Below are 144,179 nucleotides of genomic sequence, written 5' to 3'. Positions count from 1 at the left end.
AGAAACCTGAGCATCAGGGCTTGCCCCCCCCTTCCCTGGACCTCCACCATACACCCATCAAGTGATGCAAAAGAGATATTTACATGTCCCTGTTTCCCAGCCAAGTTCATTGCACCGTTCTGTCTTGAGCTGGGTTTTCTATTGTCTCTGGAATGTCTACCTGTCTGGCACTCGCGTATCAGGATGCCAGAGATTATCACTCAGGCAGAGAGGCTGCTGAGTACCTGAGCTCACGCTTTAGGGATTATGGCTGCCCTCACTCATGTCCCAAGCTCCCCCCTTGGTAGCCGTTTCCTTCCTGAACAGAACAACGTTGGAAATTGTGTGGTGTCAGTGTGTTATGTGGTGCTTTGAGAAGACATTGTGTATATGAACAAAGGGGGGGAGGGTGCACATTGCATGCTGGAGGGACAACCCCCCCAATCATTATAAAAAAACCCTGTAACAATGTCCCAACAGTTCTTCAAAAGGGAAGCACATGAACAAGACTAGTCTAACACTCCTCCTTCCCTTGTCCAGCAACAGATAGGATCAGATGCTCCGCAATTGACCAACCAGGTTGGTTTGTCTCCACCCATCTACTCCTTTGGTGATGGAGTGCTTTCCATGCAGACCAAAAACTTGAAAAATAACAGCAACCATCCAATTGCAGCTGCCTCTCTCAGCTCCACAGAACCAGAAGAGGCAAGGGCCATTAATGTGGCCATTCATTTATTCTCTAGGGTGCCTTTATTAAAAGTTGCTAAGGCAATGGAGATTTATCCCCTCGCTTGCATTCCCTACACCAGGCTTCCTCAACTTCCAGATGTTTTTGGCCTACACCAGCATGGTGTAATGGTTAAGAGCGGTGGACTCCTAATCTGGTGAATCGGGTTTAATTCCTCACTCCTCCACATGCAGCTGCTGGGTGACCTTGAGCTAGCCACACTTCTCTGAAGTCTCTCAGCCCCACTCATCTCAGAGTGCTTTTTGTGGGGAAGGAAGGGGAAGGAGATTGTTAGCCGCATTGAGACTCCTTAAGGGGAGTGAAAGGCGGGATATCAAGTCCAAACTCTCCTTCTCTTCTTCTTCATGATCCCTAACTAGCAGGACCAGTGGTCAGGGATGATGGGAATTGTAGTCTCAAAACATTTGGAGGGCCGAGGTTGAGGAAGCCTGCCCTACACCATAAGAACATGCGAAGAGCCCTGTAGGATCAGGCCAAAAACCCAACTGGTCTGACCTCCTCTCCTCACAGTACCCAACCAGATTTCTCTGGCAAGTTCATAAACAGGACCTGAGTGCAACTCTCTCCATTTGTGATTCCCAACAACTGGTTTTCAGAGGCACATTGACTCTGGCAGGGGAGATCAGACATGGCCCTTGTTGCCTGTGGCCTTTTAAAGCCATCCAAGTGGGTGGCCATTGCTACATCTTTGGGGAAATGAATTTCATAGTTTATGCAGCATATGAAGTAGTACTTTCTTTTGTCCATTCCAAGTCTTCCAGCTCGCAGCTTCATTGTGTGTCCCTGATTTCTACTATAATGAGAGGTTGGGGAAAAAAATCTATTTTCTTTCTTCACACCATGCATAATACTATACACCTCCATCCCGTCCCCTCTCGCTCGGCTTTTCTCCAAACTAAAAAGCCCCAGATATTGTAACCTTTCCTCATAGGGGAGTTGCTCCAACTCATTGATCATCTCGGTTGCCCTTTTCCTGAATCTTTTCAGAAAGGTTCCTTTCACTGCCTGCTTTGAGGTGAGGCAAAGCAAAACGGTGCACAGAGTATTCCAAGGGTACAGGTTTGTCTAAGGGCATGATGATACCTTTTCTTAAACTAAGGGCACCACCCTCTCCTCCCCACTCTTGCAGGGACACCCCAGTCCCTCCTATGCAAGGAAATCCCCTTCCCTTTCCAGGAATGTGAAATTTTTCGTCCTTTCTGCATCCCTGGGGTGCAGAGGCGGCAAGTCAACCTCAAAAATGAGGGTTCCCAGAGCACAGCGCACAAATGTGATGAAGGCAGCTCAACCCCCTAGAGTTGGCACACCTGCTGGGGTGTTAGTTACAGAAACTTGCTCACATAGCAATGAATTATGTCCCATTCATCCTATACAATGTAGTGTAGTGGTTAGAGTGCTGGACTAGGACCTGGCAGACCAGGGACTCAGCTATAAAGCTGCAAATAAAGCATTTTAAGTGAGTTGTAAAGTGAATTATGGGACGTGGGGGCGCTGTGGGTTAAACCACAGAGCCTAGGACTTGCCGATCAGAAGGTCGGCGGTTCAAATCCCCACAACGGGGTGAGCTCCCATTGCTCGGTCCCTGCTCCTGCCAACCTAGCAGTTCGAAAGCACGTCAAAGTGCAAGTGGATAAATAGGTACCGCTCCAGCAGGAAGGTAAACGGCGTTTCCATGCGCTGCTCTGGTTCACCAGAAGCGGCTTAATCATGCTGACCACGTGACCCGGAAGCTGCACGCTGGCTCCCTCGGCCAATAAAGCGAGATGAGCGCCGCAACCCTAGAGTCGGCCACAACTGGACCTAATGGTCAGGGGTCCCTTTACCTTTACCTAAAGTGCATTATACAAATGTGACACTAGATGGCAATAGCGAGGTATGGCAAATTCAATATATTTTTCAGAACTTTTTTTGTATATAAAAAAAGCATATTCACAGTGTTGTTGGTTTTTTGATATGTGTCTAGATTCCACCCAGGATTCAAATACCCACTCAGCTACGAATCTCACTGGGTGACCTTGGACTAGTTACTTACGCTCAGCCTAACCTACCTCAGAGGGTTGTTGTTCTGAGGAAAATATGGAGATTGTCAGAGGCATCCTCACCACCTTGAGATCCTTGGAGGAACATTGGGATATATGTGCCACAAAAAAATAGAATGAAATAAAATGAAGCAGGAACCGTCTTTATTATTGTCATTATGTTCCTCTGAAAAGTGGTGATGCAATATAAATGATAGGTTTTGGTTTTCCCTGGAGAAATAAAAGCAAGTGTCTAATTGTCCCTTGTCTGAATTTCCCCCCCTGCCCTCGCTTCCTGAGTGACCCACACAAGCTGTGACGGCAGACACCAGCTTTAATTTATGCCACCGTTTCTCTTCTCCTCCTGTTGGCATTCTGATGTTAGACCTAATAAGTCATTCAGGAGCTGCATTATAACGGTTTCTCGTCAGAAAAAAGCTCTAGGGAGTAATAAGCATCCCACCAGTGGTTATGAAAAGAACTTCACGGCATAGCAACACACTACAGAGGGGATTCTGTATATTTTGCTAACAACCTCTGATTTTTTAAACAAAGGTTCATTAAATGTCAAATCTACAAAAAAGCCTCTAGCGTTCCTTTCATTAGAGATTTGGGGACAGGGAGGAAATAGTTCTTTGCTGCTGCTTCTTTTTTTCCTCCAAGCTGCACAGCATCTGCATAGTTTTATGTAGTCCTAGTGTTTTAATTCTTAATAAATCAGGTTTTTTGCGCAGCCAATTTCTCTCTGTGCTTGGCCAGTGAGCAGAAAACACTTCCCTGGAGATGGGGCAGAATGGAGGGAGGACAAGTATTAGCAAGTCATATTTCTCTCACAATTTAGGAACATTGTTTAGACAGAGGGTGAGGAACCTTTTCCAGCCCCGAGGGCCGCGTTGGATCATAGGCAAATCCTCTGGGGGCCACATGCCAATGGTGGGTGGAGAGGCAAAAGTGGGCAGAGAACTGGATGTGGCCCTTGTGTACAGTGGGCTCTATTCCAGCCACACATACACACAGCCACAAACACTGCACGTTGCTCCATCATCTGTCCATGCAAGCTATCATAGTTCAAGGGCACATTTCAGCCAGGCAAAAGCACTTGCAAATTGCACAGAGCAGAACCACTGATAGGGGTGACCTGGGGAGAATTCTAAGGGCCAGATAGGGAGACCCAGAGGAATGCATCTGGCCCCCAAGCTTGAGATTGCCCACCCCTTCTTTACACTTAAGAGTGCTATCACATTTTTAATGAGCAAAGAACAACTTAGAGAGCAAGGAGGAGAAGGGATGTTCTGCTATGCCATGTTCTCTCTGACACATTACTTCTTATGCACAGTGGTGTAGCAAGGTCATGTGGTACCCGGTGCAGAAAATTTATTTTCACCACACCCACCCACCCACACACACACATTGAAATCTAGTTGGACTCCCAAGAGACTGTGATCTATTCACAGTATAAAAAGACTGCCTGTGATCTACCCATTGTCATTGCCAGGAGTTGTTGAGCATTTTTAGGGAAGGGTTGACCAAAGTTGTTGAGCTTTTTGGGGGGTTACAGGGTTTGAGTCCTGAGTTGAGGGAGCTTCTCTTCTTCTCTTCTTCCCACCGTCCACTTGGTTGCTCACCTGCCTCCTTCCCATCCTCTCCCTGCATGCCTCCTACAGCAGCCCGGGAGCGCGGGGCTGTCAAAATGAAGGGGGAAGGGAGGAAGGGAACCAGCAAACCAGAGAAGCTTCCCCCTATTCCCCAACGGCTCAGGGCAGGTGGGAGTCGAGGGCAGGGAGCACACTGAATGTCACCCCCCTCGGAGATGACACCTGGGACGACCCGCCACCATCGCCACCACCTTGCTCTGCCCCTGCTTATGCAGACTTCTGGCCTGCAGATTGATACTTCTTCTTCACCCCTTGGCCTCATGCCTAGTATAATCCTTTCCATTGGTCCAGTGTGGTGGGTTGGGAGTCACTGAGCTCCTCAGGCCTATCAGAGGTTGCCTGCCAGGGTTCTAGCTCCATGAACGCTGGTGCTGTGTGTCTGGTCCAGGGACCCCTGCCCACTGGTCCCCAATTTAGCACCTCCTCAGTCACCAGCATCAGGCTCAGCATCAGGTCTGGCTCCTTAGCCAGCAACTCTTCAACCTCAGACTCAGTGTTTTAATTGCAGTTGGAGGTCATGACAAACACTAACCCTTTTCACCTGGTTGGAACCACCTCATCTGAATAACATTGTCTCATTCCCCCCCCCCCCCAAATCCATGCATTTATTAAACCTGTACACATGGTGTTCTCCATTTAGGTGTTAGTGAGTCATGTTTGTGAAGATCTACTGACTATAACAGCACAGTCCACTTCATGTACTCCCTGTCTTGGTTTAGCAGGGACAAGTCCTGTTCCTGGGAAATATCTGTTCCTTTTCTCCCCCTGTTTTCTTTTCTTTGGGGAAATTTGGAGAAAGCATATCTCTTGTTGTAGACACATCTGATGTTTTCCTCCCTTGTGGCTGGGCAAGAACTACCTATCCAGAAGACAGACAATGCTGAAAGCACATGAGTCATATCTCTCCCAAAATAAGGATAACCAGATCCATTGTTGGATTAAAATTATATTATGCATTACATTTTTTAAAAGAAAGCTTTTATGCTCAGTTGATGCAAGTCAGTTCAGGACAAGCTCTTGCAAATAAAATGAATACAGAGTTGTACAGCAGGGAATGTGGGTGGGGAAGCAGTGACCATTTCTGTTCATCAAGTAGGAGAGGTTGTCTCTGAACTTCTGGGAAGAAACAAAATTACATTAAAAATTCTGCTGCCCCGATGTGAAACTTTTTCTTTCTTTTTTTGGTATTCTGAGCTGGAAAAGAGCTATGAAGTCTGTAATATTTATTTTATCTTTGAGGTGTGCATTGTGAGCTGCATATTTAAAACTCAGCAACATGATTAGCTAGAATGTTTGTGAACATTCTGTGACATCAGATCAACCCGACCAATGGGAGCATAACAACCAAATGGTCAGTTTTTCATAACATGCACCTATCTATACCATGGACTAAGCATAGTTAGAAGCTGAATTTAAGACAAATAAGCAAGTTCATTATTTTCAACCAGCCCTGCAAATAGAGACTGCCAGTAGCAACTGGGATCTACTCACTACATTCCAGCAGTTAACCAGTGTTGTTTTTCTGCTACTATGAAAGTTGGGTGCAATAATTTAACCCACCCACCTAAAAAAAAAAAAGAGAGAAGATGAAAGAAATACCTCTTTCCATTGTACACTCCAATGAAATAAAATGTCCCTGGCCAGAGAGAGTCAAATCGGCCCTTTCATGAATTTTGATTGGTTGCCATGGCAACAGTGACACAGTCCATTTAGCACTGGAACTCTCGCCACAACAGAAGGTGAGATAGAGTAGAGTGGAAGTGGTTCCCGTGGGCTGTCTCTATGCACACCAAGCTAGGCCACTCACAAAACAATGTGGTCGGATCCTCAGATGCTTCCCCCTCCCACTTTCAAAACAAGAAGGTCCTTGTAATCAGTTCAGTCATACTATAACCTGAGAGACCAGGGTTCAAATTCCCACTGGGCCACATGAAACCCTCTGAGTGACCTTGGGCCCATCAGTGTCTCTCTCAGCCTAACCTGCCTCACAGGATTGTTGCAGGAATTAACTGAAGAAGCGGGGGGGGGGGAACCATGCACACCACTTGCATCCACTACAGAGGGAAAAGCAGGATATAAATGCAATAAACAAACAAGTAGACATTTATGGCTGGATTAACCACTGTGATAAGTACTGTTGTACGGACTCCAATCTCTGATTGGCAAGAGACTCCATGGCTACCTAGGCTCACTCAGGGTTCACTTTCCATGGAATGAAGGTCAATGGAAACTATGGTTTCTTTGGTATGTATGGCTTCATTTACACACATATGCAACCTGAGCATAAGATGGAGGGGTTCACAGCATCGACACCCCAATAGATCTTGCCTCTCTATTAGTTTTCCAGAACATAACCAAGCTCAGCTTTGGGTCCAGCACAGAGCACAACATGCCTCTGTTTCTCCAGCTTCTAACATCAGCCAAACACTCAAACATAAAACTCTGGCTATTGCTCTTCTGCTTCACAAGGCGATGTTAGGTGAAGTGGGGGGGGGTACCTGTGATTGTCTCTATGGCAACAAGGAAACTTCTTTGGACATGTAAATGGAAGTACTTAACTGGCTGGCTGAAGTCATTGCTTTAACAAAAGAACTGCTTGGGTTGCTTTTCTCATGTATATTCTAGCCCAACATATACAGATTTGGAGAGGTGTCATCGACAGGTGTCATCCACACTTTCTCCCCTCCCAACATAGAGCAGTATGGTACAGAGCAGGGGCTCAACAAAATACCAGACCGCTGCTACCTAAGAACATAAGAAGGGCCTTCTGCATCAGGGAAATGGCCTATTAAGTCCATCATCCTCTTCTCAGCTTGTAGGCAACCCACAAGCAAGGCCAAAGCATTCTCCCCTCCTGTGGTCTCCAACAAGTGGTATTCAGAAGCACCACTGTCTTCACCTGTGAAGACAGAGAAAAGAATAGCCACAATGGCTAGTAGCCATCAATAGCCTTTTCCTCCATGAATTTGTCTAATCCTCGAGCAATGACAAACCTAGACAGCATCTTAAAAAGCAGAGACATCACCTTGACAGCAAAGGTCCATATAGTTAAAGCTATGGTTTTCCTAGTAGTGATGTATGGAAGTGAGAGCTGGACCATAAAGAAGGCTGATCGCCGAAGAATTGATGCTTTTGAATTATGGTGCTGGAGGAGACTCTTGAGAGTCCCATGGACTGCAAGAAGATCAAACCTATCTATTCTTAAGGAAATCAGCCCTGAGTGCTCACTGGAAGGACAGATCCTGAAGCTGAGGCTCCAATATTTTGGCCACTTCATGAGAAGAGAAGACTCCCTGGAAAAGACCCTGATGTTGGGGAAGATGGAGGGCACAAGGAGAAGGGGATGACAGAGGACGAGATGGTTGGACAGTGTTCTGGAAGCTACCAGCATGAGTTTGACCAAACTGCGGGAGGCAGTGGAAGACAGGAGTGCTTGGCATGCTCTGGTCCATGGGGTCAGGAAGAGTCAGACATGACTAAACAACAACAAATGGTGGTTATCACTACCTTCTGTGGGAGTGAGTTCCATAGTTTAACTATGCACTGAGCTAAGAAGTACTTTCTTTCATCTGTCCCAAATCTTCCAGGAGCTTCATTGGATGTCCATGAGTTCTATAATTATCAGAGAGGAGGGAGGACTTTTCTCCATCCAATTTCTTCATGCCAGACATACGTAATTTTATAAACTTCTACTAATGTCACTCATTATGTTCTGACCACACAATTGTTTTGGGGCCTCCCAGATCTCCACTGATACCATGAACTTTTATCTCAGACAGTTTTGTCAATGAGTTCTAGTGTTAAAAGACTTTCAGCCTTTGTTGCAAGTTTTTGGAAGATACGAGGCTGATTGTAAGTGGGGTGCTAGTGTTAGGATTCCTGCTCCATGTTTGAAGTCATGGGATTGTTGTCTATCACATGACGGTGTATGTTTTCATTCCACAGTGTGGGAAGTGACGGAGACAGGATGATTTGTAATTACTGTGTTCCGTGAAGTAGGACTATTGTCCTTTGTTCTTTCTTTCTTTGTTGTCTGATGAGAAAGAGGAAGGAGCTAAGTCAGAATGCTCTGAGAGTATTATATGTAAATAAAGTAGATTAGCCAAAATGCTGAGCTATTGAGTCTGTTACGTGAACTGCCAATACTCTGCAGATCCGTAAGTGTGCTGATGCTTCTTGGTATCAGTCGCTGTGATGTTCGAGCTGAAGAAAGCTTTTGAAGCTCCCAAAGGATCGACCAGGAGGGAGAGAACATGCCAGTTGGGCATGTGTCTCTACCAAGGTCCTACATGAGAGTAGGACGATCCTAACAGCTGGATCTCTGTAGCCAGTAGGTGGTGGCAACAGGGCCACTGCTCTGGCCTTGCAACACCATTAAACACTGAGGAAGAGGGAATATTTGTTGGAGCAAGTTGCTCACTTGGAAGTATTTGTGGACCTGAAGATCCTGATCTGTCTGCCGCCTTCTCCATATAATCCAGAATTGGACCAGAAAAGGACAAGCCTGGATCAGAAAAAGTCAGCTGGGGTGTAATCCATAATACTAATGGGAAGTCAGATGTAATATACCACCCCCATCCCAAATTGGGATGACTTCTTTAGGTGACTTTCCTTGAAGTTTTCAAGCAATGAAGTAGCCAAGGGGGATGTTTTACTCTGTTTTCTATTTATATATATATTCCCTTTCTGTACTTCCAAAAATACCTTGCATGGTCACATGGTCCTGGAAGGAAGCACACCTGGGAGGCTGCAGATACAGCTGCTCAATGAGCATTCAAGGTATTTTTGAAAGCACAGAATCAAAGAAAGAAAAACAAAGTCTCATTTGGTTCTTTTCTACAGCTTCCCTGCATTTCCTTCTGGGAATGTGTTTCCTTCTGCTCCTCCAAAAAAGAATAAACTAGGAAAAGTCACTCCCTTTTCCCCATCCAAATTGGGTTTCCAATTATTGTCCCCTCCCCCTGCAAATGGTCAAAAAAACTTAAAGCAAGATGTTCCTACCAGCATTAATGAGAACCAATAATCTCCTAAAGTGGAAGTCCTAACCCTATCTACTTAGAATTAAGTCCTATTGAACTCAATGGCCAGGTAAATGGATTGGGATGGCAGTCTCTCTGCAAACCTTGGGAGTAAGTCCCATTGAACTGAATGAGACTTACTTCTGAGTACATGTGGTTACGATTGCATTGCAACTATTTCTTTGGTCATTATTCCTTCAAGTCTTACTCATCTAATTATTATTTTCATTTCAAAGAAATGTTGAAAAGCAACTGATGTGCAGTCGCAAATTTAAAAGCACATATCGGTAAACATTTCTTCAGTGCTGTTTATCAACCACATCCACATCAAAATTTTAGTCTTAAATCATTGACATGAGTTGCAAGACACTAGCAAGTGAAAGGGGGTTTCAAATCAATTTGCTTTCTTTTCTCCTTAGCCTCTCTAGCATATAAACCAGTATTCTGGTGAGCTGTGGTTAATATACAAACTAAAATGTGGTAGACAAACGTCTCCACCTAGAGCCCACTGAGGGAAAATAAACCCTATAATTGCTTTACTGAAAGGCAGCTGAGCTTTGCAAGCCAAGGGGCTTTCACTGGGCATCCGGACTGAAATTCTTCCGTGGTACCTCGGGTTAAGAACTTAATTTGTTCTGAAGGTCTGTTCTTAACCTGAAGCTGTTCTTAACCTGACGCACCACTTTAGCTAATGGGGCCTCCCACTGCCACCGCACCACTGCCATGTGATTTCTGTTCTCATCCTGAAACAAAGTTCTTAACCCGAGGTACTATTTCTGGGTTAGCGGAGTCTGTAACCTGAAGCGTCTGTAACCTGAAGTGATTCTAACCCGAGGTACCACTGTATTGAGAACAATTTGACAGGAGTTGAAATCTGCACTGACTGCTTGTCTTGCAGGATGAGTAAAATACAACAACAAAGAGCTGCCTCTTATTTACTATATATTGTGGAAAGTTCTTTGTCTGTCCATCTGTCTGTTCTCTATAGGTTTGACCACCTCTTGGAAATCAAGATGGTGGACCAAAGTGTAACTTTGGTGTGTCTTTGCCCATTTTGGGCCATAGGTTCAGCTGCCTCTTGGGATATTGCCACCAAATTCAACTCATGGGTTCCCAAAATGGAGCTGTGGGGAAGGAAGCCAACCCTGGGCCAGGTCTTTGGGGCCTGGCTACAGTGTGCAATGGAGCTACAGAAGCAGCTTCTTTGTACGAAGCCCAATACCACCAGCCACCAGCTGCAACCAGCCACCAGCCAGCTGCAACCCCGCTCCTGGGAAATCTCAAAATTCCAGAGAGAAATAATAGAATGCAGCAACAAAGTATTCTCAAGAATGTACAATTTGTTGTTGACATGGGAAACTAAGGATGAAGAGGTCAAATGTGTAATGATAAAGTGGGCAAAAGACATGGGACATAACATCCAAATGTCAGAATGGGATTTATTTTGGAAAAATGATTTGAAATTTACGGCTTGTACATTGATAAAAGAAAATGAAAATGATGCATGGGTGGTTCTTAACACCAGTTTTGTTGTTGTTGTTTAGTCATTTAGTCGTGTCCGACTCTTCGTGACCCCATGGACCAGAGCACGCCAGGCACTCCTGTCTTCCACTGCCTCCCACAGTTTGGTCAAACTCATGCTGGTAACCTCGAAAACACTATCCAACCATCTCGTGCTCTGTCGACCCCGTCTCCTTGTGCCCTCCATCTTTCCCAACATCAGGGTCTTTTCCAGGGAGTTTTCTCTTCTCATGAGGTGGCCAAAGTATTGGAGCCTCAGCTTCAGGATCTGTCCTTCCAGTGAGCACTCAGGGCTGATTTCCTTAAGAATGGATAGGTTTGATCTTCTTGCAGTCCATGGGACTCTCAAGAGTCTCCTCCAGCACCATAATTCAAAAGCATCAATTCTTCGGCGATCAGCCTTCTTTATGGTCCAGCTCTCACTTCTATACATCACTACTGGGAAAACCATAGCTTTAACTATACAGACCTTTGTTGGCAAGGTGACGTCTCTCCTTTTTAAGATACTGTCTAGGTTTGTCATTGCCCTTCTCCCAAGAAGCAGGCGTCTTTTAATTTCGTGGCTGCTGTCCCCATCTGCAGTGATCATGGAGCCCAAGAAAGTAAAATCTCTCACTGCCTCCATTTCTTCCCCTTCTATTTGCCAGGAGGTGATGGGACCAGTGGCCATGATCTTCGTTTTTTGATGTTGAGCTTCAGACCATATTTCGCGCTCTCCTCTTTCACCTTCATTAGAAGGTTCTTTAATTCCTCCTCACTTTCTGCCATCAAGGTTGTGTCATCTGCATATCTGAGGTTGTTGATATTTCTTCCGGCAATCTTAATTCCGGCTAGGGATTCATCCAGCCCAGCCTTTCGCATGATGAATTCTGCATATAAGTTAAATAAGCAGGGAGACAAAATACAGCCTTGTCGTACTCCTTTCCCAAACACCAGTTAACACCAGTTAAATTAGCACAAATGTATAAATCAAGAGAGAGAAAATGTTGGAAAGGTAAAGAAGTAGAAGGTACGTTATATCGTATGTGGTGGCAATGTAAAGTTATAAAATTAGATGGATAATATAACTTGGACATGCATGAAGTAATCATGAAATAACAGAACCATGGGAGGGGGTAGAGGGAAGTCAAGGGATTGGAGAAATGCCACATTTTTATATTTTATTGAAACAATATTATTTTCCTTTTATTATTTTCCTTTTTAAAATTTTCTTTTCCATGTTTATCTATATGTGATTTTTGTTACAATGAAAATTAATTAAAAATATTGTAAAAAGAAAAAGAAATGGATGCTGGACTAGATATACCTGTACAGTGGTGCCTCAGGTTACATACGCTTCAGGTTACAGACTCCACTAACCCAGAGATAGTGCTTCAGGTTAAGAACTTTGCTTCAGGATGAGAACAGAAATCGTGCTCTGGCGGTGCAGCGGCAGCAGGAGGCCCCATTAGCTAAAGTGGTGCTTCAGGTTAAGAACAGTTTCAGGTTAAGAACGGAACTCCAGAACGAATTAAGTACTTAACCCGAGGTACCACTGTAATCTGATCCAGCAAAACTCTTCTTCTGTGGTGAAAAAGGCTTTCCCAATTCTTTGGCCTACAAAGAGGATGCCAAAAGTGGGTAAGCATTCTTGGTTCAGTAAGAATTAAAATGCAGAAACCACTGACCCAAGCACACAACCTCCATTGCTGCCTTCCTTCTGAATAATCCCTAATTTCAGCATCACTTTTCTTCTCGGTGCAATATCCCTTGCAGCCACGCAATGTTGACAAATGGCTCCGTCGCTGAGCTCCACCACGGAATACCATAAAATACCCATTTCACCTCGAGACATGTTTTAAAGCTTGTGCTATAAAAATGTACAGTAATTGTAAGTTGTTTTAAATAGTAAACAGTTCAGGATTACATTAATAGGAGCTCGGGAACAGCAATTCCTCCCGGTTTTGACAAAGACTGTTTTCAACTCTCAAGGTAATTGCAAAGATTGTTCATTTTAAGAGAATGAATAGCAAAGAGAAATATTGCCTCCAGGTATAAATTTGGTTTTTAAATAGCTAATTTTGCACAGTACTCTTACAGCACTGAGCATACTCTTCATGCTTTAACAGCCACACTGTTAAGACTTCTAAACAAAGCCATTGAAACCATTTTATAGGAGAGTGCATACAACTCTAAAATTATACAAAATTCGTTGTGATTTTCAGCTCTATTGCATATACAGTTACATACAGAAAGAAAGTCAGATCATTATGAAAGTTATGTAAGCTTTTGAGGTTTACAGAACTCTTCATCAGATTAAGCAAAAAAAACCAAACATATACCAAGCTAAATAGTGGTATTTACTTTTGCATCAATGTTGTGCTTTTAAGGGTTCAGGATCTGGAGTCCTCAAGCCAAATATAGCCTGGGGGCATGGAGGGGGAATGCTAGTTGGCCCTTGAGTTGCCCCACTTCATCACTCAATTCTCAGCTGTGAAGTCTGAGGAGGGAATATTTTGGTGGCTTGACTTGTCCCACTTACTGTTAGGTAAAGGCAAAGGGACCCCTGACCATTAGGTCCAGTCGTGGCCGACTCTGGGGTTGCGGCGCTCATCTCGCTTTAATGGCCGAGGGAGCCGGCGTACAGCTTTCGGGTCATGTGGCCAGCATGACTAAGCCACTTCTGGCGAACTAGAGCAGCACACGGAAATGCTGTTTACCTTCCCACCGGAGCGGTACCTATTTATCTACTTGCACTTTGACGTGCTTTCAAACTGCTAGGTTGGCAGGAGCAGGGACCAAGCAACAGGAGCTCACTCCGTCATGGGGATTCAAACCGCCGACCTTCTGATTGGCAAGTTCTAGGCTCTGTGGTTTAACCCACAGTGCCACCCACGTCCCTCACTTACTGTTAGCAGTGTTTATATTCCCTTCTGATGTTGCATGCCAGTTTCTTCAAAGGATCCTACCAGAGTGAGGACAGGGAGCACTGTTTATGTTCCCTCCCTCCCACTGACATGGCTTGGTGATAACGTTCTGTAGATGCATTGCCCCTTCCCTCACTCCGATTTGGCTTCATGATGATGTCACATAGATGATCATAAAGCCAAATCTGAGTGAAGCAGGAGGACGTGTTCCGCCAAGCCTGCTTCTATCTCCCTCTTTTGCATGAGCAGTGCCATTTTGCCTGCATAAGGAATAGTGTGCAGAGACCACATTCACTAGCAATATGTAGGATGATGATTATGAAGACCAGCTTGTTGGGGGCAGGGATGGCTAACTTGGGGTTCTCCAGATGCTCTTGCTGTCCAGCTCCCATTGACCCACCTATTATGGCCAATTGGCAGGGATAATGGGAATGAGAATAGTTCCACAACATCTGGAAGACCACAATATCCCCTCACCTGCTTTTGGCTTCTCAGTGCATCTCAGGCACTTTGTCATGCACTGTCATACATTATCAGGTCTCCTTATATTCCATATTGAATATGGGGAGGAGCTTGAAGGCTACGGAAAAAGCAGGTGCCCTACCACTGAGCTATGGGTCTTCCCTAAATTGAAATTCCATTTCCACAATGGACCAGATAGATGCCTATGAAGTTCACAATGGTAGCTCTGAGGTGGAGCAGCTGCTTTGCATGCAGAAGGCACTGGGTTGAATTGCTGGCATCTCCAGTAAGAGATGGGGGAGAACCACATCTGAAATCCTGGAGAGCCACTGCGGTCAATGTAGACAATACTCATGCAGAGGGACCAAACGATCTGGCTCTGTATAAGGCAGCTTCCTATGTCTGAAACCCAGAAATCTGCTTCATCTCTTAGCTGCTTCACTGCACTAGCTCCTCCCTTTAAGGTAAGGGTGGGGGGTCTTTTTCAGCCTGAGGGCCTTCTGAAGGCAGATGTTGGTGGCAAGAGGCAAAGAGGCAAAGGCAGGCAGATCAACAGGTGTACATTTTACCTTTATACAGTAGGCAAACATTTACACCAGCCCAGTAAAGTATAATTGTTTAATTGTACAGTGGTACCTCGAGTTACAAATTCCTCAGGTTACAAACGCTTCAGGTTACAAACTCCGCTAACCTGGAAGAGTTACCTCAAGTTGAGAACTTTGCCCAGGATGAGAATGGAAATTGTGTGCCGGTGGCACAGTGGCAGCAAGAGGCTCCATTAGCGAAAGCACACCTCTAGTTAGGAATAGTTTCATGTTAAGAACGGACCTCCAGAATGAATTAAGTTCGTAACTAGAGGTACCACTGTACATTGAAATGGAAACTAACTCTATACGTGTATTGCTAAATGCATGGAAACCTCCATTGTAGCTAAACAAAGGAATTGCAGACAGCCTAACAGCCTATCTCTGCTACTCTGTCATGAGGTGTTTAACTTTAGATCACATGAGAAGTATTCAGTTGCAAATCACCATTTTGTGGAAGGTAGTCTTTTCCTCAAGCACCACAGAAGAAAGGACATATGCTAATGATCTCTCTCAAGGAGAACACAGCCTCAGACAGTAAAGGAGGCTGTGGGAGAGACAAAGTGTTGTTTTCAGCTCTGTTTGAAGTAATGTCATAATTCTAACATGCTGTACCTGTGCTTGGGTGTAACATTATTTTATTGAGTGTTTTGGAGCATGTTCTGTTAGTAAAGTTTTGGAGCCATATTTTTGGACTAGACAATTTTTATTTCAAGAAGTGTCCATTTTTAGTCATCCTATTGCTTCCATGTGCACAATATTAATAACCACAATAAATCCTTCTCTATCCTTCATCCAGGGAAGCAAGAGGCATGATCAGAGTTCAAAGATACATTCCAGCCAGTTGTTGTAGCCCTGTCTAGTCCCGTTGCTGAGCAAGCAGGGGCTAGGTGTATCTGAAAAACAGCTCCTGAGAGAAGAAACCACATATGAAGTCAGACAGCCCAGAAGTCAGGGAATCCAGATGATCACAAAGCCAAGGATCCAGTCCAGAGGCCAGAGAATCTAGATAGTCACAGAGTCAAGGGTCCAGCTGGAGAGCAGGAAGCATCAAGGCAGGGCCAAGAACTACAGGCATTATTTCCAACACCTGACTGCTGCTGAGAGCTCTGTTTAAGAAGGCCAGAGAAAGCTGGTTCGCACCAGGGCCTTCTTCTCTGTGAAGGGTGATTAGCTGCAGGTGGAGTCACTCCTTCATCTCCCCCTTCAGACTGCTATTCCACAGGCAAAGCTGACTCCTGGCCCATGACACCAGGCAAAAACAGGGGGGGTGGGACACCAGGGCTATTGAGGGGTGTGGCCTGAGGAGAGTCCTGGGGCCCTGACAGAGCCAAGATGGGGACCTCAAGGCTTCTCTAAATGTTATGAAGTGAAACTTTTTGAATGTGCTTTACCTACATGTTGGAATAGGGTTAAGTACAAGATGTTCAAACTATTACCAGTCATGAGCTCAATAAGTTAGGCATAATAAGGTTCTGCTCATAAAGAAGTGATCCCTCTCTCTGCTAAAATAAGATGCCTGAAGTACACGAGGAAATGGTATCAGTGAGTCGTGACTTCTTAAGGCAAGTTGTGTGTGTGTGTGTGTGTGTGTGTTTGTTTAAGATGCATGTAGGGATGACCTTTGTAGTCACAAACCTTATTAGCACTACACAAGCTGCTTCAGAAACCAAAGCTCGACAAAATCATAAGCCCGTTATGCCATCTGATGAGGTTAATGAGATTTCTGGTCTTTAAAACCAACTAAAGGACAATTTGATTACACTGTAACTTCCCATAAAGAGAGAGAGAACACTGAATATATTGTGATACAGGGTTGTGCTTCCAAAGGTAGTGGGGCAGGTCAGAAGACCCTGTGTCCCTTCCCCCAGCCAGCCCTTATCTCCCTTTGCACAAATAGCTGCAACTATTGGGTTGTTCAGCTCACAGTTGTTTCTTATATAGAAACAGTGGTATAGCATCTTCTTTGCATGTATGAGGTCCCAGGTTCATTGCCTGGCATCTCCAGATAAAGCTGGGAGTGTTTCCACTCAGAAACCCCAGAGAATCTCTGACAGTCTGGGTCTACAATACTGAGCTAGATAGACCAATAGCCTGACTCAGTATAAGATGGCTTCCTATGTTCCTGTTAGGGCAGGGTGTTACATCAAATTCTCATCCCCCACTAAATGCACTCTGGCAATTTTTTGTTGAGAAACTGCCGCCTTAAGCTCCACCCCAGCACATTCTCCTTGCTGGGCTTTGGCTCAACTGGAATTTCCATCAGGTCCTCTCTGCCTCACCTCTCCCCTTCTTCCTCAGCTATCAGAAGCTCTGATGTCTCAGTCAAGAGCTGTGTCTCTGACCAGCTATTCCTTATCTGCCTTATCAGACCCCAACAAAGGGATGTGCACACATGGACACAAACATTTGCAGCTATTAAGAGCTCTGTAAGCCTGAAGAAGAAGAGTTTGGATTTGATATCCCGCTTTATCACTACCCGAAGCAGTCTCAAAGTGGCTAACATTCTCCTTTCCCTTCCTCTCCCACAACAAACACTCTGTGAGGTGAGTGGGGCTGAGAGACTTCAGGGAAGTGTGACTGGCCCAAGGTCACCCAGCAGCTGCAGGTGAAGGAGCGGAGACACGAACCTGGTTCCCCAGATTACGAGACTACCGCTCTTAACCACAACACTACACTGGCTCTTAGATCCAAGAGCAGGAAGCAAGAGCAGCTCTAAGCCCCATCCTCTGACATAAAAAGGGTTGTGGGCTTGTGGAGAAGAACACCACCTTTGATTATATGACCTTTTCCTGTTGCAGCTGAAGACTTCGTTGCTTTACAAGATCATAAAGGTGGAGAAGAGATTCATAATATTATCTGGGACTCGGCAATGAGAAATTGCCTTAATAAGATTGCATAATTTTATGAAAATGTGTTATTCTCAAGCAACCCCATTAGCTACCCATGGAGTGAGATGTGTATCCAGATATATGCGCAAGGACATACTGTAATCGTCTTTCTGAAACAGGAAGCTTTGATCATTGTTTCCTCTCATTGTATTTCTTTGTTGAGTGTTATTAACCGTCTCAATGCCCTTTTCTAAGCAGAGAACAACTGAGTTCCATTTCACACATAATAGTGATGTTCACTGTATCACTAAATCTGATAGAATTGTAACAACTATAATATTTTTTACATGGAATAATTAAAAAGCTTTGAGTCTGCAGCTCACAATTTATTTACTCTCAACTAGTGTTCTCCCAAAGGATCCTGTTAGAGGAATCAATAAAGTTTGGCTAGGGATTAAGAATATTGAACTTTTGTCTGGTCAAGAACATGGAATAGGGGTGATGGTGACATCTGACGATTCATGTACTGCTTAACCACAAAGACCAAAGTTGTGTAACAATGTTCTAACATGTTTAACTGCAGATTGCCAGTAAAGCAAACTAACCACTATGCAAGCTGAATCTAAAAGGTAAAGAAGTTGTTATGTACTGAGTTGAATAGGATCCAAACTGCAGCAGTCTGATTGGTCCTAGAACAATAGGATCCAAAAGGCAGCAGTCTGATTGGTCCTAGAACAATAGGATTCAGAATGCAGCAGTCTGATTGGTCCTAGAACAATGCAGCAGTATGATTGGTTGGCAGGAACCACCCAATCATGCTCCAGATAGAAGTGAATCCACAACCTGATTGGCTTACAGTAGAATTCCGGAATTAGCCAATCATGTGCAGCCCATTGTGTAAATAATGTATATAAAGCAGATACTTTGAGGGGACATTCATTCATTCCTCCTCACCACTATGAGCTGAATAAAGAGCATGAAATCACTTTGCGACTCTGAGTATATTTCAGAAGTATTTCAGAACATGTTGAAATATTGCTTTAAACTTCCCATTTTATATTTGAGGAAGTAAGTCTCTGTAACATGTTCAGAGGATTCTCTGACTCACATGAGAACAGGGATCAGGTACCTGAAATAAAGAGGAGCTCAAGGCAAATCAAGTGTTGTGCTGTTTAATTTCTACAACATTCACTGTCACCTTCCTGTTCTTTGGTTTTAGTTTGTAAGCTCCTTGGGGCAAGGACTTGTCAGGTTGTTTAAATTTGATTGAGTGCCATGTATGGTGACAATCAAAAATGTTAGAGTCCTTAGATTACAAAAGGTGGTAAATGTTTCTCTATTACTTCTATAGAAACACAAAGATGGCTTGCTAAAGCCACATGGTCTAAGCTTGGAGCATTCAGCATAAACATGTTCAAATGGTGGAAGAAAAAAAGGAACAAAGAGTTTGGTAACCCTTTCTCCCAAAGGAAAGGGTGTGTGACCTAGCTAAGCCTGGCAGGAAAACTTCTTCTATGGTCTTAACCCCTTCATGCACGAATTAGAGTTAAGCATGTTGGTTATATGAGACTCGATATATCTATCATCTATCTATCTATCATCTATCTATGATGTGTTCATATATATGCAGGATTACAGTTGACTCTTGAACTTATTCATTGCAGCTTAAGCCATATATATATATATATTTATCTTGGTCTTCTCCCCATCTTCCTTATTCACAGCTTCTAACATTCTTTTTCATCAATTCATTGCAGACCACAAACGTGAGTCTCGACTTGCCTGACCTTGGTTTGACTTACGTGCTGTGAATAACATGTGGGTGCTTGGCATACACAAACATTACCAAGCCATTACCGTGCTCAGAACAATGGGGAAATAAAAAAAACTTGTTCAGAAAATAATTGCACTTTGCAAAAATAGATTTTTCAAAAACCCATCAAGTACATATTAATCTATGTTCCAATTTGAAACAATGCAATGCACATTTTGCAGTCAGCTGAAGTCTCCCTTGTTGTCTGTGGGATTCCTTCTTTTCCTTTTTTTCAATTAGCAAACATTTTTTTCAAAAAAAAGCACATGCTCCTATTATTTGAAATCAGGCAGAGGAAGATGTAAGATAACAGATGAAGGAAGCTATTTACTGTCTGAGTTTTGAGTTCCCTGCAATTAATTAACATAAAACTGACCTGCTATGTGCCACGGAAGGTGTTTTATGGAAACAAGACACAACAGACAAACCTCAACAAATTGTCTTGCTTTTGTTTGCTGCTCAGGGTTAATTAAAAGCAACAGATCCTTTGATGCCTGCCTCAATACTGCTTTTCCTTCAGTCTTGTCAATCAAGGCCCCCCCCACCTCAATTATGATAAAATACAAGAGAAAGGAAAAGCTTGCTGTCAAAGGAAACAAAGATCTCATACTGCAGAGAGAGAATAGCTTGTGACAGATGCACTCCTCCTAGCTTGATTCAGAATGGCCTCATCATCCCACCTGAGCTAATTTTGGTCCAAAATAACTTAGGGTTGAATTACATTGTTTGAGTCTGACCCCCTTGTGAGCCAAGCCTCTATTCCATTATTGGAAGATGTTATCAATGGTAGAGAGGGAGTTTGAGGCCTCCCCCTATGAACCCGTACCATCAGTGGCAGAGGAAGCCGATCGGGCACCTGTGGCGGTGCGCACGCCATGGCGCAGGGCCAGCCGCGTGGGGGGGGGGGCTGCCAGCCAGGGCAGTACACTCCACAGGGCCTCCGAGGAGTCTGCCTGCCTCCTTCCACTTAGCTGCCCTACAGTTGAGAGGGAGGTAGCAGGCGGAGAGGCATGGCTCAGGTGAGCTGCAGTCCCCGTGGTGAGTGCCACCTGGCATTTTGTCACACACCCACACCCACACACCCCGTGGTGACACCCGGGCTGGGATGTAGACATTTCCATTCCACCTTAAGGAGCAGACATGTGGAACTGTTGAGTGTCACATGTCTGTTTACATTCCAGCACAGCTTGCTGGGAATTTCCATTGTGTATAGCTTTTGCTTTTCCCGTTCTATCTGAGAAGACGAGAGAGAGAGAGAGAGAGAGAGAGAGAGAGAGAGAGACACGACATGTTTCTTTGTCCTGATTTATGATTAATAAATCTGTAGTTGTAGTATGCTTCCACAAGCCTCACGCCTATTCTGTGTGCGCAGTTCGCTCTGCTGATAGTGTGCCCTGGCTTTGAAACCTGGGTCGCTGATTTACGTCGGAGCAGATGTCAATGTTCTTCAAAGCGGGAAGACTGGAAGGAGACGGCCCAGCTGGGGCTAGCCAGCTGGCCTCCCGGCCCTCTGTATGCCAACACAGACCACCCCCACCACACCCCATTGCTCCGCCCCTGCCTACCACTTCTTTCCCAAAGTTCCTGTACCATGGGATGTCTTTCACTTACAAAGATTCAAGCTGTGCTTGTATCACAACCTCTGCATCATGAACACATTCTTCTCTACCACAGCAAAACACTGGGTGTTCTCAAGATATCCAAGGTTAGGCCTCTCGATTGTCACCCGGCGATCAGCACTGAACTGTGTTCATGTCACACAAAGCTACCACCCTGCTGACTGCGACACAGATCACTACCTTGGTAGTGAACAAGATCCATCTCCAGCCAAAGAGAGCCCATAGTACAAAGCAGAAAGTGTGACCTCAAACCAACACTGTCAGAACAGCCATATCTGAACTTTGTGAACACTTCTCTGATTCTGTCAAGCTCTACTGAACTGCTGCAGAGATAGCGCAGGAACACGGTGGAACCACATCAAAGAGGAAATCTGCAACACAGCTATGTCCTCCTTTGGCAGAAGAGAACAACAGATCCCCCACCATAAAGGACATGGAGTGTGCTATTGTTGCAAAGCATGAGAATCTTGTGAACTGCAAGTGTGAGCCCTTCGAAAAGTCATTTGCTACACCGAGAAAGGCAAGAAATGGTGCCCAGTACATTGCCAGACAATGTGCCATTGACGACTGGCTAAAGCTGTGTCAGAGCATTCAACTTGCTGCTGGCAGCACTTGCAAAATGTACGAAGGCATAAAGAAAGGCTTTGGAGTAACAGCCAGGAAAACTTCATCGCTGAAAACCTTATTGGGAGAGATCATTCCAGCCAGGGCAAGTAGATGAAGCAATGGGCAGAGCTAACATAGGCCTAGAGTTAGGGTTGAGTGACTCTATAAATTTCAGTTTCTCATTTTTTCCAGTCTTAAATTCAGACTTCCTACTTTCTTAATCAATTTACATTTCAATTTTAAAAACTCCTCAGGAATATTCATAACTGTTCTCATAATGTAATTTTTTTTGCAAGTGATCTTTCTGTGTGCAAGGCATTTTTTAATCTGATTTTCACTACTACATGCATCTGCATGCATATTTTTCATAATATACACTGTGGGGAGAGGTGTCAGAGAACTGCACTGAAAAATTCAGAGAAGTGGAAATTTTGAACGATGTTGAATTAGATAGCTTTGCACTGAAACACCAATACAGCCCCATGCTTCTCACATCCCCAGGTAGCTTTCACTTTCTTGCAGCTGCCCCTCATATGCATTAGCCTTCCCCTGGTGCCTCTACATGCTGAATCCTAACTTCCTAAGAAGTCACCTTAAATCCAGGTAGTTGCAAAAGAATGGCTACCAATCGCTGCTAGGCACAATGGTTATGATATACCTCCACTATATGAAGCACTGGGCCTCTCAAAGCCCGTTGCTGGGATTCGTACGAAAGGAGAGTGATCTTGAGGTTGGATGGCTATTTGTCATGGATGCTTTAGCTGAGATTCCTGCATTGCAAGGGGTTGGACTAGATGGCCCTTGGGGTCCCTTCCAATTCTATGACTGAGCTCAGGTCCTGCTTGCAGGCTTCGCAGAGGCATCGGTTGGTCGCTGTGAAAACAGGATGCAGGACTAGATGGGCCATTGGGTAACTCCAGCAAGTTTGTCTTATGTTCTTAAATCTGGAGGAAGGAAGGAAGGAAGGAAGGAAGGAAGGAAGGAAGGAAGGAAGGAAGGAAAAGAAACCCAACTCTGCTATGTATTTCATGAATTATTTCTCTAAACCAGTGTTGGAGAGAAGCAATCTAAATTCACCACGTAGGCATAAGCTTTAAGAATTTTTGTTTTGTTTTTGTTTTAATATCCTCCAACACAATCTGCAACTGGGTAACTTTAGCTATTCAAGTGTGAATCACTGCCACTTTTAAAAGTGTAATGTCCCCGTTGGGAGCTGTGATCACCAAGCTGCCATTTTGGAGTCACTCCCCAAATTAAGTGCCCTTCTGGCCACTTCCAGCATTTAAAAGCCTCATTATTGATTCGAGCAAGCGAGCCGCAAGGCTCTGCCCATATTTGCCAGACACACTAAACCAAAATTCCCCCCCCCCTTTTCGTCTCCTCCAGGAAACTTAAATAAGTCACATTTACGGCACTCACCAACTGTTCCCCTGCTTTTAATATCACAAGGTTCATCGTCAGGAGGGGGGGAAAGTAATCAGAGACACTTTATGGCTATTTGGTGGAGAGAGAAAACAGGGAATGTTGTGACCTTTCATTTGCTGCAAAGTCAGGAACGAATCTTTGCCCATGATGTTGGGCAACTCTTATATTACGGACAACTCCTAAATGTACAAAATAAAATGTGTCATAGTAAGAGCAGCATTGGTGGTAAAGCCATCTATCCCAGATGGAGGAATGGGTAAAATATGTGAGCAGCTTGCAGGGCCATCTTAAGCATATCCGGCGCTGTGGTGCAAAGATCCCTCCGGCACACACACACACACACACACGTTTCCCAGAGTTGTCGACCTTTTCCCCAAGCCTCTGTGTGGATTGCTCTACTCCCGCAGAGGCTTGGGAAAGAAGCTGCACGTCCGTCAGTCATATAATTGGTGGGGCGCAGCTTCCATCCTAAGCCTCTGTGGGGATTGCTCTCCTTCTGCGGAGGCTTGGGAGTTAAGCTGCACGCCCGCCAGCCATACGGTTGATGGGGCGCAGCTGGCAGGTGTGCAGGAGGGAAAGGGGAGGCCACCGACAAAGCCACGCAGCTCTCCCACTCACTGGGGTGCCCCTGAGAGGCCTGCGCCCTGGCGTAACACGCCAGTAAGCCCAATGGGAAAGATAGCTCTGGCTGCTTGCCTCCATATTATATTCATTTTCCCTCTAGTTTCACATAGGGGAAGATGCTGCAGGGTTCTGTCTTGGACCAATTGTTGTTCAACATATTTATAAATGATGAACAATCAAGAGGATGCTCATCAAATTTGCAGGTGACTCCAAACTGGGAGGGGTAGCTAATGCTGCAGAAGACTGAATCAGGATTCAATATGACCTTAACAGATTGGAGAACTGGGCCAAAAGTAACAAAATAGGGGCAAATATAATATTCTGTACTTAGGCAGGAAGAACTAGCTGGACAAATGTAAGATGGGGAACACATTCCCAGCTCCTCCAACCATTCCTTATCAGCCTTGGTTTCCAGACCCTGGCCACCCTCCTCTGCACACCTTTCAGCTGGTCAATAACCTTCTTAAATTGTGGCACCCAGAACTGGGTATGTTTAGCCTGGAAAAGAGGAGAGTGAGGAGAGAGATGATAGCCATCTTCAAATATCTGAAGGGCTGTCACATGGAAGTTGGAGCAAGCTTATTTTCTCCTGTTCTGGAGGTTAGGGCACACGAAAGTCGATTCTGACAAAACTTCAGGAAAAACCTTCTGACCGTAAGAGCTGGTTGACAGTGGAACAGTCTCCATCAGGAGGTTGTGGACTCTCCTTCACTTGAGGCTTTTAAGCAGAGATTGGATGGCCATCTGTCAGGGATGCTTTAGCTGAGATTCCTGCATTGCAGGGAGTTACACTAGATTAGGGATGTCCTGCTTCCAAGAGACTGCAATCTACTCCCACTATAAAAACACTGGCAGTGATCTACCCAATGGGTTGAGCTGTTGTTGAGCTTTTTTGGGGTAGCAATACCCATGGTTGTTGAGCTTCTTCTGGGGAGGCTTCAGCAGAGTTGTTCAGCTTTTTTTTGGGGGGGGGGTTATCTATTAGAATTACTTGATCAGCCAGGATTTACCAGGAACACCCCGTGATCGACTGGTAGATCAATCTTGGGGTTCCTTCCAACTCTGCAAATCTATGATTCTATGATTCTCCTATTTTATTTTCACTGTCCACACTATATGCTGTTATCATTTTTGCTTGTTGTTTTTTATGTATGTGAAAAATTGGATTAAAAATCATTATGATTTAAAAGGTGTTTAAAACAAAAGCAGAAGTCTGTGGAACAGGCTGCTGAAATTCAGTGCTAGATCTCTGGAGCTGAACTGGTGGGGATTTCTATGTAGATTTTTTAAAAAAAGAAATCATTATTTACTATAGCAGGAGTGGGAATCTATGCTTGATGGCTGCATTCCCTTCTGAACAGCTTTTAGGGAACCACAGGCCAGGAGTGGGCAGGGCCAGATACCAAAGTGGGTGGAGCTATGAATATACATATTTACACATACACTCACGCATCCCTCTCTGTTCTCCATTCAGACAAACAAGTGTCATTATGAGAATAGAAGGACATACTCCAGCCAGGCACAAACCCTCAGGGAGTTTGGGAAGCAGGGCCAGTGGGTGTGGTGATCTGGGGAGAGTTATGAGGCCGGACTGAGAGCCTGGAGGGCCACAGTCAGTCCCTGGGGCAGAATTTTCCCACCACCTGTACTCTAGCAACAGACCAATTCTTGAGCTGGCACATTTCCGGGCATCACTGCTGCCTTGCCCACCCACCTCGAAGGAGTCACAAACTCCACAGTCCAGCTGAAACAGGATTGTGTTGGGGACAAGATGTGTTCTGGTGAACCAGAGAGGATTTCATACATTTCTGCCCTTTCATCATACCTTCCTCTGCCTTCTATTCTCACGCCACCCGACACTCTGGCAGCTTTGAAAACTACCCACACAACCTTCAAATCGAACGCCGGTCTCCTAGCCATCCAGGGAGTTTTGGATTTATCATTGGCTTTGATATGAATTTTCTTCAAAAGATCAGCTCGCTTCAGATCCCATCAATGACCCGTTTAGAAATAATATATCAATGAAAAGGGAGGGTTGGAATGCAAAATGCTCCCTCCCATTCCCTAATGCTTCTCACGAACAGATGCTTAAAAGGGCATACAAAGAGCTTAGGTGGGGGGGGCAAATGTGTCGGTTACCAAAGGGAGTGCAAGTGTCTTTGGAAAGCAGAGGGCTGTTTGCTTGCTTTTAAAATATTTTAAAATATGTTGCGAATCTTTAACTATCTTAGTGGATATTCAGCGTAGCTTGAAGCCCAACTGGTCTGCAGCTGAAAGTTGCTGCAGTAACTGCAGAGAGGAGATGGATGCTGAAGCTCGCCTCCCAACCCAGGTAAACACTTTCCCCTCCCCCAATGAATGGAAATGCAAAAGAGGGTGGATGGATGGATAAAGGTAAAGTTAAAGGGACCCCTGACCATTAGGTCCAGTCACGGATGACTCTGGGGTTGCGGCACTCATCTCACTTTATTGGCCAAGGGAGCCGGCGTACAGCTTCCGGGTCATGTGGCCAGCATAACTAGGCCGCTTCTGGCGAACCCAGAGCAGTGCACGGAAACGCCGTTTACCTTCCCACCGGAGCGGTACCTATTTATCTACTTGCACTGGCATGCTTTCGAACTGCTAGGTTGGCAGGAGCAGGGACCGAGCAATGGGAGCTCACCCTGTCGTGGGGATCTGAACCGCCAACCTTCTGATCGGCAAGCCCTAGACTCTGTGGTTCAGACCACAGCGCCACCCAGATAGATAGAAAGAATAGCTATTACAGGTTGGTGACAGAGGCTGCATACGCATCATACATTTAAAGCATATTTCAAGCAAGAATCCAGGGAATTGTACCTAACCCACCACTGGTATGGAGCTCAGAAGGGAATTCGGTCTTCAGGCTGAAAAATGTTCCCCAACCCTGCCTTATAAGTTATCAGATGCAGCAAATGCTCTGCTGAACATTTTCAGTTCGAAAAGCAGCAACTGTCTTGGTCTGGCCAAGTGTGTTTTCAACCAAGTACAAGGGCCTGGGAGCTGGGATTTGCTGTGCTTCCCTGCCACATGGTGTCAGAGGGGGAAGAGAGCCAGCAGAACTGGGGCTGTCCTGCTGCTGGTAACCTCTGACTCCTCTCTCTCTGAGTCTGTGCTCAATACATTGTCCTGGTAGGGCCTCCTCACCCATTTTGATCACTCAACTTCACTGCTTCTAGCACCTTCCAACTCATCCCTTCCCCAGACTGGTCTTTAATGACCCACCACCATGTTCCAAGGTCTAAGTTGTCGTCTTCTGTGTCTTCCATGGGTGGGGTTCTTGGGCAGGAGGCTCCCATCACTCTTCCTCATCCAGCCAGTCCCTGACACTGTGTAAGTGGGAGGATTGTCAGAGAACTGCAAACACAGCCAAGTTTTCTGATTCTTGTTTCATATTTCATAGCCATCCCTCATTGGGAGGATGATTCATGCACTCTAGAAGGATGATCCATGAACTCTTGTGCTCATGGCATGTAGCACGTGATCCAAAGGTCTCAATGGCCCAATAAGAGCATGCCATAAGAAGAGTCATACTGGATCAGGCCAAAGGTCCATCTAGTCTGATTTCTCGTTTTCAGAGTGGCCAACCAGATACCTATTTGGGATCATCAGCAAATGTGGTTTTTACACACATCATCATCATCACCATCATCACCATCACCATCATTATTATTTTCTGTGCCTCTCTGTACCAGACTGAAAGTTTGCTAAAATAAAATTCAGACCAATTGAAGCCTAACCTTGCATGCAACACTCTGTAACAGCAGTTGGCTAAGTGCACCAGGATTTCCCCAGGCATAAAATTTTCAAAACTAGGCTTTCAGAAATATAAAGCCTACCGTTTTATCTCCTAATAAAAGGTGCAACTGCATGGTTACCCAAACATGGATTTTGTTAAAGGCGCCACTTATTGTTTCTTATGGACTGAAAAACAGCTTGTTATGTGATAAGCAGAAACAACAACACCATGAAGAATACACCTTGAAAGGGGATTAAGCAATTGTGCTCATGGTCCCCAGGAAAGTTACAGCCGTTTCAGAGATTTGCAAATCACTCTTTGTCTGGAGAAGAAGTGGGGGATTGCCTGCTTTTTCACTTAAGCAATTTAGGGGGCTGGGGAGGGTTGGGGGGAAGGATTAGGGGCAGAGCCCAGCAGCTTCTAGTCATGCTGATTTGGGATGGCGGGAATTGTAGTTGAAAACATCTGAAAGGCACCAGGTTGGGACAGGAATTCTGTGGCACTCAAATGAGCCTGCACAATTTGTGACAATTTGTGATCTGAATCTTCCAACATCCAGCTTCACTGGAGGTCCACGGTGGGAAGGGTTGTTAAGTGCAAGAAAAGGAAGGCTTATGGTTGGTGGTTTCTCAAGAACTGTTAGCTTGTTATCCTTAACTACTTTACCACTCCACACAGAACAGGTAGTTGACTGGGCCAGGTAGTTTTTTAAAAAAGAAAAAAGAAAAAAAGAAAATGGTTAAAGGTTAAAGGGCTACTTAATGGAGGTAGCCAGAGGCAGGGGCAGTTATTGAAATTGAAATTGAAATACTTTATTGTCACTTGTACAACTTGTATACAGCGAGGCACAGAGGAAGCGTGCCGGATGCCAGCATAACACAACAGAGATTACACGAGCACCCCCCCCCTCAGCTCTCTTAGTCTTAATTCCCCTCATTTACTGACGCACATCCACCAAACCCGAAAGTCAGCAGCCTAACAGCCCACGGATAGAAGCTGTTCTTTACCCTGTTGGTGCGACTAATCATGCTTCTATATCTTCTGCCTGAGGGCAGGAGATCAAGAAAGTGCCGGCCAGGGTGTGTATCATCCCAGAGAATTTTCCTCACTCTCCTGAGGCAACGTTCTTCTGTGATGTCATTCAGTGGATTCACGGGACAGTCCATAATATCTTGTGCTGTATATTCGAATGAGTCAATTACGTCCAGGGGTCCGGCACACTTCCCTGCGCCTCCTCTGACCCTTCCGAAGACCTTTGACTCAGCAGAGCGTAAAACACAGCGGAAGTAGAAGCTTGAAACGTTCTGTCGTGTGGTGGCAATAACTCAGGCTGACACGCAGCTCTCCTTATCTTAAAGTCTTTATTCCTTAGCAAAACACAATAGCTGTAAATCTCCTGCCTGGCGAGAGTTCGCCCATGTTGCTCCTTTCTCCATAGAGCAAACACGCAGACTCAAATAACACAGAGAAACCACTCCCTTTCCGTGTTCTATGCCCGCCCTCTCAGAATGTGAGGCGTCATCACTCAGAACTCTTAACCCTGTAAGTTCTGACTCTCTCAACACCCCCTCTCGAATCACGTTCTGAGGGGACTTCTGAGTGTTCAACACCTTGCCCATTGCCTTCCGCCCCTTCCTGGCATCGTTGTTAGGCACCAGTTGAACCTCACAAACCTCAGGTTCGCACTGTGCGAAACCAACCCACGCATTTGTGACCTGAAACCTCTCAGGTGGAATTCCCTTTGTTGCCCGTGAAGACCGCCTGGGCACAAACTGGGGTTCTTCTCCTGACCCACTGGGGCCAGCATGTGCGTCTTCCTCATCAGACGACTCCCCCTCTGACTTGACACGTCTGTGAGCTTTCTCCATTATGCGCACAGGAGATGAGGGCTCACTCTTGGACACTCCTTTCACAACCTGTGGAGACGCCCTACTCTGTTCAGGGACCTGGTCTCCACCAGCAGGTTCGGGCTCTGGCTCTCTTTCCTCCTCAGCGTCAGACAGACAATCTGAGTGAACGTCAGAGCGTGGTTTGCGCCTTGCCCAACCATCCTGCTCAAAGAACTCAGCATGCTTGCTGACCAGAAGCTTGGTCTGATCACCTTCTGGGTATGCGAACCTCCACCCTTTTGTCGCGGGTTCATACCCACAGAAGATCATTTCCTGGTACCTTGGACCACCTTCTTGCTGCAAACACTTTGGTACAGGCACCATGGCTCTGCAACCAAACGAACGGAAGAAATGCACAAGCGGCTTCTGTCCGTTGAGCAAGAAATATGGGGTGTCACCTACCACTGCATTGTAGCACCTGTTCATCGTGAAATTGGCCGTTTTTACTGCCTCCCCCCCAAAACTGTGAGGCAAACCAGAGTCAGCCAGTAGAATCTCGGATGCTCGAACCAGGGCTTTACTCCTAAGCTCTGCCACGCCACTCTCTTGAGGAGAAGTCACCTTGTGACGTATCCCCCTCTGGCGAAAGAAACCCTTTAGAGCAGACCCAGTGACCTCAGAACCACGGTCAAACTGGAAACCTTGCACCTTGGTGGAGAACCTCTGTTCCACCTCCGCAACCCAATCTTTGATCAGTTGCGCTGCTTCCTCCTTAGCTTTCAGCGTGAAAGCCCATGCGTTCTGCGTATAATCATCTGTCAGCACCATCAGCCATTTGGCCTTGCCCAGACTTGGCTGTGGCATACCTAAAAGGTCTGCATGCAAAGCTCAAAAGGCCTTGTGGTGACCCTCTCCACCCTGGGATGACTAAATCCCTTGTTTCTGGCTTTCCTGCAAGCCTTGCAATTCAAAGGTTTACCACATTCTTTTACCTTGCAACCTTTGGTGCACTCTGATAACATCTGGACGTTCTCACAGGACCCATGTGACATCCTCTTGTGCCACACGCAAGCACACGACACATGAGTGTGCCCCCCTCCCTCTAGAGGTGTTTCCAAAACAAAGAGGTTGTTTTGATCCTTTCCAACACTTACGAGTTCCTTCCCATCTCTGGAAATTGTGCAAACATTTTTTTCAAAACTCACAGAATATCCCTCCTGTAAAAGGCAAGGTACAGATAGCAGGCAATGTTTTAACTCAGGAAGAACATAAACCTTCAATTCAGCCTGTAAAAAAGAGACAAACATGTTAGAAATATGGGTTACACGGCCCTGTGAACCTGTAGCAAATCTAACTGTTTTCTCAGTTGAAACAGCCTTGCAGTTCCACATTTGTCCATCAGGTGGCGCTGTTACCAGATGGGCATTCGCAGCTGAGTCAACAACCCAACGAAGCACCCTCCCCCCTCCGGAGTTGTCCTTCTTTGTTGCCTTTGCAACTGACTTCCTGCTGCCCCCGACCTTGGAGCTCTCGATGCAGGTGGTGTTTTCCAGAACCGCCATCGAAGCAGTCAGTTGATAAGCCGTCTCACGCCTGCTCGCGCTGTTGCCATGGAAACCCGCCTGGTTCCCATGGGAAATGTCCTTGGGACCTTCCTGCCCTTTGTCTCGCTGTGGACAGCTTCTGCGCAGGTGCTCCGGAGAACCGCAAGCAAAACATCTCCGAGTGGAAAACTTTGCAACTTTGCCTCTGGTCTTTTCTGCCCCCCCAACCTTTCCAGCAGCCCTCCTCCTTGAGGCTTTTCTGCCGTTGGGAAAATGGCTTTTGGCTTCCAGCTCTGTGGTTTCTCTGCAAACCCCTTCCAGCTCCTGCCAAACAGCCTGGGCACTCTCAAGACCCTTGGAATGGCCTTTCTGGCCTGCACCCCCAAACTTAGGGGCACAGCCTCCAGAGGAACAGCTTGCCACTGCTTTCCTCTTTCCAGCTTTCAGCAGCTTCCCAGCACACGGCTGCTCATCTCTCTGGCGTGTCAAAGCATCGCAGCAGCTTTCAGACACGGCTTCAGCCCACTTTGGGCTTTCTGGGCATTCCTCAGCCCCTCCTGGACGTCCCTCAGGCTGGCGTCTGGCCCCCTCTGATGTGGCTCCCACTCTTCTCAGTGCCTGCCACTCTCCCCAGGGCTCCTTGCCGTCTGCCTCTTCAAAAGGGATTGTACGCGATTCCTGGCTGTCTGCCATCTCTCCCCCGGGGGCCCAGATTACTTACAGGTACCTCCCGGTCCGGTAGATCAGATCCTCCCAGCGAACTCCTGGCTGGCACCAGCTACGCCTTAGCTGGCCTCTGGCTGCTCCTCAGCCGATTCTGCCTGCAGTTTCACTTTCCCAGCGTCTCATCAGCTGGCCTTTGGCTGCAGCCTCCTCACACGCACGAACGTTGCTTATCTTTATTGCTGATCTCCCATAACCTATTCGAATGAGTCAATTACGTCCAGGGGTCCGGCACACTTCCCTGCGCCTCCTCTGACCCTTCCGAAGACCTTTGACTCAGCAGAGCGTAAAACACAGCGGAAGTAGAAGCTTGAAACGTTCTGTCGTGTGGTGGCAATAACTCAGGCTGACACGCAGCTCTCCTTATCTTAAAGTCTTTATTCCTTAGCAAAACACAATAGCTGTAAATCTCCTGCCTGGCGAGAGTTCGCCCATGTTGCTCCTTTCTCCATAGAGCAAACACGCAGACTCAAAGAACACAGAGAAACCACTCCCTTTCCGTGTTCTATGCCCGCCCTCTCAGAATGTGAGGCGTCATCACTCAGAACTCTTAACCCTGTAAGTTCTGACTCTCTCAACACTGTATTCACCACCCTCTGTAGGCATTTCCTATCAGTTGATGTCAAACCAGCGTACCACACTGTGATGCAATATGAAAGGACACTTTATATTGTGGACCAGTAGAAGGAGATCATCAAATGTTGATTGACATCGTTCTTTCGCAATACTCTGAGGAGATGGAGTCTCTGTTGGGTTTTCTTAACCACCTGGGTTGTATTGATTTTGCAAGTAAGGTCTTCACTGAGATAAACTCCTAGGAATTTAAAGAAAGAGACTCTCTCCACACAGCCCTCCTGATGCACAGCAAGGCTAGTTCTCATCTCTTCCTCCGAAAGTCCAACACCATCTCCTTTGTCTTGCTGATATTAAGGTGCAAGTTGTTCCCTAGGCACCATGTAGATATTTTTTTTTTGACCTCCCTTCTATATGCTGATTTGTCTCCACCTGTTATTAGACCCATTGTGGTGGTGTCATCTGCAAACTTAATAATTGCAGTAGACAGGTCAGATGATACACAATTGTATGTATACAATGAATACAGGTAGGGACTTATGCACTTGGTGTCAGTGATGAAGTTAACCAGATGAACCTGGGTTAGCTGCTTTGATTGCCACCCATGCCTACCACAGTGCAGACTTCTGAGGGAGAGATCATGCTGGTGTGTAGAGGCCTAGTTCTGTCAGTCCCCCTAAGCTTGCTTCAGTGAGGAAGTGCCAGAGCTCAGTAGCAAAGCATTTCCTTTTCATGCAGAAGGTCCCAAGTTCTATCACCCATCATCTCCAGGTGAGGATGGGAGAGACCCTTGCAGGAAACCTTGGCGAGCCATTGCTAGTAGATGGACCAGTCATCTGGTACAATTAACTTGCTGTTGTTCCTAAGAAGACAGTTCTCACTCAGGCAAAAAATTCAACCCATATAACATGCCTTTTATAGCATTTCCTGTCTAGGAAGGACCAGTGGCTAGCTAGCGTGGGCAAGGACAGCCCAGAGCCAGAAAATACTTCACTTTCAGGAAGAAAGGGCCCTAGTTCAGTTGCTGGGAATGCAACCCTGGAGAGCCTCTGCCAGTCAGTGTATACAATGCTAAGCTAGATGGACCAATAGTCTGGGTCAGTCTAAGGCAGCTTCCAAGGTTCCTAACATTTTCATCTTCCATGGGTTGATCCAGCAGGTCTGTGATAAAAGACAGACTCCCTGGAAATCTAAATTTGTTTTTCCCAATATCAATGATTTTTTGTACAGATTCTGCCTCTCATTTGTTTCTTCTCTGGAGCCTGAGCTGCGTTTGTTTTTAAATATAGAAATAGAAAGTGTTTCAAAGAAGCATGGTTTGAATCGCAAATATTTTCAGCTTCCATTAACCAGCAAGGATCTAATAAAGCTATACTATTACCTAATTATCATTATCTGTTAAATGAACAAGGATGTTTTTCAGCCTTGACTCTCGCAGAGAGAGTATTTCTGATTTGTTTCTTTGACCTTTTGCTGTCTGGGCCAATAGACTTTTAAAACCTCTTTTCTTTGAGCCTTCAGAACAGATGCTGATGTGTATGATTCCTGGATCAATCAGCGTGAATAAAACATGCCTTTACTTTCTTTCCAGCTCGAATACACATTTCCGATGAGGAATTCAACAACTGGGGGCTTTTAGGGCCATTCCATCTTCCTGTAGCTTTTCAGCCGGAAATAAAAAGCAAGTTTAGGATTTGTATTTGTGACTGAATGTAAAACAAACATGAAAAGGGTCTTGCTTCATCACGTCAAAGGTGCATCTTCTCCAGAATTAGGAACATAGAAACCTGTTTTTATAAAGTCAAACTATTGATTCATCTAGCTCAGTGCTGATGGGGGAATGGGGAACCAGATGCTCTCCAGATGCTTTTGGAATCCAACCCTCATCAGCCCCAGGGTTCATGGTCAATAGTCAATAATTATGGGAGTTGGAGTCCACAACATCTGGGTGGCCATTCCTGATCTCCTGACCATGGTTCTCCAAGATTTCACATGAGGGACATTCACAGTCCTACCTGGAGATGCCTAGGATTGAACCTGAGACCTTCTACATGAAAAGAAGGTGCTCTACCACAAAGCTATGGCCATTTCCTAAAGGGATATTCCTGCTCCACAATGGACCAACTTCACTGTGGTAGCTCAGTGGCAGGCCCTCCATACAGAAGGTCCCAAATTCAATCCTGGGCATCTCCAGTTAGAGCTGGGAAAGTACCTGCTTGAATTTCTGGAGAGCTCCTGTCAGCCAGTATGTAGATAATACAGAGTTCGATGGATCATTGGCAGCTTACTATGTTTCCATGACATGGATGATGGGAGCTGCAGTCCAACAAAACCTCGTTGGGCCAGAGTTTCCCCATCCCTGTTTTAATGTTTGCAGCCTCCATTTTGACTTGGTCCTGGGAACGGATTAGGGGCTAATGAGGATTTTGCAGCATTTGGGTGTTATATGGTCTGAAAAGCCTAGCTGCTCAATTTTGCCTTGATGGAAGTTTTTGATACTTTTCAAAGGCAGCCTAGCACAGAGTACAATCCAGTAGTCTAACTTGAGATGTAAGCAAAGTGCGTGCAGCTGTCACAACTTTTTTCCTCCCCTATCTTTCCTTACAATCTACAAGCGATCAAATTCTGCTGCTGTTTCCTTGTTAAATATGCCTTAACACAATAGAAATCTTTTGTTTCCAATTTTCCTATATACTCCCACCTTTCCAGGCTTTTTCTTTGGGGGGGGGCACGTTCCTATTACAAGCAAGAGGGGAATTAAAAGGCAGAGAAAGGAAATTGCATTTCAAAGAACCAAATCTCTTCAAATATTGCTGTATTAAATTCTCTTGTCATTTAGGAAAAAAGGTGAGAAAGAAAATGTCTTTGTTCAGTTCTGTCCTTAGGGGGTTCCAACATACTCTGTAATGTGCCCCAAATCTCATTCTAGTTGCAGAATAAATTATTTCAAATCATGAACATTTCAGGTTCAGTGTTCTAGTGGGTGTGTTTTAATGCTATTTTGAAATTCTGCTATACTCCAATCCCAATTGCTGTATGAAATTCACTCTGGTGACAGAGTGACCTCTCTACATGGGAGCATAAGAAGTGTCTGACTGCTAGATCAGGCCAAAAGCCCATCTAGTTCTACATCCTGATCTCACAGTGGCCAAGCAGATCATCACCAACATTTTTTATTTGTATGCCGCCTGTCCACAGTTAAAAACAATGTTCAAGGCGGCTTACATAATGACAAGATTTACATAATTACAAAATTCATAAATAATAATTTATTATTTATACCCTGCCCATCTGACTGGGTTTTACCAGCCACTCTGGGCAGCTTCCAACAAAGTATTAAAATACAGTGGTCTGTTAAACATTAAAAGCTTCCCTAAACAGGGCTGCCTTCAGATGTCTTCTCAAAATCTGGTAGTTGTTCTTCTTTTTGACATCTGGTGGGAGGGTGTTCCACAGGGCGGGTGCCACCACCGAGAAGGCCCTCTGCCTAGTTCCCTGTAACTTGGCTTCTCTCAGTGAGGGAACCGCCAGAAGGCCCTCGGTGCTGGACCTCAGTGTACGGGTAGAACGATTGGGGTGGAGACGCTCCTTCAGGTATACTGGACCGAGGCCAGTATAACAAGAAACAATAAATAAACCACATCAAAAAAAAAAAAAATACACAACCAAATGGAGAACAATTTTCACATAAATCAAAATCTAAAACTAAGAATACAGCATTAATATCACAGTTTAAAATGACATAGGTAAAATAGCAGCAATTTAAACAAAACAAAAAACAAAAACAAAATGGAGCCCTCTCTGCCCAGCAGCAGCAGTCCTTTATAGAGCCCATCAGGCCCCGCCCTAGGCCAGGTGGTGAGTGGCAGGACTGGGGCCCTCAGGTGCTGAGCAGGGGAGAGAATGGTGGCATAAAGAGAGAAGGGGAAAGGTATGCCACTCTCACTTTTTTCTCTGGCCACACCTCCACTGGCTGCAGTCCACCCAGCCCCCAAAGGCAGCACCCCACATATTATCCCCAACTGAATGCATATGGATGATTCACCACTTCCAATTTAGGGCTTATCTTAGGACTGCTGCTATCTGCCACTTATATGTGGGTGGTTCCATTTTGGCTATGTTTTTGAACAGGCCTGTAAAGATTTGATTTTGAAGTTGAAGAGATTTGATTTAACAGGTATCCACCATCTGTACTTTCTGGAAACAAATGAAGACACGCTTTTCCCAACAAGTTATTCCAGCTGGTATCTGACATGGATGCCTCCCTTTATTTCATCAATCTGCTGCTACTTTCTGTGCTTTTTTTAAAAAAGTATTTTATTGGGTTTTGTATAATATAAATGGTGCAATAAGGAGTAACCATAACAGTGAAGGAAATACAGGTCTCTTGTGATCTGTTCCATAAACTAATCCATCCAGAGCAATGACAGGAAGAATGAAAATAAAACAAAGAGATCTATTGTGTTTAAACAGAGTTTTATCTGTTTTTAGTATATTGTGCACATTGCCTTGAGACACATATGTGGAAGGCAAAATAATAATAATAATAATAATAATAATAATGATAATAATAATAATAATATGCACTTTTGCATTTCAAAATCTGGTAAAATGGGTAATCCGACTGGGAGTTCTGCTCAGAGCTGCAAGCAAATTCAGGAATGTCACCTCGCCTAATGACAAAAATGGTCTGTGCACTTGAATTTTCAAATATGGTCAGATGGGGAGGTCACCGACTGGCCACTGTTTTTCTAATGATCATTTAAGTCTTCACTGAGATGCATTAGATAAGCCTTCACTATACTGACAAATCAGCCCCAGGGAATAGTGATTATAGGTCAATATCCCACTTCACAAGGTGGGCCTTTTGAGGAAGGCAGTAGCAAACACCCTCTTTTCTAGCCCTTTTAAGGGCACATCCTGATGTAGTGGAGAATAAATAGATGTATAACTTAAATGAAATGACAGGAGCGCCCATGAAAACATGCTATGAAGCTTAAGATGAAAGCAGTGATATAGGACTAACATCTGTAGCAAAGCAGCCCAACCTGGCTATATATGGAAAAATCTAATTTCCTGGCCCCTTTGGTCTGGCAGAAAAACAACCATCCAGGTTAGATATCGAAAAGTGCAACTTTGGAAGCTTCTTTCTTTTTTTGGTACATGTAAATGTCAAGAAATATCAAGCTGCAAATTGAAATGAAAGCATTTCTCTCTCTTTCTCATCACATGTCTTATCAGTAATGAACAATATTCCCTTTGTTATCTGTTTAATTACACTCACAGGCATCTGCAGGATATTATGGAGAAGTTGGTGGTGGGGAGATGAGCACCACTGGTTGAGGGAGGGCTAGTAATAATGGTTCTTTACAAATTATGATGAATAAAACAGAAGATGAATATTTACAGATAGTGTATCAGTGTAATGGACTGCTCTCCAACAGCCTTTTTTTTCTACCCGTGTTCAGTGCTCCATCTCACATGAAATTAAATTGCAAACTTGGGAAGGCAAACTCTTTTGCATAAGAATCAATCTGGTTTAGGTTTTCAGGGTGTCTTATAAGCACCCACAAGCTTTAGCTTGCTTGGCTATTGGAGCTGTTGCTTCTGCCTCCCACAGATTAAATGCCATAGCTCAGTGGCTTTGCATGCAACCCCCTCCCCCCCAACCCCCCCCCCCACATTCAATCATCTCCAAGTACAGCATCTCCAAGTACAGCTCAGAAATATGGTACTTCTGCACGAAATCCTGGAGAGACGCTGCCAGTCCGTGTTGACAATACCAAGCTCAATGGACCAATTGGCCTGACTCAGTATAAGGCAGCTTCCTATGCTCCCAGGAGTGCAGAATGATGCATGTTATTACAATGTTGTTTCATGTAGAGATAGATGGAGCCTGAAATTGGTATGACCAGCCAGGAAAAAACTAAGTTTGGGTCCCGGTTGATGGCTCACTGAAAGCAAGCAAAAGGAATATCATTCTTGGGAGTGTTTAGGAAAGGGTTAAGAAAACAAATTAAATGATAATGCCCTTTATGGCAGGCTTCATCCACTTGGAAGGACTGCCCAAAATTTGCATCCAATTCTGGCAGGGTTTTTTTTAGACTGTTCTGTTCTATTCTGTTCTTTTAAAACAGGGGTGTCAAACTCAAATTCATCGGGGGCCGCATCAGCAGTTTGGTCACCCTCAAAGGGCTGGTTGCATCTGTAGGACTATGTTGTATCTGTAGGACTATGTTGTATCTGTAGGACTATAAGCAGCCCCCCCTCCCCCCCACATACATCATATGTACTTACAGTACAGGAGAGAAGGGTTCAGGCAGCCGTTGGATCTGTCACATCACAGGATGGCATGTGCTCAATATAAAAACAAGTGGAGGTTTCCTGTGTAGAACGGCCGGCGCTGCTAGAGGGCAGACGTTCTCTGGCTTGTAGGCTGCCGCGCATGCGCTGAAGAGGCGGCTTTCTTGTGTCAAAAAAAAAAATAGTGAGAATAAAAGGTGAAGGCTGGCGGCCGGCGGCGGCTACACGGGCCACATGACGAGGTCTGGCGGGCCGGATTCGGCCCACGGGCCTTGTGTTTGACACCCGTGTTTTAAAATATAATTTAAAGGTTCACTGTGTAGATCCTTTACCTGCAAATTTAACCACTTATGAAAAAGTGGCGGGAAGTTATAGTCATTTTTAGATCCTCCCCATTATAGTCAGTGAGGAGGGGAACAGAGTTTAGAATTTAAGAGATTGGAGTTGGATTGAAATTGGAGTGACAAACCAAACTGGAGTGATTGGAACTGGACCCAAATTGGAATGGGCAGTTTCCAAATGCTACATACAGTATACAAGGTGAATCTTGTGGTCTCTGCACACCCCTAACACTTAATGGAATGAAATGGTCTTGATAAGCTGCATCAAGTCTTTCAGGACTCTGGACAGATCCCTGTAGCAGGTGGTTAACTGGAACTCATTATATCCTCAGCAGCATGCAGAAGAAGCCAGATGAAAGTGAGCTTGTCTGGCCTTTCTGCACACTCTCCTAAGAGACTGTTCCTGTCACAGGGGTTGCCCTCTTAGGAATAAAAGGATGAATTAAAGTATTGGGTTGGTACACCTGCCAGTCTCTGAAGCCGTTCCTTTGTATTTTACACTGAACCTTGCAATCCCCAAACTTGGATAAATAAAAGGATTAATGGTGGGAGCAGGGAGCAAACAGTTTGCAATCCTTTTACCCCCTTCCTTATGTTATTGATCAGTGGAAGCTTAACCTACAAGTACAGCAGAAGCCATTTCTAATGGGCTTATTTTGCAGAGGCTCGATAGTTCCAATATAAGCCTCAGCGGTTCACATTTCGAGAACTTCCGCTAAGCCTGTGATGAGATGCATGGAGCTGCCGTGCAAAAGAGCACCCCTGTGCTGAACTTCTCAACATCCTGTAATCAAGACATTTTATTGCTTCAGGTAAAGGACAGGCTGGTGCTTTCTCTCCTTTCCACATAGCCAACTGGAAGTGGGGCTGTCTATTGCATTTGTTTCAGGAATGGCAATTGATGCAGAATGCTCCAGCACAATGACTAACAGGAATGAGAATGTGGGTGCATCCCATGGTGGGGAATGTTGTGTTAGTTTTCCTGGTTATGTGTGGCAGCACCTGCACTTTGGAGCTCCCTGCCTCTTGATATCAAGGAAGTGCCTTCACTGTACTATTTCCGGTGCCTGCAAAAAGCATTCTTTTAATTATTATTATTATTATTATTATTATTATTATTATTATTATTATATAATATTATATAATAATAATAATTTATTTGTATCACACCCATCTGGCTGGGTTTCCCTAGCCACTCTGGGCAGCTTCCAATGAAGATTAAAAATACATTAAAATGTCACACATTAAGAACTTCCCTAAACAGGGCTGCCTTCAGATGTCTTCTAAATGTCAAGTAGTTGTTCTTCTCTTTGACATCTGGTGGGAGGGTGTTCCACAGGGCGGGTGCCACCACCGAGAAGGCCCTCTGCCTAGTTCCCTGTAACTTGGCTTCTCTCAGTGAGGGAACCGCCAGAAGGCCCTCGGTGCTGGACCTCAGTGTCCGGGCAGAACGATGGGGGTGGAGATGCTCCTTCAGGTATGTTTTAAAGACAAGTCTACCCATATACTTAGAAAGTTGAAATAATTTTAATCTGTTTCAGTATTTTAACTTGTATATTTTAAAATATGGTTGTAATTTTGTCTCGATTTTATTGTTTTATCTTTTTGTAAACCGCTTGGAGGGCTTTTTGGAAAATAAAGCAGTGTGGTTTTGTGTTTTGATTTTATTCTGTGAACCGCCCTGAGACCTCCAGGTATAGGGCAGTATATATATAAAAAATGAAATATAAATGAAATAAATAAATTATAATGCTAGTGCTTCTTCCATGTTTTCTAGCATTCCTTTCACACTGTAGTATCTGTTGCATTGTGGAACTGTGACTTTTTGACCGATATACCAGCATGTCATGCTAAATTCCATTAACATCAGATGTCGTTGGACAATGTTGCACAATGTCCACCACCCTTTCCACACATGCATTCTTCTCTTCCCCCATGGTAACAGCAAGAAATAACTGTACTCTGTTATACCACCCCAAATTCCACCATTTTACCCCCACAATTTTCCAGCTTACCAGGGCTGCAAATGAGCACTAAATATTAGTTTCCTGGAATTTATTTTTCTTCACGTGAAAGCTCAGATGTAATGCAGAAATTAAGAGTTATGAAAATGTTGAGGAAACTGAATAAACTGCTGTGTGAATGCAACACATATGCATTCCAACATATAATGGTTTCCCCACTGGGTTTCCAGGAGATCACCTGAATTCCATCGCAGTGGATGCTCACAGAGAACAGGATTCTGTGTATTCCAGCGAAAGATGAGACTGATATTCTTATTTCATGCTCCTCCCCAGTCAGGGCTGTGAGAGAAGTTGTTCACAAAGTATTTGCTTCCACTTGTGTGTGTGTGTTTAATCTGATAATATTGGGATAGCAGAGGCGAATAAATTGAAGAGGCATTAGCTTCTGTAAAGGTAATAAAACCTTGTCTTCTGAAACCATCTCCTGCCATTAATAAGTTCTCAGGTGTTCATTCAGAGGAGATTACTTTCTTAAGGTCATCTAGAAACTGTGTGCGGGTAACCTGAAAGCAAAACTTGTCTGATTTTATCCTGCTACAGCCGAGCATTTCGTAGCCAATATTTGAATACAGGCCACAGTCTTCTGTCAGTTTCTAATGCTGCATGCTAAGGGGTGCTTCAGTTAAGGAGGATGAATCAACGTACGGCCCACCAAGCTGGGTGTGGATTCACCGGCCACACAGGATGGTTTATGAAGGCTCAGTACATCTCCCTGTTATACTGCTACTGTTGCTTAAGGTTTGCCAGTCATCTTCCTCATAGAATTCAGAAGATTTGTATACCACTTTCAAGTGAGGCAAGTCATCCCCCACATGCAATGCTTTTAGTGTGTGACAGTTCTCACCACTTTGATTAACCATCTTCTCCTCTCTCTTTTTGTTTGTTGTCCATGACAACCATTTTGTGCTGGCAGCCACACCACTTCAGTCAAGAAATGTGTACTGGCACCTCACTTTTTACCAAAAAGAAAAAACACTGCCCACTTCACAGAAGGGGGAAGGGGACTGAAGCTGAGACACTGGTTTTGTTTAGACCAGGCACGGCCGGACTTGGCCCTCCAGATGTTTTGGGACTACAACTCCCATCATCTCTAGCTAACAGGACCAGTGGTCAGGGATGATGGGATTTGTAGTCCCAAAAATCTGGAGGGCCAAGTTTGGCCATGCCTGGTTTAGACTAATTAGTTAGTTCAGGACAGAGGTGAGATTTGAACCAGAGGAATCCTGATTCCCAGCCCTGTCTCATTAGCCACCATGCTATACTCTCCCTCTCTGCCCCCTCTCTCTCAACATGTGTTTGTGTGCAGTTGCTGACTTGTATGCATCCTCTTTCAAGAGTGCATGTACCTGTCTGGGTGTGCAGATGTGTCTGTATGTCTGTCTGCCTGCCTTTAAATCCCCTCCCACCGGCCTGCCTTCTTACTTACAACTGATTCAGGGGGACTTCTGGAGGAGGGACATTGGTGGACTGAAGGTCTTTCATTGGCGATAGCAGCATGGCTGTCCTAGCTCCTAGTTGCTGAAGAACAAATAATTGAGGAAGAATTATTTCCAAAGATGTTAATGTTTAGATTACAGCAGTACATATGCAAATTGATGATACTTCAGGCAATTTGCATGGTTAATTCTAAATACTGCTGCAACCGTGGCAGGTGCTCTAACTGTCAAAGCTTTAGACATTGATTCAACACTGCCACACCCCTTTGCTATCCTATATATAGGAATCAGGTAGGCTCATCTTAGGGCACTAACCATTTCTGCAGTCTCTTACTACATCCAGTAGGAGCAACCCTCTGTTCCCTTCTTTTTGGACTCCTCCTGGACCTAAATGACGGAGGAGAAATCTCTGTAACCTGAGAGGTGGCCAGGACTGGTGAAACATCCCCTTCTGAGTGAACAGGAACTGACAGTGCTGGGCTAGGCAGTACAACAAACATGGTGGAAGTGCCAGAGAGAGGCTCTGACAACCCTGGAGATGGAGGGAGTGATGGAGATGGCTCTCCTCACAGGGATGGAGGGAGCTCCCAGCCCCAATGCCAGGATCTTCAGTAACAGAATTCCCCACTCCTGACAGAGGCCCCCACATCCCACTGGAGCCCTCCCCTAGGTCCTCGGCCAATCCTCCATCTGCATTGTGCTGAACTCAGCCAACCCATGACATCAGCAAAATCTCCCAAATTGCAAAAGGGTGTTGTTGTTGCTGTTGTTTTAAGGAAGTGTGGTCTATACATATTAAAATAATAAATAAATAATATTTTTTTTAAAATTTAATCTTAAGGGGGGGGGGGTTCCATAATTGCATTCCAGCATCTACATCTATCAAGTAGCATTGCAACTTCATTGGCTGACAAGTGCTTTGCCAAGTGACTGTTCTGCCTTCCACCAACTGCAGATTGAAATCCTGGCTGCTTGTTCACCCCTTGCTTCCAGATGGGAACTGAAAAGAGCACTGCCGGATTGTGGCTGCCAGCACAAGGCACTCCAACCCAGAAATACATTTTTTATGTTCAAAGCAAATATGGCTCCCTTCCATCTCTCCCTGTAATGCCTGATGCACCATCTATTGGGGACCAATTTGCTGCTCCGTATGCAAGACAATGAAGATGTAGAGCAGCATCAGAGAATGGCAATTCTGTGAGTCAACCACTGCATTCTAGGGATATAAACTCTTGGAATGCTGGGAATAATGCACCCAACAGCCAACACATGATACCCTGTTTACAAAGATTGACATGTGGGTTGAGAATGTTAAATATCCTGGATCTCACCGTACTCCTGGAAGAAGGAAGCAGGGCAGGGGAGAGTGACAAAGGTGGGGAGATTGTTCCTTAGAATTCACTGGCGGCTAGAAAGACCTGAATGCAGTTCTTCTGTATCACAGATTCTGTAATGCATTTTCTTCCTGCTTGCTTCAGCCACCCGCTCTGCTGAGGTGAGTATGAAGCCATCTCCCACCTCCCATTCCCAAACACATTTTTTTAAAGTATGTAATTCCACTATGAATCACTTGCCATAAAATATCTCCAAGCAATTCCGTGGGAAAGCCATCAATAAACAACAATTAGAAACAGTTCCATATATAAATACAATCCAAAACGATTCCAAACATAAATACAATTCCATATGCAAAAACCATCTCGGATCCAAGACAGATGCTTCCTTCGATAAAGATCTCCACTTAAACAGCTTGTTGGAAAAGGAAGGTCTTCAACAAACACTGAAAAAACAGTTTGGGCAGAGCCTGTCTGATATGCAGTGAGAGGGCGTTTCACATGGCTATACGATAAAGATGGTAGACCCACCTCTGTGGAGATGGAGTTCCACAATTTAGGGCTACCATAGAGAAAGCCCTCTCCCAGGCCATGATTCGCTTCACTTCTGAGGGTGGTGGAACTACCAAGATAACCTGCCCTCCCAGTCATAGGATCATAGAATCTTAAGAGTTAAAAGAGACCCCAAAGGTCATCTAGTTCAACTCCCTGCAATGCAGGAATTTCAGCTATAGCATCCATGACAGATGGCCACCCAACCTCTGCTTTAAAACTTCCAGTGAATGAGAGTCCACAATCTCCCAAGGGAGACTGTTCCACTGTCGAACAGTTCTTACTGTCAGAATGTTTTTCCGTATGCCTAATCAGAATCTCTTTTCCTATAACTTGAAGCCATTGATTTGGGTCCTACTTTCCAGATCAGGAGGAAACAAGATTGCTCCATCCTCCATGTGACAGCCCTTCAGATACAGTGGTACCTCGGGTTACAGATGCTTCAGGTTACAGACTCCGCTAACCCAGAAATAGTACCTCGGGTTAAGTACTTTGCTTCAGGATGAGAACAGAAATTGCGCAGCAGCAGCGCAGCAGCAGTGAGAGGCCCCATTAGCTAAAGTGGTGCTTCAGGTTAAGAACAGTTTCAGGTTATGAACGGACCTCCAGAACGAATTAAGTTCTTAACCCTAGGTACCACTGTATATGAAGGTGGCTATTATATCTCCTCTCAGTATCCTCTTTTCCCAGCTAAACATACCCAGCTCCTTCAACTGTTCCTCATCAGGCTTCCATTTTCATGGTGGCCAACCAGAAGGCTACAGGAGCTCAATGAGTAGAACATCAGCACAACAGCCCTCTCCCAACCTGTCATTCCCAGGAGCTGGTATTCAGAGGCATACTGCCTCCGACAGTGGAGGCAGAACATATCTGCCATGATTAGTAGCCATTGATAGCCTTGTCCTCCATGAATCTGTCTAATCTGTGAATCTGTCTAGTCACCCAAGTCTTACTTGGATCCTGATTGTGGGGTTTCCCGCAGGCATCAGGTTGACTACTGTGATAACAAGATGCTAGACTAGCTGGGCCATTTACCTGATCCAAGAGGTTCTTCTTATACTGTTCTGTGATGTTCAAGTTGGACACAAGGCAGGGTAGGACAAGGTTCAGGCTGCATACAAGGCTCTGGGAAACACACAGCTCAAAGGTTGCTCCAGGAGTGAACTAGCTGAAACTGAGCCCTTTTATAGAAGTATCACCAGGTGCAGCCTAATTATTAACAGATGCTGCTCTACTTACAGAGGTCCAACCTTCTCTAGGAGCAGAGGATGTTCAGGGCTGCCCAGGCAGTCCTCAGAGTCAGAGGATGGTTGTGCCACATTCTTGGGCTGGAGAGGCACTGGCCACACAGGTTTATCTGGTAGCAGCACCTCTGGGAGTTTTATGCCCTCCCCCTTCAATTTTGTTTACCTCCTTTACCTGCTGAACAAAATCTGACTCTTGTTCCCAAATTCAAGTACTTGCTGGAAATTTAGTTGTGCACAATGAAAAATTAATTGAAGAGCTCTGTCACCCTAGCAACAAACTCAGTTTTTTAAAAAATAAAGAAATAGATGGTTTTTTATAGTTATGAATTTGATGAGAAAAGGGTATTGAAAAGCGTTGATGAATGAGAAGGCTTGTATGCACCCGGCAAGCAAATCAGGATAAATAGTAATGGTTGTATAACTGCCCCATAAACACATCAGAATGAATGCTCAATAGAGGCCAGGCATCATAAGTTTTGTACAAGTGAGTCACAATGAATGCTTGGAGAACAGGTCATCTGGATGAACTCTCAGAGCAGAACCAAGCAGATGTCCAACAGTGAAGCAGAAGATGGACCAGCCTCTGATCCCTCACGTCAAATTAATTTCACCCACATCATGCAAATAGTTTGATGAAGGCATTGAAATGTTAGCCAGCTTCTTGCACCTTCCAACCCCAGTCTTTATGGCATATTAATTTCTTTTCACCAGCATGGGTTGCCAAGGAAAGCTGGACCAACAATATCGCCCTAAGTATTGTGTGGACATCTGTAGGTTGGGTTAGGAACGTGTGAATGATGCTCTAGGAATAGCATTGATATGGAATTGTCACTAAACCCCACATGCAGTTGAAACTTACCTTGCAGTTCATAAGGATGTGCAGAATTAAACAGTACAGCCCACCACAGAGATTTCACGATGGTATTTCAAAATGGCTCGCCTGAGTTGTTGCCTTTTATGTTTGAGCAAAGCCTTGTAATTATTATTAATTTGGAGACGTTTGATCTGCAGCTCTATATTTGATCTAATTAAGGGAAAGCTTTTACAGCCTTTAATTTTAAATTTGTAAATGGCATGAAAACACGATTTAGCTGCCCTCATGGGTATGATGATAAATTATAAAATCAAATGACTTTATCATGAAAATGATGATAAGAATGATAATTGTAATAATCTAATTGATGAAGATGAGCAAGGCATTTATCCAGCAGCAAAGCTTCTTGAATATCTATTCCATCATTTTTCTAAAATTTCTTTTGCAAAGTTCACAATAAGATAAAGACAATTTCTGTATAAGAATAAGAATAAATAGCATTGATAATTGATATTCTGCTTATCTTAATAAAGCAAATACTCTAAATGTTTGAACATTGAGTGCAGAGAGAAGAAATGCCATGGTGCATCTGCAGCAGCACAACTGGACACCTTCATCTGCTCCAGCTGCAACAAAACATGTCTCTCCATGTCTTTATAGCCACAGAAGGGTGCTGCAACCATCCAACAGCTGGACCTCACTTCCAAAAGCTCTCTACTCCATTGTCTCCTGAGACAGACAGATGCCAATAATCTCCTGACATTCGTCACTTCAGAACATTGCAAAAAGTGAGCATCTTTTTCATATTCAGGTATTTGATATGTTTTGTGATATGCCAACTTTACTGTGGCACATGTTTTCTCAAACTATTCATAAGAACATAAGAAGAACTTTCTGGATCAAGCCCATCAAATCCAGAACTTGTTCTCACAATGCCAGGCCAGATGCCTATGGGGACATGCAAACAGGACCACAGCACAAAAACACTCTCTCCTCCTGTGCCTTCCACACAGCTGGAATTCAGAAGTGTTATTGACTCCAACCTAGAGGGTCGTGGTGTCTGCTGGAGCAAGAGCACCATTCCCTTTCCAACCCCTAGCAAGACCCATTATTGAACTTGTTCATACATTTGCTATTATTTCTAGACCTACACCTAATGCTACATGTTTGTGGTAGAATACAAGCAATATTTTTGCTGCTAAATATAATATATAACCAGTGGTGGCTGGGGGCCGCCAAGACTGGTGGTGTGGGAGGCAGAGAATCCACGCAGTAGGCGGGGTGGGAGGCAATAACACAGAGAGCTGGTTTGGTCCACATCCTCTTCTCTGCAGAGGTCTACAAGGACAACTGTGATGGCCTGGGGGTCTGATTCAGAAGCTGAACCTGAGGAGTCCCAGCCTGCACACGAGTCCCCGCCTCCAGGGCCGGCTGAGCCGGGGCAGGGGCTTGAATCTGAAGGGCCTGCACCTGTGCCGGATCCTCAGGAGCAGACACCAGTTGTATCCACTCTGGCTCCGGAGGTGATTGAGGACCCATTGCCTGCCGGTGCGCCTCTCCCAGCCCTGTCAGGGGAAGGTGAAGCTGCCCCTGGGTCCAGTAACCCTCCAGCCTCTCCTGAGCTGCAGAGGCTCAGGGCAGAGAGGCGGAGGGAACTGGTTTCTCCCAGGAGGAGTGCTCGCCTTAAGGCCAGGAGAGGTGAGTCACCTGTGGGCCAGGACCGCCCCTGGCCTCAGAGGAGATAAAGGCCAGTCAGCCCAGTCCCAGGTTGCGGGAGCAACGTCGTTGGAAACCTGTTTCTGCCAGCACCCAAACCTGTTCTTCCAGAGTTCCCAACCAAGCCCGGCTTCTCGCTTCGGACGCCGCTTCACCCTTTGTGGACAGTCTCCAGACCCTTGACCCAGGACCGGACTCTGACCACGCCTCACGGTAACCTCCCCCCGGGACCAGCACAACAACACTGAGACTAAGGAGGAAACTGTTGGGAAGAGCCACCCCTGGAACACTTATAAGGAAGGAGAAAGGAAGAGAGGGGCTGAGTGAGTTCAGTGGGGCAGTGCCCCATTCACCTTAGTGGATCAGCCTCCAATGCATTTACGATTTATTTATTTTTTGTAAGGTGGGGTGTTGCTTCCTCCACATCTAACTTTTTGCATGTAACCCAAAACATTAGTCATTCCTTTTCAGTGAAAAGTGTTTTCTCTTGAAACTCTACCTTGTATAATTATCTGACTTAGTAAGCGCAGAGAAAGCCATGGGTGGTGGGCATGGAAGATTCACAATTTATTCTACCATTCCTCCTTTCCCTGGTTTTGTAGAGTTCTTTGCCTTGATCCAGAATCACACTCCAGGCTAAAAAGCCAGCCAGATTCTTCTCATTAGCACCATTCATCTCTTTAGGTGGCAGGCATGGGGAGAGAAAGGCTAGGCTAGGACCCCTCCTGATTCCATTATCAAGGATTGGTGCTATTGAGGAAACTCACTCTGGGGCTGTGAATTGAAGGCTAATGTCCCCCAGAAAGGCCCAAATCAACCTAAATAAAGATATAAATTTGTGTACCAAATCACTTATTCCACCCTTCGTTTCTCCAGCCATGTTGTAAAGGGAGGTTTCAACATGAACAATATATTCCTACTGTGCAATTTGTTATTATAACTTTTATTCAATACCTGCCCTTCACCAGCAGGTCCCAGGGCAATTTACAACATCAAAAGCCATTTAAAACAACTTACAATCACAAAAATAGAGTGGTTCCTAAAAAAATATACATCTCACGTGTCAAAGGCCAGGGTAAAAAGGTGAATCTTCCACATTCACCCAAAAAGGTATAGTGAAGTTGCAAAATGTAACCCTGAGAGGAGGGGTTGCAACTTAGGAGCTGCCACAGAGAACCAGATATCTCTAGATTAGAATATCTGGTTGGCCACTGTGATAACAGGTTGCTGGATTTAATGGGCCTTTGGTCTTGTTCAGCACCAAGGAGAGCTCCAAGTGAGCAACTTGCTCCAACTAGGGGTGGATGAGAATTGAAGCCTTTTAAAGCCTCTGCATTCAGTCTGTGTCTCCTATGCCCCACATCCTACTGGAGAACTAAAACATCTTAAAAAGCCAACCCTCTGGCCTGAAGACAGCACTTCTACTGCCCTCAATGGCCTCCTACCCAGTACACTCTTTCCCCCGTTGAACTGGCAAGGAACTGTGGGAGGCATTCAGTTCCTAAGGCCCAGAGGAAGGCACCCAGAAGCATCTTGGCTCCAGTTCCAGTGCCCTGGTGCTGTGAGATCTGGTTCAGTGGAATCCTGCCTGCCAGTCTCATCTTCACTAGTTCTGTGATCATCCTCATCAGGATCAGAGCCAGGAACCCAGTTTGGTTTCTCAGCTGGTGGCATTGCACTGTCCAGTTATGGGCGTTGCTGTACTCTAGGATCATGACATCAGTGATTGTCTTTGCAAATCTGCAAATCTGCAAACATTAGTCTCTAATACCCCCTTTGGGTTAAAGCACTTGAGAGGATAGGTGCTCAATGCAGAGACGAGCTTTTTCACCAGCTCTGTGGAACACCCTCTCTGCTGAAATATGAGAGTTTACATCAGTATTGGCATACCGCTGGCTCCTGAACATGCACATGTTTAGGTAAGCATTCCCCTGTATTTGAACTTCTGATTTTCTTGTTCTGTTTGTTTTTAACAATTTCAATTGTCATGCTTTTTAGCTGGCTTTGTATTGAATACTTTACTTAAGAATGTTTTGATGTCCTAATCAGATTGTTAATTGTGTATTTAAATTATGTCCCCATTTTATAATTGATTTTTTAATACCTTTAAGCTGCTTGGAAGCCAGCTTGGTGTATAAGCGGTATATAAATTAAATAGTAATACAAGTGAAGAGTTTATTATCCTGCCTGGCTGTTACAAAATATGCTCATCCAGATTCACAGCAAGCTGCTCTGAAGTCTCAAGACATGAATCTTGCAGGAGACTATCTGAAGAAATCTCTGCAAACAAGGAGCCTAGGGATGAAGGCTGAAATGAAACTAATTAAGAAAAAGCAGAGAGTGACTTCAGTTAAAGGATTCCTTCAGGGCTTGGTGTAGAACTGGCTAGCAGTGGACACAGACAATTGGTCTACAGCAGCTTTTTGTGTAAGAAAGCATCAGTCAAGAGCATTGGCTTGTTCTGTTCTTTTGTCTGCATTCACCATAATTTATATGGCTGTCAAGGCAAGGAAAAACAGGAAAATAGGAAGCTGCTTTCTATCAAGACAGACCACTGGTCACTCTCAGCTCAGTACTGCCTGCACCAACAGGACGTGGTTTTCCCTTATTTGAAGCTGGGGATTGAGCATGGGACCTTCTGCCTGCAATAAAGGTGCTCTTCTGCTGAGCTATGGCCTTTCCCCAGAGGAAGAGGCTCTACACTGGGGGATCTTTGCCTCTTCATATCATATAATCACAGAATTGTAGAGTTGGGATCCCAAGGTCATCAAGTCCAACCTCTTGCAATGCAGGAATCTCAGCTAAAACGTCCATGACACATGACCATCCAACCTTTGCTTAAAAACCTCCATGGAAGGAGACCGCCACACCATTGTCAAACAGCTCTTACTGTCAGAAAGTTCATCCTGATGTTTAGTCAGAGTCTCCTTTCTTGTCACTTGAAGTCATCGGTTTGAGTCCTACCCTCTAGAGCAGGAGAAAACAAGCTTGTTCCCTCTTCCATGTGACAGCCTTTGAGATATTTGAAGATGGCTATCATATCTCCCCTGGGCAAAGGGCTGGGTAACAGGATGCAACCAGAGCTCCACATAGCATCCTCTTGCAATGTCTCCAACTCACTGTGAGAGGTATCCATATCTTCAATATGTGGATGACAAACAGGTGTACACCATCCATACCATCTGAACCACAAGTAGCCAGTGCTGAACTTGCGTCTGGAGGCTGTAATGGGTTGGATGTGGTCCAATAAACTGAATCCAAACAAGTTGGAGGCACTATTGATGGGTGGTAATGTGTTCTGCATAGGGTTGTCCTTGATGGCCCTGCAACAGCAGCAATTGTAGTGTAGGATGCAGCGGCTAGAGGGCTACTTGAGGCACCTGCCATTTAAGACTTACACTGGGATTTTGTGTTGTCTGCCTCTATATTACAGGGCTCAATTAAAACATATTAATGTTAGGTATAAAGCCCTGGGTGACTTTGGACCCACCCAAGTACTTGATGGAACTCTCCCCCCCCCCCCCAAGATCCTGTGATGATCTTGGTGGTGGCTTTTCATTGTCCCACCAGTGACGGTAGCTCACTGTGCAATGATGCAGGATAGGACCTTCTTTGTAGGCCACTTGATTCAATTTTGTCTTCATCCAGTGAGCCAATCATTTCTCCTTCTCTTTCAGCTTCCTAGCCACTGACAAATAGGCTTCATAGATGTTCCCCTACAGTTGTATCTGCAATGATCAGGCAGATGTGATATGTGATGTGGGTGGTGTTTAGGGGACAACCTGAGCTCCACTTCAAAAAATGTCACACGGTTGGTCAAGGAAGTGTTTCCTTGCTTCCGCGTTCCTGTGAGAGAGAGAGAGAGAGATTTGTCTACATAATCGTAGATCATCTGTGATTCTTGGCATGCGGGTTGGAGTCTCTTCCATGATAATGACTAGAGGAAAATCTGTTGGAAGATTTAATAAGTGCACTCACTTCTATAACAGCTTTTATATACGCTCAAGCTGCTCTGTCCCGACATAGAAATGCAGGGCTCGTTCGGCAGTCTTTGTGCATCTCTTTTAATGACTTCATTAATCAAATCAGGTAGGGGGAAGGAGGGGCTGGGTGGGTGTTTTCTTTCAAGTCCTTTTCAATAGCTGTGGGATAAGAAGAGAATATCGGTTTAGCTGATCCTTGTAGGAGGTTATTGTGCTGTAGACACAAAGTCGATCAATCAAGCATGAATATTTTCTCTCTCCTCTTTCCCCTCTTATAGTTTTCATAAAATCTTTTTTGTTTAAAGGACTGTATAACACAGTTAACTCCCCCCCCCCCTGTTAACTGTTTGAACATCCTAAGCTGGTGTATTGATCCATCCTGACCAATGCCATCTACACTTGTGGATAGTGCTTCTCTAGGGTCTCTTCCATCACCCGCTGCCTCTTTTAAGAGAAGGTACTAGGGATCGAACCTCAAATGTAGTGCTTGGGAAGCAAATGCCTCGGCAATGAACTATGGGCCCTCTCCATCTTTTTTAAAAATGTAGGGTTTTAGGGGTTTTTTTGCAGCTGAGGTATGTTGCCAGAGTGTGCAGTTCTGTGCAGATTAGTCAAACAGTGGCAACTGAAATCTATGCTGGTGAAGAGAGCCTACACAAGGGTCTGTGCATGGAGCAGAATAATGAAAGGAAAGGTTTAGGGAGCACAAGAGCTAAAGGTGTTCACCCTCAAAAAATCAGTAGTAAAATGTGCTTCTGATCAAGAAACACACCTGACCCCTGCTAATTGCTACCCCTTGTAATTTAGAAAAAATCCTTGCAATTCTAGATTATTTCTGGACCACCACCACCACCACCCTTTACTATTGAGCATAATCTAGAATCCAGCCATTTTGTGAAGAAAAGGATGCACTCCAAGGTGTCCATGTGTCCTGCTTTACAGAGGACTGTGCTTCATTTGAAGGGCACAGTCCTGTTTGGAGGGCTGCCCAATCGAAACCAAGATTAAAGAGGTTGGGGGGCCTTGGAAGTTGCTCATCAGCACTCAACTCCTGGACAGCAGACTGAGCAGCCACACAGGTCACTGCGCTCCACAACAATTATTTTTGTATATCTATCTATCTATCTATCATCATCTATCTATCCATCTGTCATCTATCTATCCATCTATCTATCTAGATAGATAGATAGATAGAGCCAGTGTGGTGTAGTGGTTAAGAGTGGTGGACTCCTAATCTGGGGAACCGGGTTCGCGTCTCCGCTCCTCCACATACAGCTGCTGGGTGACCTTGGGCTAGTCACACTTCTTTGAAGTCTCTCAGCCCCACTCACCTCACAGAGTGTTTGTTGTGGGGGAGGAAGGGAAAGGAGAATGTTAGCCGCTTTGAAACTCCTTCGGGTAGTAATAAAGTGGGCTATCAAATCCAAACTCTTCTTCATCTATCATCTATCTATCTATCTGTCTTTCTATCATCTATCTATCTATCATCTATCTATCATCATCATTATCTATCTATCTATCATCTATCATCTATCATCTATCATCTATCATCTATCATCTATCAATCATCTATCATCTATCATGTATCATGTATCATCTATCATCTATCATCTATCCACCATCTAAATCAACATGCACAATGATTTGGAAATCTGTACCCTCTTCCTTTGGTGTTGGCATTCCCTCTCACTGATTTGGCAAAGTGTAAATGACCACCCCAATGCCCTCCCATCTTTCATGGGGTGGCCTAGCCAACATAAAGGCCAAGCATGGATAAGGATTGATGGCATCATCAGCCCATATTGGCATGCCAAGCTTCATAGCAGGGCATCAGTACAAAGAAGGGATTTTTCAGGCTTGCTTCTATCCATAAAGTCACCTTATACAGTGGTACCTCAGTTTTCAAACGTAATCCATTCTGGAAGACTGTTCAAGTTCTGAAACGTTCAAAAACTGAAACTCAGTAGCCGACAGCTAGGCTTTAGGGTTTTGCATTCAGTGGAAGTTGTGTTTCCTGTTCGACTTCTGAGGCGTGTTCTGCGTTTACAATGTTTGAGTTCTGAAATGTTCAGAAAGGAGGCATTTGAAAACCAAGGTACCACTTTATCTGTATATTTTTATGGGGGGGGGGGATGTTATACGTCTCTGAGTTACTGTCTCCTCTCCACTTGGATATGCATTTCAGGTTCCAAGCCACTCTATAAAATGAAGATCTGCCTTCCCTCATTCACTATAATGGGTAATTAAAAAATAAATAAATCTGTAAACCCCCCCCCCCATTTTGGCCAAAGTGCATGAAATTTATCAGCACAGAAGACCTTCCAGAGTGGATTAAGCATGCCATGTTTTAATTTTTATAAGGCAAGGCTTTTGGTGGGGGAAGTAAAGAGATTTCATGTTCCTCCGTAATCCTTTATGGAAAGGGAATGTGAGTTTCATCTCTTTCTTACCTTAAAATAATTAAGAGGTGGCCAAGTGGTGTGAATTCTCATTTGTACATTTAAAAAAGAAAATGTTGCAGCTTCACAGTGGGAGTGTTTGTGTGTTCCATATTCTTGCAGGCATTCCAGTATGTCTTTACAGGTCTCTGCCAGGCCTTACAACATCCTGAAATGCTCCCTGTGGAGTTCTAAAGAATTATAGAATCATAGTTGGAAGGTACCCCAAGGGTAATCTAGTCCAACGTCCTGCAACGCAGGAATCACAACTAAAGAATCCCTGACAGATGGCCACCTGATCTCTGTTTTAAAAGCTCCCATGATGAAGAGTCCACCACTTTCCAAGCTAGACCTTTCCAATGTCAAACAGCTCTTACGGCCAGGAACTTCTTCCTAATGTTTAGTCAGAATCTCCTTTCTGGAAATTTGAATCCATTGGTTCAGGTCCTACCCTCTGAAGCAGCAGAAAACAAGCTTGCTCCATCATCCATGTGACAGCCCTGGGTTGGGCTGTTTTTTGTTGTTAAAGCAGAGCAACATCAGATTTTTTCATTTGGGGGTTTTTAAACTTAACTTAAGCTCTTAACTTTTTTTTCAAAGAAACTCCTCCGCTGCTGTGCTATAATGAAAACAATCCAGAGCTCTTCAGTTTTCTACAGCGACAACTTTGACTCTTGCAAGTATATATACAGGGAGATAGAGAAGGAGAAAGAGAGAGGTGCCAGGACGATGTTTTCTAGTCTAGCCTCCTCCCTGATGTATGAGTGTCACAGCCGAACGATGCTAACAGCACTGAGTAGGTGTAGACAAACAGAAAAGTGTTCAGACGTCTTTTGCGTGGGATTCACTGACAATTAGCCAAGGTTAACAGCAGAACGTTTATTTGTCTGAGGAACAATTCAATCACATGCACACAAAACTGAAATCTGAGGCAAATATCATGAGCGCTTGTCATCTCCTGACCTCATTCCCATCCTGCTAATTTCTTCTGCCTTCCACCTTCTTCCAACTAGATTTCTAGGCATAACTTTGTCGTGTGTGGGGTTTGTGTGTGTGTGTTCAAGTTTCCATAGAGGAATGCTCAGGCATACAGTCCTTCAAGAAGTGGCACTGTGGAGGAACAGTTTTGTTGTGGATTGTAGCCAACGAAAATGCTAGAGAACAAGAGAGAGCTCTGATCAAATAAGGAAGCAGCAAAGAGATCTGTCACACCAGATAATAAAGTATGTTAGCACCAGTAGGCTAGAACAGGGATAACCTATTCCCTCTAGTGTGGTTCCCTCTAGATGTTTTGTCTCATCTGCCCCACACGCATGGCCAGGGGTGATGGGAGTTGTAGTCTGACAACACCTTGAGAACACCTCATTGGGTATCTTGAGCTACAACATGCTACTCTCCACAAATTTTCCATTTCCAATCACAAGAATATAAGAAGAGACATTGCTTCTGCTACTACACCTCTCAGAACAAGCAACAGGAAAACAATCCATGTTAGCATTCAAAGTGCAGACTTAACCTAGGGATCAAGGGATGCTCTTAATTGGTACATCTTAATTGGTGCAGCTGGTATAGCTTTCTGATCTGAAGTAAACCGAGTGTACAGGAATATGCTTCTGACATTCACAATGATCAGAGGCCGGAATCCTTGCATTTTTTAAAGCTGTTTGTCACCTCTGAAGGCACGAAGGTTCCTCTAACATCTCCCTATCTTCCCACTCTTTATGTAATTCCTTCCTCATAGGGCATCATTCAATAAAAAAAGTAGTGGAGGTGGGCATTCTGATTTGGTTCAAGTCTTATGCTATTATTTCTTGTGAGCAGTAAAATTTCTGGGAAACTCGCAGGTTCTAAACATTAAATGATGATGGTGATGGTAATGCATCATCTATAAAGTACCGTATTTTTCGCTCTATAGGACGCACTTTTTCCCCTCCAAAAATGAAGGGGAAATGTGTGTGCGTCCTATGGAGTGAATGCAGGCTCCCTGGCTTCAGCGATAGCAAGGCAAAGCCTCCGAAGTCTGCGCTCCGGAGGCTTTGCGTTGCTTCCGCTGAAGCCAGGAGAGTCTGCTCTTTGAGGCTGGCGGTGGGGAAAGCAGCGCTTCCCCCATCGCCAGCCCCAGAGATTGGGGGGCAGCAGGAAGGCGTGCAACGCCTTCCCGCTACTCTCCAACCCGGGTTTGAGGCTGGCGGTGGGGAAAGCAGCGCTTCCCCCATCGCCAGCCCCAGAGGATGGGGGGCAGCAGGAAGGCGCGCAACGCCTTCCCGCTACTCTCCAACCCGGCTTCGAGGCTGGCGGTGGGGAAAGCAGCGCTTCCCCCATCGCCAGCCCCAGAGATTGGGGGGCAGCAGGAAGGCGTGCAACGCCTTCCCGCTACTCTCCAACCCGGGTTTGAGGCTGGCGGTGGGGAAAGCAGCGCTTCCCCCATCGCCAGCCCCAGAGGATGGGGGGCAGCAGGAAGGCGCGCAACGCCTTCCCGCTACTCTCCAACCCGGCTTCGAGGCTGGCGGTGGGGAAAAAAGCGCTTCCCCCATCGCCAGCCCCAGAGATTGGGGGGCAGCGGGAAGGCGTGCGACGCCTTCCCGCTACTCTCCAACCCTCCTGTGGGCTTTTGGGGGAGATGGGGGAATTCCCCCACCTCCTGCAAAAGCAGGCAAAAGCCGGGCGCTCTTTAAACGGGCTCCGTGGCTTCTGCTGGCTTTTCTAGGAGGTGGGGGAATTCCCCCACCTCCTAGAAAAGCCCGCAGGAGCCGCGCACCCTTTAAAGAGCGAGCGGCTCTTTGGGGCTTTTCCCCAAGGAGGGAGAAGGGACTGACTGGCCGAGTCAGTCCCTTCTCCCTCCTGCGGGCTTTTGCGGGAGATGGGGGAATTCCCCCACCTCCCGCAAAAGCAGGCAAAAGCCGTGCACTCTTTAAAGGGGCTGCACGGCTTTGCTGGCTTTTCTAGGAATTCCCCCACCTCCTAGAAAAGCCCGCAGGAGCCGCACAGCCTTTAAAGAGCGAGCGGTTCTTGGGGGCTTTTCCCCAAGGAGGGAGAAGGGACTGACGGGCCGTTTCAGTCCCTTCTCCCTCCTGGTCGAAAAGCCCGCAGGAGTCACGCGGGGCTCCTGTGGGCTTTTGCGGGAGGTGGGGGAATTCTGCCACCTCCCGCAAAAGCAGGGAGAAGGTCTTGGAGTAGCGCACAGGCTGCGTGCAGCCTGTCCACTGCTCCCAGAGCTGGGGGGGGGAATCATATTTTTTCCTTGATTTCCCCCCCTGAAAACTACGTGCGTCCTATGGTGCGAAAAATACGGTAACAACCGTCTATGAAGCTCCGTCTAGTATTTGCTGTACTGTGGTACCTCGGGTTACATACGCTTCAGGTTACATACGCTTCAGGTTACAGACTCCCGGTACCCAGAAATAGTGCTTCAGGTTAAGAACTTTGCTTCAGGAGGAGAACAGAAATCGCGCGGTGGCAGCGCAGCGGCACCAGGAGGCCCCATTAGCTAAAGTGGTGCTTCAGGTTAAGAATAGTTTCAGGTTAAGAACGGACCTCCGGAATGAATTAAGTACTTAACCTGAGGTACCACTGTACTGTGATAAGCTATTAAGCCTGACATCCTATACATGTAAAAGCTCCTTCAGTGGAGGTTTTTAAGAAGAAGTTGCATGGCCATGGATGCCTTGGTTGAGATTCCTGAATTACAGGGGGTTGAACTCAGAGTCCCTCAGGGCTATTCAACCTCAGCTTAAAAACCTACAAGAAAGGAGAGTCCACATCTTTCTGAGGGAGACTGTTCCACTGTCAAACAGTTCTTACTGTCAGAATGTTCATCCTGATGTTTAGTCAGAATCTCCTCTCTTGTCACTTGAAGCCATTGGTTTGAGTCCTACCCTCCAGAGCAGGAGAAAACAAGCTTGCTCCATCTTCCATGTGGCAGCCCTTGAGATATTTGAAGATGGTTATCATATCTCCCCTGGGCAAAGGGCTGGGTAACAGGATGCAACCAGAACTCCACCTAGTATCCTCTTGCGAGGTCTCCAGCTCATTGTGAGAGGTATCCATATCTTCAATATGTGGATGACACACAGGACTACACCCTCCATACCATCTGAATCACAAGTAGCCATTTCAGCGCTGAACTTGCGTCTGGAGGCTGTAATGGGTTGGATGTGGGCCAATAAACTGAATCCAAAGAGGTTGGAGGCATTATTGATGGGTAGTAATGTGCTCTGCATAGGGTTGTTCTTGATGGCCCTGCTACAGCAAGAGGCTGCTTGAGGCACCTGCCATTTAAGACCTATATTGAGATTTTGTATTGGCTGCCTCTATATTACAGGGCTCAATTAAAACATATTAATGTTAGGTATAAAGCCTTGAATGACTTTGGACCCACCCAAGTGCTTGTTGGAACTCCTCTTCCCACCCCATATCAGGCTCTATGATGAGCTTGGAGATGGCTTTCATTGTTCCACCAGTGATGGCAGCTCACCGTGTAATGATGCAGGATAGGATCTTCTTTGTAGGCCACTTGCTTCAGTTTTGTCTTCATCTAGTGAACCAATCACTTCTCCTTATCTTTCAGCTTCCTAGTCTTCAACAAATAGGCTTCATAGATGTTCCCCTACAGTTGTATCTGCAATGATCAGCAGATGTGATGTGCATGATATTTAGGGGACAAGAACAATCTAGAGGACCACACACAGATGTGGCTGACCAGGGGGCATGGAGCTGCTATACTGTGATCCCAGCAGGGGGGTCGCTGTTTGGTTCCAGGATGGGTGAGATGGCAGGGAGCGCAGCACAATGCAAACACAAGAGCACCGGAATGGCTCTGCTGATTTGTTTGCATCAAGCCAACCTCTCTGTTGCCTCTTGAAGTAGAAAATCTGCAAAACCCTTTATTTGTGAGTCCAGCTTCGGGTATTCGACTGGTCATGTTGTGCAGATACCTGATTATCATCTTCCAAAGCAACCCCTCTATTCCGAACTTAAAAATGGAAAGCGTAATGCTAGTGGTCAACAAAAGAGGTTTAAAGACTCCCTCAAGGCAAATCTTAAAAACTGTAGTATAAACACAAACAACTGGGAAACACTGGCTTTAGAGAGCTCCAACTGGAAAACAGCCTTTACCAAAGGTGTCATGGGCTTTGAAGACCCTTGAACTCAGGACGAAAGGGAGAAACATGTTAAGAGGAAGGCACACTTGGCAAACCCTCACCGTGATCAACTCCCACCTGGAAACCTATGTCTCGACTGTGAAAGAACGTGTGGATCCAGAATTGGCCTCCACAGTCACTTACGGACTCACTGTTAAGACCGTGTTCATGGAAGACAATCTTACTTGGCTACAAGTGATCGCAGAAGAAGAAGAAGAAGTAGGAGCCTTAATGCTGATTGTCAGAGTGAAAAACAATTCCAGATAAGTCACAAGGAGGGCCCTGCACTTGGGTTCAATAAGTGTTTTCAATGACTGGAGTGGCAGAAGGTTGAGAACAAACAGCTAATAGCAGGTTTTACTGTTGTTATTCTGTCTGTCACAGCTACAATAAACCTACCATTAAAATTATGGACTGGTCATTTCTTCGTCAGAGGGCAAACGGGCAAATTTAGCAGGGGATCAAATACTTTTCCCTTTCCCCCTTGCTGTATATGTGTGTGTGTGTGTGTGTGTGTGTGTGTGTATACATATATATGTATGTATAACTAAAATATATAATATATAGCTAATATATTGCCTATATAGGGATTGTGCTATCTCACAGACTCTTTTGGACTCTATCCAGTAATACATTGCTGAATAAAGTCTAACTAATTGGAAATCTGGTTTGAACCTCCATATTGAACCCACAAAGGGAATTTTCTCCCTCACTCACCCTTTTTCTTCCTGGCAAACATCAGCTCCCCACCTGTCAGCAAGCCAGTGTAGCAACTTTGCCCCACTCATCAAGTTCCTTTGGGCCATGGGTTCCCCACCTCTGCAGCACATGATGGGCAAAACGGCAATGTGAGGGGCACAAATGCATGCTTCTCTGTAGCCCCAACCCGGAAAGTCTAGGAACCAGGCCAGAGGAAGAGAACAAAAGAGTTAATGAATCATTTCTGTTGCCTGACTTTGCTGTAATGTGTGGACGTCTTAATGACAAGATGGCTGTACAAAGAACATAATCCCTTCCCACTGAAGCTCTCGAAAGAATGCTGCATACTCAGAGAAGAACAAAAGCCACGGAGGTTGAGGCACCGAGGCGTGAGGTTATCGTTGCCATGCTTGTAACTTTGTGCTGTCAGGAGCTCCTTTGTGTTCCTCTATCGTGTGTCTTTGGGGAGCAAGGATATATTAAGTTGTGCAGCAGACTTGTGGCACGTGCTGCTACAAGTGTAATAATAATCGTAATTGCTAGATTATCTGGCAGATGGTTCTTCACACAAGTTTCCAGAATCTCTTTTTCATCTTAATGGGCAATGGTTACCTTTATGCATACCTTTATTTATTAACATGTGAAAAGAGAGAGAAAACAAAGGAGGGGGTAAGTGCAATGTTTATCGCTTACTTGTCTTTCTGGATCATGTAAAACAGAGGTGGGTAACATTCGGCCCATTTCAAGGTCTCCCATGGAGCCCTGCCTCCTCCCTCTTTCCCCTTCTCCCTACACTGCGATGACTAATTCTTCCATTTTTTGAAGAACCCATCTTATTTCTATGATTGCAAGTTGTTTTAGACTGTTTCCAACATTGTGCTTTACTTGTCCCCCCCCCCAAGTCTAATTGCTGAAAGGAGGATTATGGGGCGTTGGGCACAGCAGGGAAGGAAAAGGCTAATACTCCCTGCATGCTACTCTGTAAAGAAGTAGAGGCAGGGGATTAGAGCAATGGGTGCATGAAGGTGTTGGGCGCAGAGCTCTGTTCTTGCTTGTTTGCCCTGCTTTTCATCTGACATAGTTGTGCTGGTCCCGTGGGTTACCCAAGAGGCATGGTCCAAGTCCAGTCCATGGTCAGAGGTGCAATGTGGAGGCAGTCTGTAGTAGCTGAAGCTGGGTGCAGGGGAGGGAGTCGGGTGAAGTCAGAAACAAGCAAGGAAGCAAGCAGGGAGCCAAGGCGGGTCAGGAGCTCTGGCAGAAAAGCAGGATAGGGTTCAGGCAGGAACTAGCAACCAACAATGTTGCTCCCGCAACTTGGGACAAGGGCTGGCCGGCTTTAATCTGCCCCGAGGCATAGGGCGGCCCCGATCCTCTGGTGACTCGCCTCTCCTGGCCTGGAGGCGAGCAATCCTCCTGCGGGAACTTAGTTCCCTCCGCCTCTCTGCCCTGAGCCTCTGCAGCTCAGGAGAGGCTGGAGGGTTACTGGACCCAGAAGCAACCTCAGCTTTCTCTGACCCAGCTCATGCCCCAGCCCTGGCTCAGCTGGTTCTGGAGGCGGGGATCCTGTGCAGACTGGGATCCCTCAGGTTCAGCATCCGAGTCCGAATCCCAGGCCATCACAATAGTGGTCGCAAGTGATTGCCAGGCCTGCCTACCTATCAGACTTGGTTCACAGCAGAGTGAGATAGGTCTCTGGGGTACAGGCTGTACACCCCTTGCTGTACAGTTTGGGATTTTGCCCAAGCAAAAATTGTCTTCCTGGCTCTGGTCTTTGGCTCCCAGCTCCATTTTGACAACTGCCAATGGGTGAACCCATGACAATGGGATAGCTAAGAAAATGGACAGCTCTTGTCCCATTTAACTTGGGTCTCTCTCTCTCTCTCTCTCTCTCCCTCTCATCTGTCTATCTGGGATTCTTATTCACTCCTTCCAGCTAGCCCTGCATAAGTGAATGGTTGCAGTCTGTTAAAGATGATCACTATATCCTACTGCATGTCTGAACATCATGGCTCAGGGTATGGTCATATTTATTCAGTATATAATGATAATATAACTGCCAACATGTAACTAACAGGTCTCAATGGAAGCCACCCTATAGGTCCCCTCTGCTATTATCATTGCCCTTATTGGTTGTTTCACCACCCTCCGAACCTTGGCAGGATGGGGGTGGGTAACCCAGGAGAAGGAATTCTCTGTGGCAGACCCTAAGTTGTGAAACTCCCTCCCCATATCTAGCAACTTCATTATACAGCTGTCAGGGAATCCTGAAGACACGCCTTTTGACACCTGATATGTTTCTTTTTTTTAGAACCCATCTTATTTCTATGATTGCAAGTTGTTTTAGACTGTTTCCAACATTGTGCTTTACTTGTGGTAACCTGCACTGGGCCCTTAGGGTGAAGGGCAGATATAATAATAATAATAATAATAATAATAATAATAATAATAGGTTCCAGCTGCTCTGCTTTGCCAGCACACTGTGTTTTCTCTCCCAGCCATACTGACATATCACATCCCTCATAGAGTCTGGACTTTAGTCCAAGAATTCTGTGGCTGTATGCCATTGCCCTAGATTCTGGACCATCTTTGGCGGTTCTTCTGTCCTTTTGTGTCTAGCCTTTTTCCCTTTCAGACACATGTTCTTAATTACTCTTCATGCAACAGAGCACCATAACTGTTTCTCCACTGGCCTCCTTTAATCTGTTCCTCTTTCTTTCACAGGGATATCACTCCTTTAAATCTGTTAACACTGTAGTCAATAAGCCAAGCATACAAGGACGTTTAGCATTTGCAGTGTCTGGACTGATGATTTTCTGTTTTTGATCTGAGCATAATTCCCCAGCCAAGCATTCAATTAAAATAAACAAGGGAGCACCTTGGAATGATCAAATGCCTAGCCGGGCGAGGGATTCGGTCAGAGTGAAAATGTTAAAATATTGAAAGTTCTGCATGCACCGGAAGAACAGACGACGCAATCCAAACTACTCAGAAATCATGCCAAGCAACTTTAAAGGTATGCAAATAAAAGGAAACCAGATGCTTCCAAGACATCAATGGCAACCTGTAACTAACAGGTCTCCATGGAGACATGGCCCAATTAATTGACTGACAGTCTCCAGGCCTACACTGAAGATTTAATAGACCAGTTTAATAGTTGTCCCAAGTTCCCCAGGAAATCCTGGAAAGCTTACATATTTTATATTAAAAAAGGAAGAACCCCATAGGCAGCATTCTAGGCAGCCTTGCCATGTAAGGCATATTAAAGATGTGAAAAGGCCTAGGCCTGTAAGGCGTATCAGCGGACACAGAAAAGAGAAAAGCTCTGATGCTTTTGGTAATCAGCTGTTTATTAAGCTGGATGAGAGGCTCATTTGCTGGGAGCTGTATCAACTGTTCAATTTCTCAACTCCCAACAAAAGATGGATTTGATAGGTCCAAGCATTAACAGATTCTTCTTGAAGCATCCCTCCAGTTAACTCCTGCTCCCATCCAGACTTGCAAGGCTGGTGCAGCTTTTTCAGCTTCTAGGAATGATTTAGGTGCTATAGTGATCAGGAAAACACAGAGCTTCATTTTGCACAGAAGAGCTCGGCACCCAAGACACAGAGCGAAGCAGAGAGCACACAGCAAGCAGATCAGAATTGTAAAAGATGTGATCTGTAATACAGAAGTGAGACAAATCTTGGGGCTCTCACACACTCCTAATTAAAAGAGAAGTAGATACAACTGTGCTTTAATTAGGGGTGCACACAGATCTCAAGATTTGCCTTAAACTGGGAAAGTTTGCACTGATCGACTTTGACCTTCCTCGAAATATTTAAGAAGATTTTTGTTAAGACCAACTCAGGCTAGAGTTCAAAGTAGTGCCACAAAGACAAGGCAGTACTTCTGGCCTCTTTTTCTCATGAAGAAATTATGCATTTTTATTGGATTTTCAGCCTAGTAGTAATTGCTGCCTCCTATATTAAACATTAATTATGAATCACTAATGAAACAATGGGGATTCCAAAATAATTCTAGACTTTCAAGGTCACTCACATGGGAGGCATGCCAATATTGAGAACCTAGGAAGATCCCTCCTGGATCAAGCCAAAGACCCATGCTGCTCAGATTCCTGCTTCCAACAACAGATGAAAAGGTAGGAGGGCAGGACTACTGTCTATATATGCATCACTATCAGGGCTAGGCAGCATCACCTGGAAACAGGCCAGTGATCACACCATTGCAGGAGTCCATTGTCAACCCCTGGGGCATCCTGGCCCTGCTCCTCTTCCATCTTGCTGTGACAACTTATTCACTTGAGAAAAGCATCCATTGCTTTCATTACTGTCTCCACTGGCAGAGGAAGAGGAGTGCGGGGGAAGCAGCGTGATTCCCAGGGTGAGTCCCAAAGTGAAGAGGAAGTGGAGACACGCAGGGCCTCCGTAGTGTGTTTCTTGCCCCAGTGTGCTTTAAAAGATGAAGCCATCACTGCATGAAGGCAACAACTCTCTTTCCTTGTTCGTTCCCCAGAAACTAGAGGTTCACTGCCTTGAAATATTGAGGTTCTACTTAGCTGGCTTAGCTATGGAGTGGAGCACAGGAAGCTGCCTTGTGCCGAATCAGACCATTGAACCATGCAGCTCAGTATTTTCTCCAGCTGTTTTTGAACTGCAATCCGCATCATCCCTGACCACTGGTCCTGCTAGCTAGGGATGATGGGAGTTGTAGTCCAAAAACAGCTGGAGACCCAAGATTGGGGAACCCTGGTCTACACTGATCGGTGGCAGCAATCCAGAGTTTCAGACAGGAGTTTCCCTCCAGGCCTACCTGGACTGAATCTAGGACCTTCTGAATGCAAAGCAGATGCTCTACCACAGAGTGACAGCTCGTTCCCTAATCGTAGACCACTCTTTCACAAAATTGTTCCAATCCCTTTTCAAAGCCATCTGCATTGGTGGTCATCACCATGACTTGCAGCAGCAAATTTCATAATTGCACACTTCGTAAAGGAGCACTGAAATTGTGGCGGTGTATCCAACAATTCATATACTACCTGTGGCAAGTGCAACATATGAGAGAATCAGCTTTCCGCTTTGTCCTTGCCTTCCTTTCCTTCCTCTTTCCACTTGGCACCAGTCAAATGAGTGAGCAATCTAAGGCTCTTTAAGTAAAAAAAAAAAGGTGAATATAGATTTTGCAGAGCTAATGCCGGTCCACTTAGAGCACTGGTAGGCCCTGTACACGAATGCTCTTTTAAGCTAAAGAACCCAACAGATTTAACAGCCTTGCGTTCCCTCCGTGCTGCATAGAGACTGTCACCTACCTTAACCTCAACATAATGCAGCCTTCTGCCCATTAAGCGTGAGTCAGCTCCCTCTAAGCAAAGAGCGACTGCAATCTCCCAGGTTATTAAGATAACAGAGGACAGTATTTTCCCATGGCAAACTTAAGAATAAGTGTTCCAGTCAGCAGAACATGGACATTTCTTTCCTCGCCTGGAATCGCAAGCAGAGATTCAGACAGCCTTTAGGAGGGAGGGAGAGGAGACACAGCCTGCAGAACACAATGCTACAAAACCAGCAATATGTCCTAGCTAATTATGTGTACTTGTTCAACATTCAGATAGCTGTTTTGAACCAATATGGGGAATTTGGGGTTTCCCATCTTTCCAAACTTTGTCCCCCCCTGCAACAACACTGTTTCCTGGCTCAATGTTGAGAAACTCCGCCCCATCTCCGTCCAGACTTAACTCGTTTCATCTGTGATTAGCAATCCATAACTGCCCATTCCAACTTCTTCAGTCAGAATGTTTATGCATATTCCATTGTTAAGTATAATTGGTTTAATTGACACAGAAATGGAAAATGTTGGTGTATTAATGAAGGTTCAACACTGGTTTTCCCCCACAGTAGTTTTCTAAGAGACTCTCAGCTTCTTAATGAGTTGATCATTATCTAATTGTTGTTTTCTGCCAGCTAACATGTGAGTGTTGTAACCTTAGATCAGGTGACAAAGGTATTGAATCGCAGGTTGCCATTTTGAAGGGAGTTGCCTGTTCAGTCTTTCTCTGAATGCCACAGAGAACAAAAGGATATGATAATGGGTCTCCAAGAAGCTGCATAGCCTTAGGCTGGGATGGAGGAGAGAGACAGTGTTTCGATTTCTGGAGTTATCTTTTATTTCCAGATGCTGAGCCTGTGCTGGACAGGATAAGACATTGTATGGATGTTTTGGAATCATCATTTGATGTATTATGTTATAGTTTGGAAGAGTTCTGCAAGTAAACTTTCAATAATATTTTTATGGGTCTGGACAATGATTTAGTCCAAAAGGAGTCAGTTCTTATGCTTCCAGTTGCTTCAAGCTTTGTAATGTTAATATCTGCAACATACATGACCACATAGGAACTTGCCTTATACTGAGTCTGACAATTGGTTCATTTTTTAGCTCAATATTATCCTGGCAGCAGCTTTCTGGGGTTTTAGGAAAGAACTTTTGCCAATTCTATCTGGGGACGCTAGGGATTGAACCTAGGAGGCAGATTCTCTTCCACTAAGCTATGGTCGTCCCCACAGAAGCTGTCCCCATTGTGAGAACTTCAATAAACACAAGTGATTGGGAATGGCAAGTTCATGAGGCAGTGAATTGTGGGAGGAAGGAATTATAATCACCGGGAGAAAAGTTGCTGTACTTCTTCCAACTAACTTTGTGTTACTGTCTTCTCCTTTAACCTCCCTACCTTCCTTGTGTCGGGGAAAAACTGATGGGAAACACAAACCTCGATAATAAACTCACTGAGGCAAGGGCCCATTTCTATTTTTATTGTTTATGCAGTATTTTGCACAAATGAGGCCTTGGTCTATGATTTGGGGTTTTAAGCACTCCCCTGTAGCCAACTATTAATTATCAGCTTAACATTCATTTTATTGCACATCTGTTTCAAAACAGCAGCTCCAATCATAGTAGGAGGCCCTCTAATGGGTAGGGGTAACGAACTTAAAAAACAGCAGCTATTCCATGCAAAAGTATGGTCCCTGAAATGAGAAAAAGTAAGGCACAACGCAAATGCAAAAGGAACTGCAGGCACCCCGTGACTGGATGAGTTGGTGCAATACGGTGAGATTGTGTGACGCATAATGAGAGAGTGTGGTGGACTGGCTAAGAACCTGAGCTATAAGTCAGGTAGTCCTTTGTGTGAATCTCACATCTTTACTGTATTTCTTGGGCCTAGGGTCACAAATGTAGCACCCAGAGGTGCCTGTGTGCTTCTCATCACCTCTGATGACAAATATCTCTTTAAAAATCTACAGTGCATTAGAGACTTCTGCTCTTCCTGTGGAGTTCCTGTTTGCAACGACTCAACCTCTACTGCATTGAATGCAGCTTCTTCAATATCCACCATGTATATTGGATTAGCCATTGGATGTCTACCTGTTCTGAATGGAGGAGAGGAGCCTCTCTTGGTGAACAAGTATAGTGCACACTGATGTCCATGCCCTTTCCTCCACTGATGGAGCAACAGATAGAAGCAGAGGTGCCAACTTAAATAAAATAGTGGGGGCCATGTAAGCCCCATCCTGCATAATTGATCACATGACATGGTGCATGCACACCATTTGAAGGGCAATGCACATCAACTTTAGGGGGGTGGCTCCCTCAAATATTTTATGGGAGGGGGCAAAAGGGAGCTCAACCCCTAGAAGTTGGCTCCTTTGGGAGGAGGGGCATGCCTGTATCATTTAGTGATCAAAGCAACATGATATCATTTAGTGGTCCTGTCTCTCACACCCTCCAACACTTTGAAGCCCAAATCCAGCACGTCATCTTCCTGGATGCCATTTTTCCATTTATCGTAAGAGCATGACAGCCATTTGGCTTTCTATAACCGTGCGTGATTTCGCAACATGGTTTCCGCACCCGCAAAAAAGAACACTTTTTGGGTGTTGTTGTTTAGTTGTTTAGTCGTGTCCGACTCTTCGTGACCCCATGGACCAGAGTACGCCAGGCACTTCTGTCTTCCACTGCCTCCAGCAGTTTAGTCACTGCAATCCAAAACATGTATTTTGGGGCACCACACAATATTGCAGCCCCCAAAAAGTGCTTTCATCAGGGGGAAATCGCGCTAGGAAATCATGTGAAATGCTGGAGTACTAGGCCTTGGTCTAAAGTTGACCGGTTTGCACTGAAATCAGCTTGTGCTTCTGTAAGGGCATGTTCTCGCTCAATCCATTCCTCAAGTTTATTACATAAGTGGGCAGCATATAGTTTACTGATAATGCTTAGGAGACTAATTGGCCTGTAATTAGCAGGGTCCGATCTGCTCCCTTTCTTGTACATTGGGATGATGATTGCTAGTTCCCAATCCTCTGGGATGGTAGCCGATTGATCTATGCTGGTGAACAAGGCAGCAAGCACTGGAGCCCACCAATCAACATTGGCCTTAAGAAGCTTGGGTGAATTATTGTCTGCACCAGGAGCTTTGCCATGTTTAAGAGACTGAATGAGCCTGCAAGCTTCTTCAGTTGACACCGGGGGCCACTCAGCACCAGTATCACTTAGAGGTAGGGACAGAGCCTGTAGATGTTGGCTAGTTGTGTATAAGGACTGGAAGTATGATTCCCAGACCCCCAACAGAGATGGTATATAATAATGATTAAGGCCTTAAATGATAATTTTAGGTTATATGTTAGTGACTATGTTTTAATTTATATATTTTTTAACTGTTGCTATATCTGTATTGTCCCTGTTATACCTAATTGCAAATTCAAATGTATCCCTATCGTGTTTTATGACTTCCTTGATATTGTATGTGGGCTGGAAGTGGTCTGTGACTGAAATAATAAAATTCATTCATGTGAGATCACAGCAACCAAAATGGCCACCACTCTCTTATGATAATAAACGGGATGTCCCAGTTTTTCTGGGACACTTGTGGGATATGGTCTCTTTTCCTGCCGCCTTTGTCCCTTGTCCATTGGCTGGAATGAGACTGGCAGTGCTCAGCTCTCTCACAGTTTACTCATGGGATTCTGCAGGGTTCCAGCTTATCCTTCTTTGGCCTATCTAACATCTACATGAAAGCACTAGGAGACGTTATCTGATATTTAGGACTGGGTACCATAAATCAGCTGAACACATCTAGCTTTATCTTTCCTGGATGAGATAACTTGATCCACGATGTACCAACACTGGTGCCTTCTGGGAGAAAAATAATGGAGGATGCTGGCCAGTAGTTGGCTATTCCAATGAGCTTTGCGTGCTGAGGTCCCCCAAAACACCCCTACCCCAATAACTCACACATCACTCATAAATTTTTGTTTAAGGTTTTTGGCATAGTTTTGGCCACAACTTTATTAAACATACAAATTGTGAGTGGTTGCTTAGGCATTGGTTATGACTAGCTGTCCCCCCCGCCTTGGGGGACAGCACTGACTCCCGGATTCCAGCGAGAGCCAGTGTGGAGGAACAAGATCAGGGATAACTGGAGCTGCGACACAGACCCTCAGCTTCTCCCCGCATGCTCCCAGGAGCTTACGCGGCCCGCACCCTGCACCAAGGGTTTGGACGAGAGGATGGTAAGCCCCTGAATTCCTTTAACAGAATTCCCATGCAGCAGCAGCATTGGAGGGGCAGGCACAGCCAATCCATACCCCTCCACCAACCAATTTAAACCAATGCCTAACCGCCTTGCTTAGGCATTGGTTATGACTAGCTGTCCCCCCCGCCTTGGGGGACAGCACTGACTCCCGGATTCCAGCGAGAGCCAGTGTGGAGGAACAAGATCAGGGATAACTGGAGCTGCGACACAGACCCTCAGCTTCTCCCCGCATGCTCCCAGGAGCTTACGCGGCCCGCACCCGATTCCAGGGGTTTGGACGAGAGGATGGTAAGCCCCTGAATTCCTTTAACAGAATTCCCATGCAGCAGCAGCATTGGAGGGGCAGGCACAGCCAATCCATACCCCTCCACCAACCAATTTAAACCAATGCCTAACCGCCACAGAGCCTTAGCTCACCGCCAAACCACTCACAAATGCAACCCTTCCTTCAATCCCAAAGCAACCGTAGCCAACCAGGTGTCGTTCCCTATAGGGGAAAGATGTACCCTAAAGGGGGCAGCAGCCTTGAAGGCAATCACAGGGTGCAAAATCACGGAACCACCTGAAGCAAGGACCTATTTTATTTTACTTTATTATTTATTTTATTTTATTTTATTTTCCACTGCCTTATTAACATGCTTTCCGGCCTCTTCGGTGGTAGTTTGTCTAGGCATTGGTTCCCGACTAGCTGCACCTGACCTCAGCAGGGCAGCACTGACGACTGGGCCCCACCATATCGTCAGTATAAGCAAACATTGTGGGGGAGCAATGAATCCCAAAGCAACCGCATCCAGCCAGGTGTTGTACCCCATAGGGGAAAGATGCACCCCATCTGCCCTAAAGAGGGCAACAGCCTTGAAGAAAACAGCAGGGTGCAATATCACAGAGCCACCTAAAGCAAGGACCTATTTTATTTTATTTGTTATTTTATTTTATTTACTTTATTTATTTTATTTTATTTTCCACCGCCATATTAACATGCTTTCTGGCCTGCTCGGTGGTAGTTTGTTTAGGCATTGGTTCCCGACTAGCTGCACCTGACCTCAGCAGGGCAGCACTGACGACTGGGCCCCACCATATCGTCAGTACAAGCAAACATCGTTGGGGAGCAATGAACCAGGATCAGACTCAAGCTCACCCCAAATGCTCCCAGGGACTCTTGCGTGGCCCTACCCCTCGAAAGGGGTTGACAAAAGCATGGCAAATCCTTGGATTCCTTTAATGGAATATCTTTGCACATTGGAGGGGACAGGTGCTCAAACCCCCCCTCCAGATCACCTTGAACCAATGCCTTAAATTATTTTGAGTCCAGGGAGAGCTGCCATCAACTCGAACCAAGCCCTCTTGCATGCAGGAATGCAAACTTATGCTGGAGGAAGACGGCAAATCATTCTCGCCTAGCTGTACCACCAGCACTGCGGGAGGACCTGCACAGGTCACACTTGACCGCACCAAAGGAAGGATCTCCTCCCAAAGCATTCCCCATCTGGACATCCAGTATATGTTCACAAGGGCAGGAAGACTGAGATGGCGCCCCAGTCCAGACTCGTCAGCGCGCTTGCCAGCCGAGTGTATGCTATGGCCCAAATGCGCACAGCTGCTCCTATGAAAAAAGGAAGTAACAGACAAGCATCAGCACAGACATCATTGTGACACTTCCTGATATAACCCTTGTCAGCATCAGACTTCCAATGACCCGTATTCACAATCCTGTCTACTGACAGGCCCCCAGTGTGCAGCCTTTGCAGCAGCCCTATTCAGAAGGAATGAGGCGTGTTCAGCGGTAGGCAAGCCGCAGGCCGTAATAACTGGTGCACGACGTAAGCACATTGATGCCTGGCTAACAGGAACCCATTTTCATGCACTAGGAGCGGGCCAGCCCCCAGGGGAATGAAAAGCCAATTATTTCTGGTATCCATAACTGGGCAAGGGCCCTCCTCACCTGTAACAGGAAGCCTGATTGTGGCACTCCTGCCCACTAAGTCTGTTTTAGAGTTCCCAACTCTAATGACAAGCTCCAAAGCAGATAAGGAAAAGTCCTGAAGCAATAAGCCTCCAGACTCTCAGCCCCGTGCTGGCTCCAACAACCATTTCCCCAACCCTCAGTGCACCAAAATGCAATGGAATACTGAAAGGAATCTCGCCTTGATCTTTTACCAGCAGATAAGCTTTAGCTTGTTGCAGATACTGCATAGGTAAAATTGACCGACTTCCTGCCCACTGTCCTATGAGGTTGGAGCCTATTCCAACCTTCCAAGGCCCTGCGCACTACAAACTTTATACAAGGGTCTCTGAAAATTAAAGCTTCAGTATAACAGACATTGCAGTGGGCTGAATTCTTATAGTTATAACAGCATGCCCAATCTGCAGCAGGTGGACCAAATACTGCAGGATCTGCTCAGAGGATGGGGGCCAGTTCATCTGAATGGCCAAGGACTGCCAGCTTAGGGCTAAGAAATCCATCCAGGCCTTCCCATAAGAGCTAAAAGCAGAAAGGGAAATGGAAGCTGCTGCTCTCTGTAATTACTAATTGTTGTCAAAATGCCACAGGTGGTCTGGAAAAGTCTGGCAGTAGCTGAGTGTCTGGAGCCCAGGATCCGAAGCACTCCATCTGAAAATGGGATAGAGTGTCAGTGACATCATTAGAGGATCCCGTAATCAGGAGAGCAGAAAGCACAATATTAAACCTTAAGTGGCGCAGCTCAAAAGCGTGAGCGGAGGGGCGGAGACTCTGCTGGAGCGTGAGGACTGTTTTGCCAAGACGCTCACCACTACCTGGTTATCAGACCAAAAGCAGATCTGATGTTCACTGAACTCCTCGGGCCACATGTGAACTGCTACTACAATGGGGAAAACTCAAGAAAAGTTAGGTCACATGATTGCCTCACCATACCGGGCTTGAGGCCATGGCTTTGCACACCAGCAGCCCCTGAAATAAAAAACCAAAGGGCAAAGATCCAGCAGCATCAGCATGAACCTGAAAATCCCCGTGCAAGTTCCAGGTATCCTGCCATGGCCAACTACTATTGCATACATTTAGGAATTGCAACCATTGCATGAGATCCCATTGCATGTATGAGAAAGGTAAGGGGACCTCAGGCCGCAGGCAGCCTGGCTTAGTGGAAAGGGAAGGGGCGGCCTGGGGCAACCACTCTGCATGCAAGATTAATTAAGTGACCCAGCAAGATCGGATCTGATGAAGCATCACTTGCTACAGAGGAAGTATTACAAAATAACTTCCTTCAAGGCAGACAGCTTCTCCATAGGCAAGTGGTATGTTTTAGCAAACGATATCCATCTGGATCCCTATTGAGGTATTGCTTGCCAGCTTCCAGCCCCTGCTTGGGCAGGGGGCATCTTGTGCTGCCATCATAATACGTAAATTTACAGGGCTGACGCTGGCCAGAACCCCTAAAGAAGTCCCGACAAAGCTGCTGCCGAGCCAGCTTCCTTTTCAGACACACACTCTGTGCAATGCAACTACACACTCCATGCAACACAACTACACACTCCGTTCAATGCAACTACACACTCCATGCAATGCAACTACACACTCCGTTCAATGCAACTACACACTCCGTGCAATGCAAAAACGCACTCTGTGCAATGCAACTACCCTCCATGCAATGCAACTATACTCCATGCAATGCAACTACACGCTCCGTGCAATGGAACTACATACTCCGTTCAATGCAACTACACACTCCGTGCAATGCAACTACACACTCCGTTCAATGCAACTACACACTCTGTGCAATGCAACTACACACTCCGTGCAATGCACACACACTGTGCAATGCAAAAAACACACTCTGTGCAATGCAACTACACCCTCCGTGCAATGCACACACACTCTGTGCAATGCACACACACTCTGTGCAATGCAACTACACACTCCTTGCAATGCGCCCACACCCACACTCCGTGCAATGCAACAACACACTCCGTGCAATGCAACTACACTCTGTGCAATGCACACACACCCTCCATACAATGCACACAACCTCCGTGCAATGCAAATGCAAATCTCTCATGCAATGCAATGCAAATGCAGCCCGTGCAGCGCTGTGCCCTGCAACGCACAGAGCAAACTGCAATGCGGGCACGCAAAGGTGCTTTCTCCCGCTTGCATATTGCAAACGTGGCGCCTGTTACATCCCTCGCAGTGAGGGAACCACCAAAAGACCCTCGACACTGGACCTAAGTGTCCAGGTAGAGCAATGGGGGAGCATGCAGCTGTCCCATATAGGGACCAATCCTGCAACCTAGGCATTACCGGCAAAAGCCCTGTCATAGTCCGCAAAAACTAAACAATGTAAGGAACCGGTGAAACCAATGCTTCATGGACCACATGGGGACACTATTCAGGCCGGAAACGCTTCCAGGCCATCGAATTCTAGGGCAAAGCCCTAGGATCACGTGCTAGGCCAGGCATAAATGTTTCCAGTGAAATAGCAGGGTTGAGGTAGCCCACAGCTTGTCCAGGTACCCCTGCTTGCCCTTTTAGAGGGAAGCACCCCTTCAAGAAACCCAAAGTTCTTTTTTCACAAATGGGCCGAACTACCCAGCAAGAGAATAGCCCAAAAGGAGCAATTTGTTTTGTTTTGTTATAACAATGGCTAAGAGGGGGATATGAACCCTGTCTCCAGGTCCTAGTCCTACTCTTTAGCCACTAACCCACAATGGCTCGTCTCTAAAATGGCAGTCGCCACTATCAGGGCAAAACAAACTTAGTGAAAATAACTTGTTCAGAAACAGCATAGTTCAAGAGCATATACAGAGTGCTCATAGTCATTGGAGGCACAGAGAGCCTCTGCCGCCCTGTCTGCCTCAGATATACATTAGCAGCAACTGAGCCTGCAAGCAGGTACATTCTTATAGAGAGGTCAGAGACTTAAAAATTAACTGCTACCTGTAGCAGACTTAGGCTTGGAAGTTATGTGCAGGCCAAATAGGCCTCCCTGCCTCTGCTCTTGAGAATCTTAGTCTCATAGCAATATTAAAGGAACTCAATATAGTGCTCCCGCCCAAGGCTAGATTAAAATTTGGCCAACAGCGCTGCACACACTCAAATAAAGCCAACCTTCAGGGGTGCTATAAACGAAAGCGATTCCAGCTAAGCTGGGAACAGCCCTGACTAGCCCCACAATTTACAACAGGAGAAATGGGGGAAACCTTTTTTGCGAAAGAAAGCCCCTAACGGGGACTCTCTCCCTATTGGGAAAGGCAAGCCACAGATACCGGGAGAATCTTCCCACAGGGCAGGGTAAGGGATGGGGTGGGAAATCGAATAGGAAAGGGGAATTAAATTATTTAAGGGACTAAAGAGGATTAAAAGAAGGGGGAAATAAAGAAATGTAACCAGACAATGAGAAGATTGCATCACTGTCCTCCAGACAGTCCAAGTGCTCCACGTGATCCGGTTCCCACATTGAAAGAGAAAGCAGCTTGCTGTGAACCTTGTTTAAATAACCTGTTCCCACCCCCAAATTGGCAACATCCATTTTATCCCAGCAACTCAAACAGCCAATCCTTGCCAGGCCCCTCTATCTTATACTGCCTGGCAACTATGGGGTGTCTTGCTAGGCCCCATCCGCAACACGTGCTCTCCTTTAGTGAGAACACGCTTTCTCTCCCACTGAGGGAGGGAGGGGAGGAGGAGAGGGAGAGACTGAATTAGGCCACATTCACAACATACATAAAAAGCACTATGATCATATAAACATTCTTGGCTTCCCCAAAGCATTCCGGGAGGTGTGGTTTGCTAAAGATGCAGAGTTTTGTTATGAAATCTCCTTTCACTGCCCAGAGGTACAATTCCCAGAGTTCCTTTTGAAAAGGGTCTGACTGTTAAACCACTCTGGAAATTGGATGAGAGGGAAACAGGGATTTCATAACATCTCTCAGCACCCTTAACAAACTACAGCTCCCAGAATTATTTAGAGGACTGTTTAAAGTGTGATCATAGTGTGAATGGAGATAGGGGGTGAATGGGAGACAGAGAGTTTTTTCATACCCTCCAACATTTCTCTGATGAAAATGGGGATATCCCATTCCATAATGATAATTTTACTATTTATACCCCACACATCTTACTGGGTTGCCCCAGCCACTCTAGGTGGCTTCCAACATATATAAAAACATAATAAAGCTTTAAACATTAAAAAATAACTTCCTTATACAGGATTGCCTTCAGATGGCTATGGGGACAGATGACTCCATATCCTCCAACATTTCTTCAATGAAAATAGAGACATCCTAAGGAAAAGCAGGACATTCTGGGATCAAATCAGAAACCAGGATGGCTTCTCTAAATCAGGGACATCCCTGGAAAATAGGGACACTTGGAGAATCTGTTTCCTTAAAGTATACAGGGTAAAGATAAGCTATCCAGAAACATTTCAGGACTGTTCTCCAAACACCTTAAAAACACCCCATTCACCCCATTCCTCTGCCTCCTAACAGAGGGGCAAAATTCGGTGGGCTATTTTGGTGCATCCTTCAGAAAGAGAAATAGAGGTGTCTGCTCTGCAAAGGAGAAGTGAACGTAGAAGGCGCTTTGAGCCAGCTTCGCCAACTCTTTTGCCTTCGCAATCAAGGGCAATGAAGGCAATTCTCCAGTATGCATTAAGTTCCCCGCTTGAAACAGACAGCTCTGCACTTTGTCGTTAACCTGCTTCAACTTAGCAGATGTTTTATAAGCAGAAGGGGCCTGCGTTGACCTCTGCTTTATTGCAAGAGCAGCTGGAGAGGCCGCAAGTGGCAAAAGACTTTTTTAAAAAACAAAAAACAAAACCTTTAAATGTTCAAACCCTGCTTTATGATCAAGCAACGTGCCCTTAGTCACTGCGGCACTTAAGCGAGCCTTCTGTCGTTGCTAATGCAAGTCCATGGCTTCATCCAAGCCACTTTTCAGTGCCAACATCAAAACCTGTGGAGGAGCTCAACCATACATTTCCACTGGCTAGGCTTGCTTTGGAAGGACATCCTCTCTTCTCCCCCCCACTCCAACTCCAAGTGAAATGCCTTGAAACAGGGACAGGGAACCAGTGGATTAGTAGGGTTGCCACCTGTCCTGTATAATACAGGGTTGTCCCATGTTTCATTGTAAAATGCTGCATCCTGTATTGATAAACGTTTTGTCCTGTACTTCAGGTCCTCTCTCATTCTCTTTCTTTCTCTTTCTGCGAAGTTTGGGATCCTCTCATAATTCGTGTGTTTGAAAGGGTGTGTGAAAGGTCATATATTTAAGCTGAGGGGAGCAGTGGCATAGGTAGCCAGGCTGAGACCCTACCTGCCCATGGACTGTCTCGCCAGAGTGCTGCATGCTCTAGTTATCTCTCGCTTGGACTACTGCAATGTGCTCTACGCGGGGCTACTTTTGAAGGTGACCCAGAAACTACAACTAATCCAGAATGCGGCAGCTAGACTGGTGATTGGGAGCAGCCGCCAAGACCATATAACACCAGTCTTGAAAGACCTACACTGGGTCCCAGTACGTTTCTGAGCACAATTCAAAGTGTTGGTGCTGACCTTTAGAGCCCTAAATGGCCTCGGTTCAGTACACCTGAAGAAGCGTCTCCACCCCTATCGTTCTACCCAGATACTGAGGTCCAGTGCCGAGGGCCTTCTGGCAATTCCCTCACTGTGAGAAGCCAAGTTACAGGGAACCAGGCAGAGGGCCTTCTCGGTAGTGGCACCCACCCTGTGGAACGCCCTCCCACCAGATGCCAAAGAGAAAAACAACTACCTGACTTTTCGAAGACATCTGAAGGCAGCCCTGTTTAGGGAAGCTTTTAATGTTTAATAGGTTACTGTATTTTAATATTCTGTTGGAAGCTGCCCAGAGTGGCTGGAGAAACCCAGCCAGATGGGTGGAGTATAAATAATAAATTATTATTATTGTTGTTGTTGTTGTTGTTGTTGTTATTATTATTATTATTATTATTATTATTATTATTATTATTATATAGCCAACCAGGGAAAAGCACCAATGCAGCATATGCATGCGAGGCAAGCATCAGTAAGTAACAGACATAGTGCAAACAAAGCTGTAAAGCAAAGGAAACCGGCCAGTCAATTGAATGAAAGCCAGCAGGGAAGACAAGCAAGAAAGACAATTTTGTCTCCTTCTTCCATCGCTTGCGGTGGAACTGTCCCTTTTCTGCCTTATTGTCTCGTTATTTAGGGTACCTGTTTGGCAATGAATATTCTCAGTGTTCTTGTAGGAGCTGCTGCTGCGAAAGTTATTTTGTCTTATTCCCCTTTTCTTTTCTTTTTTTACTCTTTGTCAAAGCTCTGACTAATGTGCCAGCAGAGAGGGAGAGGGAGAGACTTTGGCTGCAGTTCAGGCATAATCAGACACTGATTTGAGATGGGGAGGGAAACAAAGTTATTCTGGGGGCAGGCGATTGTTCTGTTGTCATACTTGTTGGTTCTGGTTGCATTTGGCGGTTACTTTGACAGTGTTCCTTCCCTGTGAACTCCTTCCAGCAAACATCTGAAATGCCTCCATAAGCCTGCTGTGTTGGTCTCAATCTGCACTCCGCAAATTGGCCTAATTGCTGAGGAAGCAGAAGCAGATCACAGCATTCTTGTAGTCCCTTGCAAATCTGGCTTCTTCCCTTAACTATTCAAAAGGCAGCAACTATGCCAGGCAACAGGTGATGGCCTTGCATGTTTAAATGAGCTGTCGCAGATTAAACACTGCATTGGAAACTGTCCTGAGACTTCAGCATACAGCAGAATAAAACAGGCAATCATAGCAACAGTGGGGATAAAGACTGAGCTGAAATGGCTCACTGGTTTTTTGTGAACATTTTCAACCACTTTTCGCCATTCTTTGCAAAAGAATTGGCCTGCAAGTTTCATTTGCCCTCACTGTCCAATGCCGTCACTTGTCTTAAGTGATGGCCACTTACAGCTACATCTTATTGGTTGTGTAGCATGATGACAGGCATACAATCAGGGTAATAGTTCAGAGGTAAAGCACCTTGCATGTAGAAAGTCTAAAATTCAACCCAGTATCTCCATTTAACACCTGCACCCCTGGTGTTATCAGCACCATGAAGCGTCTGAAGAGCTACATGAATAGTCTGAATACATGTAGAGTTGCTATCAGTCAGTGTGCACCAGAGATGGGGAACTCCAGATACTGGACTCCAACTCCCATCAGCCCCGACCTTCATGGCCAATGATCAGGGATGATGGAAGCTCCAGAACTCTTCAATTCAGTCTGGATCATGTGGCTTGAGGTACCAATAGGAGCCTGGCTGGCTAGATATAATCCCTGCTCTAAGTTGTGTTGCATGGACTTATCTGATACAACAACATCAAATGATGCCTTGCTTTGCCATCTTTGACTATGTTCCTGTCTCTGGCACTTGATCTGGAAACACAGAAACACAGGAAGGTGCCTTATACTTAGCTCAGTGGTGTCTACACCAGCCTTTCTCAAACTTGGGTCCCCAGAAGTTGTTGGACTACAGCTCCAATAATCTCTGGTCCTGGTAGCTAGGGATGATGGGAGTTGTAGTCGAAGAACATCAAGGGACCAAAGTTTGAGAAAGGCTGACCTACACTGGCTGGCAGCAGTTCTTCTTGAGCTGGAGATGCTGGGGACAGAACCTGCTCTACCCACTGAGCTCAAGGACACATGCCAGGAAGGCAAAAACACACAAGGAAGGGTGCAGAGCAGGGGAGGGGAGGGGCACAGCTCAGGAGAGTGCCTCACCTTCAGAGAGCTGCAAAGATAATACAGAGAGGCATAGTAAGGGAACGGCGGTCATCCATTCCCTGCACTTAGGTTATCCATTTCTACAATAGGATACCGTAACATTACAGCTGGAAAGGAACTGCCGTGCAAAGTAAGTTTTAAAACATAGCAAGAAAGTTACATTTTTAAAAAATACTCTGCCAAGTTTGGAGCCATCTATATCCCCCCAAAAAAAATTTTAGAGGAATTTTAGACCTCACCTCCCATTATTTATGGTGTCTGGGCAAATAAAATATATTCAGCATTAATCCCGTCTGGAAATTCAGGGCCTTCCTATGCTTGACACTTCTTAAAGCTTACAATACAAGCTGGAACTGCAGAGAAATATACAGAGAAACATAAATATGGCCTCTGATGCATCTCTGCAGCATCTGTGTGTCTATAAATTTGTATTATAGCTCTACTGCCATCCAGTGATAGAATGATTTTATTTTTTAAAAAAATTACTGAAAATGTGGCAAGTAACCACAACAAAAATCTAAAGAGGCTCTATTTAAAAATTTAAATGCACAAACCAAGTTCTTCTCCATCACTCTCATTTGAATTTCAGGATGGGGAACCCATGGCTTTCATATGTTTCTGGACTACAACTCCCAACATTGCTGACCATTGGCCATGGTGGATGAAGATGACAGGATCTGGAGTCCAACCACATTTGGAGGGTCACTGGTTCTCTATCCCTGATTTAAATGGTTGTATGATCCACTTCCCAGGACGCGGGTGGCACTGTGGGTTAAACCACAGAGCCTAGGACTTGCTGATCAGGAGGTCGGCGGTTCGAATCCCCACGACGGGGTGAGCTCCCGTTGTTCGGTTCCTGCTCCTGCCAACCTAGCAGTTCGAAAGCATGTCAAAGTGCAAGTAGATAAATAGGTACCACTCCAGCGGGAAGGTAAACGGTGTTTCCGTGTACTGCTCTGGTTCGCCAGAGGCTTAGTCATGCTGGCCACATGACTCGGAAGCTGTCTGCGGACAAACGCCAGCTGCCTCGGCCTATAGAGCGAGATGAGCGCACAACCCCAGAGTCACGACTAGACCTAATGGTCAGGGGTCCCTTTACCTTTACCTTTATGATCCACTTATGGGGGTATAGTTTATTGAGGGGTCCAAAAACCCTTAGGAGTTTGTGTGCCTGCTGCCAAGGAACAAAGGTCAGGTATGAAATGTTACAAATCCACGTGGTTTTGGTGAGAAAAATAGGAGGTGAGTTTGGATGGGGACTCACATTTAAGGATGCAAGAAGTGCTGTGGTGCATCCAGGTGTGAGGGCTGTGGAGGCTTGGAGTGTAAGGATGAGGATCAAGGAAGCAGGATGTAGTCACATGGAGCCTAGAGACATGAGTGGTTAATGTACTTCTGTCAGGAAAGCATATGATGGGCTAAAGGCAGCTGGACTTCACTCACTGAATAAATGAATGAAAATGCAACCCTTTGATGGAGGACCCTAATATGCAACAATCCTGCAATTGCTAGGACATGTCTTCTTTGAACATAGATAAGTTAATGCAAAGCCTCTGGAATGCCTCTGCATAAGAGACCATCATTTCAGCAGCTCTTGCATGGTCCAAGGAAAGTCACAGAATAAAGCTACAGGGGAATTGTAAAACAAGAAAGGATATTATATCTAAAGAGCAAAATCTGCCATATGAAAACACTCCCGGTGGATCTGACAGAACGAAAGGAGAATAATTATGATGATCCCTCAGAGCTGGGAATGCAAAACGTGGAAGAGAGCATAAAGGCCTAATATATGCAGAGTTAAAGGTGATATGCAGCAGTACAATTTAAAATATGTCTTTGATCTTAAAACATTCTTAAAATTCACATAAAAGTTGAACTAATGTCAATCCAAACAACTTGTGACCCATCAAATTGTGAGATAAACAGTCTCATATAAACAGCATGCTTAAGTCTAATTAATGCATGAAGGGGTTAAGACCATAGAATAAGCTGTCCTGCCAGACTTAGTTCACATTGGGAGGAACTAGGTAATCAAGGCTTCTTTCCCTTTCAATCTTCCTGAGAAGTTCAGCATGTGAAGAGGCTAAGCCACATGGCTATCAAAAGCCACTTTTGAGTTCCTATAACAATAATTTAGGAACTTTCACCACTGTAACTAAGCCAGGTTTTACTTCCTGTGCAACCTTTCTGATTGATGGATGTAAAAGCACATGAACCTGACCTTTGAAGAGTTTGTAAGTAAACCATTTTTAGCTTGTCAAATGTGTGGTCTTTTTCTATGCTAAGGGAAGAGGGAAAGACGTTTGGAGCTCACAAGGGCATATTTCAACAGTCTATCAGCCTATATTTCTATGCTTTAATTTGCTGCATATTTTGTGATTTTAAATATATGCAGAGGTTCTCTCACAAGAACCTGGATGCCCCAAACCTGGATCTTGGGATCCAGGGAATTCTCCTTTTATACCTACTTTTTCCTTGCAGCAACACAAACCAAATATGATGGCCCAGCCGGGGCTTAATAATTCTTTAGCTTTGCTGCAAGCAGGGGAGGAGGTTTATCAAGCATATCCTTTGAAGACAATGTTTTTTTGTGCTGAAGGACTGATCCCTCAGTCTTAGATCACTGACAGGCACCCTGTGCTAGATTCATCTGCAACCTTACCACACAATTCTATGTATGTTTCCTCAGAGGTCATATTAAATAGCCTGGGCGCAGTCTACACTGCTCCCTGACCTGCTAGTTTTCCATGTGCAAGGAATTTTTGCATGGAGAAACACTCGGCCATGTGAGTTTCCACAAGCAGTATGAAGTGGTTTACAGAGCTTTACATTGCAATCAAAACATAAGAAGAGCCCTGCTGGATCAGAGAAAATACGTTATCTAGTCTCACATTCTGTTCCCAAGGAGACCCAAAGGATGCAGGGGGGATATCTCTAGATCTGCCAGGGACCTTGCTGAGGAGGGCTGCATTGAGGAAGAATGGTCCTGATCCTGAATCTTCCCAGGAGCAGGAGGACAGTATTTGGAACAGTGGTTTTGCACAGGAACATAGTTCAAAAGACAGAAGCTGGGAAATACTGGATGAAGAAGAAAAACTGGGAGACAGTTAACAGACTCACAGTCACTGGATAGCCCAAGGTCAAGAAAAGCAGATAAGAGCACAGAAAGCTCAGGTTACAGGATGCTGTAGTGACATGGATGACTAGGGAGGAAGTGGGTGGAACCCTTAATTGGGAGCACCTTCATTCCTAGGAAATGGATTCTTTGTTCTCCTGCTGTGATCATTAAAGTTTCTAACTGGTAAGAAGACTCCTTTTCCTTTGTTCTGCTTATCTATGGGCAAAGGTGGGAAGGGGAGCCGATTTCCTGAAGCCTGACAAGCTCATTGGCAGAGTTTCTGCATCACAAGCTCCCAGGTTCAATCCCCAGCATCTCCAGGTAGGGCAGGTAAAGGTAAAGGATCCCTGGACAATTAAGTCCAGTCAAAGGCGACTATGGGGTTGGGGCACTCATCTCACTTTCAGGCCAAGGGAGCTGTTGTTTGTCCACAGACAGCTTTCTAGGTCATGTGGCCAGCATGACTAAATCACTTCAGGCACAACGGGACACCGTGCCGTTCACTTTCCCGCTGCAGTGGTACCTATTTATCTACTTGCACTGGTGTGCTTTCGAACTGCTAGGTTGGCAGGAGCTGGGACAGAGCAACGGGAGCTCACCCCGTCAAAGAGATTCAAACCTCCAACCTTCTGATTGGCAAGCCCAAGAGGCTCAGTGGTTTAGACCACAGTGCCACTCACATCCTTGTCTGAAACACTAGAGAGTGCTATCAATCTGTATAGACAACACTGAACTAGACAGACCAATAGTCTGACTCGGAATAAAACAGCTTCATATATTCTTAATCTGATGAATAAACCTCACAATTGAATGGGGTTTACTCTAAGGAAAGTTTGCATAGGATTGCATCTTTATTACCATATCGCAACCATTGAAGATGCAAAAAAAAAAAGCCCATGTTGGCTCAGATCAGAACTATTTTCATAAGGTTGGCAGGCTCAATAAATCCACTACATTTGGATAGTGAGATTTAAAAGCAAAACAAACCATATAAATTCTAATGAAGCAAAGAACAAATATTTGATGTGCAGTATTGGGAAAGAAACTGTAGCTTTGCTGAAAGAGACATTTACATGTTAGGGGTCAGCACTGGAGAGTTCTCTCCTCCTGGCAGTGGTGGTGCCAACAGACGGTTACTGTGGGATACTGTGGGGCCCGGTGCCTACCTATGGCAGCCTTTGCCAACCTGGTGCCCTCCAGATGTTTTAGACTGCAACAGCTGTGCTGGATGTGATTGGTGGGGCATGTAGTCTGAAACTTGGTAGATGTCAACCTAAGGTGTCAGTAGCAGATATCCAGTGACCATGGGCCAATCCAGAAGATGATAAAGAGAATGGGAGGAGCTGGCAGGTGGGAATGAAAAAAGGAGATGGTTTCCTTTGCTAAGCCATTAAATTTCAAGAAGAAGGAAGAAGAGGAGGGAAGAAATAACAGGGCTGGAGGAGAGGGAGAGGGAAAGGGGGGTCCTGGTGATAGATAGGAACGGATGGCAGCAAAGCAAACTTCAAGGCTGACAGTGATAGCAGGAAAGACAGAGGAAGGGAATCAGTAAGAAAGACAGAAGCAGGATAGACAGTGAAGGAAGCTACAGGTCCTAAATGGACAGGCAGAAGGATCCAGATCACAATTTAGGAAGGATGTTGACAAGCTGGAACGTGTGCAGAGGAAGGCAGCTAAGATGATCAAGGGTCTCGAAGCCAAGCCTTATGAGGAATGGTCGAAGGAGCTGTGTATGTTTAGCCTGGAAAACAGGAGACTGAGAGGGGATAGGATAGCTGCAACTAATGAAAAATAGTCAATAAGTGAGAAATTTACATTGAGACTTCGAGACAACAGGGAGTGGCCAGTTTTCCTGGCCGATAAACACACACAGGAGTATAAGATGGCTAGCAGGGATACTTCGTTTCCCATCCTGAGATGCAGAAGAATTATACAGGGCAGTGTTTGATTTGTTTTGTTCCTGAGCGTTATGAACTGGGCAGATTCATTCCTGAAACAGGTAGTTTTGACAACTCACAGCTAACACTATTCATGGCACATCAGAAAACAACAGAATCAAACAGATCTAGCTGAACAGCATTGTTTTTCCCCCCATCACCTTTCATCTCAAACACCCAGTATTACTGAACGTTGCTTAATCCTGCCGAGAATGTTGGCTTGCCTGAAATGACAAAGAGGTCTAATAATAGCCAAAAGATGAGAGCAAATGTCACGCTCCCTCTCCAGCCCCCAAGTGCCTCAATCAAGAGCCATGAAATCAGGATGCTTTGATTTCCTGCCGCATTGTATATAGGTGGATCAATCTGGCTTTGCAAAAATTGCCGCCTAGGCATTGCACCAATTGCCTGGATAATCAGAGGACGCCCAATGGAAAGATACCTTAACCAAGAAGAACAGACTCAAAAGCTGTTAGGAAGGCAATAAAAGAAGAAGAAGAAGATGCATCCCTCCTCCCCCAGTGAAGTCAATACTCAATTTGTGTTGGTGTTCAGTATAAGGTATGTTACAAATGGGGAGGGGGTAGGATTTGCTATCTCCGAAAGCCATGGCCCAGCAAAGCTGTTGGCTTTATAACCGAGCTAAGCTGGACATCTCATCCATCAGGTCAAGATGGGGCTGTCAGTCTGAGATGCTTCCTTTCCTGACTCTGAGCTATTAATCTTAGAGGTTGTGCAGTGCACACACATCAGCCACAATCCAATACTGAGATGTCTCTCTCTCACACACACACCCTCCAATATCCACTGCTGTTGTGTTGTCAACTTTGAAACAGGACAGAGCTAAGAGCCCTCCTGATGCCCAGACTAATCCAGGGCAAAGCAGGAGGCACTGGAGAGAAATATGGGGTGAGGGGTAGACCCTGGCACCTCAAAAGTTCAGCAACACCAAAATAAGCCCCCCTCCGCTTCTCACCTTCAATTGGATGTCATAGTTGCAGCGTCTGCTGCAGCACCCCAGAAGATCTGCGCCCAGCATCAGCACTCCCCTAGATCCAAATTTGATGGGGCTGAGGGTTCTTCCACACAGGGGCGTCTTAAGTATATCCGGCACCGTGGTGCAAAGATCCCTCCAGCGCCACCCACCCCGCCTCCCATTTCCCAGAGTTGCCGACCTTTTTATGGGGTTGCCGGCAGCTTTGCAGGGCTGGAGGAGGCAGACAGTGGCTGGAGGGCGGCTCCTCCGGTAGGGAAGAGGCGGAGGGTCTGGGCGCGGTGCTGTTTCAGCGAGGTGGGTGAGAGGGGCGAGATAATGCCGGGAGGCGCCGCACCGTGCTTCACCCAGCCTCTGCCTCTTCCCTGCCACCCATGCTGCAGTGGCCACGGCAGACAGAGGCTCCAGGTGTGGCGCTGCTTTGGTGCGGCATGGCAGAGGTGGCCGAGGGCAGCGAGCTGATGCTGGGAGGCACTGCGTCCAACCTCCTCCTCTTCCCTGGTGCCCTCCAGAACTTGGTGCCCTGGCACCCTGGCGCCACTTGCCGCTATGGGCAAGATGCCCCTGCTTCCACATGGAAGCCTATTGTGGACTTGGAGGTGCTCATCTATTCAAGTTTCTTTCCCCTAAGCATACACATTATTTATCAACTTACACACACATAGCACTGTGGGTTAAACCACAGAGCCTAGGACTTGCCGATCAGAAGGTTGGCCGTTTGAATCCCCGCGACGGGGTGAGCTCCTGTTGCTCGGTCCCTGCTCCTGCCAACTTAGCAGTTCGAAAGCATGTCAAAGTGCAAGTAGATAAATAGGTACCGCTCTGGTGGGAAGGTAAACGGCGTTCCTGTGCACTGCTCTGGTTCGCCAGAAGCGGCATAGTCATGCTGGCCACATGACCCGGAAGCTGTACGCTGGCTCCCTCAGCCAATAAAGCGAGATGAGCGCCGCAACCCCAGAGTCGGCCACGACTGGACCTAATGGTCAGGGGTCCCTTTACCTTTACCTTTACACACATAGTTCAACGAGAGGTGCAGAACACATTAAAAGCAGCTGGGGGGGGGGAATCGTCTTTAAAACTCTGCTATGTCTCCACACTTGAAGGCAGCAACCTTCTAAATACCAGTGTAGTCAGGTCCTGCTTGTGAGTTTCCCCACAGGCATCTGGCTGGCCACTCTGAGGATGCTGGACTAGATGGGCCATTGGTCTGATCCAGCAGGCTCTTCATATGTTATTAACACAGAGAATGACAGCAAGTGACTACAAAAAACAAAAAGCAGATAACCATGGCAGAGACCTATTCATGCAGCTGGAAAAGCCTTAGTAACAAAAATATATTAAATTGTTTCCAGAAAGTGCAAATAGTGGACAGCTGTCATATATTGATAGGAATGCTGTTCCACAGAACAGGAGCAGCCACAGCAAAAACCCTGCTCTAAGTTACTATGGATCAGGCTTATGAGATCCTTGGAACTTGGTGGAGAAACTGCCTTGCAGACCACAGCGACCTAATGGGTGTGCAGGCGATAAGGTGGCCTCTCAAGTGACATTATGTCATCCTCATCAAAATGCCATCTCACCACCACCATTGTTTAACCCCAGCGGCGTAGCGTGGGTTGTCAGCACCCGGGGCAAGGCAAGTAATTTGCGCCCCCTAACCCGGGGCAAGGCAAGTAATTTGCGCCCCCTAACCCCTAACCTGCTGCCGCTGCCAGCTTCTTCTTGCTGCTGCCTGGGCTGGGGTATTACGGTAAGGTAGCCACGGCGGCGGCGGCGGGTCCGTGTCAGGTGATCTGAGGCGAGTTGCCGCTGGCGCTGCCGCCCAAACGACGCCGCTTGCCTGGAGGAGGAGGAGGAGGGCAGAGAGGCGAGGAAAATGCAACATGGCCCAGCAGCTGCAGCGGCGGCGGGGCTGTGAGGAGGGGCTGCCTGGTGCGCCCTCCGCGGCCCTGACGCACGGGGACCACGGCGAGCGCTGAGAGCCGCTGCCTGCCATACGCCTTCAGCCTAGACGCGCGCACAGCTCGTCGGTTCCGCGAGACAGCCTGCGCCCAAGGCTCTTCGGCGACTCCGGAGGCGGCAAGCGCGCCCCCCCAGATGCTGCGCCCGGTGCGGCCGGCCCCCCCTGCACCCCCCACGCTACGCCACTGTTTAACCCAGATTTACCATTCCCATGGACTCAGGGGCATAGGAAGTGGGGTGGGGGGTGTGGTTCGCTCCAGGTATCATCCCTGAGGGGGTGACAAAATGGCACACCGTAGGGGGCAGCACTTACCACCGGGCCTGGCCTGCAGCGCGCCTGAGCTACACGTCTCTCCTGGGAGTGACGCAGAGGCTCGGGGCCCAGTGCTGCCCAAAACAGCAGTGTGGGACATGTGTCTTCCAGGTAGACTCTGTGGGCAGTTCGTCGCAGCACCCCTGTGGACAGATTGCCACGGCACCCTTGTGGGAAGATCGTCCCGCCCCCCAGTGGGTGGCTGGCCCTGCCCCCGCCGCTCTGGGTGCCGGAGCAGCTAGCTATGCCGCTGCATGGACTCTGGAAGAAGCTATTCTGCCGGGAGCAGGAAATCTCTGAAGACTCTGCTGGGGCACTGCATACTCTGCTGAGACATCACACTGGCTGAGGTGTGATGACTTCCAGATGACTAGCTGACTTCCACAAGTCAACAATAGGCCAGACTATAGCGCACAATACCAGCTCCTCCTCCCCCAGAGGTGGGGAACCTCAGGTCCAGTAGACCACATGTAGCCCTCCAAGCTTCTCTATTTGGCCCTCAGCACTCTTCCAAGGATACAATCCCTCAACAGCGGGACACATCCCCCAGGCCACAACCCTCCTTATACCCTCTCTGAGTGTTTTTTCCTTGCTTGGCTCTTATAGTGCCACTGTGGGCTGTGGCGGGGTATGCAGAAACTAGCCTACTCTACAAAGGCAAAATTTGCATGTATTGTTCCACACAATTTTACCTGTGGCCCTGGCCATTTCTGGCATGTGGCTCTTGGAATGTTTTCCAGAAGGGAATGTGGCCCTAGCTCTGGAAAAGACCTTCCAACCCAGGACTAGATGGATCCTTGATCTAGTCTAGTGAAACCTCACCCTTTCTTAGGGGTTCTCCTTGTGATCTTCAACACCTGCTCCTTTCATGCAGTCAACCACTGGAGCTGTTGACGGTTTCTTCTCCAGAGGGTTTTATCAGAGCAAGACAGGCTTTCTCGTGATCCCCAGCCAAGAGAAGTGGTCATTCTGTAAGCAGGTGAAAACAATGAGGTTTTGCTGTCTCTTTAAGCCATCCGTGAAGAGGCCATCTTGGCATTTATTTATTTATTTTCTTCCTGAGCTGCTGCTGCTGCTGCTGCCGCCTGCCAGGCATGGTTTCGAAGCAAAGTCTGCAAATGTCAAAGCCATTACCGGTCACAATGAGAGAGGCACATAATGAAGGCTGCTGTGAAAGTGGCTCTTTGCTTCTTCCTCTAAGGCTTCTTGCACTCAGAAGAAAAGGCTGCCATGATGTCAACGCAGAAGTGTCCCCTTTTAAAAGCCTTGGCCTTCGGTGACACAATACAAGAAACTGTTTGGAAGATCAGATTGAGCTTTTGGATCGTCATTCTCACACAAACCGGCTTCCCAGTGCAGTTTCATACAAGATCTTGCCTTTTCTTTTCCCCCCACCATGTGTCACCAGCAAATCCAAATGATGCCGCAGAAGGAGGAGGAGCTGCTGTATTCCTGGTATTGTGCGCTATAGTGTCGTATCCAGGCATCCCATACGACATCATGACATCAAAAGTGATGCCCAGATGATCATTGTGGGTGCTCTGCCCAGTAACAAATATTGGGAGGGTTCAAAGGGGGGTTCATCCCAGAGGAGTCATTACCCCTGCATGGGACTATCCAGTTGAAAGGAACACTACGTAGCAGCTAGTGAAAACAATGCTTCCGAAAGTTCTCAGCTGGGGTGTGCTAGTCCCATGACAGTGACTTTAACTGGTGGTGAAGCTCCACTATTACTCTCTCACTTAGCATAAAACATAAAGCAGGTATTAGACACTGTCATATGCCAAGTCCTTCTTCCTCTTATTTTCTTTGGCGGCTGAATAAGATTGTCTTCCATGAACACGGTCTTAACAGCGAGTCTGTAAGTGACTCTGGAGGCCAATTCTGGATCCACACGTCCTTCCACAGTGGGGACATAGGTTTCCAGGCGGGAGTTGATCATGGTGAGGGTTCGCCAAGTGTACTTTCCTCTTAGCACATTTCTCTCTTTCGTCCTGAGTTCGAGGGTCTTCAAAGCCCACAACACCTTTGGTAAAGGCTGTTCTCCAATTGGATTGCTCACAGGCCAGTGTTGTCGGTGTTTATACTACATTTTAAAAGATTTGCTTTAAGAGAGTATTTAAACCTCTTTTGTTGACCACCAGCATTACGCTTTCCATTTTTAAGTTTGGAATAGAGCAGTTGCTTTGGAAGATGATCACCAGGCATCCGCACAACATGACCAGTCCAACTAAGTTGATGTTGAAGTATCATTGCTTCGACACTGGTGATCTTTGCTTCTTCCAGTACACTGGCATTAGTCCACCTGTCTTCCCAAGTGATGTGTAAAAGTTTTTGGAGACACCCAGCATTGTCTACACAGACTGACAGTGGCTCTCCAAAGATTTAGGCAGACGTCTTCTGTGGAAGATGATCTGGAGAAGGACTCTTGGACCTTCTGCATCCAAAACATGTGTTGTACTGCTGAGATGCAAGATTTGCACATAGGATTCCCACAAACTGCTGGTGAGGCTCCACTATTACTGTCTCACCTAGCATAAAACAGAAAGTGGATATAATAGTGGAGCCTCACCAGTTTAGGTGGGAATTCTAACTACACATATACATTCATGCCCGATAAAAAGAAGCCCACTGCCCTTATTACTATCCTCTCTCATGCTGCGGTCTTGCCAAAAGCCTTTTCTCATGACATGATACATTCCTACACGTGATTGATTCCTGAAAGGGTGCAGCCTAGAAGGATCCAAACATTAGCTAAGCCATTTCAGGTCTGCATTCAGGATCTTCTCAAAACATGTACATGTCCGTTCACCTCTCGGTTGTGGTGGACGGATATCCTGCCCCTCCTCTGAGTTAGGGCATCTGACTTCTCCAAGGTGAGTTGCATCTGTGGTGATGTGCAATGACAGCCCTGAAGGGTCAAAATGGAGCCGGCAAATGAGTAAATTTCTCCTTTGCTGGCATGTTTCACCTTATTTCCTGTCACTGCCATCCCTCCGGCATCCATTTCATCGTGGATATGACAGGGGCAAGAGCTGAGAACACATCTCCTTCCCGGGTGGGTCTGATATGAAATCAGAGTAATTGAAGCAATTGCTGTATCCCATGTCCATCATTCATCTCCTTCGTTGTATGGCTTCACTTGCTTTTGCTGGAAAATCAATTAGGTCACGTTTGACTCCAGGAGTCCTCCGTGCGATTGTCAGATGTCCAGAACTTGAAAAAGGAGATCAGAGATCAGCTGACTTGACATCATGATTGTGGCTTCTCTCTCTCTCTCTCTCTCTCTCTCTGTCATCTATCTATCTATCTATCATCTATCTATCTATCATCTATCTATCTATCTATATCTATCTATCATCTATCTATCATCTATCATCTATCTATCTATATCTATCTATCTATCTATCATCTATCATCTATCTATATCTCTCCGGTGTCAGCTCTAGCATAGAGTTCCTCCGATTTGTTCCCCACAAGCAGATCCTGTAATTAATGGAGGGTATGCCACTGGCCCACTTCCTGAGCACATATAAACCTCAATGTCAAAAGGAGCCTCTGGCTGGTTGTCTCAGTGATCACTTCTGACAGCTGCTATAGAAAGATGGAAAGCCCTGTTCTCTCTCTTTCTTCCCTTTCAGTCCACTAGGGGTTCTTCACGCAAGATGGGGGAAGAATAGGAAAGTCACTGCAATATGGATTTCTCCCTACCAGAAATACTGAATTTTGCACTCTCGCAACATGGCTGCAGAAATACAGACTGGGACAGAGTGGAATCCAAAGCTCCTTTCTGCTGGGCTGGGGGTGGGATTGGGGGGAGGTGTCTGTCTGCACATACTTTCCCACATTCGCCTGAGGAGTGGTGCCTGCTCCCCCTTCCACCTGCCCAAAGTGGGCCGGTTGAAGTGGTCCCATCAGAATCTCCAACACTGGCAGTGACCAAAAATGCCCTGAAACAGGATGATAATGATAATTTATTAGTTATAACCCACCCATCTGGCTGAGTTTCCCCAGCCAGTCTGGGCAGCTCCCAATAGCATATTAAAAACATGATAAACATTAAAAACTTCCCTAAACAGGGCTGCCTTCAGGTGTCTTCTAAAAGTCGGATAGTTGTTTCTTTCCTTGACATCTGATGGGAGGGCATTCCACAGGGCGGGCATCACTACCGAGAAGGCCCTCTGCCTGGTTCCCTGTAACCTCACTTCTTGCAATAAGAGAACCGCTAGAAGGCCGTCGGAGCTGAGCGATGGGGGTGGAGATGCTCCTTCAGGTATACTGGGCTGAGGCCATTTAACACTTTAACGGTCAGTGCCAACACTTTGAATCGTGCCTGGAAATGTACTGGGAGCCAATATAGGTATTTCAGGACCGTTGTTATGTGGTCTCGGTGGCCATTCCCAGTCACCAGTCTAGCTTCCGCATTCTGGATTAATTGTAGTTTCTGGGTCACCTTCAAAGGTAGTTCTGGTGGCATTGGGCTTGAGCTGGACCCCACTGCAGCATCCCCTCCCGGCTGCTGCAGTGATTTATTTGCTCACCTTCCACTACTATCAATGTGTTGAGCAAGGCTGCAGATGCAGCAGTGGCCCCACTGGTCCATTAAGCCCTACTGAGCAGCACCTGAAGTTTGGATGGTACCCACATTTAGGAAAAGTACATTAAAATTAAGACACTTTTACAGGATTTTTTCCCCACCTCCAGTTGAGCTAGCTCCAGTTGAGCTTGCTGAGGCCCATCTGAGCTGGGATAGAGGATTTATGCCTCTCACAATCTGGTCATCTACTGGAAAGCTAGATCCAGGAGTTTCTGCAAATTGTGGTACTGATTATTATAATTTGGGGAGGGAGGGATATTTTTATTGACTTTTTCAAGATAGGCAAAAAGAAGGTTATTTGCTCAAAAACACACCACAACGATGCAATGATGTAACAAACAACAGCATGAGCATATGTCATGATTTATAAATACGAAATCAACTATTTCGCCCGTTCTTCCATAGGCTTGTCACACTAAAGGCTTGGGATTGCATCCAATGTAAGTCCTACTTAGAGTAAACCCGTTGAAATGAATGAATTTGAATAAATCAAAGTTACTACCTTGGGCTCATTGCTTTCAGTGGGTCTTTTCTGAGTAGCACTCACCCTTGGTCTTCAGTAAACCAAAAATCAGTGGTGTGTGCAGGGAAACCAAAAGTTCTCCATCAGAAGAACTCCATGACTGAGGTGGAGCATAAGGAATCAGGCACACCTTAATGCTGAATTATGAATTAACAAAAGATCCTTGAACCTGGCCTGTTAGTAAATCAGCAACCAGTGCAGCTCTTTCCACAACATAGTAACATTTTGCCAATAACCTACAGTAGTTATACCTTTTGGACCAGGTACAAGGGCAGCCTCAGGTACAGTGCATTACAGTAGTCAAGTCTCAAGGTTTCCTAATAGACTGCTTATTTTCCAACAAAATTAAGGATGGGAGTTGGAGGAAACAGCAACCCAAAAACTCATGTCTTTGAAAACTATTATCCCATAATAGCAATGAAGTCCTCCGACCAAACCATTTCCTGGGAAATTAATGACCATCTTGCTTAACAGCCCGGAGCTCTGCTTCAGGCCATCAACTCCCCCAGCCAATCATCAATCCCCAGGAACTCTCAAGGCCTGGAATATTATCGCTTCAAATTTTTCTTTTTAAAAAAGCTAATATGCTACTTTGCAATGTCACTCTCAGGATGGGGTGACACGTTCACATTTGGCAACTGCTCTTTTTTGTCACGACAAGGCTGTCAGAAATTAAAAGCCGTTGCAATCCCCACTCCGCCAGATCATTTGCCGGAGAGTCTTGTCACATGGACTGAGAAGAAGGAGAAGGAAGGTTTCATGTTTCACTAAACTCCCCATGACATGTAAGAGATTTGCTGCTGCTGTAGCAGGCAGCCAAGCTAAACGTTCAAAGAAATCGCTTGGTGGAGTCCTGTGCATGTAAAAGAAATAACCTCTCTGAATGGGGACAATTAGCAGCTCAAGGAGAAAGTTCGCAGCAGCAGCATCACCCTGAGGTGCTATTTTTCTGCATCACGATGATGGTGGTGATGATTATTTCAGGTGAGAGAAAAGGCAGACTGCCACTGAAGTGATGCTGTCTAGGTGGGACTCTACCACGACGACTTTTCAAATGCATTGATCAAGTCTTCAGGTACGTAGTTACATTTTGGTACAAACCCATCACTGGCGGGATTTTGTTCTTCTTAGAAAGACAAAAACAAGCATCAACAGGACCAACAGTGTAGGTAAAAGGGGAATACCTCTCTCGCCCTGACCTAGCCACTGTGATCCATGTGACGGTCACCTCCAGACTGGATTATTGTAACTCGCTCTATGTGGGGCTGCCCTTGAGACTGACCCAGAAACTCCAGCAGGTGCAGAATGCTGCAGCGAGACTCCTTACGGGGTCTTCGCTGAGAGATCACATTCACCCGGTGCTATACCAGCTGCTCTGGCTCCTGGTGGAGTACAGGATCAGGTTTAAGGTGCTGGTTTTAACCTTTAAAGCCCTATACGGCCTAGGACCCTCGTACTTACGGGACCGCCTCTCCTGGTATGTCCCACAGAGAAACTTACGGTCTTCAAATAAAAACATCTTGAATGTCCCAGGCCACAGAGAGGTTAGGCTGGCCTCAACTAGAGCCAGGGCTTTTTCGGCTGTGGCTCCGATCTGGTGGAACACTCTGTCACAAGAGACTAGGGCCCTGCGGGACTTGACATCTTTCCGCAGGGCCTGCAAGACAGAGCTGTTCCACCAGGCCTTTGGCCAGGGCACAGCCTGACCCCCTCCCTCGGCAACCTTCGCGGAGCTCTGGCCCAATGGTTGCCAGTGGCTTGATTTGAATTAATTTTATAATGAATGATTTTAGAGTGTTGTGTTGTGTTGTACTTTTGTACTGTTTTATTGTTGTTAGCAGCCCTGAGCCCGGCTTCGGCTGGGGAGGGCGGGATATAAATAAAATTTATTATTATTATTATTATATTTAATATCCAAAGTATTTCAAACAACTGTCTTCTGAAGGGGGTTGGACGAGATGACGCTTTGGGTCTGTTTCGACTCTACAATTCTATGATTCTATGGTTCTTCACAAATCCACACACACTAACATTTAAAAAATATATATTTTATTAAATGTCAACATTTTTAGCATATGAAATCAAAATACAATTATGTCTTTTTTTCCTTATCGTTGTTGACTTCCCACCCTGTTTTCCATGGAATTATTGTTTCTCCCCTTCTGCCGCACCCTATATTCTATCTATTAAATCATAACCACAATATTATAATCTAAGTGCACCAACATGTCATACATACAGAAAACAGAAATCACAGCACATCTGCAACATCCCTGTTTGCAAACCTAAGGTCTCTGGCCAAGATCTTCTGCCAAGGCCTCTATTCCATCTTCTCTAAACTAATGTTCTCAAGCAATACCCTGCCCTGTTTTGAAATCCAAGAGTGTGGCTACTCTTTAAATATATTATAGTGCATCACAGATCATAGAATTGGAAGGGACCACAAGGGGCATCTAGTTTAACCGCCTGCAGTGCAGCAAACAATGTGGAGCTTGAACCCACAACCTTGAGATTAAGAGTCTCATGCTCTACTAACTGAACTAATTTTATGAATTTTAGAAGCAGAATGGATGACCCAAGGGCCATATTACTTTCTGGGCAACCTCTGGGCAGGGCCAGAGGCAAAAGCAATGCATGTAAAGTTTACATCTGGACAGCAGGAGAGCTTCTACACATGAGCACCTCTATCTTCATCCCAGCAACCAAGAAGCATCATTGGAGTTCAGGGAGACATTTCAGACAGGGGACAGGAAAGTACGAAGTAGGGCTGGTGAAGAAGGGTGGCCCAGGGGAGGGGTGTGGCCTGAGGAGAGTCTCAAGGGTCCTAGAGATGAATGCATCTGGCTCGTGAAACCTGAGGTTCCCCATCCCTGGCATAGAATATCATTATATACTAGAGCACAGATGAGCAGCCTGAGGTCCCCAGACTAATTTCAAATGCCCGCTGCAAATGATCTGTTCAGACCTCTGGCAAGAGCAATTTGTTCCTTCACTCCTGCAGCTCTGGGCAGGAAGGGAGAAAGGAGACCATTTTCGAATGGGAAAGGTCTACAACATAATTGGCATCTTCTGGGATGAGATTCATGGAGTACTGGGTGCAAGTGGCCCAAACGGAACATTATATGGGAAGTAGCTGGTCTCTAAACTGAGCCAATGGAGAGGTCCTGCAATCCCACCTCTCGCCTTCTCCTATAGACTGAACATCCATCCCCACTTTTTTTTTCTGCTGGAAGATGCCTGGATATTTAGAACTCAAATTCAGATTTTAATACTCATGTTTTGAAAAAACCAAATTCCAACTTCTGTAAGTTTTTCGATGTTTCTTGGGTTGGTAGGGGGATTGTTTGTGAATCCTTGCAGTTAGCAACAAAAATCTTGGTGAGATTCTTAAAATGATTCTCACAGGATCACTTTTCAAGTGGGGAAGAGAAAGTGCGTTCTTTATAGTATATACATTATGGGAAAAGTTATATGTTGGCTGTAAAGGCATTTTATTACCCTACATAGCATAGGAAACACAGAACAGATTCTCGGACAGAGTGATTCACATGCAGTGGCCAAATTCCCACCTGCTACCCTGGTAAGCTTCTCCTTGATGGAAATAAAAATTGGAAAGTTTGGAGACACTAAATCTGCCCTTGCTTTAAGAAGAATAAAATGGTTGTACCTAATCTAATGAACAACCTGACAGCACCTCTTTGGGGACCTGATTTATGGCACCATAGCTGCCTTGTTACAATTGTATTTGAAATTGTGGCTCCTTTGTGGCTATTTCTTTCTTGTCATGAGTATGAATTATTATTTCTGGTTCCCTGTAAAAGGATTGCCCAGAGGAACGGTTATTTTGCAACTTGGCCTGGTGAATTAAAAGAAAACGAGCATGGAGTGCATTGCTTCATAACTTTGTAAACCCAGTCCAGGGCCCAACTACATGTTATACTCACTTCCTTAAAAGCAGCCAAATGTAAGCAAAGCTCTGACCAAGGAGAATTCTGAAGGCCCCTCTGTAGAGCAGCAGAGGAAGCTGGAGAGGATCACTGGCAAGCTCCTAGCCAAGGAGCAGACCCCAAATGCCTATCTCTGTACATTGTCCATCTCTTCTTAGATCTTTCATTCAGGATAAGGGGTCTGGAACCTAAGAACATAAGAACAGCCTGCTGTATCAGGCCAATGATCCACCTAATCTCATTTTTCCAATCTTATATTTTATTCTTCCTCCATATTTCTGCAGCAATAGGCTCTCTCTCTCTCTCTCTCTCTCTCTCTCTCTCTCTCTCTCTCTCTCTCCATATATTTAATATGGAGACCATGTTTGGAGACATGAGAAACTGGGAGAACCAAAATTGACTGATCCATTCATCTCTAATCATGAGTGGGCAGAAAGTAGCACTGATCCACTATATCAGCTATTGCATGGTGGCGATATTCACAGGAGAGGAAAACAAAATTTAAACACACACACACACAGCTGGAGGGAGGAGAAACGTATGGCTGTACTAAGGTCCAGCTCCCTGCTCCCTCTGCTTTTTAGGGTTTCAGTGCTAATCTGACCCCGACACACGTTTGTTGCTGCCAAATCATGTTTGTACCCAAACGAGACTTTATATAAAGCAATGGGATGACTATACCTGGGAGCTGCTCCAAAGGAATGCATTATGGTAATGTCAACAGGCATCCAGTGGTGAAAAGCCGATTGCTCACGGCACGGTCGGCGTCTTCTGCAAGCCCTTTTCAACATGCCTTACAGTGTGCAAATCGGTGTTTGCTGGCCCCAGTTCCCTGCTGTGTGATCTATTAAGCTCAGTGTACCTTGCCCTAGCTATGGCATGGTGTATTACATTCGCCTGCACTATCATTCCCAAACACTCTGTGTACATAAAGCCTCATTCTCTCTGCCAAATTTACTTAAACGGCCCAGACATTTTTTTAAAAAAGACCTCCTTTCCTCATGTGTTTGTGTTTTTCTGTAGTTATATTCTCCATTGGGCTTTTACAAAACAGCTGAACTGTCCAGCTGAATATCTCAGCAGATGAACAAAATGTTCAAAGTTTGTTGGCTGACCACTGGCACATGATATGGCCATGTCACCCTACCTCATTTCCATACTACCCATATGCACAAAGCACTTTTAACAGCCATGGCTTACCCCAAAGAACCCTGGAAACAGTAGTTTACCCCTCACAGAACTACAATTCCCAGAACCTTTGACAAACCACAGTTCCTATGATTCTCCATGACTGTTAGATCAATGAAAGTGCTTTAAATGTATGGTGCAAATCATAGGAGCCAACTCCTAGGGGCTGAGGTCCCTTTGCCCCCACCCCATAAAATATTTGAGGGGGCCTGGTCTCCCCAAAGTTAATGGACATTGTCATTCAAATGATGTGCATGTGCTGTGTCATATGATCAATTTTGCTGGGTGGAGCTTACCTGCCCCCCCCCCCAATTATTTTATTTAAGTTGGCACTCCTGGTGCGAATATGATTGAAGAACAGGCACCCAGGAAGGCTGCAGAGTGCAAACCGCTGGTGAGATGTTTTGCACCATGAAAGAAAGGACATTTACGAATACCCTTCAGCCACCTCAAAAGTAAGGTAATCACAACTGAAACCACTGAACCCAACCCATGTGAATTTTAGTGTGTGTTTTTTCTTCCCCTTTGATAATTTTCAAATGCAATTTCTTTTCTCATTAATTGATGGAGAGCAGCCAAAATAATAATAATATGCAGGATAAATGTTCAACACAGTGCTAATCTTTTCTTTGAGGGACTCCTGATAAGCTTCTGAGGAACTTCTGAGGCAATGCAGAACATTCAATAGGAGCAAATCATGAGAATGAACTGGATGAAAGTTTTGCCTTTCCAGCAGAAACATGAATGACTGGTTGGGACTGCAGATCCTTCTCTGCTGTGTATTTTTCAGCCTAAGGGCCACTTTCCCTCATGTGGAACATTCTGGGGGCCACATTCCAGTGGTGAGGGAAGCCAGATACAAAAGTGGATGGAACAATGCTCCCATTATGTATTTATGTCTGTGCATAGAGACCTCAGGATGGTGCATGGCTGGAATGTAGCCTACCATTCAAAGGCCATGCAGAATCCTAAGGTTTCTATGCACAGACATAGAAACACAGTCACACATCTCTCCATCCTCCTAAAGTCACAAGTATCTACACACATTCACAAACCCCTCTCTGTTCTCCATCTGGGCAAATAAAAGGCACTATAGAATCATAGAATTGTAGCATTGGAAGGGACCCCAAGGGTCATCTAGTCCAACCCCCTGCAATGCAGGAACCTCAGCTAAAGCATCAATGACATCTGGCCATCCAACCTCTTCCAAGGCAGGAGAGTCCACAACCTCCCAAGGGAAACCGTTCCACTGCTGAATAGCTCTGTCAAAAAGTTTTTCCTGATGTTTAGTTGGAATCTCCCTTGTTGTAGCATGAAGCCATTAGTTCGTGTCCTACCTTCAAAAATACTTCCCAGCCAACCAAAAGCACTCAAGGAGGATGTGGTTCAGGACCAGTGAGAGCTATGGCCTGGGGAGGGGATGTGACCTCGGTAGAGTCCCAAGGGCCAGATACAGAGGCGTGGGGAAGCCATGATTGGCCCCCAGGCCTGATGTTCCCCACCCCTGAAATACACAGTAGAGTGTCCCCAAAACACATCATGAAAACTACAGGTCTAGAAAGTTTCTGCCTTATGCCAGATGCTGTCAGGAGTAGCGTGCAGAAGCCGGGCCCTGTGACCAGTGGGGCTTCACAGGACTGGGGCCTTCCTAAGTTTGTTCTGGAGAGGCAAGGCGCGGCCGCCCAGGTGAGGCCGCTTGGTAACTCAGTGCACCTGGTGGCTAGAGCCAGGAAGGGATATAAGGTCAGCATTTCCCTTCGGTTCTTTGCCACAGCAACACATTCCCTGCCTTGCTGTGTCTGGCTTCTTGCTTCCTGATCCTCGGACCTCGGCTTCTTGACTCCTTGCTTCTCGACCCTCGGACCCTTGACTTCGTGCCTCCTTCCTTCTCGACCCTCAGACCCTTGACTTCGTGCCTCCTTGTTTCTTGACCCTTGGACCCTCGACTTTGTGGCTCCCTGCTTCCTGACCCTCGGACCCCTGGCTTCTGAACTCTTGTTCCTGCTTCCACCCCGCCATCTTGCCCCCGGTCCCGACCTCCTCAGCCGGGACTTTGATTGCCCATAGACTGGACCGTGACAGATGCCCTGAAGGTACATTTTCCGTGTCTCATTGAGCTTGCTCCAAGATGGCCAGACATTGATGTGTGAATTCATGCCAATATTTTGCCCATAATTGTTCTTATGAGAAGCAAGCTTTGGGCACAGCTCCCTCATCGGACTTTGGCAACATTTTCAAACAATCATCCCAGATCTGTTGCCCACTGGTACCCATTACAAGCATCATTTCCCCATGACAAACAGAGACTGTTTGGGGAAGTAAATCTAGGAGTCTTCATAACCCTGCACCATCGACAGCAATAAATATGATATGAGGCCAGACTCTCGCTGTCCCTCCCTTCTTAGAATTACTGATTGAGTAGCCCCGGTTTTGAAGCCAGCTCTGAAGTATGGATTTTTTCCTCTCATCACCATCTCTCATCCAGCAGAATCAGTCATTAAGCTGTCCTAAAGATCTGTTGCCCAGGTCCGACTGCTAGGTATATATCAGAACCTAGGGTGAGTTGTGCTGGAGCATAAATTGGCAGTGCAGGCCATGCCTTTGGAAGCCAAATGAATGGACAGTGGCTGTTATTGGCTAGAGCCACACAAACATAAATAGGCCAGATCAGAGCTTGCTTAAATCTGTTGTGGAAAGAAATATTCCCTTTAAATGGGGTGTCAGGGACTGGGCAAAGGAGGAAGAATGGTGGAGACTGCCTCCCCATCCTGACCCTTCCAGGGAGAAGGAAGAGGAAGACAGTATAGATTCACAACAGTGGTTTGCGGGAGGTCACAGCTCAGAGGCAGATGAGGGGGAAAGTTGGGAAATAATGGGAGAGGAGGAACAGGCAGAACCAGAGCAGCAGCTGGCTGACCCGTCATCATCAGAAAGTATTCCAGACCCACCATCTCCCAGAACCTGGCGAGCCTTAAAAGTAGGAGAGCAAAGAGCTCAAAGACAGAGGGCACGTCGCAGCACCTGTAAGTGGAGGTGATGATGATGACGAATGAGGAGAGAAGGGGGGGTGGAGATTCACTCGAGACAAGGCCATTTTCCAAGAGGCTGGGTTCTATAACCTCTCTGTAAAGTTTGAAATAAAAGACTGTAAGAAACTTCTCCTTGTCTTTATACTTTCTTGGGCAACCAACCACAAGCCGCTGACGACATCCTGACATGGAGAGAGGTACACAAAGCAAACAAAAAGTTTCTATTTTATGAAAATTCTATTTTATGAAAATTCTTTTTGAGAATTCTAAGGAAAACCCATCTTCGGCAGAAACTGTTGCTTGCCTTCTATCACTGTGCCATTGAGAGCGTGCTCACTTATGGCTTATGTGTGTGGTACGGAAGCTGTACTACCCAGGACAGGATGGGGTTGTGCAGAGTTGTTAAGGCAGCAGAGAGCATTGTTGGCTGCCCACTCTCCACCTTAGAGCAGATTTATTCCACAAGGTGCCATAGGAAGGCACTGGACATAGTAAAAGATCCATCGCATCCTGGTCACTGTCTCTTCGAGCTCCTGCCGTCAGGACGGAGATACAGGACGATGAAGACAAGAACGAGCCATCTTAAGAACAGCTTCTTCTCCAGAGCGATCTCGGCCCTGAATGGGAAGCCTGGACTTTGAAAGTCATCTAATCTTCCTTGCTGTACTATAGTGTATTGTTTTAATTAGTGTTTTTATGGAGCAGTCAAGTAATTTCATTGTCCCTGAGAGGGGGCAATGACAATAAAGATATTATTATTATTATTATTATTATTATTATTATTATTATTATTAAAAATAAATATTCTGTTGTAATTGCCATTTAGGCAGGGATGGGGAACCCAAGACCCCGTGGCCGATGGCCCATCTAGCCCAGAATTCTGTTCTCGCTGTGACCAACTGTGTGCTTGAGAGAAGCCTGCAAGCTAGACCTGATCACAAGAGCCCTCTCCCCTCCTGTGGTTTCTACAGTGGTACCTCTGGTTAAGAACTTAATTCGTTCCAGAGGTCCATTCTTAACCTGAAACTGTTCTTAACCTGAGGTACCACTTTAGCTAATGGGACCTCCCGCTGCCACTGCACTGCTGCCGTACGATTTCTGTTCTTTTATTTCCCATTCTAGCAGAATACTATATGCGTCCAATACTCTTTTAAAGCCATCCACGTTGGTGGCGATCACTGTCTCCTGAGGGGGCCAAGTTCCAGCGTTTATACACCACATGGATAAATACTTTTATCTTTTCTGAATCTTCCAACGTTCAGCTTCACTGAATGCTCATCAGTTACGAGAGAGTGAGAGAATTTTTTCTCTATCCACTTTCTCCATGCCATGAATATTTGTATCAACTTTTATCATGTCACTTCTTCCTTGCCTTCTTCACTGAGGGACTGAAGTTTTGCTTTTCTCTGGGTGGGGCAGTGACCAGCAGTTCCCAGTGCTTCACTGGGAAGTTGCAGTTATGCACTTACTGCCACAAGGCAGTTCCTGACATCAAAAGCTATGCATTGTGGTATGCAGGTGTCCCTCATTTTAATGTCCCAGGCTGGCAGTTGAAAGTGGAGAATTATCAAGCCCCTGTCTTGCTGCCATTCGTGGGCACTTTTCCTAGCTATCTTCCTTCCCTGCACCTTCTGCAAGTGATGACAACCAATCAGGGATCATGTAATGGCAAATCCAATTCAGAGTGAGGGCAGGAAGTCCTTTATCCCTGATAGGCATTAGTGAGGAAATATTTTCGCCCCTGTTTTCAGCTCTGTCTCCCAAACACCGCTGAAATGGAAAGGAGTGATTTATTCTTTTAATTCAGTGGAAATGTTTGCATTTGTTTCAGCTCAACTGCAAAGTGACATAATCTATGGTATTTGGTAATGCAATGACATCACTCGGATTAACTAAGGGTAATTTGGAATGACAGTAATTTAAAATGAATGAGCAAACATTTCTGCAAGGACTGCTGAGGGGAGGTGTTTTTCAGCATCGCCGAGAACATTTGCAGAAAAACAGTGGGATTTTTTTTCTTTTTTTTTTTGCTCAGCTCTAATTTTTATACATCCTTTAAAACTTCTGATCATTAAACAGCAGAGACAGATTATTTTTAACCTAATGAGCAGGCTCATTATGTCGATGACAAAGAAATAATATGAAAATGTAGAATAATGATAAATACGTTTGACTCAATTGATAAGATCTTTCTGTGGGATGGGTGAGTGGGTCTCTGCAGGCATCCACATGTAATGGAATTCCCGGAGGAAGAACCTTGTCAGCTCAAAATGTGTTAGAGGATACTGCCTGGCTAATTGTTATGAAAGACTTTCTTCCAGCCACCTTTAGGATAACCCTTTCTGTTCTCTGATGCTAAAGGTTTTAGAGAAGAATGTCAGGAGGTATCAGTGCTAGGAGCAGAAAATGTTACATTTTCATTGGGTGGTACAATTGGGAAAGTACCCGTGGCTACGATGTTTTCTCTTTCAGCTACTGTATATGGGATAGCTCGGTTGGAAGAGCATGACAGCATTCCTCTCAGGGTCTTGGGTTCCAGCCCCACATTGGGGAAAAGATTTGACTAGATGACCCTCATGGTCCCTTCCAACTCTACAATTCTATGATTCTATGAAGCCCTAAACAACTCAGGACCAGGTTAGCTGAAAGAGTGCCTGCCCGTGTATAAACCTATAAGCACACTAAGATGATCTGGGGACATTTTTCTTATGGCACCATATCCTGCAGAATATCACTAGGCAGTGACCGAAAAATGGGCATTTCCTGCTGCCATCTCCCTCTCCTATGGAATGCTTTCCCCTCTGCCATACAGGAAGCATTTCTAAAACAGGGGCTGATAGATGTGGGATGCAATCCATTGGTACAGTCAAGTGCAACATTCCTTATTTCCCTAGAGTGGCCACAGGCAAGGGGACATCCAGTCAGTGTAACTTCCTGTTCCACTGGTCTGGAGCATCCTCTCCCTGCATGTGACCATAAAAGAGCTGAGTCACGTGGCCATTTTCCGAGTCTCTAGTTTTGTCTTTCTGTTGTCTTGTTGTTCTATATTTTGCTGTCATGCTGCTCTCCTGCAGCCATTTTGTTGTCTTCATGTAATTTTTGCTGTCTGTTGGCTCTCAGCCAGCAGCACACGAGTTCATTCTCCATATGACATAAACTCAGATTTTATTGTGTAACACGTGCCTTTCAAGGATAAAATCATGAACTGAAATGTGAGTAAATTCTTTTAAGAGGGATCAAAGGGGACACCAGGAATAATCTTAACTAAGAGATTCAAATGAATCTGCAAACTAGCTTCCAGTTATATTGAGGGCAATCTGCTCTGCTACATCACTTACTAGCGTGAGTGAAGGAAGGATAATACTCAGCCAATATATCCTTTCTTATTATCCTTAACATTCCCACAATAGACACATGTATTTGGTGACCCTGTGTAAAACCACCACCAGTGGTGGGCAGGACCAGATGTGAAAGTGACCAGTGCACTGCATGTGACTCTTAGCCTTTGTATAGTATTCATGCTGAAAATCTAGATCAAGTGAGTTTTTGCCCTCCCTGAGCTTCCCTTAGGACACATGAATTATGATTTGACAGGTGTACCACCCCAGTCAGACTCCCCACTTGACTCCCCACCGTCCCAGGAGTGGGCACATGCCAGCCGCTTGGAGCCAGAAGCAGTGTAACATTACAGCCATGCCAAAGTCAGAGATTCATAAGTCAGAGATTCAAAGTCAGAGATTCACCCCACCACCCTCCTGGGACACAGGTGGCGCTGTGGTCCCACTGAGCCTCTTGGGCTTGCCGATCAAATCCTCGTGACGGGTTGAGCTCCCATTGCTCTTTTCCAGCTTCTGCCAACCTAGCAGTTTGAAAGCAAGCCAGTGCAAGTAGATAAATAGGTACCACTGCGGCAGGAAGGTAAATGGCATTTCTGTGCACTCTGGCTTCCATCACAGTGTTCTGTTGTGCCAGGAGTGGTTTAGTCATGCTGGCTACATGACCTGGAAAGCTGTCTGTGGACAAACACCGGCTCCCTCGGCCTGAAAGCAAGATAAGCGCTGCAACCCCATAATCTCCTTTGACTGGACTTAATCGTCCAGGGGTCCTTTACCTTTTACTGCCCTCTTTACAGACAAGGAAAGAGACATTCTTGTGTATCTAGTTACTTCCTGGGTCAGGGGAAAGTACTTGAAGATGGAACGTCCTGTAGAAGTGAGTGGGAGGAGGAAGCCAATATGGAAACCTTGGCGTAAGCAGGACTCCCTGTCTGCCATACTTAAAGAAAGCTGTCCATGGTGGATGTTAACTGATGTGCCCAGAGTCTAAGTAAGTCAGCCCTGCTGGGCAACAACACAATTATCACAAGTTCAGGAACACATTCCAGAAAGACAAAAGCACCAAGGAGGTTGTGGCCTGAGGATGGGTGTACTTGGAATGAGTCCTGAGGGCCAAAATAGAAAGGCCTTGAGGGCCACACCTGCCCCTTGGGCCTGATGTCCCCCACCCCTGGTCTGCAGTGAAGGACCATTTGCATACCCCCCAACATTTCTCCAATGAAAATAGGGACATCCTATTCCATCATCAAAAACACAACCATCTTATTATTATTTATACCCCACCCATACGATTGGGTTGCCCCAGCCACTCTGGGAGACTTCCAATATATATAAAAACATAATTAAACACTTTAAAAAAGCCTTCCCTATATAGGGCTGCCTTCAGCTGTCTTCTAAAGGTTGCATGGTTACCCTCCTTGCCTCGGCGGTCACATAACTCTATACCTTCCAGCATTTCTCCAATGAAAATAGGAATATCTTAAGGAAAAGGGGGACATTCCGGGATCATGCCACTCCCCACTCCCCCTTTTTCTTTTTCTTTTACTTTTTCCACATTCTTCTTCCTAATTGTTTAAACCATTTCATAAACCAAGAACTTATACCTTGACCACTAATAATGAAACATATGTTGTAGATATTTTTCCACATTAATTGTGCTATTTTTGTGATATACAAATGACACAAGAAAACTTGGTTTGTATAACATTATTCTTGTTTATAAAACTCAATTTAAAAATAAATAAATCAGAAACTGGAACAGCTTCTGTCAATCCAGGACTGTTCCTGGAAATTAGGGACACTTGGTCTGCGTTTATGGCAAAAGGAAAGCTCATTCACTTCTCTGAAAATGGAAGACATCTGTATTTAAAACTGGTCAGCTTTCTTTTTCCCTCCAGGATAACGTTGAAACTTATCCCCGGCTTCTAAATGAGTTCACAAATTCCACATGGGACCTTTTCACCCCTTTCCCTTTTGTATTTCCGTAATGTTAATTCCTACAGTGCATCGCTCATTGGGTCACTAACGGCTTTCCTCCTTCGCTTCTTCCATTGCCACCTCTGAGTTTCTTCCTGAAGAGGGTCATGAGGTGTTGCTTTGATCTTCTTCTTCCCCCCTCCCATTCCCTTTCTCTCCAATTCATTCAAGACACAGAAGAAGGAGAAGTGGTGCAGATGAAGCTAATGAGGCAGAGGCACAGAACTGTCTTAGATGCTGACCCCAAGGGACAAGAGTGAAGATGGTGAGAAAAGTGAGAGAGAGGGAATCTTCATTCAGGGGGGGGTTAATGATTGTGTCGCTTGTTGAACTCTGGATGGGGCAGGTGCCAAAAGCTTCAGAAGTTTTAATCTCGAACTCCTAACTTTTAATCTCCTGGCATGTGGCAGAGCATGAAAAGTGGGAAGCAAGGGGGGGAGTATGAAAATGCTGCTTGAATCAGCACCTTTGGAGTTTATCCAAAGTGGTGGTAGTTGATTTCAAGTCAGTGCTTAATAAGGGAGCAAACACCATGTCATGGCCACCTGAGAGACAACCTTGGAGTTTGCATAAAGTTGAAAGGAGAAAGAACAGGCGACTTTGCTTATTTCCCAGCCCTGGAGAATAATAATAATTATAATCCAGGAGCAAACCCCATGGAAAGAAAAATGATGGTTCCTTTTATTTACATATTTTATCATTTTACAGATTTATAAACAGTCAAAGCTATTGAAGCAATGTAGACCAAGATAAGATAATATAAAATACAAAAGATACAAATTATTTAAAGGGGGGGACTTTAAAAAGGGCCTTACTGCAATTGTACAGTAAATATTCCATCAGATGTCTGGGACACACTTCAAGGAAACACTGTTGTTCAAAGCAGGGATGGGGAGAATTTTGTTTGATCTGCATTTTTAAGTAAACTCATCTAATTTGCACCTCCCAGACTAATGCACGGCTTGGAACATAATTATCCTTCTAATTTTTACTTCTCTGTATTTTGCGATATAGTTCTCAGTTCAAATAACATGTGAAAGGCAAATTGCAGAAATTTGTGATTTGTGCAGTAGGGAGAATTTTAGCTCTTGTAGCTTTTCTCAGTCATGGCTTTGCATTCATTCATGCCCATAACATGTCGGCCCACACAGCATCAGAGAAGAATGTCATGCAAGCTTAGCAGTGGAAGTGGGGAAAGTGTGAAACCTCTAGGGAAGATGTTCTGGCAGCTGGAGATATATTACGAAGAGGCTTCATCTCCCCTAGAAGTCTAGGCCATGTGGGAATCCAGGAGAACACCCAAGGCATCTTGTGGCTGGGGAGAAAAAACACAAACCAGAGAAAAAAGAAACAGTGTGGACAGGGAGTAGGAGGACAAATGCAACTTCTCCACATGCCCTCAAGTGTGGTGGTGGATGCTGTCCCATTGCTGTTGTTGTTTAGTTGTTTAGTCATGTCCGACTCTTTGTGACCCCATGGACCAGAGCACGCCAGGCACTTCTGTCTTCCACTGCCTCCCACAGTTTAGTCAAACTCATGCTGGTAGCTTCAAGAACACTATCCAACCATCTCGTCCTCTGTCGTCCCCTTCTCCTTGTGCCCTCCATCTTTCCCAACATCAGGGTCTTTTCCAGGGAGTCTTCTCTTCTCATGAGGTGGCCAAAGTACTGGAGCCTCAGCTTCAGGATCTGTCCTTCCAGTGAGCACTCAGGGCTGATTTCCTTAAGAATGGATCGGTTTGATCTTCTTGCAGTCCATGGGACTCTCAAGAGTCTCCTCCAGCACCATAATTCAAAAGCATCAATTCTTCGGCGATCAGTCTTCTTTATGGTCCAGCTCTCACTTCCATACATCACTACTGGGAAAACCATAGCTTTAACTATACGGATCTTTGTTGGCAAGGTGATGTCTCTCCTTTTTAAGATGCTGTCTAGGTTTGTCATTGCTTTTCTCCCAAGAAGCAGGCGTCTTTTAATTTTGTGGCTGCTGTCACCATCTGCAGTGATCATAGAGCCCAAAAAAGTAAAATCTCTCACTGCCTCCATTTCCTCCCCTTCTGTTTGCCAGGAGGTGATGGGACCAGTGGCCATGATCTTCATTTTTTTGATGTTGAGCTTCAAACCATATTTTGCGCTCTCCCCCCAGCATTGAATTAAGATTCAACACCCGTTCACCACTGGAAAGCTCCAAGTAGGCTAGGGCGCCATCTTGTTTGCACCTCAGACAGCAAAATATCTTGGGCCTTCTGTGCATCTACATGCTGTATGTCACCAACTTAGCTGAGGGTTGAAGGTTGGTATGGCCAGATGGTGCAGTTTGGGTAGGATCCCAGAACAGTGAGATGGGGAAACCTTTTCAGTCACCATAGGTGCCAACTCCCTGGGGCCCTGGGTGCCCAAGCACGAACAATGTCAGGGACAGGGCTCCCCAGAGTGACAATGAGGAGGCTGAGAGGAACAGAGAGTCAGAGGAGGAAGAAGTAGTTTCGCTTCCTTCTCAGAAGTTTGAAACCAGTCACCAGCAACCCCTCTCCTCCTCAGCAGGAAAAGAAGAGATAAATTCTCATGAAAGTGAAAGGAGGCTGGAGAGAGGCCAAGTCGCTGATAAGCGGTCTCTAACAATAACATGGGGGGGGGGAGGTTTGATTCATCAGAAGTAGTAGAACAGCTAGAATCTCCTTGTGCTCGTGGGTTAACTAGGGTCAGGGAAAGGCATCAATCAAGAAAGCGAAAGGCAGGGTTCTGGTGAACATCCTGTTGGCGTCGGAATCGGAGCTCAGATGCCTCAACATCTTGAAAGAGGCAGGAGCCGTGGGAGCTGTTTTGAGTGTAATTACTGTGTATAATAAATCTGCTTGAAAACTAAAGACGTCTACTTGCTGCTTGTATTAAGTCTGGGAGCCACCTAGATCGTGAGACACAAAATTCCCCATGAAGGGGCCGGGCACCCATAAATTTTGGTGCCAGGGCCCTGCAAGCTGCATGTCACCCACGGCCCCGGTCACCCATGGTCGCAGGGCCAACTTGGCACTCCTGTCACTCACATCCCATTCTAGGCAACCCTTGGCGGAGTGGGTTCCATGTTAGCGGTACGCAGAGCCAAAGGGGGAAGTGGGCACAGCAATGAATGTAAACTTTACCTCTGTATAATAGGCTGATTTCTAAACACACTCAACACCTTCCTCTCCATCCTTCAAGAAACATTATCAGAGTCCAAGGACAATGGGAAAAAACACTCAAGGAGGGTGCAAAGCAGAGGCAGTAAAGTGTGTGGTCTAGGGAGGGTAGCTGTTGCCTGGGGAGAGTCCTGAGGGCCAGATGGAGAGGTCTGGTCTGCCGCATTTGGCCCCCAGGCATCTATCTATATTGCTTGCCTCACAACAGAAAGTCTTCATCCACACATCCCCTTCTTTGCCTCCCTGCCCCATAAAAATAAATGACTGTAGGCCCAGCTGCCCCCCAAAAAAGCTGCAAAGACCACAACGCCCTTTCCTACCCCAAAATTAAAGGCATAGCAGGAGCTTTGCCCCTTTGTTACTTCTGGACGCCCTAGAAAGGGTTACATTTAATCATTCCATTATTGTCCTATTTCTCTGCTGTGGCCTCCAGAGTTATTTTAGCAACCTCTGTGGACTTTTAGAGCGATGCAGGTAATTGATTGCCTTATATAATGAGAGTGCTATTAAAGATAATAAACCTCTGGAGAGGAATACCTTGCTAAGCAGTGATCAGCAGAAAAGTGGTAATTTTTTTTTAGTGCTAATTCGACATCCTTTTTAAAACAAAAAACAAAAAAAATAGAGGTGAGCAAAAGTCAGGATGTAATTATATTATGCGTATGATAAAAGCAGAGTGGGGAAATTCATCCACCTACCATACCAATCATCTTCTGTTGACACTTGGGGAGGGGGAGCTCTCCCCAATTTTAATTAGCTGAGCTGCTCTTCAGTAAGCCCAGGCATGATCTTTGATCATACCTCCAGTTGCACTGCTCATGTTCAAATGGAAATGTTATTCATCGCTGCACATTAACAATACCTGAAACTCTGTTTCTACCAAATTAATTGTAAAGGACTCTAGGGGGACCAGGGCCATAATAGATCTTAGATCTGGCTTTTTAATCTCTAACCTTCAAGGATCAGATGTCTGCAAAAATGAATTCCTTTCACTTGCAAATGTCAACCTCCAAGGTATGCACTTGTGCACATTCCTATTTTTAGTAAAGTTGTTGTTGCTATTCATCATCCTCAAAATAATCTATGCACTACCTTTCACTTCGAGTAGAAATGCCAAGGTGGTATTTGAAGAATTATGACTCGATTTATTGATTGCATTATACTCCACCTTTACCTCAATCCGGCCTCCCCTTCCTTGTTTACTCCTCACAACAACCCTGGGAGGTAGGTTAGGCTGAGAGGCAGTGACTGGCCCAAGGTCGCCCAGTGAGCTTCATAGCTGAGCAGGGATTTGACCCTGTTCTCCCAGCTCCTAGTCTAACACTCTAACCACTACACCACACTGGCTCTGAAGAAATATGTACTGAAGAAATACGGAGCTTAGCCATGATGACAAACTTGTGTGAAGCACAATAGAAGAAGAAGAAAACTATTTTCTTTTTCAGCTGTTTCCCTGTTCCTGAGCAGTAGATTGCCTGAGGAAATGACAAATTTGATTCTGTGGCACTGTGGCAGGCTAAGTCAGGCTCTGTGACTAGGGCTGAACGGAAACATTTTCCCTCTTCACAACGCATGCTCCCTGCTGCTGCGATTCCTCAAGGTGCTGCCAACAGGAGCAAAAAATATCTGAAGCTCTGCTTTCTCCACGACACCCATTCCGAACCAGGTCCCTCGCTCTGAACTGGCTTCATGAAAGATGCCGTTTAGCCAACTGGATTTGACTCTGTGGCATCGTCATACTCAAATCTGACTTCCTGTGTGTTGCTGTGACATCATGGCATTTACTGCATAACACTTGATTGGCTGGCAGAGCCGTTTTTCCCATAGGGCTTAGTGGTGCGTTGCGCCAGGGCGCCATCCTCTCAGGGGCACCCCAGCGAGTGGGGGAGCTACGTGGCTTTGCCTTTCCCTGCATGCCCACCAGCTGTGCCCCGTCAACCATATGGCTGGCGGGCGTGCAGCTTGCCTCCCAAGCCTCCGCAGGAGGAGAGCGATATTGGTGTTTTGCAACTTTGACCTGTTGCAGGACCTTAGCCAGACCTTAGCAGAGCATACGCAGAGTTCCAGAAAGCAATCAGTTGCAGGCAGGATGGACAAAGCAGGAACAAGACACTGCTACTAGTAACTTGGTTACTTAGATGTGTTTATTATTTACAGCAGACGCTACAAGTTACCATATACAAGAACAGAAACGGATCTTAACTAGCTCTCTCTTAACAAACTCCAAATGACTCTCAGAACTCAGAACACCGCACTAACCAACGCACACTCCAGTCAGTAAGGTCATAAGTCATCATGCCTGTGTGAGACCTCAACCAATGGTAGAGCTGCATCCAAGGTCTCATATCTCCAAGCAGATAACTCCTCTCTGCTCAGTCATCTTGGCTTTCGGCCAACGCTTAATTGACTCCGTGTGAAGCTGTACAGAATGACATGTAGTCAAAAATCCCAACAAGTGATCCCCATGGAGACTTAGGATCATAGCTGTCAACTTTTCCCTTTTCTTGCAAGGAATCCTATTTGGAATAAGGGAATTTCCCTTTAAAAAAGGGAAACATTGACAGCTTTGCTTAGGATGGAAGCTGCTCCCCGCCAACTATATGGCTGGCAGGCATTCGGCTTCCTTCCCAAGCCTCCATGAGAGGAGAGCGATCCCCACAGAGGCTTAGGATAGAACTGCACCCCGCCAACAATATGACTGGTGGGTGCGCAGCTTGCCTCCCAAGCCTCTGCGGGGATTGCTCTCCCACAGAGGCATGGGGGAGAGTTGTGCGCGTCCCCGTCCCCCCCCATGGCTGACAGTGTGCAGCTTCACCGTCCCCACAATCCATGGTAATTTGGGGGTGCTGGGCAGATATTTGCACCCCAGTGCTGCATCTGCTAAAGACGGCCCTGTTGGCTGGGATCACAGGGAAGGAAACAGGCATAATATGTGAAAGCAAAGGATTTTCTTTCTTTTAGCAAATAATTTTTTTGCCAAGCTTCTCAATAGCCCTGCTTACTCTCCCCATATTTTGATGTGTAGATAGTTGGTGTGGTCTTTTCTTAGACATGCATTAGAAAGCTTAGAGCATGGGTAGACAAAGTAAGGCCCGGGGGCTGGATCCAGCCCAATCGCCTTCTAAACCCAGCCCGCGGATGGTCTGGGAATCAGCGTGTTTTTACATGAGTAGAATGTGTCCTTTTATTTAAAATGCATCTCTGGGTTATTTGTGGGGCATAGGAATTCATTCATTTTTTTTCTTTCAAAATATAGTCTGGCCCCCCACAAGGTCTGAGGGACAGTGGTCCAGCCTCCTGCTGAAAAAGTTTGCTGACCCCTGGCTTAGAGGCACACCTTTCTACCAACTCTCTCTCTCTCTCTACCATTAATATGTGAAAAGAAAGCTAAGGCAACTGCATGATGCTACTAATGATGATGGATGCTTTTCAGTTGCACCTATGAATAGCAGGCCTCTGTTTGTTTCCATAGGCTATCTGTAACAGCTTCTCCCCTTAGGGATTTACAGCTTGGCAGGCATTCATTTATTGCTTAAGATATCCATCCAAGGGAATTGAATTTAAAGCCCAACTACAGCCATAGTTTACTGAGTTAATTCCTGGTAATTGCTGTGAATTTTGGGGTACTTCGTACTTTCCATTCATGAACAATCTAAAGGGTGGAATTGCCCTCAATTACAATAAATGACCTAGAGAGCCAAGTTAGATAAAAGTTTCACGTAGCCTGTCTCTAGGCTCAGCATTCAGAGATATATACTTTAATTAATTTATTGTGATTATCAGTTATGATTATCACCTGAAGCATCTTCCTTATTATCAGTCTTATTTAAAAATGTGCTTATATGCTGTTTTTCAGACACACCTCGCAAAGAAGTGCCAAAAATATGACATAGAAATGTTAAAACAAGAAGCACCAATTAAAATGATATAATAAAACGGCTGAGATAAGGACTGGGGAAGTTTGAAAACGACACCTCTGTCCCCCTCAGTCAAGGGTGAGACACCTTTGGCCCTCCAGAAATTGCTGAACTACAGCTCCCATCAACCCCAGCCAGCAAGCCAACAGTCAAGACTGTTGGGAGTTGTAGTCTGACAACATCTGGAGAGCCAGAGGTTCCCCCGCTTCTGTCTTCTGGGCAAAATGGTTTGGTGGGGGTGGATGAGAGAGAAGTCAGTTCAGATAGAATACTAGATGTTAGATGGTGGGCAGTTTTCCAGGCTTCTTCTCTCCCCCTCAGGACGCAACATGGTATTTTGCGGTGGGATAAACTGTAGTCATTTTAGACAGACAGACACAGACAAAGCTGTATCCAATGCTAGTCATACTCAGAGTAATGGTAAAGGTAAAGGTACCCTTGACCATTAGGTCTAGTCATGGATGACTCTGGGGTTGCACGCTCATCTCTCTCTATAGGCCAAGGGAGCCAGCGTTTGTCTGCAGACAGCGTCCGGGTCATGTGGCCAGCATGATTAAACCACTTCTGGCAAACCAGAGCAGCACTCAGAAACGTCGTTTAACTTCCCACTGGAGCGGTACCTATTTATCTACTTGAACTTTGATGTGCTTTCGAACTGCTAGGTGGGCAAGAGCTGGGACCAAACAACGGGAACTCACCCCGTCGCGGGGATTCGAACCACCAGCCTTCTGATCAGCAAGCCCTAGGCTCTGTGGTTTAGACCACAGTGCCACCCGCGTCATACTCAGAGTAGTTCCACTGAAATCAATGGAAATGACCAACTTGGTCCCATTAATTTCAGTATGTCTTCTTCTTCTTCTTCTTCTTCTTCTTCTTCTTCTTCTTCTTCTTCTTCTTTTTAAAAATATTTATACTTTTCAAGTTTATACATTTCACTAATTTTACAATCATTTTGACGTTTCAAAACTTGACTTCCTTCCCCCTCTTTCTGCAGTTCCTTAAATTTATTTTTAATATCTTCTGCATATCCAAATTAACTTAATTTGCTCATTTATTCATCTTCTTTAAATATATACTCTTATGAAACTGCAGGTTATTACAATAATCCTGCCAATGTTTTTATTGGTTTACAATTTATCTGTAAGTATTCAATAAACCATTTCCATTCTTTTATTTTAAAAATTGTTATCTTGATTTCTTATTCTTCCGGTAAGTTTCTCCATTTCTGCATATTCCATAAGTTTTTGTATCCATTCTTCCTTTGCTGAGACTTCTACTTCTTTCCATTTGGGGGCAAGTAACATTCTTGCCAGTGTAGTCACATACATGCGTAAATTTCTATACAGTTTAGGTAGTTCTGTCCCTATAATTCACAAGAGAAAGATTCTGGGGTTTTTATGAATGTAATTTTAAACTTCCTTTCCATTTCCTTATATTATATATCATTTCCCAGATATTAATTTCAGTATGTTTTCTCTTAGCACAACTTAGTTGGTGACAACCCAGTGGGACCCAAATAAATAAAGGCACCCAAGTAAGTCATGTTAATTCATTATAGTGGGTCTGCTCTGACTTATGAGAAAGAATTCAAATCATAATTCTGTAAAATAATCCCAGAAGAGTGAAGCCAGCAGAAGGATATATTTGCTTATGAGTGTGACTCACCTGAATCTGGACTCTACTGGATTTTCGGACTGGAACATCGATTACCTAGCAAGATTTTCTACAGGGGTCAGCAAACTGAGGTCCGCGGGCCAGATCAGGCCCAATTGCCCTCTGGATCCACCCGTGGACAGTTCTGGAGTCGCCACTTGGATCGGCGCGATTGCCAGCATCGCCGGCTCCCAACCGCAAGCAGAGAGGCGGGGAAGGTAGGCAGGGGGAGGGGAGGGCTGGGGGAGATAGGAAGAGGAGAGAGAAGCCCCCTCCACCATGTGCACATGCGCACACGGTCCAGCCCTCCAAAAGGACTGGGGGATGGTGAACCAGCCCCCTCCCAAAAGGTTTGCTGACTTCTGATTTGCTAGTTACATCAGTAGAAGAGTTTGGATTTTATATTCCACTTTATCACCACCCTAAGGAGTCTCAAAGCAGCTAACAATCTCCTTTCCCTTCCTCCCCCACAACAAACATTCTGTGAGGTGAGTGGGGCTGAGAGACTTCAGAAGTGTGACTAGCCCAAGGTCACCCAGCAGCTGCATGTGGAGGAGCGGGGAAGCGAACCCGGTTCACCAGATTACGAGTCCACTGCTCTTAACCACCACACCATGCTGGCTCTCCAAAGAGCCACATCTCACTGCCCAAAGCAGGGGTTCCAGGCACCACCAACCAGATGCTTATGGGAAACCTGCAAGCAGGATTCGAACACGAGAGCACTCTGCTTGCCTGCGGTTTCCAGCAACTGTTATTCAGAAGCTTTGCTGCCTCCAACTGGGGAGTCAGAGCAGAGCCATCCTGGCTATTTGCCATTGATATCCTTCTCCTCTGTGAATTTGTCTAATCCTCTCTGGAAGCCCTCTTGGTTGGTGGTCATTCCTGCCTCCTGTGGGAGCGAGTACCATAGATTAACTATACACTGTAAAAAGAAGTCCTTCACCTTTCCGGAGTATTCCAACACTCCATTTCATTGAATGTCCATGAGTTCTAATGTTATGAGGGAGAAAGAAAAACTTTTTTTCTATCCACTTTCTCCAAGCCATCCAAAATTTCATACAATTCTGTCATGTTCCCCTCTTACTGGCCTTTTCTCCAAACTCCCAAATGTTGCAGCCTTTCCTCTTGGCAAGTCGTTCCATTGCCTTGATAAGTTAGTCGCCCTTTTCTGAACCTTTTCCAACTCTACACTACAGTCATACCTCAGAAGTCGAATGCCTTGCGAGACGAATGTTTTGGATCCCAAACGCCACAAACCCAGAAGTGAGTGGTCCAGTTTGCGAACATTCTTTGGAACCCGAACGTCCGTTGTGACTTCTGCAGCTTCTGATTGGCTGCAGGAGCTTCCTGCAGCCAATCAGAAGCCGTGCCTTGGTTCCTGAACGTTTTGGAAGTTGAATGTACTTCCGGAACGGATTCCATTCAACTTCTGAGGCACGACTGTACTGAGCTGAATGGGCCAATGGTCTGACTCAGTATATCTTCCTTTAAATGAAAGGCAACAAGAGGAACAGAACAGGTAGCCTGGGGAGTGTCAGATGATAATAATATCCATCCCACCTTCTATGCTGGAAGCTCGCCATTGTTCTTTGTTATCTAATTGCTGGGTAGTGAACTAGGACAAGACCTTAACCACCCACCCCATGACAATACACTTTCATCTTCAAAACTTAAGAATAACTATTTATAAATATCAAAGGAGCAAACCCAACAGAAGTCTTACCTTTTTGGTCTTCAGCACTTTCCTCCCTCCCTCCTTTGCCTAGATGAAGTCACTTTCAATGAACAGCTAGGGCTTTATTCCCCAGAGGAGCGGAGGAGAGATAGCAGGAAAACAGAGCTTTCAAGGCAGGTCAGACTGTCCCCTGATGTTCAATTCTGCCTTGCCTACTTTGTTCAAGTTCTCATATCTGCCCGATCAGCAGCCATCTTTGGCATCTTTTTATTTGTTTTTTTTTGGGGGGGGGTTAGTCATCTCATTAGGAATGAACTGATTTCATTAAGGTTTATTTATTTGTTTCCATTTATAAAATATTCCATTTGAATCATTTCAATGCGATTTCACAACTAAGAATAAGGACAATAAAAGCATATGCAGTAAAACATAACCCCCCCCAAAAAAAAATCAAAATCATATATAAAAATAAATAAAGCCATTTCAAATCCAAGACAGAAACCAACCTTCTAATTACAAGGCTTGTTGAGAAAGTTCTTCAATGGGTACCAAAAAGGCAATAGATAGTGATGGTGCCCATCTGGAGGGAATTCCAAAGGATTGGTTCCACCACGCTAAAAGCTTGATTCCTTCATCATACAGAATGGACCTCCTATCAGATGGTATCTGCAGGAAGTCCTCCTCTGCAGGTGGTTGGTTATATACAGGGTGAGGCAATCTTTAGCTGGTTGGTGATTGTGTGTGTATGTTGGACCATTTCGCTTACCTCCCAAACCTCAAAATTATTCTCTGCAAAGTTTGATGGTGAATATTCCTCAAATGTCCTCTGGGTTTGAAAATAGGCTCCAAATATTTGTTGAGCATAGCAATATGATATCTATATCCAGTTTTGATATGCAAACATTTAATTAATATAAAATTGTGTTAATGCTGCCTAAGCCCCCAAATTTCGCTTGAATCCTAGCCTGTTTCTGTTGTGATCCAAAATTAAGACAATGACCTGGACACTAATAAACAGGGGGTTAGTGTGGGGCAGGTGGGCATGGCTTTGGGGAAATGACCTCATGAGACCCATGGAAGGGTAGCTCATGGGCCATTGGTTCCCCATCCCTGTCTTGGACTGCAAGATAATTTGGGAACCTTTGTTGACTTTGTGGTTCCTAAGTTTCATAGCTAACCCTCTGGGGTTTGTTCCTTAGCAAAAGAGCACCTCACCTCTGCTTTGCCAGTTGTGCAAAGCAGCACAGCATCTCTCCCCGGCTCTCCATTGAAATGAAACATACAGGGTCTCTCTGTTAGAATTCCTGCTCCATGATTGCAGTCATGGGATTTTTGTCTTTCACATGATGGTAAATGTTTTGACTCCACAGAGTGGGAAGTGATGGAGACAGGATGTTTGTGTTACTGTGTTCCTTGAAGTGGGACTATTGTCCTTTGTTCTTTTTCTCTTTGCTGTCTGATGCTATAGAGAGACGGAGCCATGTTGCAGTGCTCCGTGTGTGTGTTTACTGTATATGTAAATAAAGTAGATTAGCCAAAATGCTGAGTTGCTGAGGTCTGTTATGCAACTGTGAAGACTCTGCGGATCCCTAAGTGTGTCGGTGTCTGTTGGCATTGGTCGCTGTGATGTTCAGGCAGAAGAAAGCTTTTGAAGCTCCCAAATGAATGACCAGGAGGGAGAGAACATGTGAATCAGGCATGTGTCTCTGCCAGGGTCCTACTCGAGTGTAGGACAAGCTCCTGACATTCTCACTCCCCATGAGAACACTTGGAAGCAAGAATGACCCACAACTTCCATTCCCAGTTACAAATGGACATCAAAGAGTGGGGTGGGATGTCCAGTCGGATAATTCAATGGGAGGTGTGTGACCTTATGATGCCTGACTTTGCCTGCCTCTGCAGCCAAATCCTGTTTTGTGTCATTAAGGCTTTTATCACATTTGATTTAGCTCACACCAAGGAGTGTTGTCGCCACCACTTAAGACTGCAGTTCCCCAGGCTCAGAGCTCTGGAAGGGCACTTCACTTTTCATACCTCTTGGCTCTGATTGCCACTTCTCACCTGCCACAGGGAATTGTTCTTCCCGTATCGAGCAACAGCTAAGAGTCTCTCTTTCCACCTCCAGCGGAGGGAAGCAATGCTCAGGTCGTGTTGCTAGAGAAGGAAGTACTGCCTGAACCAAATGTATTAGATTTTGGAAGTTGCTGGATTAATCTTGAAGGTTTTTCCTCTCATTTATAGCCTGACTTTCCTCCAAGAGGTTCAGGGTGGTATGGAGATCGTGACTGTAATATTCACTGCTTTAACAGTGACACCACAGGAGACTGGATTATGGGACAAACAAGCTTCAACATAACATCATGCAGTTCTTCGACTGCTCTTCTCAGAATGACTTCAGCTACTGGTGTTTACCAAAATGTTTTTCTTCCATGAACCCACGTGTGTTTCTGCTACAGTTATAACTCTTCTAGCTCAATAGCAAGTCACCAAACTAAAGGTAAAGGACTCCTGGATGGTTAAGTCCAGTCGACATCAACTATGGGGTGTGGCACTCATCTCCGCTTTCAGGCCAAGGGAGCCAGCGTTTGTCTGTAGACAGCTTTTCCAGGTCATGTGGCCAGCATGACTAAACTTCTTCTGGTGTACAAAACACTGTGATGAGTGCCAGAGCACACAGAAACACCATTTACCTTCCCACCGCAGCAGTACCTATTTATCTACTCGTGCTGGTATGCTTTTGAACTGCTAGGTTGGCAGGAGCTGGAACAAAGCAACAGGAGCTCATCCCAAGGTCAAACTGCTGTCCTTATGATCGGCAAGCCCAAGTGACTCTGTGGTTTAGACCACAGTGCCACCTGTGTCCCATTACCTTTACCCTCACCAAACTAAACACAACCCATTATGATGTTTCTAGAGACCTGCTTCCAAGTCTTATGGTACTTTCAATGCAGAGATGATGTGGTTGTGGTCCTCCAGAAGTTATTGGACCACAGCTCCCACCCCCCTCCAATCATAAGCCATTCTGGCTGGGTCTTATGGGAGATGGAGTCCACCATATCTAGAGGGCAGCAGGTTCTCTACTCATGAGTACGTTAAGCATGTTGACAAGCAGCAAATCCACTGCCCTATATCAGATTCCCAGAAATACAACCCTGAGAGCTCAAAGGTGGCTCTGCCCCTTTACACCTGCCTTATTATCAGCACCAAATGTAAATGAACAGTGAAAAAGACTCCTTGAATCAAAAGTGGAGATGGTATATGTACTTTCCCTTTTTTATTTGTTTGTGACACACACAGATTTTTTTTAAAAAATAAAAACTATTTGAACAAAAAAAAAAGATGTTCTAAAGGCCGAAGACCCCAAATTACATCCCATCTTAAGGCAGCCCTGTTTAGGGAAGCTTTTAATGTTTGATGCATCACTGTATTTTAATATTTTGTTGGAAGCCGTCTAGAGTGGCTGGGGAAACCAGCCAGATGGGCGGGGTATAAATAATAAATTGTTGTTGTTGTTGTTGTTAGAGCTAGAGTTCAAAGTCTTGAAGACCAGAGAGTTCTTGCCTCCTGAATGACGTCGAGGTATCACTGAATTACTGCCCCTGCTAATGTGGAACAATTTCCTGATTTGATTCTTCTTTCCATCTGTGTTAGCCTTTAGACTGTAAGCTTGTAGAGAGGGCTTGTGTTTAGATATTTTGCATTCTTTATAAAGAAAGCAACAGTAACCCTTGTAATTCAATTGTAAATGAAATATCTCAAGAAATGCATCCTACTTTATAATGAATGTCGGTCTTACTTGATATTACGGGGGGGGGTGTATGCATGCATATATATATTCAGAGGCCCTCACATTCAGAAGTGGATAATAAAACTGTTTGTTTGTTTTTAATTAAACTAGTATTTATAGCCCCCCTTTCAGTTGTAACAGTTTACAACATGGATAACGGTAAGGCTAAAACCATCAAGCAGAGTTTAAAGCCATCAATTAATAGCATTAAAAAAAAAAACCTTTTTAGTGCTGCAATCAAAGGAAGAACAGCAAAAAATAACAGCAGGAGCATCTCTTACCGGCATAACTAGTAAAAGTTGGAATGATATTGCAGTAAGTTTAAGTTTGGCGCAGTGGTTAGCATTTGGGACCAGGACCTGAAAAATCAGGTTCAAACCCTCACTCATCCATGAATCTTGAACCAGTTAGTCTTACCCACCTCACAGGGATGTTTGTGAGGATAAAATGGAGGGAGGAATGTGTTGAAAGTGCAACAACATTCAGCTCCCTTCACTGCTGGGTTCAGCATTATAACAATCCAGGGGTTTAGGAGAAGGTCTCTGAGAACAAACAAGGGTAATACAGTGGAACCTCTACTTACAACCATAATCCGTTCTGGAGGTCCGGTCATAACTAGAAACGTACATAAGTAGAGGCGCACTTTTCCATAGAAAGTAATGGAAAAGTGAATTGATCCGTTCTAGACGATGAAAAACACCCCCTAAAACAGTGGTTTAACATGGATTTTACTGTCTAATGAGACCATAGATCCATAAAATGAAGGCAATAATCAACGTACTGGCTCCCACCTGCATTCGCTCCATAAGATGCACACACACATTTCCCCTTACTTTTTAGGAGGGGAAAAGTGTGTCTTATAGAGCGAAAAATACGGTATTTTAAATAAATAAATAAATAAATTGCTTGATTGATAAAAATTACTAATACAGTCATACCTCGGGTTACAGCCGCTTCAGGTTTCGTTTTTTCGGGTTACTGGCCGCCGAAACCTGGAAGTACTGGAACAGGTTACACCCGGGTTTCGGCAGTCGCGCATGCGCAGAAGCACTGAATCGCAACCCACGAGTGTGCAGATGTGCAGATGCGGGTAGCGAATGCTGCGTGTTGCAAACGTGCATCCCACACGGATCACATTCGCAACCTGAGTGTCCACTGTAAATACATAATGATATCAATCCTTTCTCCTTCTGATATATCTCCCCACGCATCATGTGCTGGTCCCGGGGGGGGGGGGGAGTTTACCGTGAGGCATGGTCAGAGTCCGGTCCTGGGTCGAGGGTCTGGAGACTATCCACCAAGGGCGAAGCGGGGTCCAAAGCAAGAAGCCGGGCATGGACGGGAACTCCGGAAGAACAGGTCTGGGTGCTGGCAGAAACAGGTTTCCAACGACATTGCTCCCGCAACCTGGGACTGGGCTGACTGGCCTTTATCTCCTCTGGGGCCTAGGGCGGTCCCGGTCCACAGGTGACTCGCCTCTCCTGGCCTGGAGGCGAGCACTCCTCCTGAGAGAACTTACTTCCCTCCGCCTCTCTGCCCTGAGCCTCTGCAGCTCAGGAGAGGCTGAAGGGTTACTGGACCCAGAGGCAGCCTCACCTTCCCCTGACAGGGCTGGGAGAGGAGCACCTGCAGGCAATGGGTCCTCAATCACCCCGGAGCCAGAGTGGATTCAGCTGGTGTCTGCTCCTGAGGATCCGGCACAGGTGCAGGCGCTTCAGATTCAAGGCCCTGCCCCAGCTCAGCCGGCCCTGGAGGCGGGAACTCCTGTGCAGGCTGGGATTCCTCCGGTTCAGCCTCTGAATCAGATTCCCAGGCCATCACACATCAGCTCTCAGCCTACTGGCTCTCACTCAGCACAAAAATGAACTCAAAGCTCAGTCCCAAAATCGCACAACAAAGAGGGTCCCTGGAACCTGCTGATATCACCCTAGTCTCTTATTCTAGGTGCTTTTGTGGGCATGCACCAAGGTTGATGTGACTTCCTCTAGCTGTCCACAGTTGTGTCTCATTCAGCTGCACTTCACATACCCAGTTCCAGTCTACAGCAGGTGTGCTTGGGTGAGTTTCCCAAGGGGGCAGCGTCTCAAGCTATTCATTCGATTTTGCATTTCCTGAATTTTCCAGCAGTGTAATTGGCTAAAGAAGCATGGATCAAAATGTGATTAAAATGCATACTTTGAGAGAAAATACACTTGAGATTCATATTTAAATAGGTACTTAAATGTGAATGTTCAAATGCTGATTTTTTTTTAAAAAAAGAAAATGTAAAAATGCAACAGAGCAGACTTACGGGTAGGCATGTGTGAATCATAGAATCATAGAACCATAGACTTGGAAGGGACCCCAGGGGTCATCTAGTCCAACCCCTGCTGCGCAGGAATCTCAACTAAAACATCCAAGACAGATGGTCACCCAACCTCTGCATAGAAACCTCCAATGAAGGAGTCCACAACCTCCCAAGGGAGTCCGTTCCAAAAAGCTCCTACTGTCAGAAAATGAGAAGGATAAGAAACAGATCAATTTGTCCACTCCTACTTTTTGGTGATGACTGGCATCTTGGGGAGAGTCAGCATGAGCTAATTGTGATTCGTCTTCCAGTGTATCATTTGCCTTTCTTTAAGAGGCTCTCGGTTCTCTCTTCCCAAAAGGGATTTCAGGGGCCAAAGGCGAAGGAGGGGAGAAACTGTGGGAAGGAATAAAACAGGCTTTCCTTCGTGTGGACAAAGATTATCCCACAGTTTAAAATCACGCTCATTAAAGTCTGTTTCTATAGGAACAGAATCAGAGGTCTTTTTCATTGCTCAGAAAGGATTTCTCCAAAGAGAAAGGGGGTGGGGAGCCCACTGTTTCATTTCTAGCTGTGATAAAAAATATATATAGTATAAATGATACATAAACAGAACGAAGCATCAGTGAAAAACTGAATATATGTGTACTTTTTTCTGAGGGGACACAGGGGTATGCATACCCGTAAACGTTTTGTGAATCTTTGTACTTTTGTCCATTTACTGTATTTATTTTCCCTGATTTGAACTATAAAATGGTGATTTTTCTTGAGTCCAAATAACAGCACCCCTAAACATTTTTTTAAAGAAAAAAAGCACTGCACACACCAAATCCTCCAGACTGAAAAAGAATTTTGAGGTCTCAGTGTTCGTGAAATAAATAACTGAAGCCAAGCCCATTGTCGGCAACGTCTTAAGTCCAAATAAACAGGATGAACCTTCATTCTTCTTGAAATCTTAATGATGGTTCTGCCCTAGAGCTCTGAAGATCAGAGACTCGCTTTTTGAAAAGCCTTCATTAGCCATGTTGGCCACTCATTGTTAACCTGGCAGTGATTAGCTGCTCCTGCAGTCAATAAACACAGGGTCAAGGGCAGCCCAGGGCTATGGACACACTCCAGCAAAGACATGGACAGTGTGTTCTCCTAACCAAGAATGCCTAACAGTACAATGTCTTCTCAGAAGGGAGCCCTACTGAGTTCAATGGGGATTAATGGACCACAGCATTGTGGTCTAAATGTTTTTAGAGCTTGAGTTCTGAGTCTGAAAGTGGGAGCCTGGACAGGAGTAAGGTATCTGCAAATAGGAATCATATACAGTCATACCTCAGGTTACAGACGCTTCAGGCTGTGCATTTTTGGGCACCGCGCTGAACCCAGAAGCACCGGAATGGGTTACTTCCAGGTTTTTGTGCTCGTGCATGCACAGAAGTGCTAAATTGTGCTTTGTGCATGTGCAGAAGTGCCAAATCGTGACCCACGTGTGCACAGACGCGACGCTGCAGGTTGCAAACGTGCCTCCCGCACGGATCACGTTCACAACCTGAGCGTCCACTATACTAAATCCTTGGTAAAGAAGGACAGTTGTAGAGAAGACAAGTTTGTTGCCTGAAACAATGGGCAAGATGGCAGCGCCATCCCCGTAATTCCTACTGAGCTGGCAGTTATATATTCTTCCATCATCCAGGACAGGACAGCATCCCCCACTCAGTAGCTGTTGGTAGGGCACAGGAGTGCCAGCTTGGCCCCACAAACGTGAGTGCCCGGGGCCATGGGTGCCATACAGCATGCATGGCCCTGGCACTGAATTTTTTTGGGTGCCCGGCCCCTACATGGGCAATTTTGTGGTTGCTCTGGCACCCAGGGCTCCAGAGAGTTGTCACCTATGGTAGGGCAGCAGCACTTACCAGTCTTGGCATTGCTGTGGCTTACCAGAAGGGTAAGAAAGTGGTGAGGTTGGTGTGGTTCAAACTCATTGCTGGAGCCAATCCCACAATGTGTTTGCACTGTGCCAGCCACCTTGCCTTTCCTCCTCCTGGTGTCAGGAAGGAGCCCACAGTAAATCACGCTGTGCAAGTTGGAGTTATATCTTTATTAGCAAGATCATGATCTGCACAGACTTGGTGGGTTGACGGGCCTGATGAGCACAGCAGCTCATCCCTGTTAGGTCTTGCCAATGGATCAGTTGCTGAGATTGAGAGTCTCCACCTCCCCACAGCTGCCTAAGTCCCTTTCTCTCCAGGTTTCCCCCCAAGCAATCAGAGACTGCGTCTGCGTGAAGCTAACTTCTTCTCCACCCTTTTCATCCCTCTTCTGGTTCAGGGAGACCGGGGGAAGCTTGTCACAGCAAGAGGGGAAGACACCCATGATGCTTCACCAGCCTGACTCATCTCTGCCTCTTGGCCTCTCTCCTCCCCTGCTTCAGCCTACCTCTGCTTCTAGATCTCTCTCTGACAAACTCTCCTAGCCCTGTTATCTCTTCAGCTTCTGATACCTCCTCTTCCCAGTCTTCTCCCTCTGACCACTCATGGTTGTCCCACCACCAATCCCCGGGCTCTGAGTCTTCTTCCCTTGGTGGTTCCCCAGCTGGTTCCTCCCACCATTCCTCTGCATCCAGCCAGTCCATGACACCTGGTAAGCTGCAGTGATGATGGTGACATGGGGTCAGGTGAGTGCTGTTGCCCCTCCCCTCTAACCGCTACTGCCTCCACAGCCCCTGAAGGCAGCAAACTAGGTTAGGCGTTCAGGGCAGGCTCTGTGGCACACTCCACTCTGTCATCTTACACCTCACTGTCATTCCTTGCCCCCAAGCATCCTGACATCTATGTGCACTAGAAATCACACTGATGCTGAAGCAGGGAAGAAGGTGATCTTCCAAACTACAAATGACTCTGCGTGCAATTTTAATATGATTATCGTAGGATGAAAATACAAGAAGATAATCTGTTATGGGGAGGGTGGAGGAGTTATAAAAGAAACCTTAATGGGCTATTTAATTGACTTCATCCATCTAAGGAAAGATAGTGTAGCATAGGAGACTTGGGACCACCAGAAAAGTTAAGCCAAACATCTTTACAGGGCTAGAATTAATGGCTCACTTGACAGAGGATGAGAGATCCCTGTCGCCATATCCCTGCCTGGATCAGGTAAACCAGCCTATAAATCACCCTAATCGCCATGCCTTCTCTAAAGGTTGGAACGCAACTTTTTCACGTAAGCTGCAAGTGAATGACTAGTGCAAAGCCCAAAGGTCCAAGTGCATCAAAGAGCTGTGATTAACACAGATCAAAAGCCTCTAAGTTAACCGGAGTCTCAAAGACTATATTGAAACTGCAATGCATTTGGGGAATCCGGTATTCATAACACTTCAAAATACAAGTGCTGCTGCGAGTGCTTACTGCTAAGAATACCGAAAAGAAAGGGCTCCCGGGCCGGTTTGTTAAGTGTTCTGTATCCCATTTGCTTTACTCAGTGGTTTAGCAAAGTTGCTAATGGAGGAGACCGGAAGCCCTGCCTTAAGAGTGTCTGCTTCAAAGGTCTTCACAGGCTAAGTTGTGGTGACTCATTCCAATTCACTTCTACATCCTACCTTCCTTACTTAGCCCATCCTACCAAGGACTCCCCAAAATTGTTTTGAAGACATGTTTCAAAATTCTGTTGAATTTGCATAGCTTGCTCAAGGAATTCTGAGTACCATCATGCAGGGATGGACGGATCTGTCAGTTTCGGTTTCTCTTGGTTTCTTATTTCCCCCACCTTCAATTCAGTTCTCCATATTGCACATCATTTTTCTTTGTTTGTTTTTTTAAAGTCCTCATGGAAATTCATTAGCATGTTTGTGCAAATTTATTCTAGCATCCACATTTTTGTATGCAGTCCTACCTAATCTTGACCTTGGGCCAGGCACCATTTCTCAGCCTGACCTACTTCAAAGTGTTGCTGTGACGATGCAGTAGGTGGGAAACCTACCAGTGTCATAGCGGGGGTTGCCAGCACCTGTGCCCACACAGAGAGTGGGGAAGGGAGGAAAATGCATGTACACTCAACGGCCTAATGGCATGCACGTAACCCAGGAGATCACAGCTACAGAGATAAGAAAAGCAGAGTTGTTCCATTATCTGGAGAGGTCACTTCCTTGTTCACACAGAGAAGCTGTTTCCAGTGGAGCCCAGGGATAGAAGTGTGAAGCTGTAATAAGGCAGCACCGGATGTTGAAATGTTGTGCCCCTAACAGTTTTGTGCCCAGAGCAATCCCCCTACAGCTTGTCCCATGCTACACCACTGAGACCTACAGTTTATAGCTCCTTGAGTTCCTTGGAGTGTGATATAAACAGACTGAATCAAAATATTTTCTGGTTTAGCTTGGTCCTCTTTGCCGCCAGAGGGCAAAAGCCATAGCTCAGTGTCAGAGCCTCTGCTTTGCATTCAGAAGATCCCAGTTTCAATCCTCAGGGATGGTAAATTCTCGTCTGAAAACCTGTAAAACCACTGCCAGTCAGAGCAGGGCAGGGATGTGATGGGGAACCTGCTTTGCTTCAGAAGTTGTTGTGACTGGACTCCAACTCCCACCTGCCCCAGCCAGCATGACCAAGAGTCAAGGATGATGGGAGTTGTAGTCCCAGCATCGTCTAGGGGTGCATGAATGAGGGACCAGTGGTCTGATTCAGTATAAAGCACCTTCCTATGCTCTGCCTAGTGGTACCTACTATTAAGGATAGCAATGCTTTCCCCCCAATTTCCTTTGCAGCCAAGCATATCCAGTCCCCACATGTACCACCGTGACTACTTTACACTGACTGTGGTGTTTTATGTTAACAGTTTTATATGCATATTATTGGCATGGGGTTCTGCTTGTTGGGCATGGTCTCGAGCCATTGGCTTGCAGGCATAAAGTCCTGGAAATAATAAGGTCTTTAAAAGAAAAAAAATAAAATGAAAGGTAGTATTGCAATATAATTATGCAGCAACTGCTAGAATACAAAGTGGATGCAGTCTCTCGGCCACATTTTAAAGCTCAGTAGGGAGTGTGGGCAGTGAGTTAGCCTGGCAGCCTCTTCTCGGAGGTGAAAAGAACAACCCATTTAAGGATTTGTTCAGAAACTGTATGAAGCGAGAGAAAACGTTATCCAAGAAAGGGGGAGAAATGACTCAGCTGGCCAATAGACCTGGGAAGTTTAATCTTCAGTAGCATAAGAAGAGCACACCAGATGGCCAATCAGATGCTTCTATGGGAAGCCTGAATGCAGCACCGCTTTTCCCATTTCTGATTCCTAGGAACTGGCATTCAGAGGTATGTTGTTTCCAACAATGGAAGGAGAACATAGTCATCGTAGCCAGCAGCCATTTGCAGCAAGCATTAGCAGCCCCTGTGGCAAGCCATTTCTTTTGCTTGACATATAGAGTCTTTGCTTTGCTTAAAAAGAAAGAAACAGTAGCAATACGTCTTAAAATATCTGCAGGGCTGTCACATGGAAGGTGGAGCAAGCTATCTGAATAGAGGACTGTCTAAAGGTGAAAGGTAAAGGACCCCTGGACAGTTAAGTCCAGTCAAAGGCGACTATGGGGTTGCAGCGCTCTGGGCAGCTAGAGTGCACGGAAACACGGTTTACCTTCCCACTGCAGAGGTACCTATTTATCTACTTGCACTGGTATGCTTTCAAACCGTCAGGTTGGCAGAAGCTGGGACAGAGCAACTGGAGCTCACCCTGTTGCGGGGATACGAACCACCAACCTTCCAATCAGCAAGCCCAAGAGGCTCGGTGGTTTAGACCACAGCACCACCTGTGTCCCTAGAGGACTGTCTATTCGAGTCCTACCCTTCTTCTCCAGCAGGGGTGCCAACTTGAATAAAATATTGGGGGGGGGCAGGTAAGCCCGTCCCTGCATAATTGATCACATGACCCAGTGTATGTGCATCATTTGAATGGCAATGTCCTTTAACATTGGTGGGGCCCAACTCCCTCAAATACTATATGGGGGCCAGGGGCGAAGACCCCTCAGTTCCTAGGGGTTGTGCTCTGGAGAGGAGGACTCGAACCAATGTAACAATAGTAAATAACAGTTACTGTATACAGATGAAAGGGAAGCACAGTTTGAGGACCCCGTGTGAGATGCAGCTAAGAGGAGAACTCACAGGCTGAGAGACTCTGAGAAGAGAGGGATGAGCCCAGGTGGGAGGTGGGAGGACACATTTTCGTCAATAAGGGATGAAAGTTGATATAGTGGTGAGAGTGGATTTTGTAGTTTCTCTTTCTTCTTTCTTTAGTTTCTCTCCCCTCCCTTTATTTCTCATACATTAGTTTGTTCTTTTAATTGTACAGTGGTACCTCGGGTTACAGACGCTTCAGGTTACATACGCTTCAGGTTACAGACTCTGCTAACCCAGAAATAGTACCTCAGGTTAAGATCTTTACCTCAGGATAAGAACAGAATTCATGTGGCAGCAGCGGCAGGAGGCCCCATTAGCTAAAGTGGTACCTCAGGTTAAGAACAGTTTCAGGCTAAGAACAGACCTCCAGAACAAATTAAGTTCTTAGCCCAAGGTACCCCTGTATTGTGAAAACTTCAATTAAAAAAATTCCCCCTCAAAAAGAAACAATGGATTGTAGTTACAAGAAAAGAGATTCTGACTAAACATCAGGAAGAACTTTCTGACAGGAAGAGTTGTTTGACGGTGGAATGGTCTCCCTTGTGAGGTGGTGGACTCTCCTTCTTTGGAGGTTTTTAAGCACAGGTTGGATGGCCATCTGTCGTGGATGCTTTCGTTGAGATGTCTGCATTTCAGGGGGTTGGACCAGAACTCCCTAGATGGGATCCCTTCCAGCTCTACAAATCTATGATTCCATAAATATCCAAAATTAGGCATTCTAATCTTTAGCAGTGGCAGGTTGTGTTGATCAAGGCTGGTCCAAGATGCTTTCCTACCTAAAGTGTTAAGGATGAGGAAGGAATTTGATTCAGTTCTCATTTAAAGGTGAATCAGCCTAATTTCAACTTTCCAGTAATGATATGTGAACCGAAAACACAACCACCCTTTGGCATTTGCTCTTTTCTGAATTTTGCAGTGCCGTTCTCCAGCCAACCAATGTATACAAGAAGGATACTTTGAAGAGTTTGAAGAAGAAGAGTTTGGATTTGATATCCCGCTTTATCACCACCCTAAGGAGTCTCAAAGTGGCTAACAATCTCTTTCCCCTTCCTCCCCCACAACAAACACTCTGTGAGGTGAGTGAGGCTGAGAGACTTCAGAGAAGTGTGAGTAGCCCAAGGTCACCCAGCAGCTGCATGTGGAGGAGCGGAGACGCGAACCCGGTTCACCAGATTACAAGTCTACCGCTCTTAACCACTACACCACACTGGGATAGGGCTGGGGCTGGGACTGGGGGGAATCATAGATGTTTGCATTAGTGAAAAGAACATACAGAAATGCATGCTACGAAGAGAACCTGCTTGCAAAAGTATGTATAGTGAGGAAAATTTCATACAAATTGCTTTGTGACTTGATGATCCTTGGGATCTCTTCCAACTGCGCAGTTCTGATTCTATAAGAAATACGTACTAAAATGCTGACAGTTCCACACCCCCCACACCACCAATGAATGGGAGATTTTCTTTAAAATGAAAACTGATGTGGAAATGTGGATAGCTGAACTTGACCAGAAAAACGAAAATCAGAGAGAAATGGACATACAGTGGTACCTCGGTTAACGAACTTAATCCGTTCCTGAAGTCCGTTCTTAAACCAAAACCTTTTTTAAACTGAGGCGCACTTTCCCTAATGAGGCCTTCTACCATTCGGATTCCGTTCTTAGACCGAGGTAAAGTTCACAAACCAGGACACTAACTTCCAGTTTTGTGGTGTTTGTAAACCGAATCATTCGTAAACAGGACTGTTCTTAAACTGAGGTACCACTGTACAGTGGTACCTCGGGTTAAGAACTTAATTCGTTCTGGAGGTCCGTTCTTAACCTGAAACTGTTCTTAACCTGAAGCACCACTTTAGCTAATGGGGCCTCCCGCTGCCGCCGCACCACTGCCACGCGATTTCTGTTCTCATCCTGAAGCAAAGTTGTTAACCCGAGGTACTATTTCTGGGTTAGTGGAGTCTGTAACCTGAAGCGTCTGTAACCTGAAGTGTCTGTAACCCGAGGTACCACTGTACACTGATTCACCCACCCCTAGAAGTGGTACAACAAATGACTTTTCTCCCCATCTCATCTGGTCGAGATGCAGAGCACCCAAAGGCTGGACAAGTTATTTTGATGCAGGAAATACTATGAGAAGCTTTCCCAGGCAGTAAAAAACAATTAGAACAAATCTGTCTGTTTTAATGTGCTGAAAATTATTATTGTTAGAGATTTTTGATTTATTTATTTTTCATAACAACACCAAAAACCACTTGCCTGAGCTGTTCACCTCATGGTAGGGCTGGCAACAGATTCCATCTCACAGAGAACAGAGCTGAGATGATGAGTGTGCGAGACAGGTGAGCCCATGCTGCTGTCTGTACACTGCAGTTTGTGAAAACCAGCATTGATCTCGATGCTTACAATGTTTTCCCCTGAACTGCACTTGGAACTTATTTTTTTGGGGGGGGGTGGTTTTTCCCCTTCTTCTCACAGTACATGCTACCCTCTAGTGCTTGCAAAAGTTTATTACAATGCAGCCGGTATATGTTATTGATCTATATAAGCACAATTAAAGCTGGTGGCTATATAGACAGTTGCGGGGGGCTGAGTCTGCTCTACCACCTTCAGCAATTTAAATTTAATTTAATTTAAATTTGGGCGGAATTATTATTATTTTATTTAATCTAAAGCCCACCCTTCCTGCCAAAGGAGCAAAAGGTTGCAAACACCAAACATTTAAGACAATGCAATTAAAAAGAAAAGAAAACCATATTTAAAATAGTTTTAAAAAACAAATTAAGAACATCTAAGAACAATAAAAAACCAATCACATAATTTCAGGGTTGCCAGGAACTGTATTTTTCAGTCATCAAGCTCTTGGAAAAGCACAAATGTTTCTATGTTGCTCCTGAATGTTATTAATGAGGAATACAGATGCACAGTACCTCACCAGGAGGGGTATTTCAGAGATAGGGAGCTACCACCAAGAAGTCCCTGTCGTGGGTCAATGCCAAGGGGGCTATGTGCCCTCCCCAGGACCTGAGGCAGCATGCAGCTGAACACCACTTCATGGGGCAACTGGTTGTGCTCTTGTCCTCTTGGTCAGCTTTGCAGAGAAATCAGGCTGGCCACTGTGGAAAAGAAGACACTGGTCTGGATCCACTTTTGTTCTTATGCTTTGCTGCCAAAGTCAACATGTGGTCTCAAAAAGAAGTCACGATCAGTCATTAATATCAGAGAACTCAGATGTTAAGCGTCAACAACAATAATGTCCAAATCCACCCTTTGAAAAAACTGATTTTCTAGATCCATTTCAACTGGGGGTCAGGCCTGGTTTTGTGACTGAAACTGCCTTTGCCCTGAAGATAGACAGGGAGTGTCAAGTTTCCTAGACTTCTCAGCCGCTTTTGATACCGTTTGTATTTTTTCTGGGGAGGCTGCCTGTTCTTAAACTCCTTGATGCCCTTCTAAATAAGGTGGAGCATGAACGATCTGAAAAAATGAAATGAAGAAGTAATATGAAGAAGTCTCCCTGCACTCATCTCTCATCTGCAGCTCCTAGAAGCTTCAACTAGCCAGCTAAACCAGGTGAGGGTTGCCACTGGGTCTCTGTGAGTTAGGGACTTCCACTGCATGCGAAGACAGGCTCTGGAGAATTCAGCGGACAAGACCAACAGTGGGTCCAAAAGTCAAGAAGGCAGTTTCTGCACGTGCTGAAGAGGGAAGTGAGGGGCAGGTGAGGTTTGTCAATTTGGGAAGGTAGCCCATATCGGAGAAGGAAAACTCTGCTCCTAAACTTCCACTGCCTTGTGGGAAATGTTCAGGAAAAGAAATATGGGGAAGTTTTTAATGTTCGATGTTTTACTGTGCTTAATGTGTTTAATCTGTTGGAAGCTGCCCAGAGTGACTGAGGCAACCCAGTCAGATGGGCAGCATATAAATTGTTGTTGTTGTTGTTGGAGTAAACTCTACCCAAATTTGGAGTGAAGTCAGCTCCTGGTGCCAAACATGTTGCTCTGTTTTCCTTAAGATCACACTTGCATAGCTGAGAGGAGGGTCTTGTCCTGGGGATGCGGGTGGTGCTGTGGTCTAAACCACCGAGCCTCTTGGGCTTGCTGATCAGAAGGTCGGCGGTTCGAATCCCCGTGATGGGGGGAGCTCCCGTTGCTCCTGCCAGCCTAGCAGTGTGAAAGCACACCAGCGCAAGTAGATAAATCGGTACCACTGTAGCAGGAAGGTAAATGGCGTTTCTGTGCACTCTGGTTTCCATCACGATGTTCCATTGCACCAGAAGCAGCTTGGTCGTGCTGGCCACGTGATCCAGAAAGCTGTCTGTGGACAAACGCCGGCTCCCTTGGCCTGAAAGCAAGATGAGTGCCACAACCCCATAGTCACCTTTGATTGGACTTAACCGCCCAGGGGTCCTTTACCTTGTCCAGGGCAGTCCAGAACCTCCAAACACTCTGCCCAGCCAGGCTTGTGCCCAAGGAGCACAAGCAACTTCAGTGCTGCTAACACAGTGCTTTGACTTCACTCCCAGAGGCGCACTGCATTGTCTCCCAAGACAGGCAGATGCCAACAGTAAGAAGTGAAATAAAGGGACGCAGCTCTTGCATGCAAAAGGTCCAGGTTCCATCCCCCAGCATCTCCAGGTAGGGTTGGAACTGAAACTCTGGAGAGCCTCTTCTGGTTGGTGTATAAAATACTGAGCTAGATGGATCAAGAGGTTTATTCATCATAAGGTAGCTTCCTATACTTCTACACATCATGGGCACAGGAGAGAGGGCCGCTTGGTTTTCGCTGCCTGCAAAGATGCATTCCACCTTAATCGCATCTTCTCTCTCTCTAAAAAAGAATGAAATTCCATAAGGCCCAGCTATCTTTGCAGGGCTGGTTGGCTGAAGTGCCAACAACACGGATTAGCTGGAGGATTAATGGTTTCCTATCTCTGAAGCACAGGTACAAAAGCTCACGAGGGAGACGAGCTCCGGAGCTGAAGCCGCTGTTGAAAGATTTAGAGGCCAAAGGACTTTCTTCAGGGGAAGACGCAGGCCTGCAGAACACCAGGCCAGGTTGACAGATGTGGAGATTTGCCTTCAGAGGTTCTCTGCGTGGTCTTTTCCACTGAGTTTAGGGCAGCAGGATTTCTCCATCTGTCCTAGCATCTGGGGGCAGAGGGAGGCTGTTGCTCATCGCCGGCAATCCTTCCAGTGTTCTTTCTGCATCTCACTCACAACGGCAGTTCAGCTGGGATAGTTCAGTTGGTGGGGCAGGAGATTCTTAACCTTGGGGTCGTGGGTTGGAGCCCCACGTTGGGCAAAATATTTTTACTCTCATGGTCCCTTCCAACGCTACAATTCTATGATTCTGTGAGATAACTAAGAGTCAGAAGTGGCTACACAAGTCAAAATGCTGCTTCTGACATTTCTGACTCTGAAGGCAAATTGACCTTGCTCAGATGTGTCCCAGTCATTCTCCCTTTTTCCTCCAAAGTGTGAGAGAAGCCTAATAAAATGGTGGTACTATTACTTCCCTTGATTGGGACACCTCTGGTAATGCAGCCTAGAACAGCATTAGGTTTTCGTTTTGTTTTTGCTGCTGCATCACACTGTTTTCATTTGTATGTTTTGATCTCATCCAGCATAACTCTTCTAATGTTTTTACCCTGTTTGGGACAATAACCCCCCACCCACCAACTTGTACCAGCATCAGAAGGGGGAAGCTAGGTTTTATTAAGTTTCTTAATCTTCCAGGCTGGTCCTGATTCATTGCTTTGGCTTGCATGCTGAGAACTCCTGGAAGAATGCTTACTGGCCCTGGAGGGAAAAAGAAGATTGAGTGTTTATTTCACATTAAATAACCCTCATCCGAGAAGAGGGATCTGCCACTCAAGCGGCATTCCCTTCCTGCTTTCATTTCCAGATGACATTCCCTCTGTTGTAAATTCTCCAGGATGCTGTTATTGGTTGACAGAGTATGGGAAACAAGCAAGACGAATCTGAGCTTTCAAAACAGGATGGCAAATATGAGCTCCCATTGCTCTGCCCCAGCTCCTGCCAACCTAGCAGTCCAAAAGCACAACAGTGCAAGTAGATAAATAGGTACCGCTGCGGCGGGAAGGTAAACAGCATTTCTGTGCACTCTGGTTTCCGTCACGGTGTCCTCTCACGCCAGAAGCAGTTTAGTCATGCTGGTCACATGACCCAGAAAGCTGTCTGCGGACAAATGCTGGCTCCCTCGGCCTGAAGCGAGATGAGCACCACAACCCCATAGTCACCTTTGACTGGACTTAACTATCCAGGGGTCCTTTACCGTTACCTTTTACTGAAAACTGGCAGGATGAGTCTCATGACTGAAATGGAGGAATTGAGGGGTATAACCTGCCCAAAAGGAATAAACCAAACAGGAAGGGAGGAGGAGTAGCATTATATGTAAGGGATGTGTACACTTGTGAAGTGATCCATGACCTGGTGCATGGAAGGCAGATTGAGAGCATATGAGTAAAAATTGTAGAAAAAAGAAACAACCCTGACCTTACTATAGGTGTCTGCTATAGACTTCCAAGGCAGACTGAAGACTTGGATGATCTCTTCCTAGAGCAGATTGCCAAACATTCAAAAAGGAGAAATATGGTAGGTAGACTTCAATTACCCCAATATCTCTTGGAACTCAAACTCTGCTGATAATGTAAGGGATTTTATCACACTGACTGGTAGAACTCTGTGCAGCACATTCTTGGACATTTGCCAAATAAGGATATATTGACACCCCTAGGGATGGATGTCTTGTTGGTTGCGTACCCAGTTGGCTGCAAAGATTCATTATAAGGCAAAAGATGCACCTATTTCAGTACAGCACAAGGAGCAACAAGCTTGAGGGCCACATTTCCTCCTGGGAAACATTTGGGGGCCAATTGCCAGTGATGGACAGCATCAGGAGCAAAAGCAGGGACAGCAATAAATAAGATTTTTACCTGTGTACACTAGGAGAGTTTTTTTTCATACTCATACATTTATCTCTGTCCTCCAGACAAGCAACAAATATCAGCAGAGTACAAGGACATATTCCAGTTAGGCAAGTACACCCAAGGAGGGTGCAAAGCTGGACTGGTGAGCGGTGCAGCTCAGGAGGGTGTGTGGCCTGGAGAGAATCCTGAGGGCCGGATGGAGAGGCCTGAGGGCCACATTTGGAATCTGGGCCTGAAGTTCCTTCTCCCTGCCTTACAGCTTCTAAGATGCTCAGAGTCGAACCCCCAAGGACTAGCTACCCGTTCAACACTTTTATTTGGTGCCATTTTTCCTAATTACGGGAAGAAAGATTGGCTCTGTGAAGAGAGGATGGTGTTCTTTAAACTGATGCTGCTCTGGGGAGGGAATTATACAAGTCCCAGACGGTCTAGGTGGCTGGTGTGCTTTCAAACACTGAAAGGCTACAATTGCGGGGATGACTCATAGTAGTTATATAAGTGAGTTTAGGCTGGAAGGATTGTTTATTGGTGAACATGAAAAAGCACTTGCCCCTGGTTTTCCCCCCATTGTTAAAGTGTAGTTGTCAGTGTATCTGTGACTGCACTTCATGAAAATGGCCTGGATTGATCTGGCATAGCTATACAAGGGACTCCGTTTCGTTTCTTGCAAACTCAGTGCAAAGTTAAGGAGTTGCCAAAGAGTCACTGGTCCCCCTGTGTTTGGGCTTAATCTGCTGACTGGTTTACAAGGGCCACTAGAATCCATGTGAAGACCACTATTATAGAACTGTAGAGTTGGAAGGCATGCCATAGGTTATCTAGCTCAACCCCCTGCGAACTAACAAAATGAATTTATTTAAGCAGCGACAAATGTAAGGTTCTGCACTTAGGCAGGAAGAACTAGATGCACAAATATAGAATGGGGGACGCTTGGCTTACTAGCAGTACATGTGAAAAGGATCTAGGGGTCTTAGCAGACCACAAGCTTAATGTGAGTCAACAGTATAATGCATCAGGAGAAAGAAAAAAAGCTAATAGTATTCTAGGCTGCATCAACAGAAGTATGGTATCCAGATCAAGGGAAGTACAGTGGTACCTCGGGTTACATACGCTTCAGGTTACAGACTCTGCTAACCCAGAAATAGTACCTCGGGTTAAGAACTTTGCTTCAGGATAAGAACAGAAATCGTGCTCTGGCAGCGCAGCAGCAGCAGGAGGCCCCATTAGCTAAAGTGGTGCTTCAGGTTAAGTACAGACCTCCGGAATGAATTAAGTACTTAACCTGAGGTACCACTGTACTGACTTGGTCAAACCACATTCTGACTTGGTCAAACAACATCTGGAATACTGTGTCCAATTCTGGGCAACACAATTTAAGAAGGATGTGGACAAGTTGGAACGTGTGCAGGGAGGGCAACCGAGATGACCAAGAGTCTGGAAACCAAGCCTTATGAGGAACGGTTGAAGGAGCTGCATAAGTTTAGCATGGGGAAGAGGAGACTGAGAGGAGATGTGATAGCCATCTTCAAATATCTCAAGAGCTGTGAAGTGGAAGATGAAGCAACCTTCTTTTCTCCTGCTCTGGAGGGTAGGACTCAAACCAATGGCTTCAAGTTGCAAGAACGGAGATTCCGACTAAACATCAGGAAAAACTTTCTGACAGTAATAGCTGTTCAGCAGTGGAACAATCTCCCTCGAAAGGATGTGGACTCTCCTTCCTTGGTGGCTTCTAAGCCGAGGTTGAATGGCCATCTGTCATGGATGTTTGAGCTGAGATTCCTGCACTGCGGGGGGTTGGATGAGATGACCCTACAGGTCCTTTCCAACTCTACAGTTCTGCGATTCTAAGATTGAATGCATGAAACACAGCTAAATAATCCCTGACAGATGGCCATTCAACCTCTGTTTATAAACCACAGTGGAGGAGAGCCCAGCACCTTCCAAAATTCCACTGTTGAGCCACTTCAATTATTAGACTTACTCAGCTTATTAGTCACTTACTACCTAAAAGGTTTCCAAGCAAATCACATTTAAAACCATAAATATGAATTCATAGTTCATGCATTCAAACTATTTCATATGACTTTAAGCATCAGCTCTGAGATTGTAGCTGCACACCAGTCTGTACCCAGGTGTCCCTGGTTCATATTCCACCCTTTAAAAAGAGGTATCATAGAATTTCAGAGTTGGGAAAGATTTTGGAGGCCGACTAGTTTGACCTTTCGCTCAGTGTGGGGAGCCTGTGAAGAAGAAGAGGAGTTTGGATTTGATATCCCGCTTTATCACTACCCGAAGGAGTCTCAAAGCGGCTAACATTCTCCTTTCTCTTCCTCCCCCATAACAAACACTCTGTGAGGTGAGTGAGGCTGAGAGACTTCAGAGAAGTGTGAGTAGCCCAAGGTCACCCAGCAGCTGCATGTGGAGGAGCGGGGAAGCAAACCCGGTTCACCAGATTACGAGTCTACCGCTCTTAACCACTACACCACACTGTGACAACAGCATCCTTGACAAAATGGTCACCCAGCCTCGCCAGTGAAGGAGAATGCAATACTTCTGGAGGAAGGTTGTTTTGCTGTCTGGCCGTTCTTCCCATTGGAACGTTTCTCCCAATATTTAGTCCAAATCTACTTCCCTGCCATTGTCATCTGCTGAAACTCATCATGCACTCAGGAGCAGCAGAGAAGATGCCTGCTTCATCTCCTCCCAATGCCCCCCCCCCCAGCAGATGTCAAGCAGATAAACAGCTATCTGATTTTTAAAGGACATCTGAAAGCAGCCCTGTTCAAGGAAGTTTTTAGCGTTTGATGTTGCATTATGTTTTTACTATTTTTTGTTGGGAGCTGCCCAGAGTGGCTGTGGCAACCCAGTCAGATGAGCAGCATATAAATATTAGCACTTTGAAAGCACGCCAGTGCAAGTAGATAAATAGGTACCGCTGTGGTGAGAAGGTGAGAAACCATGCACTCTGGTTTCGGCCATGGTGTTTCCATTGCACCAGAAGTAGTTTAGTCATGCTGGACAAATGACTCAGAAAGCTGTCTACAGACAAACTCTGGCTCCCTCAGCCTGAAAGGGAGATGAGCGCTGCAACCCCATCATCTCCTTTGACTGGACTTAACCATCCAGGAGTGCTTTACCTTTAGGTAAAAGGTAAAGGGACCCCTGACCATTAGGTCCAGTCATGGCAGTCTCTGGGGTTGTGGCACTCATCTTGCTTTATTGGCGGAGGGAGCAGGCGTACAGCTTCCAGGTCATGTGGCCAACATGACTAAGCCGCTTCTGGCGAACCAGAGCAGTGCACGGAAACGCTGTTTACCTTCCCGTCGGAGCGGTACCTATTTATCTACTTGCACTTTGATGTGCTTTCGAACTGCTAGGTTGGCAGGAGCAGGGACCGAGCAATGGGAGCTCACCCCATCACAGGGATTTGAACCACGACCTTCTGATCAGCAAGTCCTAGGCTCTGTTGTTTAACCCACAGCGCTACCTTTACCTTTGCCTTTATATAATTACTACTACTACTACTGGGGCGTGGGTGGCACTGTGGGTTAAACCACAGAGCCTAGGCCTAGGGCCTGCCGATCAGAAGGTCGCGGTTCATTATTATATACCATGGCCCATGGTAGCACTTTCAATTTTAACTAAGAGTTCTTCTAGATAACTGCCATTTTGGGGTTGATTCAATGACATACCGGCAAATTCAGGCTGTGCAATCAGAGTTGATTTGGAAGTTTCACTCAACAAATCCCCTTCTCCAATAGATGAGGCATTTTTTGAGTTAAGTGATGGGGAAAGGCAGTTGAAAGTGTGAGATAGCACTTGTTTGATGCATCACCATCTAACCTCTCCACAAACAAATTGCAATGAATACTTCTTAAGTTGCTAATCTCCCAGCAAACAAAACAGGATGAACGCTCAAGAAACAGGTCGTCCGGAAGCACCCTAAGGTGTCGAGAGAGGAAAACCAGGCTGCATCTTTTGCATGCAAGATCCCAGATATGAGGGGAAGTTCTCTCTGTAAGATGACAGCTGATCATTATTATTATTGCATCTGGCAAAATCCATTTGTGCCCAGCCAGCTGCTCTTTTCAGAGACAATCCAGTATCATTGCAGCAACTCGGCCCTTAAATCTTTGAAGAAATCTCAAACAACCTTCACGTTTCTCTAGCTCGGAGCCTTCCACATCTTTGAACAGGATGATGATGCTCTTTAAATCAATTTCTGCCAGAAATCAGACAGAAGTCAGTACGGAAATTCTAGGAGCGTGATGAACAACACTGCAGGAGAATACATTTCCCCTCTAATACTGTTATTGCCCAGACATTAAAACAGGACCTGACAAAGCAACCTTTTCACATGAGCTGTTTCCATTTCCCTTTTCATCATGAGAAAATAATTCCTAGCTTTTTAACAACTCTCAGAGGAATCAGAGCAACACATCGTTAGGATGATGGCGCCTATCTTCACGCTGGCTTTATTATTTTTTTACTGTTTCAAAACTTTTAACAAGACAGCAAAATCGAGTGTTTTAGAAAGTTGCAAAGACATTCCCTTCCTTTTATCCTCTCCAACAGGTGAACTTGTTGAACTACTTTGAAGCGTCTGAATGCATTAGCTTTTTATAGGCAGGGGTAGAAAACCTCAGGCCCAAATGTGGCCCTCCACAACTACCTGGCCCCTGAGGCTCTCCCCACACTGCACCCCCTCCCTAGACATGCCCTTATCTTCCCCTGCTTTGCTTCCTCCTTCAGAATATTTGCTTGGCTGGAGTGGGGCCCTAAACCCCGATAAAGACTCTTCCACGCTTGGATAAGAAGGAGAGATGGAGAGAGAGAGAGAGAGAGAGAGAGAGAGAGAGAGAGAGAGAGAGAGAAGCTTAATGCACAACAGTATATTTTGTTTCTCCACCTACTTTTTCCTCTGGTTCTGCCCACCATTGGTATGTTCCCTACTCCCACCCCCTGAAGGGAATATGGTCTGAAAAATGGGTGAACAATGCCCCAAGCCTCTGCTTATGATACCTGTTTCCCCAGACCCTGATTGTCAACAACAGAGAAGTTAAGTTTTCAACATCTGGCCATTCTAAATGCCATACAGCCCAATCTTAAGCACACCTGAGTCCATTGGTTTCTGTGGATTCAGGCATCCCTGACACTGCGGAGGTTCTGAACACTTTGCATTTCAGATTTATGAATGCAAGGCTCCTGCAGAAACCCCCGCTGCTATTGCTGTTATACCAACCATAAAACTGGATGCAATAAACTCCGGCTTCTGCATTTGCTGGAGCACAGAATAGCAAAGGGCAAAGTCCAGCGATAAAGGCTGCTGTACTAAAAAGCGGTGAGCTGTAGGGCGAGGGGGTGCAGTCTTGATTTTCTCCCAGGTTCCTCGGCTCCCTAGCATTCAATCAGAAAGACTCTCAGCTGTCTATCTTGCTGTATGGATTTAGATGAGTAGGAGAGGATATATTATTTATTTATTAACCTTCCTCCTTTTCTCACTTGTGTGAGAAAGCAATTGCCTATTTCAGCAGGGTAATATCACCATCTTTAGAAGCCTTTTTTAAGGAGAAAATTGCATAACCTTCTAGAACAATTATGATATCAAAGGATGCTTTAGGCAGACTTAGGTCATCTTCCCACTTTATGTTTCCCTCTTAACAAAGAAATCACTCTCAGGCTGTTTAAGTGAACAAGAAAAATATAAAGTTTACGCACTTAAAAGTATTACCAGGATTCAACAGTTGCAGTGTTGAAAAGAAGCCAGGCAATAACCCTTAAAAGTTACAAAAGTCCATACTCCAGTTCAAAATAGAGTGTGCTCCCTGGAGGAGTGCTTAGCTACAGGGATTCTACGCCATCACAGATGAGAAGAGTGTGCCGTGGCAGGAAGATTAAGTTTCTATTGTTCTCCCTCACCACATGAAAGTTTAGATATGGCATCATAGAGTCCTCTGTTTGTGACTCTCTAGCAACCAAGCATTTGTACTTTGGCTGCAGATCCTCCCACACATCTATTGCCTAGACCAGTGGTTCTCAACCTGTGGGTCCCCAGATGTTGTTGGACTACAACTCCCATCATTCCTAGCCAGATTTACCAGTGGTCAGGGATGATGGGAGTTGTAGTCCAACAACATCTGGGGACCCACAGGTTGAGAACCACTGGCCTAGACAGAGAAGTATCTCATGCCAGGAGAGGACATGTGCTCCACCTCCAGCATCCCCAGCTAAAATGGTTTTGCTGCAAAGCTAAAAAGGAGAGGGTGGGAAGGAGTAGATCTACACCCAGAGTAGAAGACAGGCAGTGTGCTGTAGTGGTTAGTGTGGGAGAGCAGCGTTCAAAATCCCATCCGACCATGAAGCTTGGGCCAGTCACTGCCTCTCAGTCTAATTTCCCTCACCAGGTCGTTGTGAGGAGAAAATAAAGAGGGGAGAACCATGTGTGCTAACTTGAGCTCCTTGGAGGAAAAGATGGGATATGAATGCAATAAATAAAATAGTTGGCTCCTTGTTTTATCCAAGGAAGCTCCATGCAATGGTATCTTGCTGCACAATTTAAATGCCCGTCTCTACAGCACACAGGCAATGTGGGCTGTATCCAATGTTCTGCACATGGGTGTTCTGCTCATGCAACAGGACTTTGTGCTCACTCTCAAAAACTGCCCTGGAGTATCCTCCAAGCCTCTGGAGCCGATTTTCAGGGCACACAGGGGGAGAAAAAGGAGCTGTACTGAAGAGGAAGTTCCACTGTGCAAGTGGAAGTCTGCTATGGAAGTGGAAGAGCAACATTGGATACGACGTTGTATAACCCACCAAGGGTTGAGGAACAGTTTGTGATGGCCTAGGAAAGTGGTGGGCTCTTCTCCATTGGAGGTTTTTAAGCACAGGTTAGATGGCCACCTGCCAGGGATTCTTAGTTGTGATTCCTGTGTTGCAGCATGTGGATGAGTCTCAGGATCCGTTCCAACTCTACAATTCAGTAACTATGGGCAGAACCTATGGATTCCCCTTCTTCTGTGTTGCCTAGCAGTTGAGGGAAGGAAATATGACTTCCAGAGACCAATGGTGATAGTCACAGTATCGTGCTAATAACATCACACCCCTGGCTTTGGGCTCCATGTTGGTTGGCATGGGCAGAAAAGAGAACAAGAGTTATCTTCCCTTTGGAGAAGGGCAAAGCTCAGTAGCAGAGCACCTTCTCCACATGCAAAAGATGCCAATGTCAATCTCCAGGCATCTCCTGCAAGACTGGGGATGTCTGAAATGGAGAGCTGCTGCCATTCGGTGTAGACAATACAGGCTAGAGGGATCAGCAGTCTGACTCAGTGTATGACAGCTTCCTATGGCATCCTTTCAAACAGACAATAGTTCTCTGTAAAGGAGGACACATGGCAACCCTAATCTGCAGCATGGGAAGTGTATACGTGCATACAGCTGCTCCTGGGAGAAGGGGTGTGCTGAATGCAGGGGTAGCTCAGTCTGTAGAGAATGAGACTATTAATCTCAGGGTCATGAGTTTGAGCCCCACATTGGGCAAAAGATTCCTCTATTGCAGGAGGTTGGACTACATGATCCTTGTGGTTCCTTCAAACTCTACAATTCTATGATCTCCAGGTAGAACCAGAGCTGTTTCCCATCTGAAAACCTGGGGCACCGTATAAAGATCTGTTGGAAAATAAAACCCCTAGGTGGCTGTCACCAATGGAAGCTAAGGAAGTGAAAAAACTTAATATGGAATCTAAATGGCCAAAATATTGGGAAATTATAGAACAAGAGGAGGGAAAAGTGAAACTACAGAGTTATGAGAAATTGAAGTCTAAAGTAAGAGACTGGCTTCATTATTACCAGATAAATGAAGTATTTAAACAGGACAGGAAAATTGGCTTTCAGGTGGAGAGATCAAAATTAGAAACAGAATTGTTGGAACCCAATACTAAGAATTTGTCAAGAATGTACAACTTGCTGTTGAAATGGAATACACAGGATGAGACGGTTAAATCAGCTATGATTAAATGGGCACAAGACATTGGTCATGACATCATGTTTGCTGACTGGGAACAGTTATGGACCACCGGTATAAAGTTTACGGCATGT

At 45.6% G+C, this 144,179-nt stretch overlaps 2 long non-coding RNA genes across 5 annotated transcripts; both read right to left on the bottom strand.

The window, feature by feature from the left end:
• Positions 1–4,987: 4,987 nt before the first annotated feature.
• LOC310742694 lies at positions 4,988–6,098 on the bottom strand. Of its 2 annotated transcripts, none has more exons than XR_014538655.1 (2): positions 6,000–6,098; positions 4,988–5,259 (listed from the first exon to the last, which is right to left on the bottom strand). It is a non-coding gene; the product is annotated as an uncharacterized lncRNA (long non-coding RNA). The 2 variants fall into 2 exon arrangements; XR_014538656.1 differs by lacking the exon at positions 4,988–5,259 and adding an exon at positions 5,331–5,516 and having other exon boundaries at positions 6,000–6,086.
• A 43,221-nt stretch (positions 6,099–49,319) lies between these two features.
• Positions 49,320–97,790, bottom strand: LOC310742528. Of its 3 annotated transcripts, XR_014538513.1 has the most exons (4): positions 60,282–60,518; positions 58,898–59,041; positions 51,981–52,144; positions 49,320–51,848 (listed from the first exon to the last, which is right to left on the bottom strand). It is a non-coding gene; the product is annotated as an uncharacterized lncRNA (long non-coding RNA). The 3 variants fall into 3 exon arrangements; XR_014538512.1 differs by lacking the exons at positions 58,898–59,041; positions 60,282–60,518 and adding an exon at positions 97,652–97,790; XR_014538514.1 differs by lacking the exons at positions 58,898–59,041; positions 60,282–60,518 and adding an exon at positions 53,880–54,017.
• Between the last annotated feature and the right edge of the window lie 46,389 nt (positions 97,791–144,179).

This window comes from Podarcis filfolensis (assembly GCF_964270895.1).
Source record: "Podarcis filfolensis genome assembly, chromosome: 9".
NCBI lineage: Eukaryota > Metazoa > Chordata > Lepidosauria > Squamata > Lacertidae > Podarcis > Podarcis filfolensis.
This window is presented reverse-complemented; position numbering and strand designations above follow the sequence as displayed.